At 45.3% G+C, this 144,179-nt stretch overlaps 1 protein-coding gene and 1 pseudogene across 3 annotated transcripts; one reads left to right on the top strand and one right to left on the bottom strand.

The window, feature by feature from the left end:
- Positions 1-11,417: 11,417 nt before the first annotated feature.
- Positions 11,418-34,868, top strand: LOC115158184 (cortexin-1-like; annotated as a pseudogene).
- A 1,145-nt stretch (positions 34,869-36,013) lies between these two features.
- Positions 36,014-126,494, bottom strand: LOC115158183 (fibrillin-2). Of its 3 annotated transcripts, none has more exons than XM_029706811.1 (64): positions 126,347-126,494; positions 124,064-124,374; positions 117,443-117,525; positions 117,076-117,183; positions 109,040-109,135; positions 108,866-108,961; positions 93,914-94,111; positions 87,953-88,078; positions 83,447-83,572; positions 77,660-77,812; positions 72,149-72,385; positions 69,977-70,114; positions 69,609-69,728; positions 69,336-69,461; positions 69,108-69,230; positions 68,411-68,686; positions 68,107-68,160; positions 67,733-67,858; positions 65,516-65,641; positions 63,589-63,708; positions 62,673-62,810; positions 62,520-62,570; positions 62,197-62,322; positions 61,830-62,057; positions 61,431-61,556; positions 58,833-58,961; positions 58,350-58,475; positions 57,920-58,045; positions 57,074-57,196; positions 56,851-56,976; positions 56,413-56,538; positions 56,012-56,134; positions 55,477-55,725; positions 55,174-55,296; positions 54,681-54,803; positions 54,386-54,547; positions 54,172-54,240; positions 53,949-54,074; positions 53,510-53,635; positions 51,566-51,715; positions 51,359-51,430; positions 51,007-51,132; positions 50,380-50,505; positions 49,685-49,810; positions 49,450-49,566; positions 49,172-49,300; positions 48,823-48,942; positions 48,220-48,345; positions 47,929-48,081; positions 47,622-47,687; positions 46,921-47,046; positions 46,629-46,748; positions 46,327-46,449; positions 44,648-44,779; positions 44,314-44,439; positions 43,915-44,121; positions 43,628-43,753; positions 43,386-43,508; positions 43,080-43,196; positions 42,819-42,947; positions 42,538-42,657; positions 42,025-42,256; positions 38,339-38,498; positions 36,014-38,184 (listed from the first exon to the last, which is right to left on the bottom strand). In XM_029706811.1, exons 2-64 carry the CDS (start codon positions 124,246-124,248, stop codon positions 37,813-37,815), a joined length of 8,667 nt encoding a protein of 2,888 aa, XP_029562671.1. In that variant the 5' UTR covers positions 124,249-124,374; positions 126,347-126,494; the 3' UTR covers positions 36,014-37,812. The 3 variants fall into 3 exon arrangements, with proteins under 3 accessions (XP_029562671.1, XP_029562670.1, XP_029562673.1); XM_029706810.1 differs by having other exon boundaries at positions 126,342-126,461; XM_029706813.1 differs by lacking the exons at positions 56,413-56,538; positions 56,851-56,976; positions 57,074-57,196; positions 57,920-58,045; positions 58,350-58,475 and having other exon boundaries at positions 126,342-126,461.
- Positions 126,495-144,179: the final 17,685 nt, after the last annotated feature.

The following is a 144,179-nucleotide window of genomic DNA, read 5'->3' as shown; positions in this document are numbered from 1 at the left end:
AAATACAATATAGCAAGTAAAACACTGGAATGGTAGATTTGTAGTGGAAGAAAGTGCAAAGTAGAAATATAAATAATGGGGTGCAAAGGAGCAAAATAAATAAATAAATAAATACAGTAGGGGAAGAGGTAGTTGTTTGGGCTAAATTATAGATGGGCTATGCACAGGTGCAGTGATCTGTGAACTGCTCTGACAGCTGGTGCTTAAAGCTAGTGAGGGAGATAAGTGTTTCCAGTTTCAGAGATTTTTGTAGTTCGTTCCAGTCATTGGCAGCAGAGAACTGGAAGGAGAGACGGCCAAAGGAGGAATTGGCTTTGGGGGTGACCAGAGAGATATACCTGCTGGAGCGCATGCTACAGGTGGGTGCTGCTATGGTGACCAGTGAGCTGAGATAAGGGGGGACTTTACCTAGCAGGGTCTTGTAGATGACCTGGAGCCAGTGGGTTTGGCGACGAGTATGAAGCGAGGGCCAGCCAACGAGAGCGTACAGGTCGCAGTGGTGGGTTGTATATGGGGCTTTGGTGACAAAACGGATGGCACTGTGATAGACTGCATCCAGTTTATTGAGTAGGGTATTGGAGGCTATTTTGTAAATGATATCGCCGAAGTCAAGGATCGGTAGGATGGTCAGTTTTACGAGGGTATGTTTGGCAGCATGAGTGAAGGATGCTTTGTTGCGAAATAGGAAGCCAATTCTAGATTTAACTTTGGATTGGAGATGTTTGATGTGAGTCTGGAAGGAGAGCTTACAGTCTAACCAGACACCAAGGTATTTGTAGTTGTCCACATATTCTAAGTAAGAACCGTCCAGAGTAGTGATGCTGGACGGACAGGCAGGTGCGGGCAGCGATCGGTTGAAGAGCATGCATTTAGTTTTACTTGTATTTAAGAGCAGTTGGAGGCTGCGGAAGGAGAGTTGTATGGCATTGAAGCTCGTCTGGAGGGTTGTTAACACAGTGTCCAAAGAAGGGCCAGAAGTATACAGAATGGTGTCGTCTGCGTAGAGGTGGATCAGAGACTCACCAGCAGCAAGAGCGACATCATTGATGTATACAGAGAAAAGAGTTGGCCCAAGAATTGAACCCTGTGGCACCCCCATAGAGACTACCAGAGGCCCGGACAACAGGCCCTCCGATTATACACATTGAACTCTATCAGAGAAGTAGTTGGTGAACCAGGCGAGGCAATCATTTGAGAAACCAAGGCTATTGAGTCTGCCGATGAGGATGTGGTGATTGACAGAGTCGAAAGCCTTGGCCAGGTCAATGAATACGGCAGCACAGTATTGTTTCTTATCGATGGCGGTTACGATATCGTTTAGGACTTTCAGCGTGGCTGAGGTGCACCCATGACCAGCTCTGAAACCAGATTGCATAGCGGAGAAGGTGCGGTGGGATTCGAAATTGTCAGTAATCTGTTTGTTGACTTGGCATTCGAAGACCTTAGAAAGGCAGGGTAGGATAGATATAGGTCTGTAGCAGTTTGGGTCAAGAGTGTCCCCTCCTTTGAAGAGGGGGATGACAGCAGCGGCTTTCCAATCTTTTGGAATCTCAGATGACACGAAAGAGAGGTTGAACAGGCTAGTTATAGGGGTTGCAACAATTTTGGCAGATCATTTTAGAAAGAAAGGGGCCAGATTGTCTAGCCCGGCTGATTTGTAGGGGTCCAGATTTTGCAGCTCTTTCAGAACATCTGCACCCCCCATTAGCTGACTGGATTTGGGAAAAGGAGAAATGGGGAAGGCTTGGGCGAGTAGCTGTGGGGGGTGCAGTGCTGTTGACCGCGGTAGGGGTAGCCGGGTGGAAAGCATGGCCAGCCATAGAAAAATGCTTATTGAAATTCTCAATTATAGTGGATTTATCGGAGGTGACAGAGTTTCCTATCCTCAGTGCAGTGGGCAGCTGGGAGGAGGTGTTCTTATTCTCCATGGACTTTACAGTGTCCCAGAACTTTTTTGAGTTTGTGTTGCAGGAAGCAAATTTCTGCTTGAAAAAGCTAGCCTTGGCTTTTCTAACTGCCTGTGTATATTGGTTTCTAACTTCCCTGAAAAGTTGCATATCACGGAGGCTGTTCGATGCTAATGCAGAACGCCACAGGATGTTTTTGTGTTGGTTAAGGGCAGTCAGGAGAGAACCAAGGGCCTGGTTCTAAATTTCTTGAATGGGGCATGCTTATTTAAGATGGTGAGGAAGGCATTTAAAAAAAATAACCAGGCATCCTCTACTGACGGGATGAGGTCAATATCCTTCCAGGATACCCGGGCCAGGTCGATTAGAAAGGCTTGCTCTCTGAAATATTTCAGGGAGCGTTTGACAGTGATGAGTGGAGGTCGTTTGACCGCTGACCCATTACGGATGCAGGCAATGAGGCAGTGATCGCTGAGATCTTGGTTGAAAACAGCAGAGGTGTATTTAGAGGGCAAGTTGGTTAGGATGATATCTATGAGGGTGCCCGTGTTTACGGCTTTGGGGTGGTACCTGGTAGGTTCATTGATAATTTGTGTGAGATTGAGGGCATCAAGCTTAGATTGTAGGATGGCTGGGGTGTTAAGCATGTCCCAGTTTAGGTCACCTAGCAGCACGAGCTCTGAAGATAGATGGGGGGCAATCAGTTCACATATGGTGTCCAGAGCACAGCTAGGGGCAGAGGGTGGTCTATAGCAGACATGATGTCCCAGATGTGCTCAATTGTATTCAGGTCTGGGGAACGGGCGGGCCAGTCCATAGCATCAATGCCTTCCTCTTGCAGGAACTGCTGACACACTCCAGCCACATGAGGTCTAGCATTGTCTTGCATTAGGAGGAACCCAGGGCCACCGCACCAGCATATGGTCTCACAAGGGGTCTGAGGATCTCATCTCGGTACCTAATGGCAGTCAGGCTACCTCTGGCGAGCACATGGAGGCTACCTCTGACGAGCACAAACGTGCTCGTCAGCTGGCTGTAAGCACAACCCCCACCTGTGGACGTCGGGCCCTCATACCACCCTCATGGAGTCTGTTTCTGACCGTTTGAGCAGACACATGCACATTTGTGGCCTACTGGAGGTCATTTTGCAGGGCTCTGGCAGTGCTTCTCCTGCTCCTCCTTGCACAAAGGCGGAGGTAGCGGTCCTGCTGCTGGGTTGTTGCCCTCCTACGGCCTCCTCCACGTCTCCTGATATACTGGCCTGTCTCCTGGTAGCGCCTCCATGCTCTGGACACTACGCTGACAGACACAGCAAACCTTCTTGCCACAGCTCGCATTGATGTGCCATCCTGGATGAGCTGCACTACCTGAGCCACTTGTGTGGGTTGTAGACTCCGTCTCACGCTACCACTAGAGTGAAAGCACCGCCAGCATTCAAAGTGACCAAAACATCAGCCAGGAAGCATAGGAACTGAGAAGTGGTCTGTGGTCCCCACCTGCAGAACCACTCCTTTATTGGGGGTGTCTTGCTAATTGCCTATAATTTCCACCTGTTGTCTATTCCATTTGCACAACAGTATGTGAAATTTATTGTCAATCAGTGTTGCTTCCTAAGTGGACAGTTTGATTTCACAGAAGTGTGATTGACTTGGAGTTACATTGTGTTGTTTAAGTGTTCCCTTTATTTTTTTGAGCAGTGTATATATATATACATGGGACACGACAAGACGAAGGACAAAGACGTCTGACTGCTACGCCATCTTGGATTGAAGAGCAGCTGAGAGAGTTTTACAGTGTGTGAGGGTTACTGAAGTCACGATTTCCTCACAATCAAGTCTCACTACACAACAGTCCAAGGAATAGGCCTGCATCAATCCGACATCCTCAGACGTCTCCGACCAGCCAACCAACACAACCTCTGTAAACACAGATATAGACTGTTTACTACCATTACACAGGCATGCATAATTAACATCTTATGAATATTAAAGTATTCTCACTGTGGCCTACAATCCATTTCTGTCCTAATTCTATTGGTAAACACACCTTGCGTACTCTCAGGCTGGGGGACTGGGGGACTCATTCTGGCATCATAAGAGCTGTCCCAATGGAATATCAGGACTGATGAATGCCTTCACTATATTGATCTGTACCTGTTGGCTCTTTAGAAGTGGATAGTGAATGGGAGTCATCATTCTCCTACATGCTGTGCTGAACAAACAGCCCTGGCTTTGTACACGTCCTACTTCAAGGTTTCTCCAGTGCTTGGTAATGTCCAGAGAGGCAGAGTATACCCATAAGGATGAGGCCTGAGCGCTGGCCAGACAGTTTGGGTAATTACATACAAATAGAATAGTTAATGGATTGTGCTGTGTGGGACAGGGGTTTTGAATGGTCAGTGGCTGTAGTGCTGTGGTGAGATACAGTGTGATGTATGCTTCCTGCTTCCCTACAACATGTAAGTCAGCAAAGGAACAATAAAAGCTTTGTCACTGATCACCTGTCGCACACAGCCAGGAGACCACGTGGGAAACCACTGCTCACACTCTCACACAGCACCACTGCTTGTTCCAGCAGAGGACAGAAGTAATACACCCACACACACATACACACACACACACACACACACACACACACACACACACACACGCTTCATACTTTATTTGAATCCACCAATCAAATTTACAAAAAAAAGATCCAAACATTTCAAAGGACCTTGTATGCATGGCACTCAAGGGTAACAGCTAGGCTGCCCACGACAGCTGAAACAGAGCAGTACGTAGCCAATTGCTTTGCTCTAGTTTTTGTCCTGCCCGCAATCTGGAGGCCACGCACTGCAAGCCTGTGTATGTGGGCGAGAATGGCAAATATCAAATATAAGCAGCTTCTAGGCAAAGGACTGCACCATGTAGCCGTCCAATGAGCAGCCCACTTCCAGAAGGAGCTCCTCCCCCTGGCCTTCCCCCACAACAACAATATCTGGCGTATATGGCACACAGGAAAACACATCATCATCATCATCATCAAACCAGCTTCCCCTTACACAAGAATGTTTATGCATGTGTGCTGTTGGTGAGACTACTTGTTTCACCTCGCTGGCTATCAGGTCGACAAGGCGGTCATGTCTAGCAATATACAAATCCTTTTATGAACAGCAGCCATTCACAACATGGGCAATGGACTCCATTACATTTGACACATGTAGAATACAAAATGGGTCATGGTTTGCAGGGTACTAGAGTGCTAGATTATATTTTGTTGGTAGAATTTGCAACCTCGTCTTAAGAGGTGAGAATGTCCTCGCCGACGGCAGTATTCTGGTACATTGAATGGGAGACAGCGTGGTCAGCACAGTCCAGAGCAGCAGTTTCCCCTGCAGCCTCAGGACAGTCCAGTGTTGCAGTAGCTGCATCCATCTGAAACCAAGGAGTGTTGTCCTGGATGTAGGATGAGATCTGTCCTGGATGTAGGATGAGATGTTCCATCATGGGTGACAGAAGCCTCCACAACAACACAGGGATCTGCCACAACTGCATCAGAGGCAGTCACTGGCTTAGTTTGCATATCAGTTTGTGTCCACCTGAGCTCCACTTCCGCAGCACGAGTGTCACATTTTCCATTGGCCTTCTTCCTGAAGCCCAGGAAGTTGTTCTCAGTGTTCCTGGCCAGTGGAAACTTCTTCCTCCATAGGTCCAGAAGGAGGGAGGATCTGGCTAACTCCCTAACTGTCACATCGTCACTGTTGAGCATGTTCAACAGGTGAGTCAGTCTGGTAACAGTGTAAATCCACTCAATAAACCCCCCTCTGGCTCAGGAAGACAACGTCACGTGTGGTGTGTTTGTTGAAGCATAGCCACTTTCTCACCACTTGAACACTGTTGTTATTCATTTCCCCCAGAACCTTCTGTGGGATATGCACATTTGTAAGCAGATGTTGAATCTTTACTAGGGCCACCTCTCTCACAGCTTCTAGCTTCATGACCACAGGCAGAGGGGAAATGTCAATCATATCAAGTCTCTCTGGCCTCTAGATCATCAAGGTGCTGATCATCCCACACACCTGTCACCATCGTCTCACACACCTGCGCCTCATGACACTCACCAGGACTCCATCACCTCGCTGATTACCTTCCCTATATCTGTCACTCCCCTTGTTTCATTCCTCAAGTGTTATTGATTCTGTTTTCATGTCGGTGCGTTGTTTGTGTTCCATGTTTACTGTTTCATTTATTTATTAAAACACTCACTCATTGAACTTGCTTCCCGACTCTCAGCGCACTCGTTACAGAGAGAATGTCTCTATAAGCCATATGGTAGTATGCGGGCAAGCAAGCATTTCATGAACACTTCATAGACGAGGGCAAGAGGGAGATGTCTCTATGTAGAGGGATCATCTGGAACATTGTATTTTTGGAGTATTCTGTGGGTAAGAGCACCTGTCTATGAGTCAGGTACTTTTCCATTAATCAGACAGGCATTGAATCATGAGGGCATGGGAGGACCGTGGCCTTGTGGCCTTTAAACTCTCGTAAGTGACACCATCTGATCCATTTGCCTTTTTGTTTGGTAGGGAAGTCAAAACATTATCTACCACTTCAAGGGTGAAATTGCATGTATCTGGGAAGTAGTCTGGTTGTACCCTTTTCAATAGTTTCACACAAAGGGAGCATGGTCAGATGGGGACATTTGTCAGTATAGTAAACTCAGCAAAAAAGAAACGTCCCTTTTTCAGGACCCCATCTTTCAAAGATAATTTGGAAAAATCCAAATAACTTCACAGATCTTCATTGTAAAGGGTTTAAACACTGTTTCCCATGCTTGTTCAATGAACCATAAACAATTAATGAACATGCACCCGTGGAACGGTCGTTAAGACACTAACAGCTTACAGACGGTAGGCAATTAAGGTCACAGTTATGAAAACTTAGGACACTAAAGAGGCCTTTCTACTGACTGAAAAACACCAAAAGAAAGATGCCCAGGGTCCCTGCTCATCTGCGTGAACGTGCCTTAGGCATGCTGCAAGGAGGCAGGAGGACTGCAGATGCGGCCAGGGCAATAAATTGCAATGTCTGTACTGTGAGACGACTAAGACAGCACTACAGGGAGACAGGACGGACAGCTGACCGTCCTCGCAGTGGCAGACCACGTGTAACAACACCTGCACAGGATCGGTACATCCGATCATCACACCTGCGGGACAGGTACAGGATGGCAACAACAACTGCCCGAGTTACACCAGGAACGCACAATCACTCCATCAGTGCTCAGACTGTCCACAATCGGCTGAGAGAGGCTGGACTGAGGGCTTGTAGGTCTGTTGTAAGGCAGATCCTCACCAGACATCACCGGCAACAACGTCGCCTATGGGCACAAACCCACCGTTGCTGGACCAGACAGGACTGGCAAAAAGTGTGCTTCACTCACGAGTCGCGGTTTTGTATCACCAGGGGTGATGGTCGGATTCACGTTTATCGTTGAAGGAATGAGCATTATACCGAGGCCTGTACTCTGGAGTGGGATCGATTTGGAGGTGGAGGGTCCTTCATGATCTGGGGTGGTGTGTCACAGCATCATCGGACTGAGCTTGTTGTCATTGCAGGCAATCTCAACGTTGTGCGTTAAAGGGAAGACATCCTCCTCCCTCATGTGGTACCCTTCCAGGCTCATCCTGACATGACCCTCCAGCATGACAATGCCACGAGCCATACTGCTCGTTCTGTGAGTGATTTCCTGCAAGACAGGAATGTCAGTGTTCTGCCATGGCCAGCGAAGAGCCCGGATCTCAATCCCATTGAGCACGTCTGGGACCTGTTGGATCGGAGGGTGAGGGCTAGGGCCATTCCCCCCAGAAATGTCTGGGAACTTGCAGGTGCCTTGGTGGAAGAGTGGGGTAACATCTCACAGCAAGAACTGGCAAATCTGGTGCAGTCCATGAGGAGGAGATGCACTGCAGTACCTAATGCAGCTGGTGGCCAAACCAGATACTGACTGTTACTGTTGATTTTGACCCCCCCCCCCCCCCTTTGTTCAGGGACACGTTATTCAATTTCTGTTAGTCACATGTCTGAGGAACGTGTTCAGTTTATGTCTCAGTTGTTGAATCTTGTTACGTTCATACAAATATTTACACATGTTAAGTTTGCTGAAAATAAACGCAGTTGACAGTGAGAGGACGTTTCTTTTTTTGCTGAGTTTAGTTCTGTACAGTCGTGGCCAAAAGTTTTGAGAATGACACAAATATTAATTTTCACAAAGTCTGCTGCCTCAGTTTGTATGATGGTAATTTGCATATACTCCAGAATGTTATGAAGAGTGATCAGATGAATTGCAATTAATTGCAAAGTCCCTCTTTGCCATGCAAATGAACTGAATCCCCCAAAAAACATTTCCACTGCATTTCAGCCCTGCCACAAAAGGACCAGCTGACATGTCAGTGATTCTCTCGTTAACACAGGCGTGAGTGTTGATGAGGACAAGGCTGGAGATCACTCTGTCATGCTGATTGAGTTTGAATAACAGACTGGAAGCTTCAAAAGGAGGGTGGTGCTTGGAATCATTGTTCTTCCTCTGTCAACCATGGTTACCTGCAAGGAAACACGTGCCGTCATCATTGCTTTGCACAAAAAGGGCTTCACAGGCAAGGATATTGCTGCCAGTAAGATTGCACCTGAATCAACCATTTATCGTATCATCAAGAACTTCAAGGAGAGCGGTTCAATTGTTGTGAAGAAGGCTTCAGGGCGCCCAAGAAAGTCCAGCAAGCGCCAGGACCATCTCTTAAATTTGATTCAGCTGCGGAATCGGGGCACCACAAGTACAGAGCTTGCTCAGGAATGGCAGCAGGCAGGTGTGAGTCCATCTGCACACACAGTGAGGCGAAGACTTTTGGAGGACTTCTCTCCAGGAAAAACATCGGGGGGGGGGGGTGATCAAACAAAACCCACAAATTCTGACAAACTCCAAGCATTGATTATGCAAGAATGGGCTGCCATCAGTCAGGATGTGGCCCAGAAGTTAATTGACAGCATGCCAGGACGGATTGCAGAGGTCTTGAAAAAGAAGGGTCAACACTGCAGATATTGACTTTTTAAATCAACTTCATGTAATTGTCAATAAAAGACTTTGATACTTATGAAATGCTTGTAATTATACTTTAGTATTCCATAGTAACATCTGACAAAAATATCTAAAGACACTGAAGCAGCAAACCTTGTGGAAATTAATATTTGTGTCATTCTCAAAACTTTTGGCCACGACTGTACATTAGCATCATTACTAGTACTGGGTGGGGGTCTGGGGTTTGCACTATTGTTCAGAGTAATGTCAATCTCTTTAGATTTATGATGTTGCTAGAAGTATGACAATTTCTCCCTGCAAACCTTTCTGTCCTTTCACGTTGACTCCCACTGCCACCGAGTGATGGTTGAATGGTATCCTGAATAAAGCACAGCTGCGCCTCGATCCAGTCAGTGAGGGAGGTCACTGTCAGCTCCGCTGGGCAATCAACACACACACACACACACACTGAAGAACACACAGTGTACTGTAGAACATACACAAGGAAAGACACATACAGTAGTCCACTGAAGGACTTTGGATGCATTACTGTATGATTCCTTATGGTCATGCTGACATTGACACGTGGTTTTAACACTTTGAAGACGGCATCCGTTCAGTTGGTGCTTATTGTTGTGGTAATCCACATACAGCCAAGGGATTAGGCTGTATGGGATGTTGGATTTGGGAAAGTGGAGAGTTATCAAACTCAACAAAAAAGCCTTTAAATGTATGTCTCTTCTGTCACGTACTGTAAATGTGTACATAATACGACACCTAAACCAGTCTATATGAACAGGGGTAAATTGTATGAGCTCATTTCTTGAGCTGTCAGGGCAAAATGCCTTGCTTTTTACAGGATCCTTAGAAAAAAAACTGCTGTCTGTAACTTGAAATACCTGGACTCTGCATGTCCCCATTATGTAGTTTATATATGGCTTATAAGTGAAAACTTGCCCTAAACCACAGAATACGTGAACATACTAATTTTGTACTGGGCTTTAATTGATCTTGGTTTTTCAATGTTTCATTCTACATTTAAACAAAGAAAAAAGTGATGTTGCTTGTGAGGAAAAACAACAAAGCACCGCATCTTCAGCAAATTGCGCAAAGTCTTTGGCCGGCTCTAAGGTTTAATGAGGTGTGTTTGTCAGGAACATTTTTAGCACAGTAGGGAAGCCACTTTTGGCTCCAAAAGAAAATTGGTTCGATCAGAATTAACAACCTGGTAATTTGTGTGTATCCAGTTAGGTTGTCAAAGGTTTGAACAGAATAGCGTGTTGGCCAACATAGCTCTCCTCAGAAATGAACCAACAGGGAATACTTGACATTGTTCTGAAATCATTTGGCATCCATTGAAGTTAAACTGACTGTGTTTGTAATTCAGGGAACAGAGTTGATCATGGAAACGAAACAAAAAAAACATTCAGATTGGGTCCCTTTGCCAGCCAAATGGTGGAAGGTTGCAAGCAGGAGCAGTGCTGTAGTAAATCTAATTGTGGGCGTGCGTAATACAGGACCCGTCTGTAACGACTCTGTGGCTCTGCCCTCACCTCGCTCATCTGATCCATCAGAGGGGGCATTGGCTAAGCGCTTTGGCTTGCACTGCTGAAGCCTGGCAGTGACCAGAGGATGGCAGCAGGTGGCACAGTTGGGCCAGCTGCCACCTTCCCATGGACTGAAGCCTGGGAGAAAGGTCCTGGGACTGGGGATGGAGGGAGGATGGATGGAGAAGGAGAGAGGTGGAAGGATGGATGGTCAGGCTGGAGGAGGCATGTTTGGAGGTGAAAGAGGAACAGTGATGCTGGTGAGGTGAGATCTGGCAGAGACACAGCAGAGACTGTAGATGAGTATTGACTTCACTGTAACTGATACTCTCGCTCATCTTATGGTCCAGTCAGAGCCCAACAAACATAGTAGAAACTCATCTCAGCACACTAGCAGGCTACTCAGCGGACAGATGGGAGGTATGGAGTCCCATAAGTTTTATGGGGCAGTATGATGCATGCAGTGTTGCAATTACACAATGACTGATGGGGGAGCCCTACAAATAGAGGGCTGGATTAACATTAATATTTTTAGACCCTAAAAGGGTTAAGTGCCTGAATTTCACCACAGTATCTTGAAGCCTTATGAGGTGTCAAAGGAACGCAGATGCTGGCATTTGTGTGCCCCATGGAATGAAAAACATGCATTGTCCTCACACTTGTATACATTAATAATCAGATTTAAATAATCTAATGAAAGTGCAACATTACAGTTCGCCTATTTTCAGTATAGGCCTATTGTATCAAAATTGTAACAGTACATGGACATAAAGTAGGCTACAGTTCAGTACAAAAGGTATGACACAAATACAGTCGATATTACAGTAGGCTACTATCATTTGTGTTACTGTGTTATGTGATGTTGTATTTTTTCCTGATTGGATGACTGTCTCCAGAAAGGGAAGTGGGTGGGGTGCTTTAAGAGTCTCGCGCAATAACAGCCCTCATATCAAATAGTCGTCCCCAGGCAGCAAAGCGCAAGAGCACACATGCTTTTGGGACGAGCGAACATCACAGAGCACGAAGTTTGACCAAACCGGACTCTTGTAACGGATAAAGACTTGTCACCTCTCAAGAACTCAGGTTTGTGAACACTATTAGCCTACAGCTTTGAAAAACATTCGACGTGGCATTGTTTTTTAATAGGCTATATGTGATCGGTTTTGAGGCGCATGTAAAAGTAGTTATGTCAATCAGCGTTTTCGAAGTGACTTTGGAAATAATGTAGTAATGTGAAATCTATGTAAGTCACAGAGGTTTTTAAATACATTGCATGTCAATAAGTAGGGGCGTCATTTCAGCTAAACCTATGGTCTGGTTTTGTGTCAAATTGAAGCTCATTTATTGCATTTTTTCACAATTTAAAAACTAAAATGCAATTTGGAGAACAGCAAAAACAAGCAAAATTGACTCCAGCCATTATCACCTTGTTGCTGTAGCTTCGTTCACCTCAGTCAAATAGGGGACTTACCATTCTACTAACATGTCATACAAGAATTAGCTCCTACGCACTAGCACAGCACCATGATTAAAACTCGAGTTTAGTTTTATGTCATTGTTAAACCCAACAGCAGTTACCTAGCCAAAGCAATCTACAGATGTAGGATCTTAATTTTGTTTTGGAGAATATTCCTGCGAAGCAGGAAATGCAAACTTGTAATGTAATTGAGTTTTAGAAAGGCTTGTAAAGTTTGTAATTTCAGACTTAATTTGCCCTAACGAAATTGTTTTAATTATAATCCAAATAATTCACATTTCCTGGTTCTGCAGGATTATTTTCCTGATGTAGCAAACTAATCCTACATCTGTACTACAGCCAATTTGACCTCTGGACTGTTTTGAGAAAAAAATTGTGCTGTTCCATGCGGCTGCATCCATAGAACGAGCCTAACCTCCTGCTCCGAGGAGTCCGCATGGTCCTAAAGTCAGTAGCTAAACTGCATTTGCCTTTAAACGGGATTTGAATAATTTTAGTAGCCTATTTTAATTTGTTGGTGTTGAGCTAGGTTATGGCGACTGCCATACCTTGCCATACCCAATTGAGGCCCCTGTCAATAAGTGTCCCTGTATTGTAAAATAATACAAAACATTTTACAGATAAAAAAAATATATTTGATCAGTATTTTTTAAATGGCTTTTAAAGAGGGTTTTAAACTTTTACAGCAGTGTAGACTTCGCAGCCATATAGTCAGCTGTTTAGCTCTACCAAACTAATGCAAACATTAGGTATGTTCTGCTGAGTTGCCTCAATGCCTTTCTCAATAGTATATAGTTCCCTACAGAATATATAAATTCAACAAATGCCAAGACATAACCCAGCTAGTACATTTGGTTCCTTGGAAATCGTGGGAATGTATGTTTTTGGTTTGACATTGGTTGTGGGAACAAAGCCATACGTTTCTTGAATGGTAAAAACTTCTGAGAACAGATTTGAAAATATGGCCTTTTCTGGGAACATGTATTTTTAGGTTGCAGGGAGGTTCTGAGAACGTTTTACTCTGGTTCCTTGAAAGTTTTCCTGTGAGGTCTTATTAACGCTCTGAAAAGGGAATTTACTTTTTGTTTCAATGAGACTTTTAATAATACTGCTAGCTTATTTTTGGGTAACTTTTTTTTAAACTCCAAGCACAGATAGGACACATGGAAATTCATTTCCTTAGGCATTAATCATGCAAACACTTATTTTGTATTGTGACATGGCCTCAGTGAGATTCAAACCTATTATCTTCTGTCCACTGTGCCACCAGGATGAAGCTAGTGTGACACACATATGTATGGTCATATTTTTGTTTTTATTTAGTTATTTTATGGAGCCATCCCTTGTTTAATTTTCTGTCTCCCAGGTATTTGCGTTGAAGGTAATGTATATGGTTACCATTGCTAGGGAGAGCTGTGGGGAGCGTTAGTGGGATCGTGAGGTCTTGGATGTTTCTTCTATCTTGGAGAATGCCTGATAGTGAACACTACTACCTTTTCTCCGTCACATCATTCCGCCCTGTTAATTCAGGTATGTAATGTGCAGAAGTACAATATGACTCACAAAATATTAAGATGGCATGCTTAACTACATAGTCCATGAGTTTGATATTAACTACATAGTCCATGAGTTTGATATTTGAAGGTAATTGAAAGGAGTTTTAACCGAGTGAAATTTTGTTTGTTTGTATTTTCCCCATTATAAGTAATGGAGGTACGCTTGGTTGGTAATGGTTTACATGTAAGCAAAGGGAACAAGATGGCATCGAAACTGTTTGCAAAAGTACAAACAATCTTGCTATTTGATTTATTTTCTATGAACAAAGTCACAGTTTACTTCAGGTAATATATGTACATATGCAATGTGACAATAGAATGTGTTGAAAGTGTTTATTGATAAGAAAACAGCATTTAACAGTTTGCTAACTTAATGCTAACTGAATTTAGATTTGCTAAGCGCTAGCTAGCTCAAGACTATTGGGTTTCAGCTATTGTTAGCTCACGTGTTGATGATTTAGAATGTAATGTTTGTAGCATTGTTTAGCACAGGCCTCCAGTCATTTGTAGCTTTATGGGATTTGACACTGCTTGTACTGTGCTCTCTATATAATGTAATGTAGCCTTTTATGGTACAATTGGATTGTTTTACATGAAATAGCTAAATACTATACTGATTTATTAGCCTCAGGTTATCTGAACGATTCATTTGACTATTGGTGAAAGGTAAAATGTGAATGTGGAGATGTATGGAGGTAGCTTTTTGAATTTGAGACATTTATTTTGATACCCAATATGGAATGTGAAAAGACTTAATACTACAATGCAGTTGTAATGTGTACTTGACAAACCGAAAAGAAAGCGACATTTAAAAAATCTTGGAGAATGCCTGCTACTGAAAACTACTAACCTCTCATCTTTCCACCCTGTTGATTCAAGTCTATCTGCTGACCACGTCTGTCTGAGGCGTGTAACAGATTTTGAGGCTCGTCCGGGATTGGCGCCACCTGCTGGAGGTATCTGATCCAGAGATTTATGAACCAGGGACAGCATGACGCTTGACCAGAGCGAGAGGGCTACAAGTGGGCGACTTAGCAGCGGCAGGTGACCAGCATGAAAGGGGATCCTGACTGAGAGGAGTGCAGCACTATGTACCTTAAGTGTTTGGAAGTGTGCATCATGTCCAATGACAAAAAGGGTCTGGGCCATTAAGAAAAGGTTGCCTACACTGGCATCTGATTTAAGTTTTCCAGTTGAAAGTCTTGATGTGGTACCAGAGCTAGACCCAGCTAAGTTAAACAAGTCTATTGAGGAAGGTTGTTTTGACAGTGAGTGAATTCATGTGTTGCAAGACCCTACTTGAGCTACAGGATAGGGGTATGGCTCAGTTACTGTTTATAAAGGATGCTATTGACAAGGTTATCCAAGGATGTGAAGGTAGTCCAGTGTCCAGGTGTATCCGCTAATGTAGCTACTGCTGATACTGAAATACAAGAGTGAGTGTCAGTGGATTTTGACCAGTTATAAGGAGCTAGGCAGAGAACTCCTTCAGTGTAAAGTAACACCTGCCACACCCACACCAGACAAACCACCTACTGTAAAGGAACTTGGCAGCTTGTCTAAAATCCTGAGCACAGACCATGTAGCACACCTCACAGCTGATGGCATTGTCGCCATCAGAGACCTACCATATCTGCAGTGCAAGACGTGGGGGGGATCAAATAGGTGACAACACTTCTGACATTAGTTACAACAGCATATGTAAACAAATAAGAGGGGTTAAAATAAAAACACAGTGAAGCTGAAATCACCACAGGCATCTTCCGCATCATCAAACCAGAACTTTAAAGACATGCTAATAAATAAGAATGAAAGGATTGTTGCTGAGCTGAAACATTTGTTTCGGTCTCACTTAGGAGAAAAGAGCAGCAACGTCGAGGTAAGGATGGACCGCCTGGGCAACGGTGATCCAGATCTGTCAATACAGGTGCCGTTCCTGGTTAGTCTCATGACACTAGAGCAGCCGTTCCCAAACTAAGTGAGGCCGCCTGATATGAAAATGGGGTCGTGGCAGAATTAAGACCCCTCCTCTCTTATTACTCTTATCAGATAAAGCACTACTAAGGCATGTAATCAAAATAACAAGCAATGAAAGTGAGAGACAGGGTAGGTTGGGCCAAACCTCTCGTCACAAGACGACACACCCACAGTGCCCAGCTTGAAGTAGAATGGACTAAAGCACTCTTGGGAGACTGATCGACACTGTCTTAGCCTGCCTCAACTTTGACTTGCCTTCACGCGCCACACTGATGCCTCTGACAAGGGGCTTGCTGCTACCAAGAAACTGATGCATGAATGGGGAAAACTACGCATTGACAATGGTCTCCTGTACCGGAGAACCAGTCAAAGACATGAGCTAGTCTTACCAGTCCTGTACAAGCAAATGGTCTTGAAACATGTTAATGATGACATGGTTCATGTTGGAAGAGAGACATTGGCGCTGTATCAGGCAAAAGAAGCCAGTCACACATGTACGAGCACCAACTGGCAATATCAACCACAAGTTCACCACTAGAGCTAGTCTCTATTGACTACATGCATCTGGAGGCCAGCAAAGGTGGCTTTGATTACATCCTGGTAGTCATCAACCATTTCACAAGATTCGCACAAGCGTATCTGACCAAGAACAAATCCGGAAGAACAGTAGCTGAAATGATATTCAATGACTTGATCCCAAGGTTCGGATACCACTCCAAGTTACACCACGATCAAGGTTGAGAGTTTGAAAACAAGTTCTCCAAAACACTGCAGCAAATGACTGGAGTGGTTCACTCAAGGACATCTCCCTATCACCCTCAGGGCAACCCGGCTGAAATATTCAATAGGACTGTACTTCAGATGCTGAGAACGCAAACCGGCGACAGTCCTTGTACGAAACCTAAGTGAGAGAGGTGGTCCTGGAAAGTTAAGGTCATACTGGGAAAAGACAATATACATAGTGAAAGAGCAATTGAGTTACAATCCAGTGTACAAACTCTGTCCAAAGATGGGTGGGAACAAGACCTGTATCTTCCACCACAATCTCCTGCACCTAGTCAACGACTTACCTGCAGACTTGCCTGCACAGACAAACCCACCTAAAGAGAAAAGGAAGAGCTGACCCAAAACAATGATACAAGACTCAGATGACGAAAGCACAGGAGCACATACCTGGCTGATAATACCTGTAAGCAAAGAACAATGTGAGACTTATCTGTGATACTCCGAGGAACCCAGCATGCGTAGGACCCACACAAGATGCTGTACCTACCAGAGTTATTGCACCTGAAAGAGAAATCCAAAGACCAGAACAGTCAGAAGGAGGAGAACAAGAAGAGGAATACTTACCTGCTGAACCAGCACGGTCAGACACAGAGATGGATATGGACGAAGAATACCTGTACGAAGAATACCTGTACAAGAGGAAAGACTCATAGTAACCCCCCCCACTAGTTGACACAGATTGGACAGGCTAGGAGGTCCACACGTGAGAAGGCCTGCACAGATGCTTCTTAGCACACGCTAGGTCAGCCATCCTTCCAGCCACACACCGCAATCAACACTGAGAGGTTTATGGGGTGCCACCTATGACAGTCTGGGGAATTCCAACGTACGACATTCCACAACCTTACCAAACACTACCCTACCCCACACTAGTGCCTTACCATATTAATAGGAAAGAATCTAAAGTGAAGCACTTATACATACCAATTACATGTAAATAAGTGTTAAATGTCAGGAGCCATTTTCTTTTTGTCAGGGAGTGTTACGCACACATTTTTGACGTTTTATTTATTTTATGGCGCCATCCCTTGTTTAATTTTCTAGGTCTCCCAGGTATTTGCGTTGAAGATAATGTATATGGTTACCACCACTAGGGGGAGCTGTGATGTCAATGGGGAGCATTAGTGGGATCGTGACGTCTTGGATGTTTCTTCAGTCTTGGAAAATGCCTGATACAGAACACTAACTTTTCTCTGTCTTATCATTCAGGAATGTAATGTGTAAAAGTACAATTTGAGTCTTGAAATATGATGGTTAACTACATAGTCCATGATTTTGGAGATGTTTGAAGGGATTTTTAATTGAGTTAACTGGTTTGTATTTTCCCCGTTAAGCAATGGTTGCTAATGGTTTACATGCAAGCAAAGGCAACAAACAAGATGGTGTCTGAAATGTTTGACTTTTTCAACAATGTTTATCTCCTATTTGTTTTCTTTTCTATGAACAAAGGCTCTGTTTACTTCAGGTAATATTTGTACATATGCAATGTGGCGATAGAATGTGTTTGTATTAGCATTCAAAATAGCATTTAACAGTTCGCTAACTTTATTCTAACCAAATGTAGCTTTGCTAAGCACTAGCTAGCTCTACGCTATTGGGTTTCAGTTATTGTGAGCTCGAATATTGATAGTTTAGAATGTAATGTTTCTATTATTGTTTAGCACAGGGCTCCAGTGATTTGTAGCATTATGGGAATTGACACTGCTAGTACAGTGAACTCTATATAATGTGATGTAGCCTTTTCTGGTACAACTTAATGGTTTGACATTCCAAATAGCTTTGGTTGGTATATGCTGAATGCTATACTGATTGAATAGCCTCAGGTTATATTCACTATTCATTTGACTATTAGTGAAAGGTAAAATGTGAGTTTGTAGATGTATGGAGATGGCTTTTTGAATTTGAGACCTTTATTTTGAAACCCAATATGGAATGTGAAAATAATTGAATACTACAATGCAGTTGTAATGTATACTTGATGATTTATTTAGACCAAAAAAAAGTGAACAAAAGAGAACTGATACTGAACACTAACTTTTCTCAGTCTCATCATTCCACCCTGTTAATTCAGGTCAGTTAACTGCTGATCACGTCTCAGTCCGAGGCATGTAACACTTAGCATGCCCTGTTTGTTTTTACGCATACAAAGCAGTTAATTTTAGTCTATTCAAACAGACCCCATTTCAAAGGAAACAAGCACTCATTAAGATCAGGTGTGGTCAATTAGTGGGCGCGGCCAACGGAATAACGTTGTTTCTTAATGTTTTTGGAAGAATTTGAGAACATGACTTTAAAGCTGCAATATGTAACTTTTTGGGTGACATGACTAAATTCACAGAAATGTGAGTTATAGCTCTGTCATTTTCATTGAAAGCAAGTCTCTAAGAAGCGGTATATCTGTTCTATGTGAGCTATTTCTATGCGTTCTGTTCTTCAGTTTTGTTTTTGCCTCTTACTTTAGGTTTTGTACACCAGCTTCAAACAGCTGAAAATACAATATTTTTGGTTATGGGAAAGATATTTCACAGCAGTTTGACGGTACAATGATTCTCTACACTGTACTTGCTTGTTTTGTCATATAAACGGATATTAGGTGAACTATTAGAATGAGTGATTTCTGCATAATGCATCTTTAAATTAAACCATGAGGAAACCTGTAGGAAACGTTATGCTGAAGTACTGAAATTCCCTCAAATTTTGTTTCTTAACATTCTCTGAACTATTTGAAAACATTCCCAATGTCAAACCAGTTGGAGAACATTCCTAGAACATCATCAAAATTGAGATATGTAACCATGTTTGAACTTTTAGGAAACTTTCTGTTAAAGTAATGAAATACCAAGAACATAAAAAATATATATATATATACATTTTTTTTTTTTGGTGAAGTTCCTTAAATGTGCTGAGAATGTTCCAAAGTCAAGCAACTATCCTGCACTATTCCCAGAAAGCTGTGGGAATGTTGTATGCAAAATAACCATAGAACGACCACATTCTCACCAATCTCTAAGAAACATATGGTTCTCAGAACGATATGTGCTAGCTGGGAATTAGCTAATTATAGTACCTTTGCCAAAGTGCAGCAATAAAACGTGAATGCTCTGACTGAAGCAGAAAATTGGGAATACTGTTTTGGCACAATATTATTCAGCAAAAACAATGTTAGTGTCAGTTATGATTTATGACACTGTGCAATTGTTTATACATTGCTCTTAAGATTATTTAGCTTTTTTCATTATGTGGAAAGGCATTTTGTATGCTTTCTTGGACCATAACAAAACAATATATCATTGTTTTGTGTCAAGGTGATCAAACATTATTTAATATCACTCATGTTATGAGCCTGATGAGATAATAGTAGTTAGAGGGATCTATTTTGGATTTTAAACACAGGGTATAATCCCATCAGAATCTACAGTGAACACACTTCATCTGAATTACAATGTCCAGCCATGCTACTCTCAGAGAGGCCATATTTCTGTTATACATCATCTAGCAAGACTATAATGAAATTTGACTGATCGGGAACAGTGAGTGCACTAACAGAAAATAAAGTTTTCAAGTAAATCAAGGTGAACAGTGTTGTCAATCATGGAATAACCTGCAGCTTCCCATATGAGGTGGACCAAATACCAAAGTGCCATGAAATTGTATGACTGTGTGTGTTAGTGTAACACACTGTAAGAACTACTTTAGAGTTACTATGTATGATGTGCATACGGTCTATTTTGGTTTGAAAGGAGACTGGTATCAAAGCAATGTTATCGAATAAGCAAGGAAAAACATTTTCATATTTACTGAATACTGGAAGTGTAACAGGTGTCAGTGTGATGCTAACAGCTTAGCTTCCTCCACTATCCGACTGCCCCCATACTGGGCTCAAACCAGTGATCCTCTGCTTTGCAACACATGTGACTGCCTTCCTTGACAACGTGTAAACCGATTTGAGATATACAAATGGTGCGAGTGCACTCAATTGTCTCAGTTCAATTCCAACCGCGATGTCCCAGTCAAATGTCCCTCTATAGAGGACGATGATCATTGTAAAAGCAGTAGATGACGAAGTAGTTTGTAGAAGATGGCAGTTCGCACTGGTGCCTTAACGGGGGTACAAAACCGGTCAAGATTCTGTTCACAAACATCACAGGAAAATATGTCCCAATTCCCTTCTGGTTCAGCACACTCTGATTATCTTTAGTAGTAAATGAATTGTAGACAGCATCCAACGTAATCGTACGCCGTTTCGTGGTGGTTTGCCATCTGCTTTACAGAGACGATAATGTCTGTGCAGTAGCGCTCTGGAGCAGTGCGAGTTAATATCTTTGGCTGTGAGTGATGGAAAAGAAATTGCCTTTAAAACAATTATTTGAATAATTCTATGGATATTTTTTTGCACAAGGGTGATAATGAAATTGTATTTTTAGGAATTTAATTGGACTTGTCTATGGGAGTTGTCTTTTTGGGCTGGCTCGACTTCAGCTAAACTGCAATACCGAAAGTGTACTGAGCACAGTGGAAAGTGTGCTTCTTGACTGGAACCCTGGGGCCTGGCTCCCAACCCATACAATTAGTGTAAAGAAGTCAAAAAAGCAAGGGCTACGTTAGCAGGACATTAAAAAAAAAAGTTTTCTGAATTGAATTAGCATATTTTGTTTTTGATATTTCTAATGCAATGGTGCATTAAAACTAATCCACCTCCTTAATAACTATTGTGTGTGGTTAGACGCAGTCAACTCCAAAATGTAAAACTGCCAATCAGACTAAATCAGTGTTCTTCAACCTTTTCTTACCCAGGGACCCCCTCCCGGGAAAACATACTTAAATCATTTTTACATTTTTTTTTTTTTACATGTTTTGTGTTATCAGGTGAATGATAATGGCAAGGAGACATAATCAACATTTTAAAATGAATGGATTTGGTCAATAGTTTTTCATTATTTTGTAAACTCTAAAATAGCCTAGAAATGTAAGTCTAAACACATTTTCGCTAAGATTACTTGTTTAGCCAGTTAAATTAAAAATGCACTCAAAATATGACCTGGCCTCCACAATAACCCGACCTCAACCCATTTGGGATGAGTTGGACCGCAGCTTGAAGGAAAAGCATTCCAGGTGAAGCTGGTTGAGAGAATGCCAAGAGTGTGCAAAGCTATCATCAAGGCAAAGGGTGGCTACTTTAAATAATCTAAAATTTCCATTTTGATTTGTTAAACTTTTTTTGGGTTGCTACGTCATCCCTTATGTTATTTCATAGTTTTGATATCTTCACTATTCTACAGTGTAGAAAATAGTAAAAAAAATAAAGAAAAACCCTTGAATGAGTAGGGGTGTCCAAACTTTTGACTGGTATTGTGTGTTTGTATATATATTTCTGTGGACCCCCTGCAGTCTGCGGACCACCGGTGTGAATACTCCTGGACTACATGTTTAATTTGATCCTCATTATGTCCTGCTCTTTGCCTGGTTCATAACGGATGTTAATAGGAAACACTAGGAGCAGCTGCTTATCTTTTATATTGTCCTCCATCTATATGTGTGTGTTATTGGATCAAATCAAACTTTATTTGTCACATGCGCCGAATACAACAAGTGTAGACCTTACCGTGAAATGCTTACTTACAAGCCCTTAACCAACAGTGCAGTTCAAGAAGAGTTAAGAAAATATTTACCAAATAGACTAAAGTAAAAAAAAAAATAGTAACACAATAACGAGGCTATATACAGGGGGTACCGGTACCGAGTCAGTGTGCGGGGGTACAGGTTAGTTGAAGTAATTTGTTCCTTGTAGGTATGGGTGAAGTGACTATGCATAGATAATAAACAGCGAGGAGCAGCAGTGTACAGGAGGGGGGGGGTGTCAATGTAAATAGTCCAGTGGCAATTTTATTAATTGTTCAACAGTCTTATGGCTTGGGGGTAGAAGTTGTTGCTTTTTGGTCCTAGACTTGGCGCTCCGGTACCGCTTGCCGTACGGTAGCAGGGAACAGTCTATAACTTGGGTGACTGGAGTCTCTGACAATTTTATGGGCTTTCCTCTGACACCGCCTATTTTATAGGTCCTGGATGGCAGGAAGCTTGGCCCCAGTGATGTACTGGGCCGTGCGCACTTCCCTCTGTCGCGCCTTACAGTCAGATGCCAAGCAGTTGCCATACCAGGCGGTGATGCAACCGGTCAGGATGCTCTCGATGGTGCAGCTGTAGAACCTTTTGAGGATCTGAGGACCCATGCCAAATCTGTTCAGTCTCTTGAGGGGGGGAAAAGGTTTTGTTGTGCCCTCTTCACGACTGTTGTGCCCCCCCCCCCCCACACACACAGGGAAGAGCAATGGGCTATCCCCGCTGTGCGTACAGAACGGCCATCTATTGCCTCCTCGACACCTGGAGTCTGAGAGCAATTTGAGCTTAGGAAATCTGTGCTATTTGTGAGAGACCTAAGGGCCTTCTCTAAATTGTGTTGCATTGTATTACCATCCTCCTCGGTTTGATTTCTTGCCGAAGATCTCTCTTCAAATATTCATCGTCCCTATATTCTGGAGCCATTTGATAATTGACACTGGGCCGGGTTTTATGATCTCCTCTCTTCATCTGAGAGTGTGGAGCACTATTAAAGATAGCCCTTTAGCCTCCCACACCGAGCCAGACCTCCAGTATTAAACCTGTCTTTGTGTGGTGGCCAACTGCCTACTTGGACTAGAATCTGCTGACTGTTAAGGGTTCTTCTGTTAAGCTCTCCCTTTCTTCTCTGAATTTCTTTGGTCTGCTTTTCTTTGATAGATATTATTCTGAGGCTTGAGGATTTCCCCTAGCCCGGAGATCAGTTTTACTGACTCGGTGACTTTACCAACGTCCTGCATCCATGTCTTTGTGGGGACTTCTCTTTATTGCTTAATCCATTCTTCAGGGCTCAATTTATACCTTCTATTGTGAATGGGATCTGGACAGTCAGCATGTCCTGTATATGTGGGGCCCAGCTATCAGCTTGACTGGAGAATCCGTGTTTTTAGTTCTCAACTGCCCTTTCATTTAATTTAAAAGACAGACTTAACATTGTGGCCAGAGATAAGAAAAGAGGGCGTGGACTATCCAGTCCCAATCTGTCAGCATGTCTTCACAGACTGAAATATATTGTATTATATACATCTCCATATTCCTGCCTTTTCTTAAAGTTTCTCTAACCTTTCTGACCTTTGGACATTTTTAGTAAAGTTTTGACTTTGCTGACTCTTTGCCTTGGTGCTCTTCGGAGCGTGTAATATAATGCGTTGATGTTCCGTGATCTGGCACGGGCCCCGATGGTCCGCTGTGGGGACAGTCAGAATACTCAGAACGGAGGAAAGTGCTGTCCTCTGACTTTGGGACTGCTGACATCTCCATATTCCTGCCACCCGCTCCCTCCCAGATCCCTCTGATTGATGTTCGTCTGCCTGGCTGACTATCGTGCGCGTTTCTCCATGAATACAGACATGAATCACAGGGATTAGCATTCCGCTCTTCCGATCTCTCCCTGCCTCCGTCCACCTCTTTCTCAGTGGCGTCTCAGTTCCTTACACGCATCTGGCAGTTCCGCTGACGGTGGGGGGTCTGGGATGAGTGGCTTGGGGCCCCGCCAGAGCGAGCCCTGTCGGACGCTGCCTCACTCACTGCCACTTCGGATGGCCCTCGTCTCGCTGAATATTTCATGGTGTGATTTGGGATGTAAATTAAAGATGTGTTTTCAGGTGGGTTTGACCAGACTGAGTGATATTCTCTGTGACTGGTAGGGGGAGTGGCCGTTCTAAGGCTGCCCTTCACCTTGACAGTCTCGTAGGGACGCAGGGTTGCAGTGATTGTCTTTTCTTGATGTTGTCGTTCTTTGAGACAGTCCTGTTCTGCTTTTTCACAGGGAAGTGTAGATAAATATAAACTGAGAATGAAGTGAGAGAAAGGACCCCCCCCTAAAGTGTGTGTGTGTACTGTAGGCTATGTGTTTGTGCCAATGAGAGATTTCTAAATGGGTAATGCCTACATCCCACCCTCTGAGAGGAGGCTGTTTTCTCTGCCAGTATTGAGGAACACTGAAGACTGTGATATTACTCATCAGCAGCATGGGCTCTTTATAGAAGGCCACAGCCTCCCTGCGCTGCGACACACACACTGCCGGCTCAGACAATCAGGAAAATTACACAAACATCCTGGAGTGGAAGCAGCCGTTCTAAACTAGAGGAGGATCCTCTCCCCGGCTAGGTTGAAGTGTGCCGCTTTCCTCTCTTACCAGATGACCCTGTGTCTAGCACAACACCAGCCCAGCAGGGGATATGTGTCACGCCCTGACTATAGAGCATTTTCTCTCTATGTTGGTTAGGTCAGGGTGTGACTAGGGTGGGTTATCTAGGATGTTTTATTTCTATGTTGGCCTGGTATGGTTCCCAATCAGAGGCAGCTGTTTATCGTTGTCTCTGATTGGGGATCATATTTAGGCAGCCATTTCCCCACTGGTTTTTGTGGGATCTTGTTTTGAGTTAGTGCGTGTAGCACCGCCGAAGTCACGGTTCGTTATTTCTTTATTTGTTTTGTTTGGAAGTTTCGCTTAAATAAATATGTGGAACTTTAATCACGCTGCGCTTTGGTCCAGTTCTTACGACGATCGTGACAATATGTTCACGTTCTAATACATTTGTCTCATAACTGATTCAAACACTAATAGGAATTTGAAATGACTGATCACGCCAGTGCTTCAAATATTCTGCATGATGCGTCTGTGGGATAAGAGGGGGCTTTGTAAAAGGAAACGCTGAGCCGTTGTGCTCCTGTCTAGAACAGATTTGTCCCCCCTCTGCCTGTCATGTATCACGGTGATAAATGTCTTTCAGGGAAGCCACGGACAATTTGTAATCTCCAAAGGACACCGTTTCATCAGGCCTGAATGGCCTATACTTCAAACTTACGAGTGGCGAATGGGAGAAAAGTACATTTTTATTTATGTAAGCTGACATGCCTGGAGAATGTATGAATATACAATTCATCTCGCTTCAGTTTTTAGTCGCTACAATGTTTTTATTTTTTATTTTTTTTATGCCCCGGCACCACCACCTCCTTAACATACACACTGCAAAAAAAGATTTGGTACTCTTCTCATTAAAGTGGCAGTCTGACTAGAAGGTGATGGCAGGGGCTTAACAGGCACTTAAAGATGGAACAGCTGTATGTTTAACTGCTTAAATTGATCTCAATTACAGCAGTGTTTTGAATGGCGGCCTGCATCATTAAGTACAGCCTCCGTGAGAGACCAGGGCCTGGCCTGAGAGGAATGCTAAGTGTAAATGTAAATGCCACTTTGCCCATTTTTGTCTTGTGTTGTCTCTTAAAGTCCCCTTGAACAGAGGTGGGTGAGGGTGTAGTGTTTATATATAGACTGGTGGTTACTGGCGCTGAGAGGCTTGGATGCGGTTGGAATTTGGCTGGTTTGTTGGGAGCCCAAGGTGACCTGGTGCTATACCGCTTTTCTGACACGGAGTTAGAGTCCCCTTCATGCTGTGATGAATGGAAAAGGACAAACACTAGTATATCTAGACATGGCTCAAATCAAAGAAGCACATCAGTAACTGCCATGATGGATGGCATCAATAGGATCTCCCATGGACCATAGTCTTGCCTCTTCTGTATAGCATTAGCATATGCTTTTCATGCAAACACCCCTGAGGTTTGTTGACTGACTCCTCTGCCCTTTTCTCAACTCCACTTTTATCTTTATAAACACCGAATTGGAAAGTGTTTATTTAATTCCCTGTAGTCCTGTGAGACTGGAGGACGTTAGGATCTTTACAGGAGGGGGCTGCATCTCTCTCTCTCTCTCTGTACCCTGTCTCTTTGATCTTTCCCTTTTGTTTCTCTTTATTTTTTTATCTTTCTCTTTTCTTTGCTCTCTCGCTTTCTGTACCCCCCCTCCTCTCTCGTCAACTTTAATTACTATTACAGAAAGGACTCAGACGAGCCATAAATCATGACAAATCAAGCCTTTTATTGTTTCCCTCTTCCTGCTGAGCCAAGTGAAGAATGTATTTAAGGGTTGCAGTTAGACGGGTTTGATAATACAGTAATGGTGTTGGACTTAATGAAAAGATATTGCCCTGTCACGTTACTGCAGGTTGTGTGTGTGTGCCTGTGTGCACACTTAGAGAGCATGGAAAGGGCAGAGCGGGGCCCGGTAAGGTAAATGAATGTCATTTATCTATTTCTTCATTTACCCTGATGAGCTCTGTCACCATTGGTGTGACCAATGGCTGTGTGCAGGCGCACCCGGGGGGGTGCGTGTGTGTGGGTGTTCTATGAAGAGTGATGAGGCCTGTGTCTCCTCTGCACCTCTCAGAGGACTCGTTCCAGCGGCAGGGCTGAGAGGAAGTGTCCTCATGGAGTAATGGAGCGGGCGGGTGAGCCTGATGGAGGGTGAGGGTTGGAGGGAGGACTAACGGGAAGAAAATAAGCGGCGCAATCTCCCTGCTTCCTTCCGACTTCCTTCCCATTGACTGACGGACACTGCACTCACTGAGTGACTGTACACACTGAGCCCACTGGACACAGACGTCAGTTCAACTTCTAGTTTTGATTTACATTTGGTTGAGTTGTCAACTAACGGGAATTCAACGTTTAATCAACAAATACTCACCATGCCATTGGATTTAGGTTAAAAGTTCATTGAAAGGGGCCTCCCGAGTGGCGCAGCGGTCTAGAGCACTGTGCTTGAGGTGTCACTACAGCCCCAGGTTCGATCCCAGGCTGTGTCACAGCCGGCCGTGACCGGTGGGGCCACGAGGCAGCGCACAATTGGCCCATCGTCGTCCGGGTTAGGGGAGGGCTTGGTCGGCCGGGATTTCCATGTCCCATCGCGCTATAGCGACTTCTTGTGGTGGGCCGGGCGCCTGCAAGCTGACTTCAGTCGCCAGCTGGACGGTGTTTCCTCACACATTGGCTTCCGGGTTAAGCAAGCAGTGTGACTTGGCAGGGTCGTGTTTCGGAGGACGCATGGCTCTCGACCTTCGCCTCTCCCGAGTCCATACAGGAGTTGCAGCGATGGAACAAGACTATAACTACCAGTTGGGGAGGAAAAAGGGGTAAAAAGTACACTGATTTAATTTTTCAAATCCAATCAGTTTTCCACTGATCCAAACATGTATGGCACTCAAGGGTACAGAAAGCACCTCGTCCAAACCGCTAGGCTGCCCACGACAGCTGAAACAGAGCAGTACGTAGCCAATTGCTTTGTCCTAGTTTTTTTTCAGGCCCAGAATCTGGAGGCCACGCACTGCAAGCCTGTGTATGTGGCCGAGACTGCCAAATATCAGAGCCACCAGCTTGCACCTACACCCGAGACTGTCCAAGCACCACGAGGAGCTGGTATTTAAGCAGCTTCTAGGCAAAGGACTGCACCATGTAGCCGTCCAATGAGCAGCCCACTTCCAGAAGGAGCTCCTCCCCCTGGCCTTCCCCCACAACAACAATATCTGGCGTATATGGCACACAGGAAAACACATCATCATCATCAAACCAGCTTCCCCTTACACAAGAATGTTTATGCATGTGTGCTGTTGGTGAGACTACTTGTTTCACCTCGCTGGCTATCAGGTCGACAAGGCGGTCATGTCTAGCAATGTACAAATCCTTTTATGAACAGCAGCCAATCACAACATGGGCAATGGACTCCATTACATTTGACACATGTAGAATACAAAATGGGTCATGGTTTGCAGGGTACTAGAGTGCTAGATTATATTTTGTTGGTAGAATTTGCAACCTCGTCTTAAGAGGTGAGAATGTCCTCGCCGACGGCAGAATTCTGGTACATGGAATGGGAGACAGCGTGGTCAGCACAGTCCAGAGCAGCAGTTTCCCCTGCAGCCTCAGGCCAGTCCAGTGTTACAGTAGCTGCATCCATCTGAAACCAAGGAGTGTTGTCCTGGATGTAGGATGGGATCTGTCCTGGATGTAGGATGAGATCTGTCCTGGATGTAGGATGAGATCTGTCCTGGATGTAGGATGAGATCTGTCCTGGATGTAGGATGAGATCTGTCCTGGATGTAGGATGAGATCTGTCCTGGATGTAGGATGAGATGTTCCATCATGGGTGACAGAAACCTCCACACACACTTTGACTGACAGCCACAGAACAATGATTTCCCTTGACACCTCAGTGACAGAGAGGGTGGTTAAAGCTTTGTGATATCCTCTTTCTAGCACACGATCAAGGTCAGTTCTAAGGAGTTTGGGATTTTACAAAGCTCCTAGATATCACAAACCTACATTTGGATAGTGTACACTTGCCAAATTTAAAATGTAACCTTGCAAACTTTCAATTCCAAGTAAAATCAATAGTTTGTTTTCATACTGTAGTCTAAAAAGAAAGAGGGTTAGGGAATGACCTTTAAAGAACAGATCAACTAGAGTTAAAGTTACGTATGATTGGATGATTGAATCCATAGCCACTGTTTGTGTGGAGGTGAGTCTGCTCACTGGAACATGCGACAGGTGTGTAGTTAAATGTTTGTCTCAGGGTGATTTTGAGCCTATTGAACAGCAGCCAGTTTCATAAGTACTCTGTCTCACACACAGACCCACAGGCACGAAGCAAGGAGCCACAGGCACTGCAGGGAGATGTACTTCCTGTCCCGTTGTCATTCCCCAAGGGGAGACATTCTCAGCCTGCAGTCTGTTATGCCTTTTTTTTTATTTACTACTTTCCCTTTCTACTTCCTTTTTCTATTCTGGACTTGTGTCAGAGGAAATAATTGAGATGCCTCAATTGTGTGTATATGTGTGTGTGCACGTGTGATGAACCCCCATGCCGAGGGACATGTGTGGCTCTGAAGCAGCAGATGGACAGTCTCACAGCTAGTCAGGCTGATCTGCATGCCTGTACTGTGTTGTGGTGTAATAGTTGTGTGTGTGTGTCATGTGGTGTGCTGCCATCTGTCTCTGGTCTCTGTGCCATGCTGGGCAGGCACTGGTCAGTGGAGAGGGAACCACAGCACTGTAACCTTCCACTATCTCCCACAGTCACCTTGCCAGGTTTCCAGCTCACACGCGCACACATGTCCCGCCGTTTCCGAGACCCGGTACTTTTTGTTATTTTAATAATAAATAAAAAAAATTGGTGTCCACATTTACATTTTCCACAACCAACAACACGAGGAATCAACAGCAAAATCAGACAACCCCATAGTGGAATAGTTGACTGTCGCAGTCTGTGACAAATTTATATTCGTCTCGAGGCACATTCAAATTGCGAGTGCTGCACAGTGGGAGAGAGACGCGAGCCCAGTCATTGTAGCCTAACATTCTTAATGCAGTCGCGGGAAAACACACCAGTGCATTCTAACAACCAAACCGTTATGAAACTTCTATTCCAACAAATATGTCTCGCGTAGCAAATTAGCGATTCATTTTTTTGTTGTTGACCAAATTCCACACTCATTGACCTCCATACGAATGCCTCACTTTGGTCTTATTTTTCGTGCACAGATTTTGGGCAGAGTAAGCCCTCTTGCTTAGCCTCTTCCTCTCTGATTATATTCACAGTACATGATCCCTGGTTGGCTGAGTGCCAGTGGAACGGTTTTTGTGGGCATTCAAGTCATCACTGTTACTATAACGAGTAACAAGATTACTCTAAACATTAGGCTAAGTGATCTAGCTAATGATGAGCCCAATATGGGCAACGCTCAGCCTATTTATTTATAGCCACTATGCTGAATCAGACTGATAATATTGACCAATATGTTATATTGGGCTCATTTCTGGAGGGAGAAAGTATATTTTAGATGTATGTGCACGCCCCTGAACTAGGGACCCCCCCCAACCTCCCAAATGAACCACTACACACACGCACACAATCACATTTTGCCCCTTCTCAATTTATATTAAAGTACCCTCACTCCTGTTCTCAATTTTAGTGCTTTAATGAAAGAGCATCATGCTCAGTGTGTAACATGCATGTAGCCAGTCCTTACAGCTGGGGAGGCAGCCATCCAGAGTCAGTAGGGAGCTGTGTGTCAGGAGTGGAGACCGCTGGGGAGGCAGCCATCCAGAGTCAGTAGGGAGCTGTGTGTCAGGAGTGGAGACCGCTGGGGAGGCAGCCATCCAGAGTCAGTAGGAAGCTGTGTGTCAGGAGTGGAGACCGCTGGGGAGGCAGCCATCCAGAGTCAGTAGGAAGCTGTGTGTCAGGAGTGGAGACCGCTGGGGAGGCAGCCATCCAGAGTCAGTAGGGAGCTGTGTGTCAGGAGTGGAGACCGCTGGGGAGCTGGTGATTGAATAGCACACCATCTCCGGCTCAGAGGTCGAGAGGAGAGAGAGAGAGGAAGTGAGAGAGCGAGTCTATAATGTAGACTAGTATTAGCAGAGGTGACAATGTACAATGACACATACTTTTTTTTAGAGATACAGTAGTGTGTCAGCGTTATGTGTGAAGCATCTTGTCAAGGACGGCTTGCTAGGGGAGAGGTAAAAGATGCCAAAAACTCTACTCCAACCTGGCTCTGTCCAACCTCTCTGTCCTCTGTGCGTCAAATTACCTCTCTTCCCACTGAATGGGGCCGTTGTGCAGGGGTTTGTGGGAATGGTCTGGTAATGGCCTGGTGTACTGTACCTCTGATTTGAAACCCGATTTGGCTCTCCTGGAGATGTGATTTTATACAATTCATAAGAAACCATTTGATTCCACATGACTTTTCTGATGTACGAATGTGACATTTGCGATATCAACGTTTACAAGAGTGTATTAATTACGGTTAATGCTCTTCTAATACCACTGTAATCCTCCACTAAATGAGTGTAAATCAAGCAGTGCTACAGCAGCTGGGAAATGTCAGAATGTAATTGTTACTTATTGACCCTAGTTTAACAATGGGAGTATTTAGTGGGTTTTAAAGTTCTCTGTCGTGGACATGGTCGAATGAAGTTCTCGGTGAAGCATTAACCATATCATTTTAAGCCCCATAACAATCATAAATAATGGATACAACATTACGTTAATGTTAGTCAGTGGTAATAATGGGAATGATGACTGTTGTGTTTTCATGTGCTTTCAGGCTGTGTGAGGGGAGGAAGTTGTGAAGTCACGCGGAGGAGAAGCAGTTACTGTTCGGTTACAGACCCGGAGTAAGGCTAAGGCTCGGTCCACCAGAAGGAACCAAGCCTTCTTTCAGAGGTCCTCTTCTTCCACACAGTCCTACCCTACCAGTGACTGTGCAAATCCATTCACAGACAGACACAGAACTTAACAAAGTCTCTTGTACCCTACATTTGAAAGGAGTTTTCAATCCTAAAAGTACACACTCTATAGGAAGACTGCATGGTGAAAGTGTTACCTTGTTAGACACCCACAGGGCTATAGACAGAGGCTCCACTTATCAAACCCACTCACTGTCCCTACCCTGGAGAAAAAGGCTTATTTAGCATCTAACGCTAGCACGATGTGCTGCGCGTTGCTTTCACATTCAGCGCCATTGATTCACTGACCGCCCTGTAATTTCATTAGCATATTAGCCTCTCTTATTTTTTTTTTTAAACACACACACACACACACACACACACACACACAGGCAACCCTCCAAATGACACACTGTTTTCACAAATATTATTGGCCCTGTTGATCATGAGGCACATGCTGCTGTCAGCTCATTCAATCACCATCCACTACAGACAACACCTGGGTATGAGGGTCCCATCTGCACACTATTAGCCCCCATTGAGAGACCTGGAGAGTACTACTACACTTCCCAGTTGTACTGCTATGTTTATTCACTCTGGCAGGTGCTAGTGTCATGTCCTATTTGTCCAGGCGGCTGTCTGTGTGAGTGGATACGACAGGGTTATGATGAACACGTGCTGTTGTCGTCTTCCACTGCCTACGGTTGGGTCACTGTGAGGGGAAGAGATCCTAGGTCTGATCATACTGTTTGTCTATCACCCTGTCAGAAGGGATCAAGACCAAATCTCTGTTGAAGTAGACACTTCATCTCAAAGAGACTAACATCTCAAAGGATAAACAAAGGCTGACTAGAACACATCAGTCTGTCCAACCGTCTGTCTGGTTGTACCCCCAACTGTGGCCCACCTCTTGCCCGTTCCCCCCACCATCCAGTCTGTGTGTAAGTTCTGCCGACGGGCTGCTTGGAGGATGAGCGATGTCCCCACCCTGGACTATGAGCTGCTGCTGTCCCCTGGGCCCTCCCTCCCTGGGCCCCCCAGCAGCCCTGCTCTGGTGGGGGGCGACGCGGAGCAGAGGACGGCCTTTGCCTTCGTGGGGCTCCTCATGCTCTTCCTGGTCTTCCTGCTGGTGCGCTGCTTCCGCATCCTGCTGGACCCCTACAGCCGCATGCCATCCTCCTCCTGGACCGAACACAAGGAGGGCGTAGAGAGGGGGCAGTTTGACTACGCCCTGGTCTAGACCTGGGTCGTGTTCATTAGGCACCAAACGGAAGAAAGGGGACTGAAACAGGGAGGGACTACCTGAACTTGTCCAATAAGAAAATGTTGTTTTCGTTTTCCGTTGCACAACGTTTCGCTACGGTGTGCCCTAATGAAAACGACCCCGGTAGTGTCTTAAGGGGGCAGTTTGACTGGCCCTGCTGTAGAAACAGAGACCACAGTTGTCAAGACCGGATCCCTCAACACCCAGACCAAGACCTTTGACTACATGCTGCTGCAGAGACAGAGGAAAGAGGGGCTGTTTTGACTATATGCTGCCGTCAAGGCTGACTGTTACCAAGACTAGACCATTTGAGACCCAGACTTGCAACTCAGAGGTAGAAAGGGGTTGTACTGCACTGCTGCCTTAATTTGCTGCATTCCCCTCACAATACTTCCTCCTCCTCTTCTAGTCCCTGTAGATTGGCTAAAATGCAGGGGAGTGCTGACAAAGCCATTACAAACACAATGGGATCTCTCCAGATGAAACGTATAGGCTATAACATAGTAGCTTTCAATATTTACATCACACCTGTTTCTGTACCTCCCCAGTTTATGATTTGTTACAGTATATTTGACAGTCATGACCTTTTTTAATATTGATTGTCCTCTGAAAAATGATCAATTGTATTTTTCCCTTATAGATTTCCGACTGGGTTGAGATATTACAACTGTTTAGATGCATCCGCCCTTTTAAGAAACCAGACTGGTGATTTGTCTTCAAAGGAACATTATTAGTGTGTTTTGTGTTGGTATAACTGAACAAAGCCATATCTGTTATATATTATATTATATACATACATACATGTTGTTTGGTTGCCCTGTTTGCTTTAACCACCTTGCCAAGCTTAGTGAAAACATGCACTCTGCGACTTTTAGACCAGAAATGCTTTATTTTTGTATTCCAACTAAAGTTTGGATGGAGTCTCCTTTTGCTAATATTTTCTCTGTGTTTTCTCTGATTTGTAGCACTTTCAATCTTGTCTTTGGTCTGTGATTCTTGACCTAGCCTAGCTACACAATGAAACGTGATATGCTTCCATATACGAAGCACGGGCAGCAATCTTTCAACTCTACTTGGCGATACTTTCTTTGGTCTCGATTTGGAAGAAACACGTCTCTTATAAATGTCTGTGTTCAGTTGCAGGTGATACTCTGAAAAACAGAAAATTCAGAAAAATATTACATCCACTTTTTACACCGCATGAGGTTTCTCACTATCTTAGCTGCCGCACATCTCACATTTCCCAACATCTTTGCCGGAAACTAGTCAATGCGCTTCACACAGTGCGACCAAAACAAAGATCTACATACATGCAAGAGGCATTTCTCACTCAGGGCCATAGCTTCAATTTAATTTTTTTTAATTTTAATTTATTTTTAACTCATTCGGGGTCTCAACTTACTGTTGATAGTTAGAATAGTAGAATACACAAGGTGCAACTTCTAAACTTGGTTGTGCATCAGCAGTTTTACTCTTGTTATGTCAGTCAATTAGCCCATGTCAGCTAACATTTTTTAGATTGCTAAATTAGTCTTGCTAGTTATCTTATCATGGCTGAATTACTGTGCCTAGGGACCCTGACCTCCAGGGGGAGCCATTTGATTTTGTTAGTCACTCTCACCCAGATATCATATTAACATGGCGAAATGTGTAGAATTGCTGGGAATTAGCTTTAAAACTGCAAACATTTCTCCCCACCCCATGGCAAAATGTGTAGAATTGCAGGAAATTAGCTGTAAAACTGTAAGAACAACAATCTTATTTGTTTACCTTTTGAGTAAAATATTTGTTCTGCTAACAGATCCCTCTACATAATAAATTATTGTTAAACCCAGCGCTGAGTTAATGTGTAGCGGCTAATTGTATACTATATGTGAATGAAGCTACAGCAACCAATGTGATAATGTCTGGGGTCATTTTTGCTTGTTTTTGCTGTTCTCCAAATAGCATTTTAGTTTAAAAATTCTATAAAAATCCAGTAAATGAGCTTCAACGTTGTTAAACCCAGAGCAGGCAGCTTTGCTTGCATTTAAGATTTGTAAGTAGATATTTTTCATAACTGCTTTGTTTTTGCTACGCAGGGTTTAATTTTGTGAAATAAAATGTTTTTTTCTTCAATTTGTGTTTCCAGTGTGGGAGTATATGGTTGGAGAGTGGGTAGATTACTCTTCCTGTAAAATCAATAAAGCATTTCACCACATTACTCCACTTTTAATCACTTTAACAAAGCACTAATGGGACATTCACAGGGCAGGAAAATGAAACTCCAAGACAATCCTTTAAAAATATAACCCACAATACTTTTATTGCCATTTATGTCACTGACAAAAGTTTACAAAATGATGAGAATCATCCAAATTTGATAGATTGCAAATGTGTACCCAATAGATGATACATCTTGGGTGGATGGATTTTGTCCCAGGATAAAATAACAGTTTTGAAAATTGGAAAAGACTAGTTTGTGAGAGATGTTCAGTTTTGCCCCTGATAGAGTAATGGTTTAATGATTCTTATTGAAACCATTAGCTGGTTTCTGAGAGATCTATAGGTGTTGAGTCTACATTCTCTACCCCCCCCCCCCCCCCCCCCCCAAACACCTCTGAAGAACTAATGTTTGAGTTCTTTACTCCCTCAAATTCAAATCAGCATTGACCGATCGGGCGTTGATAACAGTGAAGTTCAAGGTTGCCGCTGAAGCTGAGATACAGTATGCACACGCACATTCTTTCCTTAACATAGTGGCAAATAAAATAACAAACCAGATACAAAATGATACAAAGTTCCCATGTTAAATGTTTTATGCATAAATATAGCCCAGGCTGTGGGAACAGTGCAGTAACCTTGCATGTTCAGGGAGCAAAATCATAGTTGAGCACCGGAGATGGGTTACTAGACAGAGACACTCACTGCCAGTGTGAGATTGATGGCCATGTTGAGTTTGCATTGATCTTATAGGCATGTTACAGTGTCAACTTCACAATACTGAGACGTACTGTAGAGTGAGAATGTTACTGTAGCTGTGTGTTTTGGTCACTGACACTCAATTTAGCCTGGTCCAAAATCTGTTGGTCCGTTGCACAAACTTATCGAGGACTAGGCTGCTGGAACTCCGTACCCACTAACCGACAGCATTATGAGCTCAGAGACGACAGTATGAGCTGAGTAGGACAATGATAGGTAAACAGTGGTACTTAAGGCCATGTTCTAATCTACTGCATGATCACAAAATGGATGCCACTTTAGGATTCGATTTGATCTTTTTCTTTTTTTCTGAGCAAAACAAAGTCACCAGCACTTTAAGGACTTCAACCTTGGGTTTACAATAAGTATTTGGTTTGGGCAGCCTTGACGCTTTTTAAAAACAACAAAAACATCTACATTTCACTTAAAAATATACAATTACATTTTCAAGAAGCAAGTTCGATAATATTGGTTCTCAGCATTAAGACATTACAAAAGACAGACACACACAAAACAAAAAAAACCTAGTAAAAATGTCACTTTTTTTCGCAATCAAGATTCAAGACCGCAATCTTTTTTTTGTACAGCGTAAGAGGGAAGTATTTAGCACCTTTTTCTCGTTGAGAGAAAAAAACATAGTATGCCCTGATGGATGCTTGTTTTCAGTAAGGTTCAGAGTTCACCTGTGTGTGTGTGTGTGTGTGTGTGTTGTATATGTGTGTGCGTTTATATGTTCTGTAAAAATCCCAAACGTTAACTGTCTGTTTGCAGTAGCGTTGTCATGTACCATTGAGGTTGTTACAGTATCTTTCATCCCCCATGTTTCTCTATGGGCTGCAGATGGTTCAGCCGTCCAAGAGTTCTCACTGCCAGTCAGAATGTCAACTCTCAGAAAAGCTGAATCCCTCAGGACCTGTTTGCTGCGTTTCGAAGCAAATCTCCCTGATTCAATTCAATGAGCAGTTTCAGTGCATGATAATAAAACTGCAGTACAATGTCCTGGCAGCCTTAAGGCTCGAGGTAGACATTGCCCCTAACCACAGAGCTAGGATCAGATTATCCTACCCCAATCCTAACCTTAACCATTAAGGAGATAAAACAAGATCTGAACCTGGAACGGTGATTAGGGGCGACTTCTACCTCTGTCTCTGGACGTGGTTCATGCTGAGGGACAGTGTGGCCCTCTGCTGGCCAGAGGAGGCATTACAACAGCGCTAATGTATGGTGAGTGGAGGAGATGAGTGAGAAGAATTGAGGTAACAGAACACGGGCCGGTAGCACACACCAGAGAGTCCCTGCTTACCACTGCTTTACATGAAAGCATGATTATAAACAGTATAAAGCTGGTGTTTTACTCCTAGAATTGATACTATGCATGATGACCAACTCTCCATTACATTAGTGTTAAACCTGACATGTTGCGGAAATGTTGCAGTCCTTCTTGTGAACATTTTTTTAACACTACAATACATTAACTGACACGTTAGAATACTGAGTAGGGTGAAGCATGACCTCTAACCCCAATGTTGTGATGTCACAGAGATTACAGACAGGCGAGGGACTGCTTGGACCACCATTCACCAACACACATCCCTATTTGTCTCCTAGCGAATCAGTGGTTCTTACATTTCCACTTCACCATAAGAAGATTGTCCTACATGAATTCAACAGTAAAATACTTCTTCCTTCTACTTTATAACACTTCCTTTACCATTTCAAACATTTTCAGCTTTTTTGTGCATCTCCTTCCATTTCCACTTATCCCAGTGCTTCATGGATTCTCGTCAGCCATTTTGTGTGTAAAATCTAAAATGGCAGGGGTTTGTGGTCCAAACACTGCATACCTTTCTGTAATCTCCTCCACTCCTTCTCCAAGTGGAATAGGAGGGGTGGGTCAGGGGGGGGTAAAACAAGAAAGAACCTTGACAATTAAAAAGTGGTGGTTGGGCTGGTTGACTCAGTCTTTCAAAGCCCCCTACCCCGATTGGTTGGGGATGGTCCTGGGGTTAAGGTCAAGGGTCAGAGGGGTCATTATAAAGTCAGTCCAGGGGCTGAAAGGGAAGAAAGTAGGGAGCCTAGGGAGGGTTGGAGTGCTTGCAGCTCAGTGCAGGTGGATGTGCAGCTTGATGCGTAGGGCGTCTCCTATCTCTCCCAGCAGGTAGTCGCTGTCGTGTTCCTCCTCCAGCTGTCGGAGGCGCCGCGGCCCGAACAGGGGCAGGCTGGCGATCTCCAGGCGGTAGGAGCCAGGGGAAGGCGGCTTCCTGCCCAACCTCAGCACGCTCTTCCCGTCGCGGCGCTCCAGCAGGCGGAAGTGCTCGCCCTGGTTGCCGTGGGTGATGACGTAGCGCACATGGTGCTCCAGGGGCTCCAGGGCCGGCAGCAGCTCCAGCAGGGGCTCCTTGTTGTGCAGCGAGGCCAGGGTCAGGTTCATGGGGATGGACTCCTGGGTGTCCACGCTGGCCATGCTCACCTCCTGGAGAGACGAGGGAGGAGGGTCAGCACATAGCGACATAACAACAACATACAAATACACACAACTGGTAGACGTTTAGAACCTGTAGATTTAAGAACGAGTGAGAGGCCACAAAAGAGCAGAAAAGAAAGAGGAAAGAGAGTAGAGACAGCACCTTGAGGTCGTTGTCCCCAGCAGCGTGACGTCTGTGTCGGCCCTTCTTGCCGACGTCTCCGTTGATCTTACATTCGTAGCAGGCCTCTGGAGACAGACTGTCCTCATCGTCTCCCTCGGAGCTATACTGGTCCTGGAAGCCCTGGCCCGTTATACAATGACTGGGGAGTCAACACAGAGATAAAGACGTCAGGATATACTGCTCACATTTATAAACCATGTGGTTCGAGCCCTGAATGCTGATTGGCTGAAAGCCATGGAATATCAGACTGTATACCACGGGTATGACCAAAAAGTATTCTTTACTGTTCCAATTGCGTTGGTAACCAGTTTATAATAGCAATAAGACACCTCGGGGGTGTGTGCTATATGGCCAATATACCACGGCTGAGCCGTGGCTTAGCCGTGGTATATTGGCCATATACCACACCCCCTCGGGCCTTATTGCTTAAATATAACACAGGGAGATAGTCTTTCTTGTGGAGATAATAAGCGTTAGACCGTTGGTACACTGCTGTGTGGTATGAGGGTGTGGTTCCCAGTGGTTTCAAATACATTTTTGTGCTCTGACTAACCTAAAGCTTTTGCAGTCTTTTTGAAATAAAAATAAATACAAATCTCGACCCAATAAGTGAATAAAAAACCAACTCTAACCAAGACGCAGCTTTGAGCCATTAACCCGTAAGACATCAGCAACAGCCCATCAGTGGGTACACCTGACACCACCCCTGTCCAGCCCACTCACCCCTGTCCAGCCCACTCACCCCTGTCCAGCCCACTCCCCCCTGTCCAGCCCACTCACCCCTGTCCAGCTCACTCACCCCTGTCCAGCTCACTCCCCCCTGTCCAGCTCACTCCCCCCTGTCCAGCTCACTCACCCCTGTCCAGCTCACTCACCCCTGTCCAGCCCACTCACCCCTGTCCAGCCCACTCACCCCTGTCCAGCCCACTCACCCCTGTCCAGCCCACTCACCGCTGTCCAGCCCACTCCCCCCTGTCCAGCTCACTCCCCCCTGTCCAGCCCACTCCCCCCTGTCCAGCCCACTCACCCCTGTCCAGCCCACTCACCCCTGTCCAGCCCACTCACCCCTGTCCAACTCACTCCCCCCTGTCCAGCTCACTCACCCCTGTCCAGCTCACTCACCCCTGTCCAACTCACTCACCCCTGTCCAGCCCACTCACCCCTGTCCAGCCCACTCACCCCTGTCCAGCCCACTCACCCCTGTCCAGCCCACTCACCCCTGTCCAGCTCACTCACCCCTGTCCAGCTCACTCACCCCTGTCCAGCCCACTCACCCCTGTCCAGCTCACTCACCCCTGTCCAGCTCACTCCCCCCTGTCCAGCTCACTCACCCCTGTCCAGCCCACTCACCCCTGTCCAGCTCACTCCCCCTGTCCAGCTCACTCACCCCTGTCCAGCTCACTCACCCCTGTCCAGCCCACTCACCCCTGTCCAGCTCACTCACCCCTGTCCAGCTCACTCACCCCTGTCCAGCCCACTCCCCCCTGTCCAGCCCACTCACCCCTGTCCAGCCCACTCACCCCTGTCCTACTCAGTCACCCCTGTCCAGCTCACTCACCCCTGTCCAGCTCACTCACCCCTGTCCAACTCACTCACCCCTGTCCAGCCCACTCACCCCTGTCCAGCCCACTCACCCCTGTCCAGCCCACTCACCCCTGTCCAGCCCACTCACCCCTGTCCAGCTCACTCACCCCTGTCCAGCCCACTCACCCCTGTCCAGCCCACTCACCCCTGTCCAGCCCACTCCCCCCTGTCCAGCCCACTCCCCCCTGTCCAGCCCACTCCCCCCTGTCCAGCCCACTCACCCCTGTCCAGCCCACTCACCCCTGTCCAGCCCACTCACCCCTGTCCAGCTCACTCCCCCCCTGTCCAGCCCACTCACCCCTGTCCAGCCCACTCACCCCTGTCCAGCCCACTCACCCCTGTCCAGCCCACTCACCCCTGTCCAGCCCACTCACCCCTGTCCAGCTCACTCCCCCCTGTCCAGCCCACTCACCCCTGTCCAGCCCACTCACCCCTGTCCAGCCCACTCACCCCTGTCCAGCCCACTCCCCCCTGTCCAGCCCACTCCCCCCTGTCCAGCCCACTCACCCCTGTCCAGCCCACTCACCCTGTCCAGCCCACTCACCCCTGTCCAGCCCACTCACCCCTGTCCAGCTCACTCCCCCCTGTCCAGCCCACTCACCCCTGTCCAGCCCACTCACCCCTGTCCAGCCCACTCACCCCTGTCCAGCCCACTCACCCCTGTCCAGCCCACTCCCCCCTGTCCAGCCCACTCCCCCCTGTCCAGCCCACTCACCCCTGTCCAGCCCACTCCCCCCTGTCCAGCCCACTCACCCCTGTCCAGCCCACTCCCCCCTGTCCAGCCCACTCACCCCTGTCCAGCCCACTCACCCCTGTCCAGCCCACTCACCCCTGTCCAGCCCACTCCCCCCTGTCCAGCCCACTCCCCCCTGTCCAGCCCACTCACCCCTGTCCAGCCCACTCACCCCTGTCCAGCCCACTCCCCCCTGTCCAGCCCACTCACCCCTGTCCAGCCCACTCCCCCCTGTCCAGCCCACTCACCCCTGTCCAGCCCACTCACCCCTGTCCAGCCCACTCCCCCCTGTCCAGCCCACTCACCCCTGTCCAGCCCACTCCCCCCCTGTCCAGCTCACTCACCCCTGTCCAGCCCACTCACCCCTGTCCAGCTCACTCACCCCTGTCCAGCTCACTCACCCCTGTCCAGCCCACTCACCCCTGTCCAGCTCACTCACCCCTGTCCCAGCTCACTCACCCCTGTCCAGCCCACTCACCCCTGTCCAGCCCACTCACCCCTGTCCAGCCCACTCACCCCTGTCCAGCCCACTCACCCCTGTCCAGCCCACTCACCCCTGTCCAGCCCACTCACCCCTGTCCAGCCCACTCCCCCCTGTCCAGCCCACTCCCCCCTGTCCAGCCCACTCACCCCTGTCCAGCCCACTCACCCCTGTCCAGCCCACTCCCCCCTGTCCAGCCCACTCACCCCTGTCCAGCCCACTCCCCCCTGTCCAGCCCACTCACCCCTGTCCAGCCCACTCACCCCTGTCCAGCCCACTCACCCCTGTCCAGCCCACTCCCCCCTGTCCAGCCCACTCCCCCCTGTCCAGCCACTCACCCCTGTCCAGCCACTCACCCCTGTCCAGCCCACTCCCCCCTGTCCAGCCCACTCACCCCTGTCCAGCCCACTCCCCCCTGTCCAGCCACTCACCCCTGTCCAGCCCACTCACCCCTGTCCAGCCCACTCCCCCCTGTCCAGCCCACTCACCCCTGTCCAGCCCACTCCCCCCTGTCCAGCTCACTCACCCCTGTCCAGCCCACTCACCCCTGTCCAGCTCACTCACCCCTGTCCAGCTCACTCACCCCTGTCCAGCCCACTCACCCCTGTCCAGCTCACTCACCCCTGTCCAGCTCACTCACCCCTGTCCAGCCCACTCACCCCTGTCCAGCCCACTCACCCCTGTCCAGCCCACTCACCCCTGTCCAGCCCACTCACCCCTGTCCAGCCCACTCACCCCTGTCCCGCCCACTCACCCCTGTCCAGCCCACTCACCCTGTCCAGCCCACTCACCCCTGTCCAGCCCACTCCCCCCTGTCCAGCCCACTCACCCCTGTCCAGCCCACTCACCCCTGTCCAGCCCACTCACCCCTGTCCAGCCCTGTAGTACCCTCCAGGACATCCACACAGGTATCCTCCGTCTGTGTTGGAGCAGCCGAAGCTGCAGGGGTTACTGCCCATGGAACACTCATTGACATCCTGGCAGCCGCCCCCTCCCTGCTCAAAGTCAAAGCCGGACGGACACAAACACTTAAAGCTTCCCAGGGTGTTGTAGCAGGAGGCCGAGCCGCACACGGACGCACCCGAACACTCGTTCTCATCTACAGGAAGGGGAGGGAGAGAGAGAGACAGTCAAAAATGAGTCAAATACCAACCTAAGCACATTATGCACAGACTGCACACGGTATCAGATTTTGTTCTAGCTTTCATTTTTCATTGTCATTGACGTGGATACTTGGTAAGTTAGGTCCTGAATCTTCATTGAGGATGTGACACGCATAGAGCACAGCTCCTATGTCTCAATACCGGGCAGTGACATATCTTGTGGCCGTACGCTCCGCTTGAATCAAAAAGGGTTTAAGTAAGTGACTGTCCCACTCACCCACACACTGGTTCCACTGGTAGTGTTGTACATAGCCCTGAGGACAGCCACAGCGGAAACCTCCCATCATGTTCTGACAGCCGTGCTGACAGCGATGGTTACTGCCACACTCATCCACATCTGAAAGAGAAGTCACAGACGGGGCGATGGGGGGTTAGACATAAAAAAATGTCTTTTTTGGGGGGCAAAAACTAGCAAAAGTGGGTGGAGGGTTATGCGTGTGTACTTATGACGGGGAGCGGTTGTGTGTGTGTGTCTGCGTGCGTGCGTCGGGTCCTCACCTTCACACTCCAGGCCAGTGGTGTCCAGAGAGAAGCCTTTCCCACAGTCACAGTTAAAGCTGCCAGGAGTGTTGACACAGGAGGCCCTGGAGCCACACACACTGTTCTGCCCATTACACTCGTTGTTGTCTACGAGAGATGAAGATACACATTCCTCAGATTTTGCACAAAACCCTTCAACTACCAGTTTCAAGTCTTAAGAGTTCTTGAACTTTTCTAGGAAGTAGAATTGTCCTAAACAAAGTGTTCGTGGGCCCTCACCGATGCAGGCGGTCTGGTGCTGGGTGAAGCCTGCAGGACACTTGCAGGTGAAACCTCCGATGGTGTTGACACACAGGAACTGACAGTTGTGCTGCTTGGTGGAACACTCATCCAGATCTGCAGTAGAAATATGGATTTGTTAATAAACTGTGACGAAAGCATGTATACGGGATGTAATTGAAAGTACCAGTTAGCACGTTAGACAATTCGGATAGAAGGATCGTGGGGAAATGGGAACTCGGGTTTCAGTATTTATCGGACTGGTCTTGAAGGCTGTGCGTGTGGCCAGGAGCAGGGTCCACTCACCTTTGCAGGTCTTTCCGTCAGGCTGCATAGTGTATCCTCTGGGGCAGGAGCACAGGTAGCTGCCCTCTGTGTTCTTACACAGGAAGTTACAGGGCTTGGGAGACGCGGAACACTCATCCATATCTGAAACACGACAGACAGCGGTGAGTAATAAGTTCAGAATGAGAGCGATTTCTACCCCGCAGCCAGGATGGTTTGGTCCGAGGCCCGGTAAGAAAGAGATAGAGAGGGACGGGTCATACCAATGCAGGAGGTGCCGGTGAAGTCGGTGGTATAACCCACGTTGCAGTGGCAGCGGAACGATCCGATGGTGTTGATGCACTGGCCGTTCTTACACAGGTCTGGCATCACCGTGCACTCATTGATGTCTACAAAAACAGGGGGCGGGAATGTTAGACACACACATGAACACACACACCCCTCGTACCCCCCCCTTAACCCTCCCTCATCCCTTTCTCCTTCCACGTTCCGTTACCATCTCCTCTTCCCCTCCCTCATCCCCTTTCTCACGTCCTCTCCTCTAGCTAACCTCTGCCGTCGGTGGTGTACCCGGGTCCCAGTGGGCACATCCTCTTGTACTGCACGGTGCCAGGCAGTGGGCAGAGCTCACACTGGGGTCCCCAGCCGCGCCCAAGATTGCAGCAGCACTCAGATTTGGTGACACTGTTCCTGTTGGTGGAGCCCTGCTGGCACATAGTCTGGAGCACCTCGGTGAAACAGAAGCCCTGTCGGTTATCTGTAGCGGTGGAGGGAGAGGAGAGAAGGACAGGGGGAGAGATCAGTCCGCAATTCACAGGAGCTGCATATCAAGTATGTGTGTGGAAGGGTTGATACTGTCTCTCATGCTTTGGTTTTGATGCGGCTGCTTTGACATTGCATGGATGGATTGTGCACCGTTCTGCAGAATCCTCTGTGGTGATATTCTCACCGATACAGTCCGTTCCAGTGGAGCTGGGCTGGAAGCCCTCGTTGCACACACAGCGGTAGCTGCCCACTGTGTTCTCACAGCGCCCGTTCTTACAGATGCCAGGCTTCGCGCGACACTCATTCAGGTCTGCCAGGGGGAGGAGGATGAAAGGAAGAGGAGGAGCGGACGAAGGGGAAGATGGGAAAAGATGAGAGTTTAGAACAGTGTGACATAAAATGGAACCACTTTCAAGAAGTGATTTCTCTCCTGCAGTGTGTGTGTGTGTGTGTGTGTGTGTGTGTGTGTGTGTGTGTGTGTGTGTGTGTGTGTGTGTGTGTGTGTGTGTGTGACTCACCCATGCAGCCATCTCCGTCAGGTCTGTGCTGCATGCCAGGGGGGCAGATACACATGAAAGTGCCAATCAGGTTCTTACAGGACATGCCCTTGGACTCACAGTCATCCAGCCCCTCTGAACACTCATCCTGGTCTGGAGAGAGAGAGAGAGGGGGAGGGAGAGAGAGAGAGAGGGAGAGACAGAGGGAGAGAGAGAGCGGGAGGGAGAGAGAGGGAGAGAAAGCAAGTTAGAGAGAGAGAGAGAGGGGAGGGAGAGAGAGAGAGAGAGAGAGAGAGAGAGAGGGGAGAGAAAGCAAGTTAGAGAGAGAGAGAGGGGAGGGAGAGAGAGAGAGGGAGGGAGAGAAAGCAAGTTAGAGAGGGAGGGAGGAGGGAGAGAGAGAGAGAGAGAGAGAGAGAGGGAGGGAGAGAAAGCAAGTTAGAGCGAGAGAGAGAAAGGGGAGGGAGGGAGGGAGGGAGGGAGGGAGAGGGAGAGAAAGCAAGTTAGAGAGAGAGAGAGAGAGGGAAGAGAGAGAGAGAGATAGATAGAGAGAGAGGGAGAGAAAGCAAGTTAGAGAGAGAGAGAGAGGGGAGAGAAAGCAAGTTAGAGCGAGAGAGAGAGGGGAGGGAGGGAGGGAGAGAGAGAGAGGGAGGAGAGAGAGAAAGCAAGTTGGAGAGAGAGAGAGAGAGAGAGAGAGAGGAGAGAGAGAAAGCAAGTGAGAGAGAGAGAGAGAGAGAGAGGGAAAGAGAGAGAGAGAGATAGATAGAGAGAGAGGGAGGAGAGAGAGAGAGAAAGCAAGTTAGAGAGAGAGAGAGAGGGGAGGGAGAGAGAGGGAGGAGAGAGAGAAAGCCAGTTAGAGAGAGAGAGAGAGAGAGAGAGAGGGAGAGAGAGAAAGCAAGTTAGAGCGAGAGAGAGAGGGGAGGGAGAGAGAGAGGGGAGGGAGAGAGAGTGACGAGGAGAGGAAATGTTTAAAGAAAAATAGACAAAGATGTCTAGGCTACTGATCCATTTGACCAATAAGAAGCGGGAAAAAACAAATGACTAAAACAGATGAATGATTATACCGTAACGTACAGTATGTTCATAATCCAGCCATGAATCAAGTTCACTGTAAAACTGGCATCTCTAAAGCACCACCATATAAAACCAGCCGGGTGAATTTACGATGACTAACTTCACTTTAACACAGCTGTATAATAGCTACCCCACATGGGTTAGTCTTACTGAGGGTTTTCATATGACTGCTGATAAAGCGAGAGAGTCCTGAGAGAGAGAGAGAGAAAAGGCTCATGTGGAGGGAGGGAGAGAGAGGGAGACAGAGAGAGAGAAAGAGAGAGAGACAAAGAGAGACAGGCTCCTGTGGAAAGAGAGAGACAGGCTCCTGTGGAGGGAGGGAGGGAGGGAGGGAGAGAGAGGGAGACAGAGAGAGACAGAGAGAGACAGAGAGAGAGACAGAGAGAGAGAGACAGGCTCCTGTGGAAAGAGAGAGACAGGCTCCTGTGGAGGGAGGGAGAGAGAGGGAGACACAGAGAGAGACAGAGAGAGAGAGAGAGAGACAGGCTCCTGTGGAGGGAGGGAGAGAGAGAGACAGAGAAAGAGACAGAGAGAGACTCCTGTGGAGGGAGGGAGAGAGAGAGACAGAGAAAGAGAGAGAGACAGAGAGAGACTCCTGTGTGGAGGTAGGTTGTGCCGCGTCCCCTCACCTCTGCACATGCGGTGGTCGTCTCGCAGCACATAGCCCGAGGGACACATGCACTCGTAGGAACCAAAGGTGTTTACACAACGGAAGGCACACAGCAGGGGGTTAAGAGAACACTCGTTGATATCTGGAGAGAGATAGAGGGGGAGAGAGAGAGAGAGAGAGAGAGAGAGAGAGAGAGAGAGATGAGTCCATGAGCATTCTATCATACAAGAATAATTGTACCATCGGATGGTATATCATCATAAGCATATGTCATTTTCCAGGTGAAAGGTCATGGGTGTGTGTTTGTATGATGTTACATACCTTCACAGGTCATCATGGAGCCAGGTTCGAAGCCTTCATGACAGGAGCACTCAAAGCCCCCCACCACATTAGTACAGGTCCCGTTACCACAGGGGTTTCCTATAGAGCACTCATCAGTGTCTGGGGAGGGACAGGAGGGGAGACAGGAGGGGAGACAGGGGAAGGGTGATTAGGTAAATGAATTTGTCCTCAGGTATGTTGACTTCTGACATGAATGTGATCTTGAAGGAAAGTAAATCTAATCATCATCGTCATCATTATCAACACCAATAGGGGTCAGGGGTCAGCTCACCAACACAGTTGACCCCGGTGTAGTCCAGGTTGTAGCCAAAGGGACACTCGCAGCGGAACGATCCGTCAGTGTTGATACAGACACCGTTCACACAGACGCCTGGGTTGTCCAGACACTCGTTCATGTCTACAGAAAGACAGATGAGGACAGTTTATATTCCAGACACTCGTTCATGTCTACAGAAAGACAGATGAGGACGGTTTATTGTCCAGACACTCGTTCATGTCTACAGAAAGACAGATGAGGACAGTTTATTGTCCAGACACTCGTTCGTGTCTACAGAAAGACAGATGAGGACAGTTTATTGTCCAGACACTCGTTCGTGTCTACAGAAAGACAGATGAGGACAGTTTATTGTCCAGACACTCGTTCGTGTCTACAGAAAGACAGATGAGGACAGTTTATTGTCCAGACACTCGTTCGTGTCTACAGAAAGACAGATGAGGACAGTTTATTGTCCAGACACTCGTTCATGTCTACAGAAAGACAGATGAGGACAGTTTATTGTCCAGACACTCGTTCGTGTCTACAGAAAGACAGATGAGGACAGTTTATTGTCCAGACACTCGTTCATGTCTACAGAAAGACAGATGAAGACAGTTTATTGTCCAGACATGTTTGACATCTGGTCATCAGAGAGCTGATTCAGTTGAGGGGTTGGTATGTCTGGGGTTGGCCCAGTCGTGTCACTTGTCACTCACCCTCACGGGCGTCCCCAAGTCCAGGCAGGGATCCATGGCCGTAGGGACACAGGCTTTTAAAGGACGCTGGAGACACAAGGAGACGTTAGACGTTAAATGTACACACACTGACAGGACAGGATCCACTAAGCTTAGTTCTCATCAACTGGCTTGTGTTGAGGAATACGTTATCATAACAAACATTGAATGGAAAAGTACTGGAAGTGAGGTGTGTGTGTGTGTGTGTGTGTGTGTGTGTGTGTGTGTGTGTGTGTGTGTGTGTGTGTGTGTGTGTGTGTGTGTGTGTGTGTGTGTGCGCGTGACTCACCCTCGCTCTCGCGTGGGCACAGCTCGCAGGGGTCTCCCCAGCCCTCGCCTGGCATCTTGCTGCAGCAGCACTTGGCCTTGGTGGTGTTGAACGCCTTGGGCACAGAACACTTGCTTGACTCGAAGCGGGTGAAACAGAAGCTCTCTCTGGTGTCTGTCATACAGAGGGGGTTGGGGAAAATAAACACAGTCAGGTGGATAGCAGACAATAGACTCCCACTAGTGGGTCTGCTGGAAAGGACAGACTTGGCCATTTAATGACAACTGTAATGTACAGTTCTCTCTCTCTCACCCAAACAGCGGCGCCCATTGTCCGACAGGACGAAGCCACTCTGGCAGATACACTGGAAGCTTCCTGGGGTGTTGGTGCACGTGCCAAACTGGCAGATATTGGGCTCCACCTCACACTCGTTGATATCTGGAAGAGAACGTGAGCGACCGACAGGGCAATAGGGATGAGAGGCGGGGAGAGGGAATGAGTGCAAAATCACAGCAAACTCTAAGGCCAGATGGTGTATGTGTGTGTATGGATGGCTATGTGTGTGTGTGCATACATACACACACTCTAAGGCCAGATGGTTCTGCTGCAACAAGGCTATAAGGCTGATACACAGCGTGTGGTGTGGGTGTGTGTTGGGCCAGAAGGCAGGGTCACTGCAGGTCGTTGACACCCTGATGTGTAGGTGGGGGCGTGTGCTGGCTCTATCTGTGTGAGCAGGTGGGATCAGAATGTGCAGAAGTAATGAAGTCATGTTCTCTGTGGTAGCTATTCAGTGTGTGAACTTGCGTCAAAGTTAATGGTCTCTTTCACCTCCAATAGTTAAGCGTGCGACGGAGTGTGTGTGTGTGTGTGTGTGTGTGTGTGTGTGTGTGTGTGTGTGTGTAGGGCTCCTACCTATACACTGGTCGTTCTGGACCTCGTATCCAGGTGGGCAGATACAGCGGAATGACCCGTCCAGGTTCTGACAGGTTCCAGGAGAGCAGGTACCAGGAAGACTCACACACTCATTGATATCTGAGGAAGAACATTGTGTGATTATACAGTACGCCTCAACGAAAACACACTATGCACCCCAAGACATACATCAAATACTTGATTTAGCTTGGGGTTTGCACTTTGGGGACCATTCCATTGGCTCCATTGCACCAGGCAAACTGAATCAAGCATGAATCCAATGTTCGAAAGTATACGACAAATGTACTTGACCCAGGTTTAGAGTTACTAGGGTGTTGACGTTGCTTACCGACACAGTTTTTTCCATCGGGGGTGAGTTCGTAGCCTTCCTGACAGAGACACTGGAAGGATCCCAGGCTGTTGATACACTGGCCGTTCCTACACACCTGACCCACCAACGCACTGCACTCATCAATGTCTGGAGGGGGACAGGAAGTGGAGAGATTTGATCTAATTATTCAGAATATGCTACTCGAAAGAATCCCTTTTAACATTGACTGAATTACTCCTTAACTGTGGCCATAGTGTTATTTTCCAGGATGAGATACCTCGGGATGTCATACGTACCCATGCAGTCATTGTTGTGCGTGAGCTCGAATCCAGGGAAGCAGAGACAGTTGTAGGAGCCCACCGTGTTCTTACAGGTTCCGTTCCCACACGGCTGTCTGTCACACTCATCAATATCTGAGACGGAGCGAGACCAGGGGGTGAGACCGAGGTGAGATGATTGAAAACCAACTACAGAGTGTCTACTGTGTCTGCTATGGTAAGTCTTTTGAGTTTACCGGGACTCTTTACTCACCCATGCACATTGTCTGGTCGGCGGTGGCCTTGAAGCCGTTGTGGCAGAGACAGCGGTAGCTGCCCTGGGTGTCGATACACTCTCCGTGGCTACACACATTAGGGATCTCCTGGCACTCGTTGCGGTCTACACACACACACACAGGGAGAGAAGATACCTTTTTAGTTTGTTTTTAAATAAACGATCTAACCAGGAAGTTCCATTGAGAACAAAAATATACACTGAGTATACAAAACATTAAGAACACCTTCTCTTTCTATGACATAGACTAACCAGGTGAATCCAGGTGAAAGCTATGATCCCTAATTGATGCCACTTGTTAAATCCACTTCAATCAGAGTAGATGAAGGGGAGGAGACAGGTTAAATAAGGATTTTTAAGCCTTGAGACAATTGAGACATGGATTGTGTATGTGTGCTATTCAGAGTGTGAATGGGCAAGACAAAAGATTTAAGTGCCTTTGAACGGGGTGAGGTAGTAGGGGAGATGAAATACATTAATATTTATAATCTCAGTGTGTTTTCCCATTGACTAATAAACCATCTAACTCTCAAAACTATTTTCTCTCAACAGGGAAACTCACCGTAGTACATTTCACTTATAAACAATCAACATAATCTCATCTCTCCACCCCCCCCCCTTTTGTTCTGTGATGGTAAATCCTCGTGGCCCCCAGGCACAGAGTTGGGACTCACCCACGCAGGCCCCACTTGGGGACAGCTTGAAGCCTGGCGAGCACTCGCAGCGGTAGCTCCCTGGGATGTTGATACAGTTGGCGTTGCGTTGGCACAGGTTGTCTCCGCTGTTACACTCGTCGATATCTGGAGGGATTGAAAAACAAGAGCGGGCAGCGACCATCAGTCACAGTGGTCATAACTGTCTAGTAAAAGCCCAGTGTGAGGTAATGCAGAGGCTGAGGAGGGCCAAACAGAACAGTGCCAGACTGGCTGGGGTTCAGTTCCTCGGTGCTTTAGCGTGATTTAAGTCCCCTGGACTGGCAGACCCTGGCATTAGGCCCCTACAGGGCCAGTATACTATGCTGTCTGTCTTCACAATTCATGTGGGAGAGAGAGGGCAGCATTAACTTTACTGCTTATTAAGTGTGAGTGTGTGGATGTGTGTGTGTGTGTGTGTGTGTTTTGTGTGCGGGTACATTTGGTTTGAGGGCCACATAAAGTGTCTACGTATTTGTATATGAGGGAATGTTTACGATCGTTTTTTTGATGAGAAGGAAAAAGGTGATGATTGTGTGTGTGTGTGTGTGTGTGTGTGTGTGTGTGTGTGTGTGTGTGTGTGTGTGTGTGTGTGTGTCTGAGCCTTACCTTCACAGATGAGCAGTATATTGTTGTAGCTGAAGCCCATGGGACATTCACAGCGGAAGCTTCCTATCTGGTTGATACACACTCCGTTGGCACAAATCCCCGGGATCTCTCGACACTCATCGATATCTAGCGGAACAATACAGCAACAGCTCTGCTAGAAGTCATTCACTCTCAAAGCTACTCCATAAAGCCACTATATAATACCACCATATCATGTTATTATTATTGTTCTACAGTAGGACCACATAGTAACATAATGATTATAGTATCTATCGGTTTTGGCAGTTGAGCAGTTTCTGTTCTGAACAAGCAGTAGGCCAGAATGACCTATTTGACCTAATGGTGACCTTACCGATGGGCTTGCCCGTGTGGATGTCTATGATGAACCCAGGAGCCTGGTTCCCACACAGTAACTGGTACTCCGCTGTGGCGGAGAGGATAAAACGACGGAGTGAACTTAAGCACCAAGAACATACAGTATTTAGAGGCTGTCATGAAAGAGTTGGAGGTATGTGTGTGTTTATGCGAGTGTGTGCGAGTGTCTTATGTTCCAGCTCACAGGTGACAGGGGTAGGGCAGGCTTCACAGGGCTTGTTCCAGGCCTTGCCCACGTTGTAGGCACAGCAGCACATCTTCTTGGTCATGTTGAACGACAGCTCGTTCTCACACGTGTCGTTGAAGTTGCGGTAACACACGCTCTTCCTCATGTCTGTGATGTTGGCAGAGACGAGGTGGAGAATGACCCACCATAAATACACAACTCATTAATTGTTGGTAATCCATTATCGTTTGTAAACCGTTACTAAACTGTTTGTATGTTTATTCAGACACACACACACACACACACACACACACACACACACACACACACACACACACACACACACACACACACACACACACACACACACACACACACACACACACTACCAGTCAAAAGTTTGGACACACTTATTCAAGGGTTTTTCTTTATTTTGACTATTTTCTACATTGTAGAATAATAGTGAAGACATCAAAGCTATGAAATAACACATATGGAATCATGTAGTAACCAAAACAGTGTTATACAAATCCAAATATATTTTCTGTTTGAGATTCTTCAAAGTAGCCACCCTTTGCCTTGATGACAGCTTTGCAGACTTTGGAATTCTCTCAACCAGCTTCATGAGGTAGTCACATTGAATGCCTTTCAATTAACAGGTGTGCCTTGTTAAAAGTTAATTTGTAGAATTTATTTCCTTCTTAATGCATTTGAGCCAATCAGTTGTGTTGTGACAAGGTAGGGGGGGTATACAGAAGAAGTCTATATTATGGCAAGAACAGCTCAAATAAGGAAAGAGAAACGACAGTCCATCATTACTTTAAGACATGAAGGTCAGTCAATCTGGAAAATTTCAAGAACTTTGAAAGTTTCTTCAAGTGCAGTCGCAAAAACCATCAAGTGCTATGATGAAACTGGCTCTAGTGAGGACCGTCACAGGAAAGGAAGACCCAGAGTTACCTCTGCTGCAGAGGATAAGTTCATTAGAGTTACCAGCCTCAGAAATTGCAGCCCAAATAAATGCTTCACAGAGTTCAAGTAACAGACACATCTCAACATCAACTGTTCAGAGGAGACTGTGTGAATCAGGCATTCATGGTCGAATTGCTCCAAAGAAACCACTACTAAAGGACACCAATAAGAAGAAGAGACTTGCTTGGGCCAAGAAACAAGAGCAATGGACATTAAACCGATGGAAATCTGTCCTTTGGTCTGATGAGTCCAAATGTAAGATTTTTGGTTCCAACCGCTGAGTCTTTGTGAGACCTAGAGTAGATGAACAGATGATCTCTGCATGTGTGGTTCCCACTGTGAAGCATGGAGGAGGAGGTGTGATGGTGTGGGGGTGCTTTGCTGGTGACACTATCTGTGATTTATTTAAAATTCAAGGCACACTTAACCAGCATGGATACCACAGCATTCTGCAGCAATACGCCATCCCATCTGGTTTGCGTTTAATGGGATTATCATTTGTTTTTCGACTGGACAAGGACCCAAACACCCCTCCAGGCTGTGTAAGGGCTATTTGACCAAGGAGAGTGATGGAGTGCTGCATCAGATGACCTGGCCTCCACAATCACCTGACCTCAACCCAATTGAGATGGCTTGGGATGAGTTAGACCGCAGAGTGAAGGAAAATCAGCCAACAAGTGCTCAGCATATGTGGGAACTCCTTCAAGACTGTTGGAAAAGCATTCCTCATGAAGCTGGTTGAGAGAATGCCAAGCATGTGCAAAGCTGTCATCAAGGCAAAGGGTGGGGACTTTGAAGAATCTAAAATCTATTTGCATTTGTTTAACACTTTGTTGGTTACTACATGATTCCATATGTGATAGTTTTGATGCCTTCACTATTAAAATAGTAAAAATAAAGAAAAACCCTTGAATGAGTAGGTGTGTCCAAACTTTTGACTGGTACTGCATATATAATTTAGTATGTACCACCCAGTGTGGTCTGACTCACCCATGCAGTTGTTCCCTCCGTTGACCTGCATGTACTCAGGAGGACACACGCAGGTGTAGTTCCCCAAGGTGTTGTAGCAGGTACCAGGACCACAGATTCCAATGTGGGCTGTGCACTCATCAATATCTACACACACAAACACAGAATACACATGGTTACACACAGCACTGTCTTTTATTACCCTTCCCTGTAGCTCAGTTGGTAGAGCATGGTGTTTGCAATGCATGGTGTTTGCAACGCCAGGGTTGTGGGTTCGATTCCCACGGGGGGCCATATGTGAAATGTATGCATTCACTACTGTAAGTCGCTCTGGATAAGAGCGTCTGCTAAATGACTAAAATGTAAATGTAAAATGTATTAGGCGGTCATCAATGATCAGATGAATACTGGGAAAGTCTGGAGACCTCATTTGACCCTTCTGTGACCTTTTCCCTCTTACCCTCGCAGATGCGTGTCTCCTCGTTGAGGTAGTAGCCTGCGGGGCACTCGCACTGGAAGCTACCGAAGGTGTTGACACAGTTTCCGCCCTGGCACAGGCCTGGCAGCTCCTGGCACTCATCAATGTCTGGCGGGGGCAGTGGGAGAAGGAGTCCGGTTGAGTTTGTTGGGACATACTCTTAATAAATACAAGGGGATAATAAGATATGGACGAACAGTGTTACCTTCCAGGATGACAGTGATGGGGTTAGGTCTGAAGCCCTCTCCTCCGGGACACAGTGTCTTGTACTCCGCTACAGACAACAACAAAAAACACCCCAAAAAGATCATACCACATTTTCCTCAAAAATATATGTGGAATTGGCCAAGATGTTTAGTTTGTCTACATAAAGAGCATGTCTGTCGTGATTTGGCTCGACCAAGCTTGATTGTACGTACTGGAGTTGATGGGTGGGCAGAGCTCACAGGGGTTTCCCCAGGCTCCTCCCAGGGAGCAGCAGCAGGAGGCGCGGGTGACGCCCACGCCGATCTCAGCGCTGCAGGAGATGCCCCCGTCGCCGCGAGCCAACGTGTCCAGGAAACAGTTGCCCACTCGTGTGTCTGAGATGAGGGAAAGGAATTATTGTTACACACCCATCAACACTTCCTGCCACTCATTCATTGGCTGAGGAGTCTTCATCTCCATGGCTACCAGACATTAGCATTGCTCTGATGCCAGGTGTCCAGTACTCACCCACACAGCCCACTCCAGTAGGGTTGAGCTCGAAGTCCGGAGGGCAGTTACACAGGTAACTTCCTGGTGTGTTCACACACAAGCCGTTGATGCAGTTCACAGGGTCCGCACACTCGTTAATGTCTGGAACACACACACACGCACACACATGCACGCACGCACGCACGCACACACACACACACACACACATACACACACACACACACTTTATGACCAACATTAAATAACACGCATAGAGCCACACACACATGCTTTAACCACACACATGCACTATATGAAAGCTATGCACTTAGACTGAGAGGACTGGAGAAAGCAGAAAGGGCCTTGACAAAGTCACAGACTTGCTGCGGCTGCACATGGCAGAGAGATCGAGTGGCACAACGAGGGAATACAAAGTCCAGATTGATGGTGAAATATGAGGGCTGCCAGACTGGCTTGGTAGTGATGCCGTGGCAGAGTTATCAGAGTATGGTAGAGGCTATGTGGTTCTCACCAGTACAGTTTCCTCCGCTGCGGTCCAGCTCGTAGCCGTCGTCACACACACACCGGAACATCCCCGGGAGGTTCTGACATGTTCCAAACACACAGATGTTCTGGAAGTTACATTCGTCGATATCTACCGGAGAGGGAGAGAAAGATATGGTCAGTGTCTATGGTCAGAACGATGGTGTGTGTGTGTGTGTGTGTGTGTGTGTGTGTGTGTGTGTGTGTGTGTGTGTGTGTGTGTGTGTGTGTGTGTGTGTGTGTGTGTGTGTGTGTGTGTGTGTGTGTGTGTGTGTGTGTGTGTTATTCTGACCCTGGCAGGCCTTGCTGTCCTCAGTCGGGGTGAAGCCCATCTCACACTCGCAGCGGTAGCCCCCCGGAGCGTTCAGACACTGGCCGTTCTCACACAGGTTCACGTTGTCAGCACACTCATCCATATCTGAACAGGAGAAGCCGTCCCCGTTGAAGCCCTCCTTGCAGGCACAGCGGTAGGAGCCGGGCGTGTTGACACAGTCCGCGTTGAGGTTGCAGTTGTGCTCCTCGGTGGAACACTCATCCACGTCTACAGGGAGAGAGGAGGGTCAAACATAATCAGTTGACTTGGTGTCCATAGACGAGGCAGCCATGCAATAACAATTCAAGAACCTATTCTGAGAAGTACTGTAGAGATCAACTACTGTAGATGTCACATCTCCGTTTCCAAGACAGCTGAAGAATGTATGGCTCAGTTGGTAGAGTGCGATGCTTACAACGTCAAGGTTGTGGGTTCGATTCCCATGAAAGTGTCTGCTAAATGATGTCTTTTTTATTCCATTTAACAGGCTTTTGTTCCAGCCCAGCACACTCACCCACACACTTGATGCCGTCTCCCACCCAGCCGTCACGACAGCGACACTTGAAGCTTCCGGGGACGTTGACGCAGGCAGCATGCATGTCACAGTTATGGGCTCCAATCTCACACTCATCAATATCTAGGAGAAGGAAAAACAGCAGAGAGATAAATGTAGAGACATAACATGCGAGTGCCTCTCTCATTCTGACTGGCGTATACCTCGCATTATCCATGGATGTAAGAAATTACCAAAGCTTTATGACATCATCACAACTAAGATAGTGTTTTACAGTAAGTTACGACCAGCGTGTGTGTAGCCCGTGGTGTTGTGTGTCGTATGGTGTGTGTGTGTGTGTGTGTGTGTGTGTGTGTGTGTGTGTGTGTGTGTGTGTGTGTGTGTGTGTGTGTACACTGTACCTGTGCAGCCGGTGGAGCCCTTCTTGACAAAGTATCCCAGCTGACAGTGACAGATGAAGGATCCCTTGGTGTTCTCACAGTCCCCATGTAGACAGATGTTAGGGTTCAGCTCACACTCGTTCACATCTGGACACACACGGGAACACGCACACAGGAACACGCACACGGGAACACGCACACGGGAACACGCACACGGGAACACGCACACGGGAACACGCACACGGGAACATGAGTTAACTGGTCTTGGAGAGGGGACAGAGGGAGTAAAATGTATGTCTAACAGGTAAGGGTAAAATTAGAGGGATGGGGAGGGAGAGAGAGAGCAAAGGGAGAGAGAGAAGAGAAGGGGAGAGAAGAGAGCGAGATGGAGAGCGAGAGAGAAAGGGAGGGAGAGAGAGAGAGAGAGAGCAGGAGAAGAGAACACGGTGTACGTCTCACCAATGCAGGTCCTCATATCCATGGAGGCCATGAATCCGTCGTAGCAGAGACAGCGGTACTCTCCGGGGACGTTGGTACACTGGCCCCCGTCACAGATATCAGGGCTGTCCTCGCACTCATCGATGTCTGGACAGGGGAGAGAACGAGTGTCACTGTGTGTTTTTACACGATACTATGTGTGGGTGTACAGTACGCGGGTGGATTGCGTTACTGGGGGACATACCAGCGCAGGTTCGGAGGTCGGGCATGAGAGCGTAGCCCTCACTACAGCTGCACTCGTAGCTGCCCTCTGAGTTGGTACAGTGTGTGTCACAGCCACCGTTCATGATGGTACACTCATCAATATCTGCAATCAGATGGGTTACAGGTAAGCATAGACACACACAATCAGACGGGTTACAGGTAAGCATAGACACACACAATCAGACGGGTTACAGGTAAGCATAGACACACACAATCAGACGGGTTACAGGTAAGCATAGACACACACAATCAGACGGGTTACAGGTAAGCATAGACACACACAATCAGACGGGTTACAGGTAAGCATAGACACACACAATCAGACGGGTTACAGGTAAGCATAGACACACACAATCAGACGGGTTACAGGTAAGCATAGACACACACAATCAGACGGGTTACAGGTAAGCATAGACACACACAATCAGACGGGTTACAGGTAAGCATAGACACACACAACAGACGGGTTACAGGTAAGCATAGACACACACAATCAGACGGGTTACAGGTAAGCATAGACACACACAATCAGACGGGTTACAGGTAAGCATAGACACACACAATCAGACGGGTTACAGGTAAGCATAGACACACACAATCAGACGGGTTACAGGTAAGCATAGACACACACAATCAGACGGGTTACAGGTAAGCATAGACACACACAATCAGACGGGTTACAGGTAAGCATAGACACACACAATCAGACGGGTTACAGGTAAGCATAGACATACACAATCAGACGGGTTACAGGTAAGCATAGACACACACAGACGGACACTCAAACGGTGCTTTTTCTGGTCAAGTCATTGAGGTGGTCACTCACCCACACAGCCCTGTCTGTCTGGTGTCACCTGGTAACCCGTGTCACAGGAGCACTGGTAGTTCCCCACCATGTTGACACAGTGGCCGTTCTTACACAGGTTGTTACTCAGCTGGCACTCGTTCACATCTGGAAACGCACAGAGAAAATGACAGTTAGAGTCAGCTTAAATCAAAGGAATTAGCTACCACAGTAGACATCATCATGTAGGAGAGAATACCGCTACGTGACTTTTATGGTGTTTACTGTCTGGTGAAGTTGAAAATGTATCCCAGATGACTTGAGGATGATGTAAAAACGCCAAAACAGTGATCTAACGTGTCTCATATTCTAGGTGATGTAAAGTGTGTGTGTGTGTGTGTGTGTGTGTGTGTGTGTGTGTGTGCGCGTGCTGTATACTATGCACTGTGCAGTCATATACTGTTTGACTAACCTTCGCAGGAGGAACCGTCGGGGCTCAGCTGGTGTCCGGGAGGACATTCACACTCGTAACTCCCCTCTGTGTTCAGACAGGCGCCTCCTTGACACAGCAGTGGGTTCCTCTCACACTCATCAATATCTGCAGGGGAGAGAGGGAGAGGAAGAAAGATAGAAGAGAGAGAGGGAGGGAGGGAGAGCGAGAGGGAGAAAGATAGAAGAGAGAGAGAGAGAGGGAGGGAGAGCGAGAGGAAGAAAGATAGAAGAGAGAGAGAGAGGGAGGGAGAGCGAGAGGAAGAAAGATAGAAGAGAGGGAGGGAGGGAGGGAGGGAGAAAGATAGAAGAGAGAGAGAGAGAGAGAGAGAGAGCGGGAGAGAGGGAGAGAGAGAGAGAGAGAGAGGGAGAGAGTGCAACAAGGTCAACAGTCAATAATGATCTCAGAGGAAGTTCTCCCACTCTCCAGTCAGCTGGAGAGTAATATGTGTGTTCCCCCACTCACCCATGCAGTTCTTCATCATCATGAAGCCGCTCTCGTAGCCCTCGAAGCATTCACACTCGAAGCTGCCTGGGGTGTTCACACAGGTGCCGTGGCCACACAGGTCCGGAGAGATACGACATTCGTCAATATCTGTGGGAGTGGGAGGAGAGACAGACGGGGGAGAGACAGCGGGGGGAGAGACAGAGGGAGGAGAGAGGGAAGAGAGAGGGAGGAGATACAGAGGGAGGAGAGAGGGAAGAGAGAGGGAGGAGAGACAGAGGGAGGAGAGACAGACGGGGGAGAGACAGAGGGGGGAGAGACAGAGGGGGGAGAGACAGAGGGAGGAGAGACAGAGGGAGGAGAGACAGAGGGAGGAGAGACAGAGGGGGGAGAGACAGAGGGAGGAGAGAGAGGAAGGAGAGAGAGGAAGGAGAGACATAGGGAGGAGAGACAGAGGGGGGAGAGACAGAGGGGTGAGAGACAGAGGGAGGAGAGACAGAGGGGGGAGAGACAGAGGGGGGAGAGACAGAGGGGGGAGAGACAGAGGGAGGGGAGAGGGAAGAGAGAGGAAGGAGAGACAGAGGGGGGAGAGACAGAGGGGGGAGAGACAGAGGGGGGAGAGACAGAGGGGGGAGAGACAGAGGGAGGAGAGAGAGGAAGGAGAGAGAGAGGGAGGAGAGACAGAGGGGGGAGAGACAGAGGGGGGAGAGACAGAGGGATTAGAGACAGAGGGAGGAGAGAGAGGGAGGAGAGACATAGGGAGGAGAGACAGAGGGGGGAGAGACAGAGGGGGGAGAGACAGAGGGGGGAGAGACAGAGGGAGGAGAGACAGAGGGGGGAGAGAGAGAGGAAGGAGAGACATGGGGAGGAGAGACAGAGGGGGGGAGAGACAGAGGGGGGAGAGACAGAGGGAGGAGAGACAGAGGGAGGAGAGACAGAGGGGGGAGAGACAGAGGGGGGAGAGACAGAGGGAGGAGAGAGAGGAAGGAGAGAGAGAGGGAGGAGAGACAGAGGGGGAGAGACAGAGGGGGGAGAGACAGAGGGAGGAAAGACAGAGGGAGGAGAGAGAGGGAGGAGAGACAGAGGGAGGAGAGACAGAGGGGGGAGAGACAGAGGGGGGGAGAGACAGAGGGAGGAGAGACAGAGGGAGGAGAGAGAGGAAGGAGAGACATAGGGAGGAGAGACAGAGGGGGGAGAGACATAGGGAGGAGAGACAGAGGGAGGAGAGAGACAGAGGGAGGAGAGACAGAGGGAGGAGAGAGAGAGGAAGGAGAGACATAGGGAGGAGAGACAGAGGGGGGAGAGACAGAGGGGGGAGAGACAGAGGGGGGAGAGACAGAGGGAGGAGATACAGAGGGTGGAGAGACAGAGGGAGGAGAGAGAGGAAGGAGAGACATAGGGAGGAGAGACAGAGGGAGGAGAGACAGAGGGAGGAGAGACATAGGGAGGAGAGACATAGGGAGGAGAGACAGAGGGAGGAGAGAGAGGAAGGAGAGACAGAGGGAGGAGAGAGAGGAAGGAGAGACAGAGGGAGGAGAGACAGAGGGAGGAGAGACAGAGGGGGGAGAGACAGAGGGGGGAGAGACAGAGGGAGGGGAGAGGGAAGAGAGAGGGAGGAGAGACAGAGGGAGGAGAGACAGACGGGGGAGAGACAGAGGGAGGAGAGACAGAGGGAGGAGAGAGAGGGGGGAGAGACAGAGGGAAGAGAGACAGAGGAGAGAGAGGAAGGAGAGACAGAGGGAGGAGAGACAGAGGGAGGAGAGACAGAGGGAGGAGAGACAGAGGGGGGAGAGACAGAGGGGGGAGAGACAGAGGGAGGAGAGACATAGGGAGGAGAGACAGAGGGGGGAGAGACAGAGGGGGGAGAGACAGAGGGAGGAGAGACAGAGGGAGGAGAGAGAGGAAGGAGAGACATAGGGAGGAGAGACATAGGGAGGAGAGACAGAGGGGGGAGAGACAGAGGGAGGAGAGACAGAGGGGGGAGAGACAGAGGGGGGAGAGACAGAGGGGGGAGATACAGAGGGAGGAGAGAGAGGAAGGAGAGACATAGGGAGGAGAGACAGAGGGGGGAGAGACAGAGGGGGGAGATACAGAGGGAGGAGAGAGAGGAAGGAGAGACATAGGGAGGAGAGACAGAGGGAGGAGAGACAGAGGGAGGAGAGACAGAGGGAGGAGAGAGAGGAAGGAGAGACAGAGGGGGGAGAGACAGAGGGAGGAGAGACAGAGGGAGGAGAGAGAGGAAGGAGAGACATAGGGAGGAGAGACAGAGGGGGGAGAGACAGAGGGAGGAGACATAGGGAGGAGAGACAGAGGGAGGAGAGACAGGAAAGAATGCACATTACAGAAATATCATATTCAACCTTAATTTACTGATCTCATGAGGAAACATCATATTCAACCTTAATTTACTGATCTCATGAGGAAATTCAGCTGTGTCAACACACAGTGTCGTCAAGTGAGTTTGTAGCACAAGTGAATTTTTTTACCCTGAAACTTTCTCAGGTACCACAGAAATCTTATGCAAAGATACTTACTAAAGATACATATTTCTCCGTAATTAGTTAAGATGTTTTTGTATTGTAAAAAAACATGACTATGCTTTCTCTCTCTCTCTCGTACCGGTGCAGTTCCTCTCCTCCATGTTGAGGGCGAAGCCGCTGCTGCAGCGACACTTGAAGCTGCCGATGGTGTTGCGACACGTTCCGTGAGAACACAGGCCGCTGAACACCTTACACTCATTCACATCTGCAGGAGAACAACAGAATAATGCCAAGGGTCAGGGGTGAACTGTGTATGGAATTCCCATGAAATTTACCTGTGCTATTTTTTCCAAATCTAATCCAGTAATGATTTTCTCAAAATACATTTCTAGCTGTTTAGATATGTGATGCTGTGGATGGCTGGCACCTGTACATTTGATCATTTGGCTTGCTCTTTGTAGCTCCTCAGTCTAGTAGGGATAGACCCTAAATGTGTAAATGACATTCAGACAAGGAAAACTGAACAATGAGTCCCTACCTTTGTAAAAGGGTCTGCCAGTCAGGATGTCTCCTCGGTTGGCGAAGCCTGGTCCTCGGGGGCAGATGGCCTTGTACTCCGGGGTTCCCACCTTGGGACACTCCTCACAGTCGATGCCCCAGGCCGCGCCCACCGAGCAGCAGCACATGTCCACGCGGTAGCGCCCGGGCAGCGGCTCGCCACACTCATCCTCATGCCACTTCATGTAGCACTGCTCGCTGCGCACGTCTGAGGGACAGACAGCGGTCAGACATGCAGTACTGCTGACCACACAGTAGGCTCAAGATGCTAATATTTTTGGTGACCACATTTGTGTGACGAATTGGTTTGTTTATCAAGGTTTACGTTGGTTACGGTCTTGTCTTACCCACGCATGTGCGTCCGCTCCCGTCCAGGGTGAGACCCTCAGCACACTCACAGAGGAAGGAGCCCTGGGTGTTGACACAGCGCCCATTGGTACACACACCCGGGAACACCTCACACTCATTGATGTCTGGAGGGGGGGGGGGGGGGAATCGGGGGTTATTAAAGGACTGACTGTACTGTATGACTCATCGGTTTCTGTGGGAGGGAGTGGAATACCACAGGGAGGGCGACAGAGGGTCATTATGACTGTGAGAATGTCTGCTACCAACAGAATGGCTAATAGACAGTAGCAGCAGTGTGTGTGGGGGTCAATACGGGTTTTACCTTCACAGTTGACTCCCTTCATACGAGCGAACCCTCTGGAACAGGCCGTGTCTGTAGAGAGAGACATCAGTTACAGTACACACCTCACACTTCAGTATCTTCATTAGGAGTGTGTTGGTCTACAAGTCTGTGTGCGTTTGTGTGCGTACTGACCGATCTCGCAGCGTTCACAAGGACTGCCCCAGGCGGCTCCCAGCGTAGAGCAGCACTCAGACTTGAGCGTGGCGCCGTTGATGTTGACCTCACAGCGGCCATCTTGGATGTTCAGCCAGCACGTTCCCTTCATGCTGTCTGTAGAGGGAGGAAGGGGGGGAGAGAGAGAAGGAAGAGAAAGGGAGGAGAGAGGGAGAGGGAAAAAAGAGCGAGAATGTCAGTAAGTGAAGGTAATCAAGAGAACCCAGCCAAGAAAAGGCCCTTCAATTCAAATGTACTGTGACGCATCAACACATGTCTCATTGATATACTCCATTCATTCCAAGCACAACACTACAGGCAGTGGTTAATAACTAACTACAGGTGTCCCTTTCAACAGCTGCTTATACCAAGACACATGCATCAATGACTTTAATAATTTGCTATGGCACTCCTAATGGACTGAGAGCACAGTCATAACAAACGGGATGTGCATTTTCTCTCCCGAGACCATGAGCCCACCCAAAAACTCGACCACAATTTACATTCTTGCCGCCGAGTGATTGACTTTGAACCAAATAAATGACTCTGCTTTGAAAATAAAACAGTTCTATATTTGAAAGTACAGGAATCTATCAGACTGACAAGGCCGGCTCATGTTGGTATTTATTCGAATGACTCATCCAAGATTACATCTGTAGATGGATGTTCAGATGCGTCTGGACATGCTCCCAAAGCTGACATCGACTTGTTTATTTAGTGGTATAAACCTTCTAAAACGCCTATGAGGCTCGAAACCTTGGCTCAAATCCCACTCCTTACTCTGACTGTCTATTTGATGATTCTCTGACAGAAGTTTGCCTCAGGACCCCGTTGTTTTATGAATTTGGGTCCAATTTTAAGTCGGCCAGTTATGACAGACGCCTCGGCCTCTTACCCACACAGATGGTGTTGGTGGAGTCCAGCTTGCTGCCGTGGGAACACTCGCAGTTGAAGGACCCGGCGATGTTGCGGCAGATTCCGTTGACACACGGACTGGAGTCACACTCGTTGATATCTGAAACACATGGACCAGAGCAGGGTTAGGTATGGTAGTGCAGAGACAGTTAAATGGTCATCCTTAACATCTAGACAGGCTTTTACTTCAACAATGTCATGACTCTCCTGGTCGAGGATCCTCAGATCTCAGATCAGCTTGGCAAATGGCTGACAGATAGCCAGACCCCTCGCTCACCCACAGGAGAGGAGAGGCCGACTCTGGGCCGGTTTTATGACACCTCACGCCAAACGTAAATCTTATGCAGCAGAGAATCCTCTCCTGCTCTTCAGTACCAACCAAAGGAATGCCTTTGTCCTCCAGGAAACTTTTGCTGCCAAAACTATAACGCCCCAAAAAGTTTCTAAGATAGGAATGTTAAGAATGGTTAGTGGTGATCTTAATAATAATGTCAGATTGCTTTTCATTTTGTGATGTTATTAAAAACTGTATATTGTAACTTAGGAAGGAAACACATTCTAGCTGTCAAGTTTCCATCCAGTATGTTGCTAATACAATATGAAGAATGACGAAACAATCTTTGTTAAGATATGAAGGTGATTTTAGTTTTCTAACGAGATCATAGTTTTCATGTCCGTTGCACATTAACTAAGCCACGCCCCCGAATGAGGTCAGAAGAGCGTGTCAGTGTGATGGAACCACCCTTTTCGACCAGTGCTTAAAAGGACTCGCTAAGAATTAACATACCAGACCAGCAGACGTGAAGCGTGAGCTAAACGTTACAAGATTGAAACTCTAAGACCAGAAAGCGTGCAGCTGTGGCTACACGTTGAAATGGTTAGAAACTCTCAACACAAGGTGAAGAAGATAACCTCACTAGACCAAAACATTGACAGTCTGCAGCTGTGCATGTAAAGGGGTCTAGAACATTGACTACCTACCTGAGGAAGAAAAGAGGTGAGAAGCTCACCTCAGACAATCACTGGTGAATCATTGAAGCCACAGCCAACTATGAAAGACATTGTGACCTCTGGTGGACAATCAGAGCCTTACACCCATCGAGCAATTCTCCATAGAAGGATCGATTGGTTTCAACCGAGATAGACAACGAACAAAGACATTTAACTTACACGTAAATACATTGCATTTCTTACCCAAATGTGCTTTCTCTATCTCTCTCTTTCCCCACCCCCTCTCCATTGTGTAACAAGCCGTCATATCTTGTCAGTCCACTAGGAACTTTTGGCTCATGTAAGTGTGTATGTGCATTCTGTGTTATTATTTAGTTAGTTAGTAAATAAAACATTAAATCAAACTGTGTAGAACTGAATAATCAGAAAAGGCTGGGGTTCTTGCGGATTCAAGAAGTCTGCGACGTTTAGAATGAGACTGATATGAGGTAATGATTAATAAGTGACTGTTATTGATATATAACTTATATATATATTCTAGAGTTTAATTCGGGAGATGGTAACTCGTTCAACAACTTCTTCCGTGGTGCCCCAAATTCCTAATGAGTTAATTGTTACATGATTCATTTAATCTGGTCACAATTGAACATAGTTAGTTGACTTGATAAATAACAGTCATCACATTAATGCAAGTCACGTCATGACAACAAAGACAGAAAACGTTATGGAAATTGGTTCAAGGACAGAGGATGTAAGCAAACATGTGGTCATATATTTTGATGGTCTATTTGACTACCTTCTCTCCATGTGTGTTTAAGTGTTAAAACAGTTGCAGGTGTATGCACATCTAGACGATTAGACAGCTGCAAGGTATGAAATAGCACTGAAGAGTGTTTTAATGCATTGAGTCTTCAAAACGAACTGTTGCTCCTTTGGCGTTTGTATGAGGTGTTTACCTTCACAGGTCTCAGAGTCTGGTTTGAAGACGAAGCCTTTGGGACAGGAGCAGGTGTAGCTGCCAGGAGTGTTTCTACACAGGCCGTTGTCACACAGCAGACGGTTCACGAGACACTCGTTGATGTCTGGGAGACATGAAAGAGTCGAGGAGAAGAAAACAAAATGGTTGACTTATCAAGTGTAGGGGAGAGTGGGGTAAGTTGAGCCATTTTTTACATACAGCATCACTCCGTCAATGGAAATAGTATTCTCTCTAACAAAGATATCTACCTATATTTCAGGATGTTGTGTTTTCCTGGAAATAATCTGAATTCATGTAAACATTACAGTTTTGAAAACATAGCTTGTGACCAAAAAGTGGTCTCTTGGCACAATTTACCCCGGATATGGGGTAAGTTGAGCCACGAAACAGGGTAAGTTAAGCCACCTACAAACTTCTGTACCGAATGAAATATTACACCTACCTTTTTAAAACCACGTCTATCTTTATTAAAACCATGTCTATCATGTCTATCCCATTAGCATCGTTAACTGGCTACATACGGAGTGATTGACAAATGTGCGAACCAAACAGACATACATAGTCAATATTGCTGGAAATTAATTGGCAGATTATGTTTGTCTTTTCAAGCAGTGGTGGGAAAAGTACCCAATTGTCATACTTGAGTAAAAGTCAAGATATCTTAATATAAAATTACTCAAGTAAAAGTCAATGCTGCCCAGTACAATCCTACTTGAGTAAAAGTCTAAAAGTATTTGGTTTTAAATTTACTTAAGTATCAAAAGTAAATGTAATTGCCACAATATACTTAAGTATAAAAAGTAGAAGTAAAAGTATAAATCATTTCAAATTCCTTATATTAATCAAACCCATATGGCACCATTTTCTTGTTTTTTAATTTACGGATAGCCAGGGTTACGCTGAAAACACTCAGACATCATTTACAAATGAAGCATGTGTTTAGTGAGTCCACCAGGTCAGAGGCAGTAGGGATGACCAGGGATATTCTCTTGATAAGTGCGTGAATTAGACAATTTTCCTGTCCTGCTAAGCATTCAAAATGTAATGAGTACTTTTGGGTGTCAGGGAAAATGTATGGAGTAAAAAGTACATCATTTTCTTTAGGAATGTAGTGAAGTAAAATAAAAGTTGTCAAAAATATAAATAGTAAAGTAAAGTACAGATACCACAAAAAACTACTTAAGTGGTACTTTCAAATATTTTTTAAAAGTAATTTACACCACTGTTTTTAAGTCAATAGAGGCTAACCAGGGTCGGATAATGCAATGTGGCTTTGATTGGACAGAACCCAGGAGCTTTATGTTCATGACAGTTTGCATTGAACACATGATAAAATGTTTCTACTTTCAGAATTGTTTGGTGAGTAACTCATAGGTGGGCTGGGAGATACTGGTAGCTCGCGAACGACCTGTTGAAGACCCTGATTTAGATACACGTTTAGTTTTTTGGACCTAACTTGCTTAACACATTTTCTATGTGATTTCTTCCTTTACAGACTCCATGAAATGATGACCTCTTCCTAAATACTTGATCAACTTAATAATTTTGTGTATGGTTTCCTAGAAACAAGGGTGGCTCAACTTACCCAATTGGCTGAATTTACCACATTCTCCCCTAACACAAACCAACCAAAACAATCAACCCCAGTGTTTAAAATTATAGGTGATTAGTCATCCGACTTTGTTCATACGTCAAAGTTAAGGCCACGAAAGTACAGCAGATATGGAACTCAGTTTGACTTCAGACTACTGTTATTCAGATATGGAACTCAATTTGACTTCAGACTACTGTTATTCAGATATGGAACTCAGTTTGACTTCAGACTACTGTTATTCAGATATGGAACTCAGTTTGACTTCAGACTACTGTTATTCAGATATGGAACTCAGTTTGACTTCAGACTACTGTTATTCAGATATGGAACTCAGTTTGACTTCAGACTACTGTTACTCAGATATGGAACTCAGTTTGACTTCAGACTACTGTTATTCAGATATGGAACTCAGTTTGACTTCAGACTACTGTTACTCAGATATGGAACTCAGTTTGACTTCAGACTACTGTTATTCAGATATGGAACTCAGTTTGACTTCAGACTACTGTTATTCAGATATGAAAACGTGACAAACTTTAATTTGGGTCGCTGCTTTTCTCAGCAGGCATTGGAGAGTGGATACAGGAAGACTGGACTCACCCACGCAGTTCTTTCCGCTGGAGTCGGACTCGTAACCGATGTTACAGATGCAGCGGTAGCTCCCTCTCAGGTTCTCACACATGCCGTTCTGACAGATGTCAGGGTCCAAGGCACACTCGTTGATGTCTGAAGAGACACAGAGGACAAACCCACATGAGACACAGCCTCATCTTAAGGCTCTCTCCAACAAACATATTCATTGTATTCTTTCACTCTTTGATTTGAAATTCGGAGGGAAAGTCACACACTTCGGAGGGACGCATTGGAATGTTTGAGGGGAGGCCTGTTAAATGTCAGAATAACTAGCAGTGATAGTAGGGCAGGCTCCAAACCACACAGACTTAAGATCAAACCGTACCGGTAACATTACTCACCTCTGCCGTCAGCGGTGATGCCAATCCCACTGCTGCACACGGCCTGGAACTCAGCTGAAAGGCAATTAAAAACACCTGTAAGTCACCTGCTAATACATCCAGTGTAAAAAAAAAAAAAACACAATTTACATTATAATTCTAACAATCACTTCTGCAGTATTTGGTAGAGTTCTACAGGATCTTAGCCTGGAATCTGAACTGGATTGTGAAGTGAAGCAATTCTGAAACAGAGCTAACAGGATCTTAATAACAGCACACGTAAACCACTGATGCTTGCTGGTGGGGTAGGGTTAGGTTTGGTCACCTGAGTTGCGGGCAGGGCAGGGCAGGCAGGGCTCTCCGAAGCCGTGTTCAGGACTGGCACAGCAGCACTCAGACTTGGTGACGGCGCCAGGGAAGGGCCGTGAGCATGTGCCCATCTTGATGGCGCCGTAGCAGGTGGTGCGCATGTGTGTGTCCACACACACTCTCCCGTCCACGTCAATGGCCAGGCCCGGTGGGCACTCACAGCGGAAGGAGCCCTCAGAGTTGATACAGCGTCCGTTCATACAGATGCCTGGGGTCTGGCACTCATCAATGTCTGAGGGAGGAAGGAGAGAAGAAAGGAAGCAATACAGTAAATAATTGTATAGCCTTATTTCATTTAGATAATCACTTCAATAACACTTTATTAATCCCTCCAGGAGCAATCTACTCCCTTGAAGATGATCTGTAGATCATAGGAGGCTGGTGGGAGGAGCTATGGGAGGACGGGCTCATTGTTAACGGCTGGAATGGAACCAATGGAACAGTATCAAACATATGGAATCCACATGTTTGACTCCGTTCCATTGATTCCATTCCAGCCATTACAATGAGCCCGTCCTCCTATAGCTCCTCCCACCAGCCTCCACTGCTATCGATGTTGATCAGACTATCAACAAGTGATCCAGTGGGTCAGCTATCAACTGCAACTCTGTTGACTTCAGATATCTGCAACTAGTGTATGGTAGATGACATACCTGTGCAGTAGCGTCCGTTAGGTGCCAGGGCAAAGCCAGGTTTACAGATACACTTGAAGCTACCATCCTCATTGATACACATTCCATTGAGACACATGTTGGTGGTGGCACACTCATCATGATCTGGAAGAGCGCAGGGAGACACGCTTTCATTTATAATGGCCTAGTTGTGCAATAATCTACCACAGATTCCGTAGGTTGAATATATAAATGAATGTCCATCGTTACCGATGCAGTTCTTTCCATCAGGAGTGAGTTCAAAGCCAGCGTTGCAGATGCACTGGAAGCTTCCGCCAGTGTTGACACAACGTCCGTTACGACACATCACTCCGTTCACGATGCACTCGTCAATATCTGTGGAGGGGAGGGGAGTTTGACTGTTAGCCAGGTTAGGTACCAGTCTGTTTCTGTTCTGGACACCGTCAGGCCAACGTACCCAGTCTATCCATACCATCCAACTGTTGGAATAAAAAATGATCATGGTGAGTGATTGGAACATACCAATGCAGGATTGTTTGGTGGGGGTGCCCTGGTAGCCTTCGTGACACTTGCAGTGGTACGACCCAGGTGTGTTGACACAGTCTCCATTGACACAGGGGTTGCTGACGCACTCATCCACATCTGAAGGAGGGAGGAGAGGAGGAGAAGAGAGGAGGGAGAGGAGGAGAGATGAGTTCATCAGTAAAACCCAGGGTGCTCCAATTACAAATCTGAACACTCCCATATGTGTTAAAAAAGGTTAGAATCAATGCTAATGTGTAAAGCTACCCTGAGTTTTACATCAGCCAGAGAAGTCCCATGTGTGGCCAGAAGATGGTAGTAGAGTACATGTCATTTTCCTAACTGTAATGACTTTGCAGTGGGCTTACCGATACACTCCCCGCGTACATCCTGTCTGTAGCCCATGTTACATTCACAGCGGTAGCTGGTCGGGGTGGGGATACAGCGTCCGTTCAAACACAGGTTGGTGAAATGTTTACACACGTCAACGGTCTCATTGAGTGATACTGAGGATACACAACAGAACACACAATTACATGACATTACTAAACAATGTTTATTATTCTCAAAAACACAGTGAAGAAGACGAAAAGAGGTGAAAAGTTGCTCCCATCATTATTTTGACATTCAGGTGAGTCTCATTAAGATACAATCTCTTCTTCAAAAGACCTGGTCCATGAACTGATCAACAAGCTATACACTGCATTCGGAAAGTATTCAGACCCCTTGACTTTTTCCACATTTTGTTACGTTACAGCCGTATCCTAAAATGAAATAAAAAATGTATAATCCTCATCAATCTACACACAATACCCTATAATGACAAAGCGGAAACAGGTTTTTAGAAAATGTAGCAAATTTATTACATATAAAAAACTGACCCTTTGCTATGAGACTCGAAATTGAGCTCAGGTGCATCCTGTTTCCATTGAACATCCTTGAGATGTTTCTACAACTTGATTGGAGTCCACCTGTGGTAAATTCAATTGATTGGACATGATTTGGAAAGGCACACACCTGTCTATATAAGGCCCCACGGTTGACAGTGCATGTCAGAGCAAAAACCAAGCCATGAGGTTGAAGGAATTGTCCGTAGAGCTCCGAGACAGGATTGTGTTGATGCACAGATCTGGGGAAGGGTACCAAAATATTTCTGCAGCATTGAAGGTCCCTAAGAACATAGTGGCCTCCATCATTCTTACATGGAAGAAGTTTGGAACCACCAAGACTCTTCCTTGAGCTAGCCGCCTGGGCCTTGGTCAGGGAAGGGACCAAGAACACGATGGTCACTCTGACAGAGCTCTAGAGTTCCTCTGTGGAGATGGGAGAACCTTCCAGAGGGACAACCATCTCTGCAGCACTCTATCAATCAGGCCTTTATGGAAGAGTGGCGAGATGGAAGCCACGACTCAGTAAAAGGCACATGACAGCCCGCTTGGAGTTTGCCAAAAGGCATTTAAAGACTCTCAGACAATGAGAAATAAGATAAGAACTCTTTGGCCTGAATGCCAAGCATCACGTCGGGAGGAAACCTGGCACCATCCCTATGGTGAAGCATGGTGGTGGCAGCATCATGCTGTGGGGATGTTTTTCAGCGGCAGGGACTGGGAGACTAGTCAGGATCGAGGGAAAGATGAACGGAGCAAAGTACAGAGAGATCCTTGAAGAAAACCTGCTCCAGAGTGCTCAGGACAACGACCCTAAGCACACAGCCAAGACAACGCAGGAGTGGCTTGGGGACAAGTCTCTGAATGTCCTTGAGTGACCCAGCTAGAGCCCAGACTTGAGCCCGATCGAACATCTCTGGAGAGACCTGCTCCCCATCCAAGCTGACAGAGCTTGAGAGGATCTGCAGAGAAGGATATATAGATAAACTCCCCAATATATAGATAAACTCCCCAAATACAAGTGTGCCAAGACTCGAGGCTGTGATTGCCACCAAGGGTGCTTCAACAAAGTACTAAGTAAAGGATCTGAATACTTACGTAAATGTGATATTTCATTTTTTTATACATTTGCAAAAAAAAAGAAAAAAGAAAGAAAAAAAAGAAGAAAAAAACCCTCAGCTGCCAGAATAATAGTTTGTGTGGAGGTGCTGACTAACGGCAAATAAACTATAAACTATCAAAATAAAGAAAGTCTCACACTCCATGTATAATCTCCCAGCAATTTAATGGGTATTTACCAACGTTTCGGCACCACACTGCCTTCCTCAGGGTTTATACATTTGCAAACATAATATTAATTCTTTTTTTGCTTTGTCATTATGGAGTATTGTGTATAGATTGATGAGGGGGAAAAAAACAATTTAATCCATTTTAGAATAAGGCTATAACGTAACAAAATGTGGAAAAAAGTAATGGGGTCTGAATACTTTCCGAATGCACTGTATACTCAGTTTAAACCATAGAATTTTGAATTAAACTATTAGTAATTTTATATAATCTCTATGGTTTAAACAATATCTAATATCTCTGATACAAAACGTAAAACCACCAAACACTACCCAATTGACACTTTTCACGGCCCAACCAACTCACCGATATTACGCCCCCCACCGTTTCCTCCGAAACCATTTCCTCCTCCTCCTCCTCCTCCTCCATGTCCCCCTCCTCCAATTCCTCCTCCGTTGCCATGGTGACCATTGCCATTAGGTCCGTTTAGGTTGAGCTTGTAGCCATAGCTGTAACCGTTACCGTTGCTGCCACCACCATGGGGGAAACCTCCGTTACCTGTGCCATGGGGAACCCCATCGATGCACAGCCTTCTGTACTCATCTACAGGAGAGAGCATGGAAAGGGTTAATGTTGGTTCATCTTCAAATGACTCCCATACACACATTTACCTCAATATGTTGTTTTGTTATGGTTTGGGTCATTTTGACCTATTTTGAAAGTATATACTGTAAATGGGTAAATGGTTGCATAAACTCACACATTAGAACAATGCCCAGGCATGATTATGGCTGGAAAATGGGGAGGTACAGTGGCTTGCAAAAGTTGCCTTACAACCTGGAATTAAAATAGATTTTTGGGGGGTTTGTATCACTTGATTTACACAATATGCCTACCACTTTGAAGATGCAAAATAGGTTTTATTGTGAAACAAACAAGAAATAAGACAAAAAAACAGAAAACTTGAGCGTGCATAACTATTCACCCCCCCAAAGTCAATACTTTGTAGAGCCACCTTTTGCAGCAATTACAGCTGCAAGTCTCTTGGGGTATGTCTCTATAAGCTTGGCACATCTAGCCATTGGGATTTTGCCCATTCTTCAAGGCAAAACTGCTCCAGCTCCTTCAAGTTGGATGGGTTCCGCTGGTGTACAGCAATCATTAAATCATACCACAGATTATCAATTGGATTGAGGTCTGGGCTTTGACTAGGCCATTCCAAGACATTTAAATGTTTCCCCTTAAACCACTCAAGTGTTGAATTAGCAGTATGCTTAGGGTCATTGTCCTGCTGGAAGGGGAACCTCCATCCCAGTCTCAAATCTCTGGAAGAATGAAACAGGTTTCCCTCAAGAATTTCCTTATATTTAGCTCCATCCATCATTCCTTAAATTCTGACTAGTTTCCCAGTCCCTGCTGATGAAAAACATCCCCACAGCATGATGCTGCCACCACCATGCTTCATTGTTGTGATGGTGTTCTCGGGGTGATGAGAGGTGTTGGGTTTGCCCCAAACATAGCGTTTTCCTTGATGGCCAAAAAAGCTCAATTTTGGTCTCATCTGACCAGAGTAGCTTATTCCATATGTTTGGGGGGTCTCCCACATGCTTTTTGGCGAACACCAAATGTGTTTGATTAATCTTTTCTTTAAGCAATTACTTTTTTCTGGCCACTCTTCCATAAAGCCCAGCTCTGTGGAGCGTACGGCTTAAACTGGTCCTATGGACAGATACTCCAATCTCTGCTGTAGAGCTTTGCATCTCCTTCAGGGTTATCTTTGTTGCCTCTCTGATTAATGCCCTCCTTGCCTGGTCTGTGAGTTTTGGTGGGCGGCCCTCACTTGGTTTGCTGTGGTGCCATATTCTTTCCATTTTTTTTATAATGGATTTAATGGTGCTCTGTGGGATGTTCAAAGTTTCAGATATTTCTTTATAGCCCAACCCTGATCTGTACTTCTCCACAACTTGGTCCCTGACCTGTTTGGAGAGCTCCTTGGTCTTCATATTGCCGCTTGCTTGGTGGTGCCCCTTGCTTAGTGGTGTTGCAGACTCTGGGGCCTTTCAGAACAGGTGTATATACTGAGATCATGCGACAGATCATGTGACACTTAGATATCACACAGGTAGACTTTATTTAACTAATTATGTGACTTCTGAAGGTAATTGGTTGCACCAGATCTTATTTAGGGGCTTGATAGCAAAGGGGGTGAATACATATGCACGCACCACTTTTCAATTTTTTCATTTCACTTCAACAATTTTGACAATTTTGTGTATGTCCATTACATGAAATCCAAATAAAAATCCATTTAAATTACAGGTTGTAATGCAACAAAATAGGAAAAACGCCAAGGGGGTGAATACTTTTGTAAGGCACTGTATATGTAAAAACCTGATCGGATCTATGTTTATGTCGATGTATGTACAGTTGAAGTCGGAAGTTTACATACACTTAGGTTGGAGTCATTAAAACTCGTTTTTCAACCACTCCACAAATTTCTTGTTAACAAACTATAGTTTTGGCAAGTCGGATAGGATATCTATCTTGTGCATGACACAAGTTATTTTTCCAACAATTGTTTACAGACAAATTATTTCACTTATAACTCACTGTATCACAATTGGGTCAGTGGGTCAGAAGTTTACATACACTAAGTTGACTGTGCCTTTAAACAGCTTGGAAAATTCCAGAAAATGATGTCATGGATTTAGAAGCTTCTGATAGGCTAATTGACATCATTTGAGTCAACTGGAGGTGTACCTGTGGATGTATTTCAAGGCCTACCTTCAAACTCAGTGCCTCTTTGCTTTCATCATGGAAAAATCAAAAGAAATTAGCCAAGACCTCAGAAAAAAATGTAGACCTCCACAAGTCTGGTTCATCCTTGGGAGCAATTTCCAAATGCCTGAAGGTACCACGTTCATCTGTACAAACAATAGTACGCAAGTTTAAACACCATGGGACCACGCAGCCGCCATACCACTCAGGAAGGAGACGCGTTCTGTCTCCTAGAGATGAACGTACTTTGGTGCAAAAAGTGCAAATCAATCCCAGAACAACAGCAAGGACCTTGTGAAGATGCTGGAGGAAACAGGTACAAATGTATCTATATCCACAGTAAAACGAGTCCTATATCGACATAATCTGAAAGGCCGCTCAGCAAGGAAGAAGCCACTGCTCCAAAACCGCCATAAAAAAAGCCAGACTATGTTTTGCAACTGCACATGGGGACAAAGATTGTGCTTTTTGGGGAAATGTCCTCTGGTCTGATGAAACAAAAATAGAACAGTTTGGCCATAATGACCATCATTGTGTTTGGCGGAAAAGGGGGAGGCTTGCAAGCCATCCCAACCGTGAAGCACGGGGGTGGCAGCATCATGTTGTGGGGGTGCTTTGCTGCAGGAGGAACTGGTGCACTTCACAAATTAGATGGCATCATGAGGAAGGGAAATCATGTGGATATATTGAAGCAACATCTCAAGACATTAGTCAGGAAGTTAAAGCTTGGTTGCAAATGGCTCTTCCAAATGGACAATGACCCCAAGCATGCTCCCAAAGTTGTGGCAAAATGGCTTAAGGACAACAAAGTCAAGGTATTGGAGTGGCCATCACAAAGCCCTGACCCATCACAAAGCCCTGACCCACTGGGAATGTGATGAAAGAAATAAAAGCTGAAAAAAGCATTCTCTGCTATTATTCTGACATTTCACATTCTTAAAATAAAGTGGTGATCCTAACTGACCTAAGACAGGGAATCTTTACTAGGATTAAATGTCAGGAATTGTGAAAAACTGAGTTTAAATGTATTTGGCTAAGGTGTATGTAAACTTCAGACGTCAACTGCATGTGAGCTAGATAGACAAGACCGCGGTCATTGTCTTCACCCAGATCTTTTCCATCTTTCTCCTTTTGTTTTTAGTCATGAGGTTATACTCTTCAGCACCTTGTCCACGGTGAGGGGATGTGGGACCGGGGATCACTTACATTGTCAGTTACAGTTTGGGTCTAGAGCAGTCATCCCCCTCTTCAAAGGGGGAGACACTCTAGACCCAAACTGCTACAGACCTATATCTATCCTACAAACAGATCACCGACCATTTCGAATCCCACCGTACCTTCTCCGCTATGCAATTGGGTTCCGAGCTGGTCATGGGTGCACCTCAGCCACGCTCAAGGTCCTAAATGATATCATAACCGCCATCGATAGGAGACAATACTGTGCAGCTGTATTCATCGACCTGGCCAAGGCTTTCGACTTTGTCAATCACCACATTCTTATCAGCAGACTCAACAGCCTTGGTTTCTCAAATGACTGCCTCGCCTGGTTCACCAACTACTTCTCAGACAGAGTTCAGTGTGTAAAATCGGAGGGGCTGTTGTCCGGACCTCTGGCAGTCTCTATGGGGGTGCCACAGGGTTCAATTCTCGGTCCGACTCTTTTCTCTGTATACATCAATGATGTCGCTCTTGCTGCTGGTGATTCTCTGATCCACCTCTACGCAAATGACACCATTCTGTATACTTCTGGCCCTTCTTTGGATACTGTGTTAACTAACCTCCAGACGAGCTTCAATGCCATACAGCTCTCCTTCCATGGCCTCCAACTGCTCTTAAATGCAAGTAAAACTAAATGCATGCTCTTCAACCCATCGCTGCCCGTACCTGCCCGCCCGTCCAGCATCACTACTCTGGACGGTTCTGACCTCGAATATGTGGACAACTACAAATACCTTGGTGTCTGGTTAGACTGTAAACTCTCCTTCCAGACTCACATTAAGCATCTCCAATCCAAAATTAAATATAGAATCGGCTTCCTATTTCACAATAAAACATCCTTCACTCATGCTGCCAAACATACCCTCGTAAAACTGACTATCCTGCCGAACCTTGACTTTGGCGATGTCATTTACAAAATAGCCTCCAACACTCTACTCAGCAAATTGGATGCAGTCTATCACAGTGTCATCCGTTCTGTCACCAAAGCCCCATACACTACCCACCACTGCAATCTGTATGCTCTCATTGGCTGGCCCTCGCTTCATATTCGTCGCCAAACCCACTGGCTCCAGGTCATCTATACGTCTTTGCTTGGTAAAGCCCCGCCTTATCTCAGCTCACTGGTCACCATAGCAGTACCCACCCGTAGCACGCGCTCCAGCAGGTATATTTCACTGGTCACCCCCAAAGCCAATTCCTCTTTTGGCAGCCTTTCCTTCCAGTTCTCTGCTGTCAATGACTGGAACGAATTGTAAAAATCACTGAAGCTGGAGACTCATATCTCCCTCACTAACTTTAAGCACAAGCTGTCAGAGCAGCTCACAGATCACTGCACCTGTACATAGCTCATCTGTTAATAGCCCATCCAACTACCTCATCCCAATACTGTTATTTATTTTTGCTCCTTTGCACCCCAATATCTCTACTTGCACATTCATCTTCTGCACATATACCACTTCCAGTGTTTAATTGCTAAATTGTAATTATTTCACCATTATGGCCTATTTATTGCCTTACCTCCCTTATCTTACCTCATTTGCACACACTTTTTTCTATTGTGTTATTGACTGTATGTGTGTTTATTCCATGTGTAACTCTGTGTTATTGTTTGTGTCACACAGCTTTGCTTTATCTTGGCCAGGTCGCAGTTGTAAATGAGAACTTGTTCTCAACTAGCCTACCTTAAATAAAGGTGAAATAAAAAAATTAAATGACAGGCAATCCAAGCTATTCAAGGTGTTCATTCATAACACATGCACAAAATAACTCAGCAATTGAGTGCAAAGGGGAGTTTGGACTGTGGGTTAGAAGTCGTAAGTTGTGTGTGTGTCTGAGACAGACGAGGAGAGAGTGTGTGTGAGTGTTCGTGCATGTACTCACCAGAACCTCTGACAGGGCACATCTCAGGGATCTGTCCAGAAGCCCAGCAGCGGCCCGTGTCACAGCAGCACTGCATCTTGGTATACTGGCCCTGCAGGTCACCTGCACAGCGCCCACTCGCTAACGCTGAGAAACACGTGCCCACACGCTGGTCTGAGGGAGGAGAGGATGGAGGGAGAAGGAAGAGAGAAAGAGAGTTGGGAGGAGAGGTCAGTATGCTTCAGGGTGAGTCACTCAAATCGCTCATGATGTTGTAAACACGTTTGACTTCCAGGTCATGTAGAACATTTCATGTTAGGCAGACCATGTTATAATGCACATACTTTACCATACTGTAAATACTCTGGTGACAAGGTATAAACCCAGCTTCTACTGGGTCACAGTGTATGATTGTGACGGGAAACAAGAGTTTGTACATTCTTCAGGATCACAAGAAAATTCTAAAGCTATTAGCACAAAAAAGCTTGACAATCACCTCCCTACCACAAAGATGATACACAATTGGGAGTAGGGATGGAGGTGTGGTTCCTTCAGCCCTGAGGAGGTTACAACTAACAGCCGTCCCTCAGGTCAGGGTCAATAGGCTGGGGGAGGAAGGGGGAGGGAAAGGGTGTGTTCGGGTAGGTGGAGAAGAAGTGAGGGTCCCTTGGTGCATGCGTGTGTTTGTGTGTGTAATGCAGATGAAAGTGTAGGTGGAAAGACAGAGGGAGAGAGGGGGAAGGGGGAGTGTCGTGGAAAATTACAAAATTAGACAAACTAGGATGTTGTTTGTTTTTGTCTTGTTTTGATACAAAATTTCTCCCTAAGGGGTAACTCTGCAGGGAGGTCGGCAGTATGAGGGAGTATAAGCAAATTTGCAAAATGGTTTGAACAAGTGTGTTGTTATGCTCTTTGACATTTGTCTTAGAAATGTTGGTATTAAAAAAACTGGGAATGTATTAATTTGTCATACGGTGAATAAATCATCTGAAATTCCAGAATCAGGAATGTCTTAAACTGTTGTTTTGTTCTGTCCTCTCTCGAAGTTATGGCGATAGTGACTACAGATGGTATCTTGATGTATGGAAGAAATAAATTGACGAGAACAGTGTGAACTTCACCCCCCCTAACTGGCTGAAGACTGGACCTTGTCCTTCACCACTTCTACCATGAGACCTGAGTCCGAGCCAGCAACCTGTACACCACATCCAGTCGAAGATATTAGCTGCCTTTTCTCTCATGCCTTTTCTCTCAGGAGTGCGACATGAGTCCACGTGGAGTGAGCATGGAGAGAGATCCCGTCCAAACTTCTCTCATGCTGCTGGCTTACTGGTAGGAAAAGACATAATGGACTGTAAAGGACAGTGGTGGCTCAGGTGAGAGACATTATCAAGGGCCATCCACTTTGAACATGTGCCATTGGGAGGACGAACTGAAACACTTTCTGAAGAGGAACATGAAGAAACGCCAGAAGAAGAGCGCCGGGAAGGAGGGGGGTGGTCAACTGTGCCTGTAAATTCATTTAGGGTTGCTCTAAACTGTTTATTTGGGGTATCACGTTGATTTTGGAGATTCACACACCGGGAAATGCATCAAATGCATTGAGATACCGATCTGTCATTAACATACCACTGGCGACAGTAAAACAGGGACAAATGGGGGCTGTAAATGAGAACCGTTAATACTGATAATATATGGTCCCATGTTTGTAAATGTGCATTCTAACCGTGTCGGTGTGTGCTAATTTTAGGGTCTTGAATATGAGTGATAGACTCAACGTGGAGCACTGAAAACTGTCATTCTAAATGTGGGTTGTATAACCATGATGGGGACATTGATAGTAGGGGTTTTGTTTTACCATGTTATCAGAATTCAAATGTTAAAGCGCATCAATACATATAACTTTCTGGATGATACAGTACAATTGACTTAAGCTTGTTTTAGTATGTTTATAACTATATAAGTGAACTAGCAGTAGTGACTAATATGTTATGGGCTAGATGGAATGATTTATGTGCAAATGTTTTGTAACAGGAGGCTAAGTACATACAGGGCATGTATTTGAGACAGAATGTTTGCATAAGGGTGTTAGTTGCAGAGATAGTGTTGTGATTTCAGACACTTTTGTCAACTTTCAGTGAGGAGTTTGTTAAAGAAGGTACAACACTTGAAATAATAGCCACCAATCAGTGCTCCACGTTGAGTCTGTATACCGGAGGCCACCTCACCAGAAGGGCAGTTTGCTGTAGTAGTACCATCACATCTCCTGCAGAGGGTGCCAAATGATAGGTGACCATTGCTGTACATTCATACCCGGGGTGAAGGTAACTTGACTATTGTCATGGAACATCTGAAAGAGCTCAGCGGTGATCTCGCAAACGAACACCAATCAGACAACGATTGGAGTCCGTTTGGATGGGTTCAGTCATTGTTTGGTGTTATGGGAGCTACAATATTTCATTGGCTGATTTATGGCTTAGTTATCTTTTTTGCAAAAATGCTTATTCTAGAATGCTTATTATAGAAATTGTAAAGCAAAACCATTGACACTATTCTCGCCATACCATTACTGACCCCTGAACCCAATTTACTTTCCTATGCCTGATTACATGTCTGATGAAGACGGTGATAATCCATAACACCAAGGTAAAAACATCGAGTTAATTTTGCAGCATGTTCATAAGCCATGCCCACTACGCGGGTCATGTAAATGGTGCTCACATGGCAATGTAGACAGTCAATGAGGCGATTCGATTCAAATCAAATCAAATTTTATTTGTCACATGCGCCGAATACAACAGCTGTAGACCTTACAGTGAAATGATTGCCTTGTGTGTGGGGATGAAGCATGTACTGATGTTTAATTCCTGTTCCTTTCCCCCTTCTGAGAATGAATTGCACTATGTGAAGGTTTGAAACTCAATGACAACAGAGGTAATTTACAACTGTAATATGCTAAGTGTAAGAAAGTCTTTCCTTTTCCCTCTTTCCAAATCATGTTAATGCTTGTTTGATGAAAATGCTTTTTTTCTCCATTAGGTTGAGCCTTAGTCTCAAAAGGGAGGAAATGTGTTGGAAAATTACACAATTAGACCTAATATGCTGTTTTTACCATTGCCCATTGTTATATGCTAGTGTTTTTTTCTGATGCAGGCTTGTTGTCTTGTGTCTGAGTTATAAGTCTGGGCCTACAGATAAGAGCCGGGTGCGACCTCAGTATGTGACATCCCGTTTGTACTATCTGTATGAACTCCTCTGTGTGGAAACTTGCAGGAAGGAACAGACAATGGTGGCAACGTCAGCTATCTTAATCTACACAGACAAGCTAAACGCCTTTTATACACTATGTTCCCCACCCCTGTTTGCACACATCTGCTAACTGCAACAGAGACAAAGAGGTTTGACACTTCTATAAAAGCTGAGAGCCAACTCTGTTCGTTGGGCCTTAACTATGCACTGTTGAAGTGCATAGTTAATTACTCCATTTTTGCAAATCTTATTATAAAGTTGTTGTTTGAAGAGTCTGCAGTCTCTTCCCTTCGAACAGATAAAATCCCCTACAGGAGGGAGACGTGCAAGTCGATTAACTTGTCTAATGAGCTAGCAGTCCGGAATTAATCAGTTCCATGTGGAGCAATTCTGGACAATTATATTGGACATGAGAAGCTCTGTGTCTGGAGCTTATAGCCATGCACTTTAAACATCCCAAATTCCCCTCCCTCCTTCCCAAGGGACCAACCCAGCTGGGGGCAGAATTGGGGGGCGGTGAGGGGTGGGTGGGAACAGGCCATTAGAGGGAGGGAGAGTGGGTGAGGCAACGGAATGGAAGGGAGAAGGGAGGGCGGTGATGGGGATGATGATGACTTAAATTGGAACCAGACCCTTAGCTAGCTAGCTAGCCTATAGAGAACAGCACAACTGCATGCTTTCTTTTATACAGACTGGGTTTTCACAATGCGACAGATGAGGCATTAGGGCTGATTAGTGTCGGACTCAACAGGTCCCTCCGGTCTGCTTCTCCATGCTACGCTGTCCCAGAATAACGCCAGCCCAGGGCCAGGGGAGGCATGCAAGAAATCAGCTCGGCTAGAGCCGACATTCCTGGACCTGGAGCCCCCCGCTCACCTCATGTGTAGTTTCTTAGTCTACCTCCACTCGCAAAACGCACCCAAGCAAACAGGGCCGAGTCGGTCGACTCACACAGGGGAGCCAGCCACAGCATGCGTCTGGCTGGAGCTGAGGATATACGGCGGGATGTGTCAATGTGTCAGACAGGGCCTGAAATCACAGCTCTCTTTTATTTGTTCCTGGGGACTCTACAGTTCACCGGGTTACACTAGACAGATGGATGGGCACTCTGGGTGAGAAAGAGAAAACGGGGTAAGACAAAAAGGGGCATGGGGAGGGGAGAGGGAGAAAGCAAGAGAGCGAGGGGGCAGAGAAAGAGAGGGGGATGGGAGGAATGTTAGCAGAAAGAAATATCTCCAGTGTGACCCAGTAGACTCCAGTCTCTCCTCAATCTCCCCCTGACCAGAGAGAGAGAGAGAGATGGTGGGGGGGGGACAAAAATGAAGGAGTCTACTGGGTGAAATAAGAGAGATTGGGGGAAGACAGAGAGATAGAAGTGAGATGAGAGAGCGAGAGCGAGAGAGAGAGCGAGAGAGAGAGGGAGTCTACTGGGTCAAAGAGTAGAGCAGGATGGGAAAGACAGCAAAGACATATGAGAAAGAGATCCAGAGCGATAGAGTCTTCTTGGTCAAAGTGAAGAGAAAGCAAGAGACCCAGTTTAACTTGTTGGACCATCCCATATGTCTCCCTCTCCTCCCACCACCCCCCTGTTCCTACCTCAGTGGGCCGTCATTTTCCACACGCATGTTCCCAATCAGGCTACGCTTCCCTCTCCCTTCCCCTTGTCCCTCTCGCCCACTGCTCTACCCCTTTGTTCCGACACAGAACAACAGAGAAAGGGGATAGTTTGGATAGTTTCTCCTCTCTCCTCCCCCTCTCTTTCTCCCCTCTTCTCTGGCTCGTCTTGCTTGTTGTCGTGGTGGTGTCAGCTTTGTTCTCCTGCAGGCCTCTAAGTGAGTACAGATGCGTTCTACCTTGAGGCTAAAAAATCTGCCACACGACCAGGCCAGGCAGAACAGAAAAGAACAGAGGGCTCCTTGTGAGATCATTGTTGACACTGTTCATTGTTCGCTTGGCATTTTCACCCGGTTTCCCTTTATTAGCCAAAAGACAACAAACAAGTACAGCAGGGATATTCAGCAGATGATGGAAAATGGATCACGTGCCAACGTAAGAGGAGGTCCAATAAAACTTTGACCCAGGAGACAATTTGAATACCGCGTTCTCATGTCTAGTAGACTTTGGGGCGCACGACTTTTCAATTAAAGTAATCAAGTGGTTCTGCTTGGCTAGGAGAGGGACCTTGAGTGTAGGAGAGTTGTTGGACTCCCAATCGAAAGCTGTTCGAAAGCAACAGGGCCAGCTCTCTGGCGGCCATTTTGAAACGAGCTGCCGGAGATTGCATGCGCTCTACATTAACACCCGGTATTGTTTCAGGGTGTGAGTCAGAGGGGTGCTAATGCTAACTGGAATTACAGCAGTCAAGGCCAAGTGTGCGTCCCTGGGCCTGCACATGATGACTGCAGACCTGCTTGAGTCATCAGAACACTAGTCACAGGAAGGGATGGAGGGAGAAAGAGAGGAAGGAGGGAGAAATCCAGATGTGAACAGTCAGTGGCTAACAAGAGGGTGAAGGAGGGAGGGAGGGGTGTGTGCTGTGGGCGGGCAGCGGTAACTCACCTACACATCTGGCACCGTCAGTGCTGGTGATGTAACCACGGGGACAGGTGCAGACGTAGCTGCCGGCTGTGTTGGTGCATTCACCTCCGTCACACACACCTGGGTTAGTGCTGCACTCGTCAATATCTGAAACGCACACACAAACAATTAGATCATTGGAGTTAGAGAAAACACTGAGCTTCATGATAGTCATACACTCATCATACACACGCGGTAACTCAAAACCCCTATCACAGGCATTATTTGGAAGAAATCCTTTTCCTCGATAACAGCTGCTCAAAGTATTTGGATCCATGTCAAATATTTGAAGAAGTGGACAATATCTCATCTGTCAAATACACTTGAGGGCCTCAAATAATAACTGCTCATAACTCTAAATACAAGAGCAGGAACAACTGCTATACTGATTGGAAAAAAAGGGTTCTAATAGGGTTCTTCGGCTGTCCCAATAGGAGAACCCTTTTTGGTTCCAGGTAGAACCCTCTGTGGAAAGGGTTCTACATGGAACACAAAAGGGTTCTACCTGGAACCCTAAAGGGTTCTTCAAAGGGTTGTCCTATGGGGACAGCCGAAGAACCCTTTTAGGTTCTAGATAGCACCGTTCTTTCTAAGAGTGTACTAGACACAGTCAAGCCAACCTGAGTGGAGGTCTGAAGTCTACAAAAGGAAGAGGCGGTCATATGGAAAATCTCTGGGATTGTGTTCCGTCAAAGACTCATGACTTTATTTCACGCTGGTCTGCACTTAACAATGTTCAACATAGCTCAGTGGACTTCATAACTGTGGTGGATTTTAAGAGGTCTAAATGGTTAAAGTTTCCCACACACACATCATGGGAATACTTCAGCTGCCCCAGAGAGACTATGGTCAGGGTCAGTCTGTCCTATCTGGTATAATTCTCCTGTCTTATCTGGTGTCCTGTGTGAACTTAAGTATGCTCCCTCTAATTCTCCCATCTCTCTCTCTCTCTCTCTCCCTCCCGGAGGACCTGAACCCTAGGACCATGCCTCAGGACTGGCTGTCCCCGTCCCCAGTCCACCTGGTCGTGCTGCTGATCCAGTTTCTGCTGTTCTGCATGTGGCTATGGAACCCTGACCTGTTCACCGGACCTGCTGTTTGACCCTCTCCCCCTCCCTTTCTCTGTCTCTACCACACCTGTTGTCTCCATCTCTGAATGTTTGGCTATGAAAGACCAATTGACATTTTACTCCTGAGGTGCTGATCTGTAGCACCCTTTATAACCGCTGTGATTATTATTTGACCATGCTGGTCATCTATGAACGTTTGAACATCTTGAAGAACAATCTGGCCTTTACCTTTTAGTGCAGTGGGCTAAATCAGGGTCACACAGAGTGTTTCTTGGTAGTCTTAAACAAATCTACTTTGAAACTAAAGTTTACACCTCACACACATGGTTATGGGCTTAAAAAAAGAAGACACCTGTACCATGTCAGATATAGAGTTGAAATGTATTACATTTGAGTTCGCATCCCAATATTAGACTTCATATAAATCACAGAAGACTGAAATATAACAAAACAGTTGGACACAGAAAAACCGGATTTTCGGCAGCTAAAATATTAATAACATTCCACCTATAAGGCCACTAGATCATTTGACTGCAGGAAAGGGCTACTGGCTACTGAAAGGGCTACTCTTATAATCTCTACCGGGCACTGTCAGAAGAGGACTGGCCACCCATCAGAGCCTGGTTCCTATTTAGGTTTCTTCCTTGGTTCCTTCCTTGGTTCCTGCCTTTCTAGAGTTTTTCCTTGCCGCACTTCATTACATGCTCTTATAAGCACTTTCTGATCATCTGCTGATGTAAAAAGGGCTTTTTCCCTTTTTCAAAGTGGAAATTACAAACTTTAAAATACTTTTAAAAACTCAAATACACTACAAGTTTGCATTTCCTGTTGTACAGGACAATTCTCAACAACAAAACAATGATCAAATTAAGATCCTACATCTGTACACTAGACCTGGGAGTCAGCAGTATATAGCTAGTGTGTGTTCGTGTGTGTGCCTGTATGTGTGTGTGTGTGTGTGTGTGTGTGTGTGTGTGAGTGAGAGCCAGTACTTGGCAGGGTCCAGTCTACCGTGTGGTGTATTACAGTATATAACAGTATATAACCCTACACACAAAAAGGCCTCTCACTGCTATGATGGTGAGAGTGAAGTGAGGCTCCAGAAGGCATTAGGTTTATATGCTGTGTTACGCTTATTTATACACATATATCATTACCCTTTAGTTAAAATTACAGTATGCGTGTGTGTATAGTGTGGCGTGTGAGAGGCGGGCCCCTAAATGTGTGTGTGTGCAGTCGGTCGGTATGCATTAGTGGTGTGTGTGGTGTGTGTTGGCAGTGGGTAAGCATTAATGCTGTCTATGGGGCAGTGTGTGCGTGTTTTGTAATGACGCACACAGTGGGAAGTTAAGAGGCACTGGGTCCCCTGCTGACTATTGTCAGACTGCTTTAGTGAAAGGTTCTCCTCAAGTCATTAAAAAGCAGCAAAATAAACGTGGTGTCAGCATTCCCCCTGAATAGGACCAGACTTTACACAGCACAGACATGGAGCGCTGTGTGTGTTTAGGGAAATGTCTGCCACCTGGATAAATGACCACTGTTCAATCATCAAAGTGTGTGTTGTGAGACTGTGTTTGTGTGTGAGAGAAAGTATGTATGCATTGTGTATATATATGAGTGAGTGTGTATGTGTGTGTGTGTGTGTGTGTGTGTGTGTGTAGTATGTGTGCGTGTGTATGTCTAAATAGGTTGAGTGTATCAGTATGTGTGTATCTCTGAATAGTACAGGTGTGTGTGTGTGTGTGAGTGTGTGTGCGCGTGCGTCTGTGTGTGTGTGTAAGAGTGTGTCTGTATGTATAGGATGTGTAGTGTGTATAGTGAGTGTGGGTCTACAAGTGTCAGACGCTATGGGGAGGTCCGTGTATATAACGCTGAAGTCATCTCTGCTCTGTAAGTGTTTCTTTGTGCGAGCGCTAACAGCTGGCCCTGTGCCAGTAGACCGTATTTATGGAAGGAAAATGGGGGGCAAAAAAAAAAAAGGAGAGAAAAAAGAACGAGTGCGAAACACGACTGGAGCGAAAGGAGCTATGAAATCAGGTAGGTTGCTTTGGCAAAGAAGAGCTACCTCCCAGACATGTTAACAGCTCCAAGACTGGCTCCACTAGAACATGACGCCATGTTTGTGCATAAACTTGGAGGGCATTTTGAAACCCATTTTCCTTTGGAATACTGATGGTGGTCTGTGATGTCATAAGTGAACAAAATGGGGCTTGAATGTCTCAATCTCAGAGCTGTGCTATTTGAGGTATCTGGGTATTTATAGTTGTGGATGGTGAAACTTTGTATTCTCTACCCTTTAATTAAATACTTGACGTTTTGAGACTAAAAACTGACTCTGCCCCAATTAAGCTCTAAAACAATGTTACCTAAAAGCATCCACCATCCAGCCCCCACCTTGGCCCAAACGAAGCCCAGCGATGGAGCCTCAGGTCTGGGGCTGATCCACTACTGTCTCCAATTGTCCTGTAATTAGTTCACCTCCGAGGACCTCCACCCCCATACGCTGCCTCTCATCCCACCAGGCTTCAAAGACTACAGGGCACAGGACACCTCTCCTGCTCGTCCAACCAACAGGCCTCTAGCACCAAAGGGCTACCGCAGCACAATCCAATTTCAGTGGGACTGTGATAGGACAGCAGTGTCTGTGTGTGTGTGTGTGTGTGTGTGTGTGTGTCTGTGTGAGTGCATGAAAGCATGCATGTCTCTGTGTCTGAGAGAGAGAGAGAGAGAGAGTGTGTATGTGTGTGTGAATCCTTCCCTCATCACATGACCAGCTAATTAGAGGCTCCTCCGGGTATATGAGTGTTTCCAACCCTTCATTAACCCTCAGGGTCTACTGATGTCTAACAGCTGAGCTCTCTCTCTCTCTCGCTCTGTAGCTGTCACTGGACACCCAGGCGCCGTTCAAATCCTCTTCCTTCGCACCCTTCCTTCCTTCCTTCCTTATGTGTGTGTACATGTCCATACCAGAGACTTGATAACCACAGAAGCCAATAGCCACAGTACTCAAAAAAACTGCTAACGAAACCCTGGCAAAAAATAAAATAAAAAAATGGATCTACGCTCGCAATTCAAAATCAAATTTTACATTTTAGTCATTTAGCAGACACTCTTATCCAGAGTGACTTACAGTAGTGAATGCATACATTTCATACAATTTCATAGATTTTTTTTTTTCTGTGCTGGCCCCCCGTGGGAATCGAACCCACAACCCTGGTGTTGCAAACACCATGCTCTACCAACTGAGCTACAGGGAATTCTCAACTGAGGCATTGAGTTCACTTAGCTACGCCTGCTTTAATTCACGGCCAATACGTTTTCCATTACACTAACTCACTGTTATACATTCCCATTTGTTATAAAAGGTGCATAATGTGATATCACCACAGAGGGTCTGTGGACTGTGTGTGTGACTCACCTTCACACTTGTGGCTGGTGTCACTCTGGCGGTGGCCCGCTGGACATTTACACTCATAGGAGCCCACTGTGTTGATGCAATTACCTCCTGCACACAGCCCCGGGATGGCCTGACACTCATCCACATCTACAGGGGAAAAAGAGGGTGAAAGGAGGGCGAGAGAGAGAGAATGTAGACCATCAGCACAAATAAGCAGCACTTAACAGGCGTTGCTTTAAGAGATGCATTTTAAATACTCTGTTTACTCTTAATGAGCTAAGAATCTCCCAAAGCTTTGCTGCCCACTAACCTTGAATCAGATGGAGTCTATAAATGTGTGTGAATGAATTTGGATTTTACACTCTGTGATTTACAGCACCTTAGCCTTTAAAGTGAAGTAGGCTGGGCGCATACATTACATTACAGTACAATAATCAATCATGAGAAGACGTATGGCAAAAATAAAAAAAAATCCTGAGCTTTCAGTCCCGTATTAAAACTTGTTGAAAGGGGCGAAGCAGGAAAGAACAGAGGATATCTTGGCACCGCCACCTAGGAACCAAGATGACTCCAGACTGCAGCACTTGTTTGAGGAGTGAGTGGGTTCATGTATATTTCCCCATCATGCCATGAGTAACTAGGATGGAGCTGTGGGCGTGGGACTCTGATTGGACAGTGAACACAGTAACCAGGAAGCATGACATGTCTTCTTTAGAGTCGTTAAAGAGAGGGAGGAGTTGTTATCACCTCATCTTCCTCCCTCTTCCCGGAGAGTAAGAGGTAAAGAGAGAGGCCCAACTCGGAGGAAAATCTGTCTCCCTCCACCAGGTGACTTGGAGTTGTTGTGTGGAGGTCAATGACTGTCGAATTTGGTCAACAACAAAAATGTATGGATTATTTTCTATGTGAGGTTTATTTATTTGATTGAATCGAAGTTGCGTAATGCTTAGGTTGTTATGAGTGAACTGATATTAGTAGGACAAATGACATTCCCGCCACTTTGAGAAAAAACACTTCATATCGGAGATGGCTATGCATATTCATTGCATGAGGCTAGTAGCATAGCATCTCTCCATTGAATACAGGCGGTTGACGTCAACAAACCCCATCGAATATTTCCGAAAGTATTAAAATAATTTGATGTATTCACCAATCAAAGAAAGGATAGGCGGGAACTTGACAGCCTGCTGTGCCTCTTTGTGCCATTGTTAGGGCGGAGAGACATGTATCTTGTTAGTGTATCCATAATCTTTGCTCTTCCCCTGTTCACACATTTACACTTCATTAGCTCACAGTCTGGCCATGCTGGCAAGACAGAGGTGTTGGTGTTTCGTCATCTTCAGTGGAAACACATTGACTCAGACCCCTCAGTTCGTTAGCGTGCCTAGAGGGGGTTCGTCTGGTCCGGGCGTGTGAATGTGTGCTGAGACTGGTATTTGTCTGGATGGTATGAAAACATAGTCAAGTGTAGAATCTCAATTGCATACTCCTCGCATCCTCATCTCATTCCCAAAACCCATTGGATGGGGTCAGATGCCCTCTGACCTTTTCCTCCAATGGGTTTGGAGAAAGAGACGAGGAGAGAGGACGTGATGAGTATGCAATTGAGATCTTCCCAAAGAAACACACAGACGTCCAGACACACACACCTGATCATCCAGCTCGGTGAGAGGGAAGTTGGCACGCCTTGCCAGTACGCAGCCAAGCAGCCAAGATTAATACCGCCCTCTCTCTCTCACACACACACACCCAGCCTGTTTCTAATCATGCGAATATATTTTACCTCTGTTCCCTTTTAACAAAGCCTGGAAATGTGCTCACATGTTGAGGACCATCCAAATCCATGATGCCTGGAATGCTATCCTTACATTGGGATTCATGTGCGTGTGTGCTTTGAACTGGCTCCAGCAGGACTTTGCTCAGGGGCTTTTTGGCGACCAGTCAAAGGTTTGGACACAGGTACTCATTAAAGGGTTTTCGTTATTTTTTACTATTTTCTACATTGTAGAATAATAGTGAAAACATCAAAACGATGAAATAACACATATGGAATCAAGTAGTAGCCAAAAAAGTGTTAAACAAATCAAAATATATTTTTAGATTCTTCAAAGTAGCCACCCTTTGTTTTCATGAGAGCTTTGCACACTCTTGGCATTCTCTCAACCAGCTTCATGAGGAATGCTTTTCCAACAGTCTTGAAGGAGTTCCCACATATGCTGAGCACTTGTTGGCTGCTTTTCCTTTTCCAACTCATCCCAAACCATCTGAATTGGGTTGAGGTCAGGTGATTGTGGAGGCCAGGCCATCTGATGCAGCACTCCATCACTCTCCTTCTTGGTCAAATAGCCCTTACATAGCCTGGAGGTGTGTTTTGGGTCATTGTCCTGTTGAAAAACAAATTATAGTACCACCAGATGGGATGGCGTATCGTTGCACCATGCTGGTTAAGTGTGACTTAAATTCTAAATGAATCACCGACAGTCACCAGCAAAGCACCCCCACACCATCACACTTCCTCCTCCATGCTTCATGGTGGGAACCACAAATGCAGAGGTCATCCGTTCACCTACTCTGCGTCTCACAAAGACACTGCAGCTGAAACCAAAAATCTCAAGTTTGGACAGATTTCCACCGGTCTAATGTCCATTGCTCGTGTTTCTTGGCCCAAGCAAGTCTCTTGTTCTTATTGGTGTCCTTTAGTAGTGGTTTCTTTGCAGCAACTCTACCATGAAGGCCTGATTCACGCAGTATCTTTTGAACAGTTGATGTTGAGATGTGTCTGTTACTTGAACTCTGTGAAGCATTTATTTGGGATGCAATCTGAGGTGCAGTTAACTCTAATGAACTTATCCTCTGCAGCAGAGGTAACTGTCACGCCCTGATCTGTTTCACCAGTCTTTGTGATTGTCTCCACCCACCTCCAGGTGTCACCTGTTTCCATTAGTCCCCGGTGTATTTATCCTTGTGTTTCCTGTCTCTCTGTGCCAGTTCATCTTGTTTTGCCAAGTCAACCAGCGATTTTTCCTAGCTCCTATTTTTCCCAGTCTGTTTTTTCCTAGTGCTGCTGGTTTTGACCCTTGCCTGTCCTGACGCCGAATCCGCCTGCCTGACCACTCTACCTGTTCTGACCTCGAGCCTGCCAATCCCCCTGTACTGTTTGGACTCTGACCTGGTTTTTGAACTCTCGCCTGTCCCCGACCTGCCTTTTGCCTACCCCTTTTGTTATAATAAATATTGGAGCTCAACCATCTGTCTCCTGTGTCTGCATTTGGGACTCGCCTTGTGCCCTTATTGTAACTCTGGGTCTTCCTTTCCTGTGGTGGTCCTCATGAGAGCCAGTTTCATCATAGCACTTGATGGTTTTTGCAGCTATACTTGAAGAAACTTTCAAGGTTCTAGACATTTTCCGGATTGACTGACCTTCATGTCTTAAAGTAATGATGGACTGTTGTTTCTCTTTGCTTATTTGAGCTGTTCTTGCCACAATATGGACTTGGTCTTTTAGCAAATAGGGCTATCTTCTGTATACCACCCCTACCTTGTCACAACACAACTGATTGGCTGAAACACATTAAGAAGGAAAGAAAATCCACAAATCAACACCTGTTAATTGACATGCATTCCAGGTGACTACCTCATGAAGCTGGTTGAGAGTACAAAGCTGTCATCAAGGCAAAGGGTGGCTACTTTGAAGAATCTAAATCTAAAATATATTTGATTTGTTTAACACGTTTTTGGTTACTACATGATTCCATTTGTGTTATTTCATAGTTTTGATGTCTTCACTATTATTCTACAATGTAGAAAATAGTAAAAATAAAGAAAAACCCTTGAATGAGTAGGTGTGTCCAAACGTTTGATTGGTACTGTATATATAGAGGCAGATTGATAGAGGCTCTGTGAAAGAATGTGACTTTTCATGTACCCCACCCTCCCCACACACACACACACACACACACACATTTACACTCACCACATACTCTGCTGCTACTGTCTATTACCTATCCTGTTGCCTAGTCACTTTAACCGCTTTAACGCTACATGTACACTTTAACCGCTTTAACCCTATATGTACATAGCTATCTCAATTACCCCGTACTCCTGCACATCGACTAGATACTGCTACTCCCTATATATAGCCATGTTATTTTTACTTGTTATTGTTATTCCTTATTCACTGTGTATTTATTCCTAGTGTCACTATCTCTATTTTGTATCTTTATCTTTATCCGCAAGTCGTAAGCATTTCACTGTGTGTCTACACCTGTTGTTTACAAAGCATATTTTGATTTGACTCGATGAATGGGTTGACTTAGAGTTGAATGTAAGACAGTGTATTATATTGATGCAGCTTTGGATAATAAAGCACTTTGGTTTTTAAATGTGAGTCTCAAAGTCACAATCTGTAGTTGATTTTGTCTGAGCATCAATTTCCTTGCTTCTTGTCCTGTGGCCACAGCAGACAAAGAAGTCACAGATTTCCCCTTTAAGGCACTCAGTCAGTCACATTGGTAATTCCAAAGTGCAGAGTGAGGCATGAAGGTTTACTGCTGTCTTAGAGTCGTATTTCTTCAGTTGTTCAGTTCTTTCCAGCTATTTTTCATTAGACTGAGTGCAAAAAGCTTTCGTATTCAATTTGGCTTTCACCACACCTTACTGAGAATGTGTCAACACTCAACAGGAACTTTAGAGGCCATGTGCACCTGCTTTCTGCCAATACAAGGGGAGTGTCCTGTTTCACCCAGGTGGCTCCTAGTCCTGCACATTAATGTGAATGAGGTAAGTGCCCCCCTTTGAGACTTAGTGAAAAACATTTTTTTAAAAGGCAACCCATTATCTCAACACAAGGGTGTTGGCTAGACATCTCTCATTTGAATATCCACAGAGAGGAAGAGGCTCTAGTCCATGGAGGGCCGTTTGAACATTTTTGAGGGGTGAGACGCTGCGTTTACCTAAGAGGGGACACAACCTTTACATGTGTGTCATCTATTGATCCAGCCTCACTGCTTAGTCTGGTTGGTCATTAGGAAGCCTAGTGTGGAGGACGGGAGGGGCCAGACACAGAGAGAGAGGGAGCGAGAGAGAGAGAGAGAGAGAGAGCGAGAGAGAGAGAGAGAGAGAGAGAGAGAGCGAGAGAGAGAGAGAGAGAGAGAGAGAGAGAGAGCGAGAGAGAGAGCGAGAGAGAGAGAGAGAGAGAGAGAGAGCGAGCGAGAGCGAGAGAGAGCGAGAGAGAGAGAGAGAGAGAGAGAGAGCGAGAGAGAGAGAGAGAGAGAGAGAGAGAGAGCGAGAGAGAGAGAGAGAGAGAGAGAGAGAGAGAGCGAGAGAGAGAGCGAGAGAGAGAGAGAGAGAGAGAGAGAGCGAGAGCGAGAGAGAGCGAGAGAGAGAGAGAGAGAGAGAGAGAGAGAGAGAGAGAGAGAGCGAGAGAGAGAGAGAGCGAGAGAGAGAGAGCGAGAGAGAGAGAGAGAGAGAGAGCGAGAGAGAGAGAGCGAGAGCGAGAGAGAGAGAGAGAGAGGACAGCCTGTATTTACACAGACACTGGTCTGGGGCTGCTGCTGTAATGTTGATGAAGCAAGGTGAAACTCAGTTCATGAGGAGGTGAAATTAGAACTCTTTCTCTCTCCTACTCTCCCTCTCTTTCTCTTGGGCTTTGATGTGTATCTCTGCTCTGTGTGTGTGTGTGTTTTTGTTTCTCTGTGTGGGTGGTGGTTGCAGGCTGCAGGAGTTTGGTGACAGTATCAGAGATAAGGAAGGTGACTGTTACGTTGACGTTTACATTAAACATGATTTTATTGAAGATGTTGCTGATGGTGACAGATTAAGTTACTAGTTAATTAAGTTAATTAAGTTGGTTACAGTGTTCGTGATGAGGATGGTGTGTGTGTGTGTGTGACTCACTTGTAGAGTGTATTAGACTGAAGATCATACAGGTGTGTTTATATGTGAGTGTAAACATGCGTGTGTGTCTGTGTGTGTGTGTCTTACCCTGGCACGCGCCGCTGCGGATGTTGGGGATGAAGCCTCGGCGACAGGGGTGAGGCTGGGCGGGGCACATCTCACAGGGGTGTCCCCATGCCCGTCCGATGGTGGCACAGCACAATGTCTTGGTGCACACGATGCCACTCAGCTGGCCCTGGCACATCTGGTTGTTGACCTGCGTGAAGCAGGGCCCGGTCCGGTAGTCTGGAGGGGGACAAGGAGAGAGAGAACAAGAGTCAGCCATTTATTTATCCCACTTCCTTAAAATCCCCCTCTGAATGTTCTGTATAACTGAAAGGTAGTGAGGAAAAATACATCTAAAGCAAAGTCTATTTCACACTTCTGCTAGCTACATTTAATTGAATTTGAAGTGTTATTAAAATAAATATACCCCAGAAGAACACAATTTAGTAGGCTTTAAATGCTGCAATATGTCAAGCACACTGTATGACAGACCTCCCAAGTCTTTAACCCATTGGACTAAATGCTGCTGCACATTCCTGGTTAGAGGCATTTATCTGGAAATGTGCTGAACAGTGGGTTCCCCTATTCACTGGTGTAATGGGATAACTATATAATGGGGAAACCCATTTAGTACTGGTTCCCATCAATAACGATCTTCTCATGACAAATATTCTTGGTCCAGACCAGGGGAGAACGACTGCCCCCTCTCAGTGAAGCCGCGGCAGTTCAAGGCCGACCGCGGTACTGCAGGCATTGTTAGCAGAAAACAGAATACCACCATTATAGTGAATAGAAACCAAATCAAATCAAATTGTATTTGTCACATGTGCCGAATACCTTACCGTGAAATACTTACTTACAAGCCCTTAACAAACAATGCAGTTCAAGAAATATAGTCAAGAAAATATTTACTAAATAAAATTTTAATCAAAAAATCCAATCAAATAAAAAAGTATCACAAGAAAATTACATAAAAATAATGAGCAATATACATGGGTTACCGGTACAGAGTCAATGTGCTGGGGTACCCGTTAGTCAAGGTCATTTGTAAAATGACTATGCATAGATAATAAACAGCAAGTAGCAGTAGTGTAAAAACAGTCTTATGGCTTGGGGGTAGAAGCTGTTAAGGAGTCTTTTGGTACTAGACTTGGCGCTCCGGTACCGCTTGCTGTGCGGTGACTTGGGTGACTAGAGTCTTTGACAATTTTTTGGGCTTCCTCTGACACTGCCTAGTATATAGGTTCTGGATGGCAGGAAGCTTGGCCCCAGTGATGTATTGGACCGTACGCACTACCCTCTGTAGTGCCTTGCAGTAAAAGACCGAGCAGTTGCCATACCAGGCTGTGATGCAACCGGTCAGGATGCTCTCGATGGTAAAGCTGTAGAACTTTTTGAGGATCTGAGAACCTATGCCAAATCTCTTCAGTCTCCTGAGGGGGAAAGGTGTTGTCGTGCCCTCTTCACAACTGTCTTGGTGTGCTTGGACCATGATAGTTTGTTGGTGATGTTGGCACCAAGGAACTTGAAACTCTCGACCCGCTCCACTTCAGCCCCATCAATGTTACATAGAGGAAGAGGTTGTTGTCCTGGCACCACACTGCCAGGTCTCTGACCTCCTCCCTATAGGCTGTCTCATCGTTGTCGGTGATCAGGCCTACCACTGTTGTGTCATTAGCAAACGTAATGATGGTGTTGGAGACGTGCTTGGCCAAGCAGTCATGGGTGAACAGGGAGTACAGGAGGGGACTAAGCACACACCCCTGAGGGGCTACAGTGTTGAGGATCAGAGTGACAGATGTGTTGTTGCCTACCCTTACCACCTGGGGACGGCCCGTCAGGAAGTCCAGGATCTCGAGACTTCTTTAATATTAGCCATCGTGCACCAGCAGTTATTGACAAATAGCTGCTCTGTCCTGCCGATGCACGGAGAAGCCAGCCAACTCCATATTATCTGCGTCGTCGTTTAGCCACATCTCGTGAACAATAAGATATTACAATTTTTAATATCCTGTTGGTAGGATAGTCTTAATTGTAGATCGTCCAGTTTGTTTTCCAATGATTGCACATTTGCCAATAATACTGAGGGTAGTGGTGGTTTACCAACTCGTCGGCACCCCGCCCCTTTTATCCCTTTTCTTCACGAGAATGACAGATATTTGGGCCTTGTCTCGACAAAGCAGTATATCCTTTGCGTCAGACTAAATTTAAAAAAAATATTTGTCCAGTTCGAGGTGAGTAATCGCTGTTCTGATGTCCAGAAGCTCTTTTCAGTCATACGAGACAGTAGCAGCAATATTATGTGCAAAATGAGTTACAAACAATGCAAAAAACGAACAAAATAGAACAGTTGGTTACGAGCCCGTAAAACTGTATATACAGTTGAAGTCAGAAGTTTACATACACCTTAGCCAAATACATTTCAACTCAGTTTTTCACAATTCCTGACATTTAATCCTAGTAAAAAATCCCTGTCTTAGGTCAGTTAGGATCACCACTTTATTTTAAGAATGTGAAATGTCAGAATAATAGCAGAGAGAATGATTTATTTCAGCTTTTATTTGTGAATTTTGGCCCATTCCCCCTGACAGCGCTGGTGTAACTGAGTCAGGTTTGTAGGCCTCCTTGCTCGCACACGCCTTTTCAGTTCTGCCCACAGATTTTCTATAGGATTGATGTCAGGGCTTTGTGATGGCCACTCCAATACCTTGACTTTGCTATCCTTAAGACATTTTGCCACAACTTTGGAAGTATGCTTGGGGTCAGTGTCCATTAGGAAGACCCTTTTGCAACCAAGCTTTAACTTCCTGACTGATGTCTTGAGATGTTACTTCAATATATCCACATAGTTTCCCTTCCTCATGATGCCATCTACTTTGTGAGGTGCACCAGTCCCTCCTGCAGCAAAGCACCCCACAACAAGATGCTCCCAACCCCGTGCTTCACGGTTGAGATGGTGTTCTTCGGCTTGCAAGCCTCCCCCTTTTCCCTCCAAACATAACAATGGTCATTATGGCCAAACAGTTCTATTTTGTTTCATCAGACCAGAGGACATTTCTCCAAAAAGTACGATCTTTGTCCTCATGTGCAGTTGCAAACCATAGTCTGGCTTTTTTATGGCGGTTTTGGAGCAGTGGCTTCTTCCTTGCTGAGCGGCCTTTCAGGTTATATCGACATAGGACTCGTTTTACTGTGTATATAGATACTTTAGTACCTGTTTCCTCCAGCATCTTCACAAGGTCCTTTGCTGTTGTTCTGGGATTGATTTGCACTTTTCGCACCAAAGTACATTCATCTCTAGGAGACAGAACGCGTCTCCTTCCTGAGCGGTATGACGGCTGCGTGGTCCCATGGTGTTTATACTTGCGTACTATTGTTTGTACAGATGAACGTGGTACCTTCAGGCGTTTGGAAATTGCTCCCAAGGATAAACTATAGTTTGTTAACAAGAAATTTGTGGAGTGGTTGAAAAACTAGTTTTAATGACTCCAACCTAAGTGTATGTAAACTTCCGACTTCAACTGTATATTTACAAAAAATATATATACAGTACTGGACAAAAGGTTAAGGCAGAAAAAAGGCTGTAAAGTAAGAATGCTTTCAAAAATAGACATGCTTATAGTTTATATTTATCAATTAACAAAATGCAAAGTGAGTGAACAGAAGAAAAATCTAATTAATATTTGGTTTGACCACCTTTTGCCTTCAAAACAGCATCAATTTTTCTCGGTACACTTGCACACAGTTTTTGAAGGAACTCGGCAGGTAGGTTTGCCCAAACATCTTGGATAACTAACCACAGTTCTTCTGTGGATTTAGGCAGCTTCAGGTGCTTCTCTCTCTTCATTTAATCCCAGACGGACATGATGGATAAGTATCTGCCTGTACTTCTCAGCATTGAGGAGACCATTAATTCTGACCAAATCCCCAACTCCATTTGCAGAAATGCAGCCCCAAACCTGCAAGGAACCTCCACCATGCTTCACTGTTGCCTGCAGACACTCATTCGTGTACTGCTCTCCAACCCTTCGGCGAACAAACTGCCTTCTGGTACAGTCAAACATTTCACATTTTTACTCATCAGTCCAGAGCACCTGCTGCCATTTTTCTGCACCCAGTTCCTGTGTTTTCGTGCATAGTTTAATCGCTTGGCCTTGTTTCCACGTCGGAGGTAGGGCCTTTTGGCCACAAGTCTTCCATGAATGCCACTTTTGACCAGACTTCTCTGGACAGTAGATGGGTGTACCAGGGTCCCACTGTTTTCTGCCAATTCTGAGCTGATGGCACTGCTGGACATCTTTCAATTGCGAAGGGAAGTAAGCATGATGTGTCTTTCATCTGCTGCAGTAAGTTTCCTTGGCCGACCACTGTGTCTACGGTCCTCAACGTTGCCCGTTTGTTTGTGCTTCTTCAAAAGAGCTTGGACAGCACATCTGGAAACCCCTGTCTGCCATGAAATGTCTGCCTGGGAGAGACCTTGCTGATGCAGTATAACTACCTTGTGTCTTGTTGCTGTGCTCAGTCTTGCCATGGTGTATGACTTTTGACAGTAAACTGTCTTCAGCAACCTCACCTTGTTAGCTGAGTTTGGCTGTTCCTCACCCAGTTTTATTCCTCCTACACAGCTGTTTCTGTTTCAGTTAATGATTGTCTTTCAACCTACTTATTGAATTGATGATCATTAGCACCTGTTTGGTATAATTGTTTAATCATACAGCTGACTATATGCCTACAAAATCCCAGACTTTGTGCAAGTGTATCTACAAGAATGTATACTGTTTTGAGGGCAAAGGGTGTTCACTCACTTTGCATTTAGTTCATTGATAAATCTAATCTATTAACATGTCTATTTTTGAAAGCATTCTTACTTTACAGCATTTTTTCACACCTGCCTAAAACTTTTGCACAGTACTGTATATGGGGGATTGGAAATGATGCAGACAATTACATTGATAGAAGCCACAATCTGTCTGCAATATTAAAGCTGCCCCCTAAAAAGACTACTGAAAAGATGAATGAAAAAAAGATAGAGTGTGTCACTGTGTGGAAACAAAGTAATGAGGAGAACACAATGTCCTCGGACTTCAATGGCCACCTTGCTGCGCTGCTCACCAGAAACAACCAGGCGACATCATTTTGTTAACCACACTTCACGAGTCAAACACAATGACCTCATGCTGAAACCATTTGAGCAATATGATGTCCATTCAATCGCACATAATAAAACTCAAACAGGCCTAATGATGGAAAGGCCTTATTAGCTACAGTAGTGGTGCCAAAGTTAATACAGCATTCATTAGAGGTACTGTAGATGGAGGGTTGGAATTAAAATAAAATACATGGTCTGAGAGGGGCTGTCAGGAGGAATGTAACATAAACCCTGGAAAAGTGGTTTAAGTTGACCCTCTTGAGTTCTAAAGGAGATGTACAGAGAGATGAGGCAGCTTTGTTGTGGTAGCGCTGCTCTTATTACTTCCTGGTGCAGTTAAATGAAAATTAAATCACAGCCAGACAGAGAATGAGCGAACGTGAGATTGACAGAGGGAAAGTAGGTCAAACCCAACAGAGAGAGAGAGAAAGAGAGAGAGAGAACGAGAGAGAGGGATTGAGACAGATACCAGCAGGCTCTAAACTGTCCCCTCTCACTCATACCCATGACCTGACAATCTGGCCTGGACAATTTGAGGCCAGGAATGCGAGTCCCCATCCGAGCGGCAGAGACCCACTGTGGCGATAACAGTCACACACATCTGGGTTTGATTAATCTGGCCTGGTCGGGACCAGGGAGGAACAACCTTTTGGCTTGATTAATCTGGCCTGGTCGGGACCAGGAAGGAACAACCGCTGGTCCAGATGTGTCCATCTGGAACTCTGAATCACTCTGGGCCACATCCACAACCCCCCACTAACTAACAAACTAAACCCTCCATACATCCTGCTCTTCTACCAGTCAACTCTGCATTAAAAACTAATGTAAATCATAATACTCACACTAATGTTGGACTCATATGGTCCAATCCTTTATGCCCGTCATGCTTTCATTTGGTATTGATTAAATCATACATCGGAACAATTTCAGCAAAACTAAGTTGTGGAAGTGAGCGAGGAGCATGAACAGGACCTTTATGGAGAGCTATAGGGAAGTTGTTCATGCAGAAGGTATGAGATGACATGGAAGGGAGCCATTTAAAGAAAGAGAAAGAAAAAGAGAGAAGAGAGCTGGCGACTGAGCTGCCATTCCTTTGATCAGCAGTGAGACCCTCAAAGTGAGGAGGCGTCTGGGCGCTCCCATGGCCAAACCTTTCAGAAGCAGCGCTAGACAACTGCTTGAGGCTCTAGCCAAGTTCAGCAGAGCCCTGTCTATGTGTGCATACGACTGAAGGAAAACACACCGTAGGTCGGCCGCCAAGCTAGGCCAAACAAAAGACTGGAGGGCTCCGAGCGCTCACTCTTTTAATGGACTCAATAACAATCGCCTTGCCAGGGTGTCTATGTCTCAGCGCCACAAGACCCGACTTACTCAGAACCAGACAGACAGGCCAAGCAGTGTGTGTGTGTGTGTGTGTGTGTGTGAATGTTGACCATGACCAGGGAATATGAACAATCCAGGGCCAGAAGAGTTAGAAATGGGAATGGGGTATAAGGAACTGAGGTACTGGCTGGGCCGAAGTCGACAACATTCGGAAGCAATTTGGTCTAATTACAGTTAAAATTGCTCTATAGATCCAAACTATTCACCGGATCCCTCCCTCCTCTCCTGTATCCTGCCTTTCACCACCATCTGTCTCCTTTCCAGGTATTTTCAGTTTCCTCCACATGCTCCCAACGACAAAGCACAGATCACTAGAAATCAAATTCTTGGCCTTTCAAAACTCAGCAAAGGCTACCTAATAAGTTAAGACAGCCTCCTCATAGGAATGCACTGCATATCTGTTACATTAGAAGCAAGGCCAAAGTACATCTGCCAAGATGTGCTGGCTAAGTGTAACCCATCCCAGAGTTGGGTTAATGGGTCACATTATGGACTCTCACCTATATAAGATCTGTCCAGCCCATCAGATCAGCATCTGTAACTGGGTCAAATGTGATCTTTCCCTATTCCCCTTTTCCTGCCTGAGAGAAAGCCTCTGATGAGAGGAGATGGGAATGGGACAATCTGGCAGGTGAGAAAAGGGATGCTAATCCAGTCTGGAATGCCGGCCAAGTTGTTTGGGAAACGCTCCCGACGTCAAGCTGCACGATCACAGGGAAGAGGGAAGGAACACCGACATGCCTTCTTATGTCAACGGTTAGTGGAAAACAAGGGAAAGTGAGAGAAAATCAGCCAATTCCAAAGCGATACGTAGATTTTACGGAATATTCAGAGGTGAAAACCATCCGTGGGAATTAACGGGAATATAGGGGAATTAACAGGAATATATGGGAATTAACGGAAATATATGCAAAATAATATTAATACCATTGAAATGTAGATGTTTTTTGCATTGGATATATTTACCATATCATATGGAGACAGAAACATAAACCTTTTACCTTATCATAAGTAGACATAATTGCAAATGATTAAATCCTTCCAATATATATTTTTTTATAAAATTGTTACAAATTGAACTTTAATTAAATGAGTTGACTCTTCACATGGGATGATTTCACAGAACAACAAAAGAAAGGGAATATTGAATGATCCCCAATGATCCATCGCATCTCCCAAAAACGTTTTCAACATACATCTGTAAAATGATAGTCTAGAAACTAAAGCTTTGGTTGTCTCCTCAAAGGCTTCCATTCTCCCTGGACCTCCTCAATGTCTACCTCTTGAACATCAGACTGAGGCCTCATCTTTACTATCACTTTCCAACCTTGTTGAGGATGGCTCATTGTCAGGCTCAAAAAGCCTCAAATTTGCCCGGATTGCCACCAATTTTTCAACTCTTGTATTGGTCAGCCTGTTGCATGCTTTGATGTGTGTTCCCAAACAAAGACCAGTTGCGCTCTGAGGCGGCTGATGTTGGTGGAATTTGGAGGATGATGGAGGCAACAAGGGAAAAAGCCTCAGATCCACAAAGTCCCTTCCACCAGGTGGCTGATGAGATATGCTGGCACGATTGCCATATTGCATGTCCATCCCAAAGCCCTTGCTTGGAAGTGTACTTCACCAGACTGCCAAGAACCTTGCCCTCATCCAGGCCAAGGTGGCGAGACACGATAGTGATGACACCATAGGCCTTGTTGATCTCTGCACCAGACAGGATGCTCTTGCCAGCATACTTGGGGTCCAACATGTACGCTGCGGCATGTATGGGCTTCAGGCAGAAGTCTTCACACTTTTTGATGTATTTCAGAACTGCAGTTTCCTTTGCTTGGAGCAACAGTGAAGTGGGCAGGGCAGTACAGATTTCTTCTCTTACATCTGCAAGCAGAGTCTGAACATCAGACAGGATGGCATTGTCTCCCTCAATCCGTGCAATGGCTACTGCTATAGGTTTCAAGTTGCTTACCACTCTCCCAAAATACATCATCCAGCAGACTGTGACATGGCCCTTTCTTGGAGACTCATTCCCCTCCAGGAGACTGTCAAACATGATGACAACACCACCCCAACGGGTGTTGCTGGGCAGCTTCAATGTGGTGCTCTTATTCTTCTCACTTTGCTTGGTGAGGTAGATTGATGACCCTTCACATACCCTTCACCTACCTAACCATTTCATTGGCTCTCTTGTAGAGTGTATCCATTGTTTTCAGTGCCATGATGTCCTTGAGGAGCAGATTCAATGCATGCGCAGCACAGCCAATGGGTGTGATGTGAGGGTAGGACTCCTCCACTTTAGACCAAGCAGCCTTCATGTTCACAGCATTGTCTGTCTTGTAGAATACTGGTTGAGGGGAGGAGATGATGTAGTTAATTATTCCTTGCCCACGAACATTCGACCACCCATCAGAGATGACTGCAATACAGTCTGCTTTCTCTATGATTTGCTTGACCTTCACTTGAACTCTGTTGAACTCTGCATCCAGCAAATGAGTAGATAAAGCATGTCTGGTTGCAGGGGTGTATGCTGGGCGAAGAACATTCAGAAATCTCTTCCAATACACATTGCCTGTGAGCATCAGAGGTGAACCAGTTGCATACACAGCTCGAACAAGACATTCATCAACATTTCTCTGACTATGTTCCTCCATTGAGTCAAAAACACTTCTGATTCCAGGACCATGAGCTGTTGCTATCGATAAGGTGTCTGATTTGACCTCAAATAGAAGTATACAGACTTTTGTCAGAGGTTGCTTGTTGTGAGTGCTGAGTGAACTTTATGCACTTGGCCAGATGATTCTGCATCTTTGTTGCATTCTTCACATATGATTTGGCACAGTATTTGCAAATGTACACAGCTTTTCCTTCTACATTAGCTGCAGTGAAATGTCTCCACACATCAGATAGTTCCCGTGGCATTTTCCTATAAAGATTAGGAAAAAATTTGTAAAAAAACAACAAATACAATTCCATGTACAAATAAATAGTTAAGAGGTTAGATTAAACAACTCCTTTGTAAGATAAATATTTTTAAATGAAAAATGTATGGAAACAAGTGAATTAACACTCCTCAGTTAGCAGGCTCAAGCAATCTGAAACCTACATGGTAGCAAAAACTAACTAACAGAAATTGTCAACAAGTTAGAAATGATTTAAACCCACTTTGCTGTAGGCTACTATTTACTAGTTAACAAAAATGTATGTATGTCATATAAAATATATTCACCCCACCCAGTATTGTAATCAAATCTTACCAGAAAGCATGTAGTCCTTGGCTCAGACAGTGTAGTAGTGTGGGCTCAATAGTATCTCATTAGTGTACAAGATCTTGAGAATCAGCTGTACATGTGATGGAAGAATGCACTGTGCATGCAGAGGGTTGCAATTCCATTGAATTGGGGATAGTTTAACCAAAATACCTAGAATTACCTTGTGTATCCCACAAAAAAAGGTTCACTATTATAAGCTAACTTTTTTGATGAATTTAAGCAAAAGACCCCAAATTCCAGGGCTTAACTTCCCATGGAAAGTTTCAGACCTTTTGCAACCCTAATGGGGATTTTATTAAACTCAATGAAACATGTTGTGATTACATGGGAAGGCAGTCATTCATGCCGGTCTGGAAAGAGGTCAGGCTCCTCAGTGAGTGAAGGAGGAAACATAAGACACTCACGGCTGCTTCAGTTTCCTGACCTGGAGGCCCTTAGACTCATACAGCTGAGAGATTTACAACTCGCCGAAACAGGACGGACCGTGTCTACACCTCGTCATCTCTTTATCTCACAGCCAAGACGGGAGCTTTTCCACCTATCCCAAACATGTGTGTGTGCGTGTGTGTGTGTGCGCACATGTTAACTTTATGTGCGTGTGTGTGTATGTTTGTGCATACATCTGACTGCATGTGTGTCTGTGTGCGTGTGTCCACGTAAGCTCGCGTGCATCGGTGTGTATGTGTGTATCTAGCTACACTCCTCAAATGTATGTACACTAGGTGTGTTATTCTCATTTTGGCACAAACTGTGCTGTTTCTGTTTCTGTTGTCAACAGCATTATCAACAGCCCTTAAATCTACTTTCCCTTCAGCTTAATGGCTCTAAGAGGCTGAACCCTTCCTCAGGACACTCACCCAGACGTGAGGATACGCTAGAATGCTTCTCTGTGTAACCCCTGCTTTGAGACTGTGGGAGATTGTGGGAGACACAGGGGAAAGTGAGGGAGATAAGCTCAAACGCAGGATAACAATCTTGGCACCAGAAAGCTTTGTTGCCTGACTGGTAAGTTAATAGATAGCATTCTTTGAGGCAGAAACCACCACTGTGGCTAATTATGCAGAACACACATGACTGTGGAAACTCAAGTGAACACACAGGGCTACAGTACAGACACAGGACAGTTCTTGCTCACCCATTATAAGTGTGTTTTACGGTCTGTTCTCACTCATTTCAATCATTTTCTTTGCACAGATACATTTTATTCCCATCTCAAGTCCATTCTAACAATATTTTCTACTCTAATTCAGAACAAATTGACTTACAGTAGCCTGAGTTCCAGTGTATTTCTGCTGTAGTCATCTTGTCACAGTCTGGCTTGTGGCATGTGGCATTACTGATTGCAGAAACAGTCAGGCACCCAGGCTAAAAGTAGACATACTACTAAAGAAGCTTCCTTATCTACTACTGTACTAAATCGCGTAACATTAGTAGGACATTTCTGGACTCCATTGGTACATTGAGAGGACTCTCGCTTCTTGGACCTCAACTGATTTTCCATCAGGCAAGATCAAAGGCTACCCTTCACTGTTCCTCTTAGGTCCACTCACAAATGTATTTATGAGGTCCTTTTCTGATATGTTTATGGGAGAAGTAACAAAATGTAGTGCCACTATGAAAAGCAGATGCAAAAAGCCGGAGTGTTTTTTTAACATTTCCAATGACACACAAAACATAACATGGCGATGTCATTAAAACAACATAAAAGGCATAACATGGCGATGTCATTAAAACAACATAAAAGGCATAACATGGCGATGTCATTAAAACAACATAAAAGGCATAACATGGTGGTCATTAAAACAACATAAAAGGCATAACATGGCGATGTCATTAAAACAACATAAAATGCATAACATGGTGATGTCATTAAAACAACATAAAAGGCATAACATGGCGATAAGATGGAGTTACTGTACTGTACTCATTACAGAGTTACGGGTCTCTCTTTTTGGCAGCATGTCCCATTCTATGAGGTCTCTATGGAGCAGAAAAATGACACTCTTCTCTCCCGAGGACACACCCTTCCCTTCCACTGGGGGAGCCTTTGCCAGATTACATGAGGACAGAAATAGCAACACTTCCCCCTTTCCATCCCCTCGTCATCGTCCTGAGCTCTCTCCCAGCTCTCTCACTTTGTTTGGGCTGGGTTGGGTTGGACTGACTGTGTGGGCCCATAAGAGTAATACTGTTCACTATTGGACCTGAGCCTGGTTAATGGGCCGAGATACACTGGACATGTGAGCAGAACAACTCCCCATTGCCGCATTCATACAGCTGCTTCGTAATGAGAGGGCTTGGTGCTCCAGGCTGCAGAATGGACAGCTGCAGGCTGGAGGAGGCTGGGGATGGTGGGAAACTCAGCTGATTAGAGAGGGGCCCGAGTGGCTGTCACGTCTCCACTGTAATTCATGCTCAACCAGCCTGTCAGTGACACACACACACACACACACACACACACACACACACACACACACACACACACACACACACACACACACACACACACACACACACACACACACACACACACACACACACACACACACACACACACTCCTCTGCGCCTAACCCTGACAGAGAAACCAATTAGACCAGCAGCTTTCCCTGTGACTCATCGACAGTAGGTCAACAGGAAAACACCCACACCTACTGTAACTGTAATGTACTGTCAAAGCACCTCTGGGCTTGGCTTTACCGTAACACCTCTTCAAAAACCACTAATTGCAACTTTGGAGAGTCAAAGATTTATCTAGCTGGACGTCTTCACAGGACAGGGTAGTAAAATCTCTGGTAATAATGACATGTCAATTCTCACTGAGTTAAGGAAGCCCTGGGCTTATGTGAGAATTAAAGCACATCTCCTCTCTTTAGGTGGATGTGGATGATTGAGGAGGCTATAGAGGGATGGTTTTACAGCCTCTCCCAGACTTCGGCAAGGGCTGACGGAGAGACGGACGCGGGTCATATTTTCAACGGACACAGTGAGGAGGTCAGGTTAGCGCCACACACGCAAGTGCATGCGCACACGCACACACACTTTGAGGCGGTGGGAGGTTTGCTGGAGGGCTGATGGGGTCCGGTGGTCTCCCTTCTCTCAAGACTGTTTTTGTTTGGCCGCGCCTGGCTCTGTGTACACAGCTGGGGAATCCATTTTTACTTTTACCCCCTGCCTCTACCTCCATCCCTCCCTCCTTCCCTCGCTCCACTCCTGGAGGGAGAACCGTATTGTGGAGCGAGAACCGTATTTTTTATTGCCAGATTTCTGCGAGCCCCCCGCCACCGGTGTTGTGTTTTCCAGGAGAAAGGGGAGGCCAGGGGAGAGGTGGGTGAGGGGAGGGGAAGGGGTCGAGTCATTGGGCTGTTGGGTCTAGCTGGAGGCCACACTCGGTCTGTGAACACTATGGGACAAGTCTGTCGGTACATTTCGGGGACGAGCTGAAATCCAATTCATTCATTGAAAAACGCAGATCCCTTTCTCTGAGGACCTTTTGACCCATGAATTGGAATTGCAGCTCGCTTCCAGAATTGACTGAATTGAAATGGCATTGATCCAGACCCTACTGAGATACAGCCCCAGAGAGACATAGCCCCTCCTCTTGGCTCTTGCCTCTTCCTAACCATTCATCTTAGCTTTAGCCTTCACAGAAGGGAGTCCACTATCCACAAAACTAGACAACCAGATTACAGTCCCTGGTAAAGTCTAGGGAGACAGACCCCCACCGTGTCTGTATGTATGTACTTACTGTATGCAGTCACACCACGGTCACACTATGTCTAGACTGATATGAAGTTCATGTATGCAGAGAGATCAAAGCCTCTAAAGTTCCTGGCTCACTATCTTCCACAGCACTGGTAGGTGTGTTGTGATAAAGCGGGGTGTAGTCTGTGTCGCCACATGATTGTGTGGCGTCTCTCAGTCAGAGTCCCAGGCACTGTTGTGATAATGTGTCTTTCTGTTAGAGGTTTTCATCAACTCTTAAAGAACCGATGGAGGTCGATAGGCGGCTTCTTTAGCGTTAAAAAACAATGTGTTTCAGTTATAGGCCTACAGCAGTGTTTTCCAACTCCGGTCCTCCAGTACCCCCAACATTACATATTTTTGTTGTTGCCCCTGACAAGCACACCTGAGTTGAATCAGGTGTTTTTGACAGGGCTACAACTAAAATGTGTGCTGTTGGGGGTACTGGAGGACCGGAGTTGGGAAACACTGATCTACACTGGAGTTGCCCATCCCTATACACACATCAAACACTTTGGTTTTGAACAATAAATATCAAGAAACCTTCCTCTGTCAACTTCAATTTATCCTCCAAGAGTCGTTGAATAGCTCTACATATCCAGCCTGTGAGCAGACACAGGGTTTATGGGATGAACCAGGGTCCTGTGTTGATAATGTAACCGTCTATGAGCAGACCTATGGGTTTATGGGATGAACCAGGGTCCTGTGTTGATAATGTAACCATCTATGAGCAGACCTATGGGTTTATGGGATGAACCAGGGTCCTGTGTTGATAATGTAACCATCTATGAGCAGACCTATGGGTTTATGGGATGAACCAGGGTCCTGTGTCGATAATGTAACCATCCATGAGCAGACCTATGGGTTTATGGGATGAACCAGGGTCCTGTGTTGATAATGTAACCGTCTATGAGCAGACACAGGGTTTATGGGATGAACCAGGGTCCTGTGTTGATAATGTAACCATCTATGAGCAGACCTATGGGTTTATGGGATGAACCAGGGTCCTGTGTTGATAATGTAACCGTCTATGAGCAGACACAGGGTTTATGGGATGAACCAGGGTCCTGTGTTGATAATGTAACCGTCTATGAGCAGACCTATGGGTTTATGGGATGAACCAGGGTCCTGTGTTGATAATGTAACCGTCTATGAGCAGACCTATGGGTTTATGGGATGAACCAGGGTCCTGTGTTGATAATGTAACCGTCTATGAGCAGACCTATGGGTTTATGGGATGAACCAGGGTCCTGTGTTGATAATGTAACCGTCTATGAGCAGACCTATGGGTTTATGGGATGAACCAGGGTCCTGTGTTGATAATGTAACCGTCTATGAGCAGACCTATGGGTTTATGGGATGAACCAGGGTCCTGTGTTGATAATGTAACCGTCTATGAGCAGGCCTATGGGTTTACAGTAGGGGTGAAGTGGGAAGACTGGGAAGGCTCTTACCTCTCTCACACTGCGGGCCAGTGAAGCCGTAGACACAGGCACATCTGTTGGGCCCAATGCAGCGTCCTCCGTTCTGGCAACCATTCTCACACACAGCTACAGAGAGGAGAGGGGAAGAGGTGTGTTAGGGTTCTGATACAGCTGGACAGAAACACACGATAGGTAGATACTCACGCTGTCCACAGTGGTTGCCGGTGTAGCCCTTCTGACAGGAGCAGGAGTCCTCTTGGCAGCTGCCTCCGTTCATACACCTGACGTTACAGCTCTGCACTGTGGGACACATACAGGGGTCAACACACGCAGCCGGGAAAAACTTGCCACTGCTAGCCAAGAACCTTTCAGTTTAACTCTACTATATCAACACTCACTTTTTACTATTACATTTTTGTAGCGCGCTCGACTGCAACAGAAACGTCTGGGCTGTATTTGTGTAGACCGAATTGTGTTAGTCTATTGTTGAGCACTGTACTGCCACAAAAGGCCCAGGCCACACTCCAGCTACAGTTTAATCAAACAGACTGTGGAGGCTAGAAGTTGAGCCAGCTGTGTCCTATAGATGGGAATGTGCTGAGAACTGAAAGCTTCAATCCTGGAGGAGCAGCATTCTTAGAACTCAAAGCAGCAAGCTTTCGACAGACAGACAGACAGACAGACAGACAGACAGACAGACAGACAGACAGACAGACAGACAGACAGACAGACAGACAGAGACAGACAGACAGACAGACAGACAGAGCCTTTCTGAGACAAATAGACAGACAGAGACACTCAGTATATTTGGGGGGAAGTGGGGAGATGCTCTATCCAACCAGATCTGTCAGAGACCAGCCAGCCTACAGTAGAGACCAGCCAGCCTACAGCAGAGACCAGCCAGCCTACAGTAGAGACCAGCCAGCCTACAGCAGAGACCAGCCAGCCTACAGCAGAGACCAGCCAGCCTACAGCAGAGACCAGCCAGCCTACAGTAGAGACCAGCCAGCCTACAGTAGAGACCAGCCAGCCTACAGCAGAGACCAGCCAGCCTACAGCAGAGACCAGCCCATAGCAGAGTGATAAAATGAGAGGGCTTAGTCAGTCTCCCTAAAAACGTAGAACATTTCATGAGACTACTTCCACAGTAATTGATTCTGGCAGAGGCCTATGTTTCTACTCAGCCTGGGTAGAAGAGTACATGATGCCCATGCAAGCCGTTGATTGGAAGTTGGAACACCCTTCTCCCCCCTCTCTCTCTTTCTCTATCCTGCTGCCATCTTTAATTACTGTCATTCATCTCTCTTTCTCTATCCTGCTGCCATCTTTAATTACTGTCTTTCATCTCTCTTTCTCTATCCTGCTGACATCTTTAATTACTGTCATTCATCTCTCTTTCTCTAGCTTGCTGCCATCTTTAATTACTGTCATTCATCTCTCTTTCTCTGGCTTGCTGCCATCTTTAATTACTGTCATTCATCTCTCTTTCTCTAGCTTGCTGCCATCTTTAATTACTGTCATTCATCTCTCTTTCTCTATCCTGCTGCCATCTTTAATTACTGTCATTCATCTCTCTTTCTCTATCCTGCTGCCATCTTTAATTACTGTCATTCATCTCTCTTTCTCTATCCTGCTGCCATCTTTAATTACTGTCATTCATCTCTCTTTCTCTATCCTGTTGCCATCTTTAATTACTGTCATTCATCTCTCTTTCTCTAGCTTGCTGCCATCTTTAATTACTGTCATTCATCTCTCTTTCTCTATCCTGCTGCCATCTTTAATTACTGTCATTCATCTCTCTTTCTCTTTCTTTACAGGCTGTGATTCATGAGGTGGCGAGGGGATACAGCATGACTGGATTTCCTGGACCTCTTCTTCGCCTATACAGTTTTTCTAGAACTTCCAGTTACTGTAAATGACCCAGTAGTACCATTCTGACTGACTGTACACAGCAAACCTAGCTAACGCCCAGTCTGACTCCAGGCCTGGCTAGCGTCTAGTGCAGACACTTAGTGATGGATTAGCGTGAATACCTTTGGACAAGAGGTTTATGGGTTTGTGTACGGGTCTGCACGGCATGGGGAAGACCGATCTTTTCTCCCCAGACTTAACCTCAGCTCAACTCAGAGCTCCAGGGCAGTGGGCCATATCGTTTAACTCCCACAGCATTCAGGCTAATCTCTCAGGCCAACAGGGAAATGAAACATGAAAAATTACTCTCTTGACTGATTGCAGCGCCGAACCTCGATGAAAACAACTAGCGAGGACACAATTTTAGCATGACGTAATCATGCAAACGTTTCATCTGAGCAGAGTGCAGCTCGGGAGAATTCGTCAATTTTTCAAATGTCTCTCATCCGTTCCAGAAAAAATATTCTAAATAGGTCACAAAGTGAGGGGCGAGGGGGGGACTGGAAGAACATCAGACATGGCTGTAGACTCAGTTTACAGAACTTTAGTGTTACAGCACGTTTAGGGTTGAAGGGGTTCATGTGTTTTCTCTGTAACGGGGGTTGGAGGAAATGGAGGGGGTGGAAGGGGGAATGATCTCACTGGCTAGACCAGCAGCCCCCACCCCCAGATGAGGAGAGATGGTACATTCCTGTGACCGGTGCCTAGAATGCCACACATGCAGGAGGTTGGGGTCCCACAGAACATGAACCACAATGCACCTCCGTGTGGCTGCCCTGTGGTTCGGCCTGCATCCTCCACATCTGTGTGTTTTTTAAACATTTTTACGGGAGGTAAACTAGTGGTGGTGGGGATGGAACACTGAGGGACTTCATGGCTGTGTTCTGTTCTGTTCTGTTCTTATACACAGCTCCTGGGATCAGTGACATGTCAACATCATGTTCACTATGGAGATGTCATGCTGTGAAATACACGGGCTGAGATTTTGACGAACCGTGTCTGAAACGATACACAGCATCACGTTTTTCATCGCCATTTCAAATCAATTTGGCTTATGTAATAGTGTAGTCTGGTGAGTTTGGCAGAATCGCATTTCCATCTTTCAGTTACGGACTTCAGTAAACACAATTTCATCTGATTAGTAAAGTTACATCAAATAGGGCTGGTTTACCGGATACAGATTAAGCCTAGTCCTGGAATAAAAAGCATGCTCAATGGAGAATCTCCATTGAAAAAACATTTATGCCAGAACTAAAATCTGTGGATTAATCTGTGCTAGGAATCCAGAATAAATTAACTGTGGCAGTGATTAGGATTTCCAAGAATGGAAGTCAAAGATTTAAGAAGGGAAGCCAAAGCTTTTTTTCTGGGGCTCTTCTGTCTGTGCATAGATCTACAGGTATATAATACCACCTTAAAAGACTTGAGCTGTGCTGAGCCTGTTTGGACCCCGTTAGTTGACAGCTGTTTCTGAGGGACTCTGAGGTGGCGTTCACGGACATTAGAGGGTAATTATGGTTATGGGAAGAGGTCTGAGATGACTGGACTGATCCTGCCACAGCAAAGCAGATCTATTGGTCAATAGTCCTTTATATTGCCTATATTCATTTATTTGTCCGGAACCATGTCGTAACAAAGTGCTCTCTTTATGTAGTGTTGTGTTGTCTCTCTTGTCGTGATGTGTGTTTTGTCCTATATTTTTATTTAATTTAGATTTCTTTTTAATCCCAGCCCCCACCCCCGGAGGAGGCCTTTTGCCTTTTGGTAGGCCATCATTGTAAATAAAATTTGTTCTTAACTGACTCGCCTAGTTAAATAAAGGTTAAATAAATGCTTTTAAAATAACAATAAGCAACAGGTCTCCCTTGAATACGAGATGGGTCATCTCAATAGGATTTCCTTTATAAACAAAGGATAAAAAATGCGATGCCTGGACATGAACACACAGCCATATAACTATAGCACGTGGATTAAGATACATAAACTAAGCAAAAAAAGAAACGTCCTCTCACTGTCAACTGCGTTTATTTTCAGCAAACTTAACATGGGTAAATATTTGAATGAGCATAACAAGATTCAACAACTGAGACATAAACTGAACAAGTTTCACAGACATGTGACTAACAGAAATGGAATAATGTGTCCCTGAACAAAGGGGGGGTCAAAATCAACAGTAACAGTCAGTATCTGGTGTGGCCACCAGCTGCAGTACTGCAGTGCATCTCCTCATCATGGACTGCACCAGATTTGCCAGTTCTTGCTGTGAGATGTTACCCCACTCTTCCACCAAGGCACCTGCAAGTTCCCAGACATTTCTGGGGGGAATGGCCCTAGCCCTCACCCTCCGATCCAACATTTCCCAGACGTGCTCAATGGGATTGAGATCCGGGCTCTTCGCTGGCCATGGCAGAACACTGACATTCTTGTCTTGTAGGAAATCACGCACAGAACGAGCAGTATGGCTAGTGGGATTGTCATGCTGGAGGGTCATGTCAGGATGAGCCTGCAGGAAGGGTACCACATGAGGGAGGAGGATGTCTTCGCTGTAACGCACAGCGTTGAGATTGACTGTAATGACAAGCTCAGTCCAATGATGCTGTGACACAGCGCCCCAGACCATAAAGGACCCTCCACCTCCAAATCGATCCCGCTCCCGAGTACAGGCCTCTGTGTAGCGCTTCGACGATAAACACGAATCCGACCATCACCCCTGGTGAGACAAAACCGCGACTCGTCAGTGAAGAGCATTTTTTGTCAGTCCTGTCTGGTCCAGCAACGGTGGGTTTGTGCCCATAGGCGACGTTGTTGCTGGTGATGTCTGGTGAGGACCTGCCTTACAACAGGCCTACAAGCCCTCAGTCCAGCCTCTCTCAGCCTATTGCAGGCAGGCTGAGCACTGATGGAGGGATTGTGCGTTCCTGGTGTAACTCGGACAGTTGTTGTTGCCATCCTGTACCTGTCCCGCAGGTGTGATGTTCGGATGTACCGATCCTGTGCAGGTGTTGTTTCACGTGGTCTACCACTGCAAAGATGATCAGCTGTCCGTCCTGTCTCCCTGTAGCGCTGTCTTAGGCATCTCACAGTACGGACATTACAATTGATTGCCTTGGCCACATCTGCAGTCCTCATGCCTCCTTGCAGCATGCCTAAGGCACATTCACGCAGATGAACAGGGACCCTGGGCATCTTTCTTTTGGTGTTTTTCAGAGTCAGTAGAAAGGCCTCTTTAGTGTCCTAAGTTTTCATAACTGTGACCTTAATTGCTTACCGTCTGTAAGCTGTTAGTGTCTTAACGACCGTTCCACAGGTGCATGTTCACTAATTGTTTATGGTTCATTGAACAAGCATGGGAAACAGTGTTTAAACCCTTTACAATGAAGATCTGTGAAGTTATTTGGATTTTTACTAATTATCTATGAAAGACAGGATCCTGAAAAAGGGACGTTTCATTTTTTGCTGAGTTTATAAAGAGCTTGACCGAAAACATGCTGCTGATTTCTTCCAAGTTGTTCCGACCTCTACATTCCAGATGTGGCCTCTGAGACATAAAAGTGCTATCAATAACCTGACCAATGACTACATTTCAAGAGACCGGGTGTAATTAAGGGAAGGGAAATTGACAGTATTTCAAAACAAGTCTCCATTTAGTTTTAAGCTTGTCAACTGCAGCGCATTAGTTTGTAGAGTCACCCAAAGCAGTATTGCATCTCACTTAAAGGGGCAATGCATTCAAAAACGTGATTTCCTGTGTTTTATACATATTTCCACACTATGAGGTTGGAATAATACTGTTAAATTGTGAAAGTTATGATAATGTCCTTTCAGTGTAAGAGCTGTTTGAAAAGTCTGCCTGAAATTTCTGCTTGTTTTGCATGGGTGCGGTTTTGGACCGCCTGATGACATCACCAGGCGGTATAAGTTAATAGACCACTAACAAAGAGAGTTTTCCTCCTCTATACCAATAACAGCTCGTTTTCTGGTTACAAATCCTTCCCATTAGGCTCCTCCAATTAGAACATCCACTCAGACCCCTCCCAGGCAATCCTAGCAAAATTATTGCTTGAGAAATAGCTTCTGCCAAGAAACTATTTTTGTAAATTTTTGACGATTTTAATAAAAAAACAATGACAGTAAGGTACTTAATTTTTGCCCAGAAATGATTCGATATTGAGATAAAAAATTTGACCCTTAAAAAGGCCTTCAAGTTACTGTAGTAGGTGTCTAAAGCTTTCTGTGTTCCAACTAAATTCATGCACTGAGAACCATAGTGAAAACTGAACACCCCCAGTGAAATAGAATCCCAGGTCAACCTACAGTATCAGAACATATGGAGGATTGATCTAGACAGACCAGGTTTTAATGTGTCTATTAGTCGGTACAGGATGGATCTAACATAGCTTTGTTGGACAGAAACTCCCCAGCGCCAGACCGCTGACCTGTATGAAACCTGTATGAAAGGTGCAACCGCTTTGTCAGAGTCATTTCCCAGAGCTGGCTGATGGGTGTATTTATGCCACGTTTAATCTTAGCAGTCAGTAACCTGCGTGACCCTTGATCCCATTAAATCTTCCAGAAGGTCTGAAAGAGAGAACGGTCTTTAATGATAGACACAACTCACAGTGTTGAACTACAACATTTCTGGCCCGTTTGCCTAGAAAGTTGAAACGGAACAATAAAATGATTCATTTAGAATAGAAAAAACAGGACAAAACAAACGCCAGACCTGGAAAATCCCAATACTGTAAGGTAGGTGTGTAAAAAGGCCATAAATCCCCTGTAAGAGCGCAGAAGCAGTGAGTGTGACAATCAGTTTGCTACAGCTCTATGGGAAGCTCCTGCCTCTAGCTCCTCTCTCTCGCTGAGGGAAATGACTTCATACTGTTTTATACCATTTCCCATCACTTGGCTCTGGCTCTGCTGGAGGCCTGTCTCCAACATCCAGCCTATGGGGGGACGTTAGCCGCTCATACCCCAGTTTCGGGAACTGTTTTCCCAGCACATAAAGCTGGCGTCTGGCCTCTCTGGGGCGTTCGACCAGTGTGTGTGGACTGTGGAGTAGATCCTGTTTCACACCTCAGGGCCAGATGGACCGGCCCACACTCAGGGCTCAGTGTGTGTGTACGGGGGCCTGAAAGGGCTAGGCGTGACTGACGAGTCGGCCCCCGCCCAGCCAAGCAGGTGAGCATGCTACACACACTCAGTAAGTGCTGTAAAACTGTTCCTCAGTGGGCTAGGCTTGGAGCCCCAGGCGTGTGCATTAATCCTCCCAAACCCTTTGACCTGGAGGCTGAGTCTGGAGCGGCTGGAGGCTGTCAACCAGGGCAGGCTGTCTCTGAGGCAGCATTACCCTGACATGTTATAGCCCTCTGGGGGGGATTGTTGTCTGTGCCCAGTGGGATATTGTTATGGAACATTTGGTGGTGCCAACATGGATCTCTGATCTTTAGAGTGTCTATAGCTGTGGTGGTCCATTGTGTGTGTTAGGTTGTATTGGGTGGTGTTGGGGTGTATTGGGTGGTATTGGGGTGTATTGGGTGGTATTGGGGTGTATTGGGTGGTATTGGGGTGTATTGGGTGGTGTTGGGGTGTATTGGGTGGTATTGGGGTGTATTGGGTGGTATTGGGGTGTATTGGGTGGTGTTGGGGTGTATTGGGTGGTGTTGGGGTGTATTGGGTGGTATTGGGGTGTATTGGGTGGTGTTGGGGTGTATTGGGTGGTGTTGGGGTGTATTGGGTGGTGTTGGGGTGTATTGGGTGGTATTGGGGTGTATTGGGTGGTATTGAGGTGTATTGGGTGGTGTTGGGGTGTATTGGGTGGTATTGGGGTGTATTGGGTGGTATTGGGGTGTATTGGGTGGTGTTGGGGTGTATTGGGTGGTATTGGGGTGTATTGGGTGGTATTGGGGTGTATTGGGTGGTGTTGGGGTGTATTGGGTGGTGTTGGGGTGTATTGGGTGGTGTTGGGGTGTATTGGGTGGTATTGGGGTGTATTGGGTGGTATTGGGGTGTATTGGGTGGTGTTGGGGTGTATTGGGTGGTGTTGGGGTGTATTGGGTGGTGTTGGGGTGTATTGGGTGGTGTTGGGGTGTATTGGGTGGTGTTGGGGTATATTGGGTGGTGTTGGGGTGTATTGGGTGGTGTTGGGGTGTATTGGGTGGTGTTGGGGTATGTTGGGGTGTATTGGGTGGTGTTGGGGTGTATTGGGTGGTGTTGGGGTGTATTGGGTGGTGTTGGGGTGTATTGGGTGGTGTTGGGGTGTATTGGGTGGTTGCTGGAGAGTTGCTGGGAGTGGGGTTGGGGTATGTAGGGTGCTGGGTGTTAGGACTCACTTCCGGCTCCGGCCCCGGCCCCACAACTGGGGGAGAGCTGGCCACTGCCGCAGGTGCACATGTTGGGTCTGGAACAGAAGCCATCCCCGCACGAGTTACGGCAGATCGCTGGGAGGAGAGATAGAAGAGAAGTCAAATATATTTCTAGATGAACTTGGGCCCAGCCAGCCACAAGAGGGTGGACTGAGCTCTCCTCTTGGTCTACTCTTTGCACGCAGATTTCTGTTAAGCACTTTCTGATAAGTTCGTGGAAAGCTCTATTTGATTTGATTAATTTGATTCATACAGGGGTTTTATAGACTACCAATGCAGAGGCAACCGGACTTTCAGTTTATAGGTATTGTGGCCATAATGGCTCGGTACTTACGGACAATACACTGGTTCCCTCCAGGCAGAGTCTTCCAGCCAGGGCAACAGTAGGAGTGGAAGCGAGAGCCACACACATTGGGCCTGCAAGACAGGGGAAACAAACTCAATACTCAACAGAGCCCCAATATAATTTAAGCAAATCCTTCAACAAACACACATGGGCATGAGTTATTTTCCAAGCGCTCACAGACCCTGGCGACCTTTGCTTTCACTCTAAACAGCTCCAACGAAAATACCAGTTTGTTTTTAGACATACTTAATGTAAACTTCCCAAGAAACAGCAGATATATATAAACCCCTTTCTCTAAGCCTCCCTGGTCTCTGCTCTTCTGGCTAAAGTCCTGCACGTCCTGGAGTCCAAGTTCTGCCTGCTGATTGGACAGGAGGCTTTAAAAAAAAGGTGATTGGACAGGAGGCTGCCCTGATCACTGACACATGTAAGAGTCATCAAACAGCTCAGAGAGCGACTGACTGGTCTTCCAGATTAGCTACAACATCCCCCTGAGGGACCATTCCAATCACATCCACACATAACGGACCTGGCCTCAAGTACTCTAACTACTGTACAGAGGTAGTGACTCAGACCTCAGTCAGAGAGTCGAATGAAAGGGCAACACTGTAATGTATACGATCTACTGTAGTGGTGGTGAAGCAAGCTCTTCGTAATGCATGTCCCTTTGGAATTCATCCAACCCTGTAGGACAATATTATAACCAGGGGGTGGAATTGACAGAGAGCTGTAGTAAACGGAATCTCAGCAAACAGTGGAACAGGGCTGCTCTAGATGGATTACATGCATCCGTAACTATGGGGACATCTACTTTTCCTTCATGCAACACATGATTGACCGTCTCCTCTTCCATCCTAGACATTAACCGGTGTCTGTCAGTCACCTGGGAACAGACTAGAGCAGCTGAAGTTTGGATCTTTAGGACAACAGAAAGGAGAGCACACCTCCAACAGCATTACCAGATGGCACAAACACAGAAAATGAGGAAGGGTGGGAGAAAGAGACAGCGAGGGAGGGAGAGAGAGCAAGAGAATAGAAGGGGGATTGGAAAGGGTAAGGGAGAAAGAGAGTGCGAGGCAGAGACAAAGGAGATAGAGATAGAAAGAGAGATTGAAGAAGAAGGGAGGGGAAAGGAGAGATGTAATGAAATGAAGGTTAGGAGGTAAAAAAATACAGAATTTAGGGAAGGGGACGAGGGATCAGTAGGAGGTAAAGGAAAACAGGTTTATGTTAAGGAGATGGAGGAGGAGGGAGCAGAAAACAGAGCAGCAGATATGGACACAGAGAAAGGGGCAACACTAGCAACCAGAGGCGAACCCATGGGGGGGCTGCACTTTTGGGTCATAGGCCTACACAAATCTTGAGGGGGCTTGAAAAATGCTGTTTTGACATACACGAACAGCGCAAGAGCGCAACATTCCAACAATTAATGACGCAAAACTGCTTGCATGCTACAGTCAATCATCTCACTACACAGGTTAGCTACCCCTGCGCTCATTGAAACCTGGATACGCCAATTGACAACATGCCCCTGCCAAACCAGGGTCAACCCAGTAATCCCACACATATCGGTTTGGCTGGGTTTGTTGTTCCTGCGCTCTCCTTCAGGCTAACCCCGGCCTCCTTACAGGAGGAGAGTACAGAGAAGTTCAGCCTTGGGGATTTGCCTCAATATTGAAACGTCATGCTGTTTTCAGCACTCAATTTAAAGAGGATTAGCTGGCTGAAGTCTTTGATGTAGCCTCCTGGCCCATAGCGCTCTCCTTATAGCTCATTAATAGTAATAAAACAAAGATGACTGGACACAGCACAGTAGCCAGGAGAAATATTAAAACCCCAAAACAAAAGCACATTCTATTGCGACCTAAACCCCCCTTGGTTTAGATTGAGAGATTGTTCTAGACTTCAGATACAACAGCTATGGTATGGAACTGTAAAAGTTGCTATCAATGAGGTCAAATGGGACTTGGTATAACCCTAGTGAAATACTTTGAGCCCAACTGTAAGGAAAATACTTTTAACCTGGTGTTTTCCAAAGGTTTAGAGCTCAAAGGCTTTCAGAAGAAACATTTCATTGCGTCTATGTTCTCTAGGAAGTTCCCTCTTGTTTAGTGTAAGATGGTGAAAGACACGACAGGACCTCAAACGGACCAGATCTTCTGACTTTTTCTCAGTCCTTTGATCTTACAGACCAACATATAATCTAGAGGCCTTCTGGGGGCCACGGGCTCCTGGCTAGAAAGTGCAAACTCAACAGTTATGAGATAGAGTGCCAGAGGCTCTTCACATGGAGGATTCCAGGGGAACAGAAGGTCAGAGCCAGACAGTTCAGAGGCACAGAAGGGGTCATGCTGGGACTAGTGGGAAATTAGCTGGGCCGATGGGGTTCTGTAAAGACCACAGACTGGATTTTAGGCCAGGACAACTTTAGGTCAGTTGGAGGAGGTAATCCAACTGGGAAAAGGGGGATGGGGGCTACAAACCCTTCTAAAGGTCAGAGGTCAGCTCACTGGCATTTGACCCCCTGTCGGTAGATTGCTACCCTTTTCTACCCTAAGATATTTGGACTTGCTTCTTTGTCAGATCTGGAGCTGATAGGATACGCTGAGTTCATCTTCATCTTCATCCTCATCTTCATAACTCTGGGAAGTTGTTTGGCCTGCTTTAGTGTTAATTCTAAAAACGCCTGAGAATGTTTTTTTCTAAGCTAAAGTTGGCCTGACTCTCTCTTGACTAATTTGAACCCTGAGCTCATACTGTACTGGTGTAGACGGGGGCTGAGATACAGTACCAGTCAAAAGTTTGGACCCACCTATTCATTTCCAGGGTTTTTCTTTATTTTTTTGTATTTTCTACATTGTAGAAAATAATAGTGAAGACATCAAAACTATGAAATAACACATGTAGTATCCAAACAAGTGTTAAACAAATCAAAATATATTTTATATTTGAGATTGTTCAAAGTAGCCACCCAACTTTGCACACTCTTGGAATGAGTAGGTGTGTCCAAACTTTTTGATTGGTACTGTACATACCTCTCACTCTCTGGGTTAGTGGGTTTAGAGGGAGCAGGACGAGGGAGGGAGGTGTACATGGGCCAAACAAAGTCCAAATGGGCATAATTGTTCTCCGTAAGAATAACCATAAAGTGTATTGTCCAAGTCTTTTCTTCGTTTTTTTTATGAGACCCATGTGAATTATGGCCAAACTTACGATGTTTATGATAAACTATAACGATAGGCAGAGTTTTTGAAACGGAGGTTCTGTCTTTTAGGTCTAGCCTGAATGTATGCATAAAATGCAGACACATAAAAAATGAAAGAAACTCTAATGCATAAAAAACACAGGAAAATGGGTCATCCTTCATACATTCCAAATGTTCCTCTCAGACTTTGCGAGCTTGCCCTTCCTTCCTCTTCTCCTCTTCAAAATACCAGCTGATGTATCTATAGCTTTATTGGAGAGAACGACCGGAACATTCTAGAATATGGGAATTATTTTCTTATGAGTTAGGCATGTGCCAGGGCAAACTCTGGGGAGAGCAAGTACCCCATCCAATTTACCTTGGAAGGAACCTGAGCGGCTGAATGCACTTCTCTATTTTGAGAAAGACTACCAAGTGAGTGAACGTCCAAAGCATCTCCCCTGAGCTGAGTTTTGGCTGCCTAGAAGTCCCAGTCTGGACCTCTTCCCTCCCTCTTCACATGCAGTAGACCTTATTAGCCTGCCTGAAAGGCTGTTTCGTTCGTTCTTTCTGGCACGGCTGGTTATGAGCCACAAACTCACTATTTCTTTCACTTTCCCTCGCTCCACATCTCTCTCCCTCTTTCTCTCCCTCTCTCCCATCCCTCTCTCTCAACCTAGAGCCCACCACTTTTACAGAGCCTCCCAGGTTGTACAGTATAGTATCAAGGTAATTGAGGAGGTCCCAGGACAGTATAGTATCAAGGTAATTGAGGAGGTCCCAGGACAGTATAGTATCAAGGTAATTGAGGAGGTCCCAGGACAGTATAGTATCAAGGTAATTGAGGAGGTCCCAGGACAGTATAGTATCAAGGTAATTGAGGAGGTCCCAGGACAGTATGGTATCAAGGTAACTGAGGAGGTCCCAGGACAGTATAGTATCAAGGTAATTGAGGAGGTCCCAGGACAGTATGGTATCAAGGTAATTGAGGAGGTCCCAGGACAGTATGGTATCAAGGTAATTGAGGAGGTCCCAGGACAGTATAGTATCAAGGTAATTGAGGAGGTCCCAGGACAGTATGGTATCAAGGTAATTGAGGAGGTCCCAGGACAGTATAGTATCAAGGTAATTGAGGAGGTCCCAGGACAGTATAGTATCAAGGTAATTGAGGAGGTCCCAGGACAGTATAGTATCAAGGTAATTGAGGAGGTCCCAGGACAGTATGGTATCAAGGTAACTGAGGAGGTCCCAGGACAGTATAGTATCAAGGTAATTGAGGAGGTCCCAGGACAGTATGGTATCAAGGTAATTGAGGAGGTCCCAGGACAGTATGGTATCAAGGTAATTGAGGAGGTCCCAGGACAGTATAGTATCAAGGTAATTGAGGAGGTCCCAGGACAGTATGGTATCAAGGTAATTGAGGAGGTCCCAGGACAGTATAGTATCAAGGTAATTGAGGAGGTCCCAGGACAGTATAGTATCAAGGTAATTGAGGAGGTCCCAGGACAGTATAGTATCAAGGTAATTGAGGAGGTCCCATGGTAGGATCAGATTCCACCCATGTGTAGATGCCAAATTGCACTCTGCCTTGGAAGTCAATAAATCAGACTCACTCAACATCAGCCAGTCCAGCAACAGACCAGCAACAGTAGAGTCTGAAACCCTGGTATGTGGAGCATTCAGTCAGCAGATAAACACTGTTCACACAACAAAGTGTAATGACCCCCATTAACATAATCTCTCTCCCAGAGGGAATCTGATGCTGTACAGAATGTGTAACGGAAGACTTTCCAATGTTATGTTAATGTCATTATGTTGTGTGGGTGGGGGGGGGGGCATGGATAATCTTTATATGTTGGGTGCAAATACTTTACTCTATAAACAATGGTGGAGTTGAACAAAATGATGGGAAAAGTTCACCGGGTATGTTACTCGCCATGAAAACTAAGGCAATCGTTTAATGGGAACAGCACGAGTTTGTGCAACTGTTGCATTCGCTGCAATATTATTTCATATCTAATCTAGACGCCATGCAACACAGTTCTGCTTCACTGAGTAGATCAGAGGATAAGATTGCCAGACCAGAGCAGCCCACTCCGTGTGTCTAAGTCAACCGCAGAGTGAATGTGACACAGGTCAGGCCTGAAGTGGCCTTGTCCCTAGCTGGCTCACAGACAAAATGGCTCCGTTGAGACTTGTTTGGCTCTCCGATATACAGGGGATCCATTTACGTCCGGCAGAAAGGTCCAATGGCTGCCAAATGAATCACACTGACTGACAACGCAGACACGTCTGTTTGTTCTGTGCAGCGCGAATCATTACCGAACATTTAAGAAAACAGCAAGTCAGTCCGATGTGTGCTTTACCCTACCCAGGTCCTGCACTGTAATGATAGCTTAGCTCTCTCTCTCTTTCCTTCTCTCTCTCCCTCCTTTTCGCTCTGCCATGAGTTCTGTTGTTTTGTCACCTGCGAAAGTGAAACAAATGTCCCTTGTCGTGGCCGCCAGAACGATCTGAATACTCCCTTCCCTGCGTTGGGGTGCAAGGGGAGCCATAAGCAGGGACAGATGAGAGACTGATTGGAATAACTGATGCAAGCATTTGAGAATCGTCCCAACAAAACATCCTTTGTTTTTCCAAAAGGAGGAAACATACAGTAAAAGCTTGCCGTCCTCCATTGACACACATCCCACCCAGTCCCTGGGGAGATTGGGGGGGGGGTTGAGGGGAGACGGTAGGGATGATGATGGAGAAGAAGGGGGAGGAGGGAGGGTTCTGTGGTTTCTATAATCCACCCCACTGAAACACTCCAACACCACCCCTGTTTGTGAATTCCCAATTGACTGCCCATTTACCCCCACTACGAGTGATTCGCTCAAAACAGTCTTGCTAATAAACTTTCCCCTGCAGTCTTCAGCTATGTGTTCTCCAGCTAATACGCCTAACAGAATGCCTACTTGCCTAGATTTGGGTCATTGTTCACTCAACAAACTTTAATGAATGACCCAACCCCTTTCCCTGGACTCTGACATGAAAATGCCATTTTGCTGTAAATACTCAAGTATCTCTCAATGTTGCAAGCAACTTTTTAGCTTCGAACATGTGCTGTCTTTGGGAGAACAATGATGTATTCAGCATTATTTGGCTGTAGTAAGGCTATGTTGGCCTTAGCCCAGGAAGCATAGCAGTGGAAGAAAGAGTTGCCAAGACAGCTAGCTCAATGGGGAAAGCTAGCCATAAACTAATTGTCCAACTGTCCACATTCTAAACCTAATCATATTACCATGTTCCAGTGGAGCAGTATGGTTGAACTCAAAGACAGACAAGCACACAAATGCTCTTTGTGTCAATCAACATAAATAATTTGCAGTTCTGGCCTAAACAAAACTCAGCAAACAGAGAACTCCAAAAAATAAACTCCTTACCCTCTGAGTGTCTCCTGGCCTCTCCGGCGAACCCTCTGCACCTCCCTCTCGTCCACCTTCCCCGTGAAGCGGCTGGCTTGGTACCCTCCGTCTCCCGCTCCTGCCTGGCCATACGCTGTGTGGACCGCGGCCCAGCAAACGGCCGCCCATCCCAGCAACAACCGGGTCAGCTTCCCTGCTCCCATTAGCTGCTCTGTTTCTGCGTAGCCCTGCTGCTGAAGACTACTGGATGATGGCGCTTCCTCTTCGTTGACGAGTTACACTCACACGTTTGTGTGGACCTGTCCCAGTATGCACTCCAGGGTGGGGGGCTGGAGGGGGCAGACACAGGAACGTAGATCAGGATTTTTGGCCTCCCGCAGACATGTCAGCCATCTCAACACAAGACTATGGGCTACAAGAAAGGTACTTAGAGTTGAATGTGTGCCGTTTCAAGTGTGCAGAAAAAGTAACGGGTTGCCAAATAACAGTGAAATGTATTTTTAATTGTGAATGTCATTGTTGAAAAGTCAACAGTTTTATTTAGAGTGCCCCCCTTACCCCAAACTCCCCACCCCTCTTTCTCCCTCCTTCTCTCACTCTTAATTTGGAAAGGTTTCAGTTATTCCTCATCAAAATCAAATGGATTTCTAATAACTTACCTGGAAGTTTACTTTTACAAGTCTGTTCTGACTGCATTAGAACATATTAAGTTGAAAAAACGTTCAAGTTCTCTCATTAAAAGTCAGCTTTAAAACTGAATGATGGGCCCCCAGTGATATATAACCACAGTTTAACCCACATCAGGGGGTTACAGAGCAGGAAGGAGAGATTTTCCCTTCAATAATGGGAGACAGTCATTGGAAGAAAATGAGAAGAAAAATAGCCTCCATCCCTGACTCCAAACAAATTTAATGGAAGATGAGTGATAAATTACTGGTAACAATACTCTCCATTCCTTCCCTCCACCCCTCTCTTTCTTTCTTTCTTTCTTTCTTTCTTTCTTTCTTTCTTTCTTTCTCTTTCTTTCTCTCTCTCTCTGACTCACAGAGACACACACAGCACGCACACACAGAGACAAACAAACTTGAATTTGCTTTACATAAAATATAATGTTGAAATGTTGTAGCAAGAAATCATTATACACATTTCCTTAGCATTTGAATACGCAAGTATTATCATCATTTGTCATCCAATTTGTAATTTACAGAAAGTCATCTACTAGAAAGTCTACATAGAAAGTAATCCGATTTTTTTTCCTTCTTTAACAAATTTGATAGGCTACAACGACATCCTCAGTGGGGAAAAAGTGAGTGGCTTCATTTACAGTCGGCTATGAGAGGGGATCAATGTGGGCGCGATCAATCCGCCAGACCGAACAAAGAAAAATGCCTGATCAATTACCTATGGATAGGTCACTAATTACCACAGCCACAAAGTCATAATTCCCGCCCATTTCTACAATTTATCTTCTTAAAATCTGGTTTTAAAACTAACCCTAACCTTAATCATAACCTTCACTCCCCTGCTAACCTTATGATTGACCCTAGCCTTAAATTAAGACCAAAAAGCACATTTTGACTTTGTGGCTGTAGTAACTAGTGACAACCCAGTGCACCATTTCTCGACTCAAACGTCAAATGACCGGTAAACTGTTTCCATCGCAAGAAATACACATAAAACGTCATTCGGTTAAAATGCATATAGAACTTCATTCACCATTGTGTTAACTATGAAAAAAGCGTTCCATAAATCGACAGAAAAAAACTACATAGAACAGTGAAATTAACAATATCCAACGGGCTAAACATTTTGGCACTATAATGAGGGCATTTTCTCAGCAACTTTTTGAATGGGATAAAAACGGCAACATGACCTCGAAGTGGACGACAAAAGGTATAATCTCTTGAAACAAAGTTGCAAAGTAATAAAGTAGCAATGCTTGATAGTAGGCTATAACCACACCTTTCTTGTGTGAAATATCATAAAACAGCATTAATATTCCTAAAGAACGTACAACGAACCTCGGCTCGTAAATCGGCTAATGACAATTTAGCAGCCACAAAAAAAAATACCGGTAAAACAGATGTAGCAGCCTTGCCTAAAATAATCCTAACCGGAACAGTTTTGACAATTCCTTTCAACCATTCACCTTTTGAATAAGCAAGTAAATGCACATTACTTTTGCTTTATAACACATGCAAAACATGTATCAACTCGGGTAAAACACCCCTAGGCCTATGCAACGTAATAGTGAATCATTGATAACCAGTGTCATAAATCAATAGTAGCACAATACCTTACAATTGTTGCAATTGTTGCAGTCGAGGAGCCCCGAGTGGAAATTTGAAATGGGATATGTGCTCCAGAATGGGATATTGAACTATAGCCTTGTGAGAAGAAGAGAAAAGTTCGAGAATTGCCCTGATTGGAAGAGGGGAGGTGCTTTTTTAAGACACTCAGAGAGGGGGGTAACTAACGGACCACAGGACAAACCCACATTCCGTAAGACTCCACTGTTATAAAGGGGGGCAAGTATTCAGACAAACCTCTGACATTATTTTCCAACTACTTTCCTTCATACCTGTGTAATGAAGTCACGTCTAATAAAGCAAATGGTCAATTAGATGAAAGCAATTAGTCTACTAATAATTCTCAACCTATGGAAAATGTTAAAGAAAAAGTAACCTTGCCAATAGGTTAGGTATGTATAGAATTCCATCCTTACCTCCCCAAAAGGCTGGTATAGTTCTATGGTTTTTGATTACATTGTCACATGGAAGTGATTTGTGAAAATTTCCAATCAAATGGAATAAGATCTTTATGTCTTTAAAGTCGGTGGACACACCCTGTCATTTATCACAGGCAGTTTAGTACATTTACATTGAAACCAAATTGAAATGATATGTTATTGCTATATTGTATGTATATTCTGTGACAAGTTTACGCATGCTATTTAGAAAGCTTTGCTTTTTATTGCAGTAGCCCACAGGGCAGTGATTGACATATCCTTATGCATTGCTGTGACTGTTGATAGGAAGTGGACCAAATTAACTGGGGGCCTTGCCATCTGGGTGGTATATTGGAGGAGCAGCTGAGCACATCCCAAATGTTGGGGCCTACAGAGTTGACTGATACCCCATGTTTGTCTAAGGAAACAGGTTTGGAAAACAGAGCAAGCAGTGTTTGTCAGGACTGCCCTAAAATAGTCTCCTCACCACTCCTCACCATGTTTCGTAAGATGGTCATAAATACTGTCTTCGCACAACGCATGAAAATGCTGAAACTCACATCATACTGTAATTAGGGAGTACAACTTCAATGGAGTTATGACTTTTGAGAATAAAGGACTTGATAATAAAATGAGTGGGAAGGTCAAATGCCAGTACTCCTGATATACAAATCATGTCGATTTCCTTTTGTTCTGTTGGGATCGTTTACCTTTAAATTGTGGGTGTTTCCCTATACATTAGATTAATGGACACTCCCAAGCCTTCATAGATAAATGTGTTCATCCCAGCTGGCATGGCAAGGCTCTAAAGATAATACAACTAATTGGGAAAATGTGTATGAAATCATGCTGTAGCACCCCTTCTCTCTCTCTCTCTCTCTCTCCCTCTCACACACACACACACTTTTGCAGACACATGCCTATATCACTTGTCATGGAACATGGAATAACACACCAGACCAGGCTTAGCCTTGAACATGCAGCAGTGGAGTGACTGGGATGATTTGTGATCCTCTTGGGTCTTCCAATGACTCTCTTACAAGTGTGGGATGGGAACCCCACTGACTGTCTTCCAGCCCCCTCCACCACCTCAATCTGCTAAACAGAACCACATTTCCCCATGTGATCTGGGGCAGGGTGAAAGCACCACTGTGTGTATGGATTGTACATCAGGAACCCAGGGAAATAGTTTAACTACCCCCGATAGAAATAGCACCATTCTCCATGCACTGTAATTTACAAGAGCTATTGATAAGAGCTACAGTTGAAGTCGGAAGTTTACATACACCATAGCCAAATACATTTAAACTCAGTTTTTCACAATTCCTAACATTTAATCCTAGTAAAAATTCCCTGTCTTAGGTCAGTTAGGATCACCACTTTATTTTAAGAATGTGAAATGTCAGAATAATAGAAGAGAGAATGATTTATTTCAGCTTTTATTTCTTTCATCACATTCGCAGTGGGTCTGAATGTCATGGGCATCGTAAGGATTGGACCAAAATGCAGCGGGTAAAGTGCTCATCTTCTTTCTTTATTAAAGAAAACACTTAAACAAAATAAACTGATGACGAAAAACAGTCCAGTAAGGTGCACAGACTATACTGGAAACAACCACCCACACCACAAGTGAAAACAAACCCAACTAAACATGGCCTCCATTTAGAGACAGCAACAACCAGCTGCCTCTAATTGGAGGTCATTGCCAAAAACCCAACATAGAAATAGAAAACTAGATATACACATAGAAATAGAAAATATAGAACATAAACCAAAAACACCGAACCACACAAAACAAACACCCCCTGCCACGCCCTGACCAAACTACAATGACAAATAACCCCTTTTACTGGTCAGGACGTGACACAGAAGTTTACATACACTCAATTAGTATTTGGTAGCATTGCCTTTAAATTGTTTAACTTGGGTCAAACGTTTCGGGTAGCCTTCCACAAGCTTCCTACAATAAGTTGGGTGAATTTTGGCCCATTCCTCCTGACAAAGCTGGTGTAACTGAGTCAGGTTTGTAGGCCTCCTTGCTCGCACACACTTTTTCAGTTCTGCCCACAAATTTTCAAAAGGTTTGAGGTAAGGGCTTTGTGATGGCCACTCCAATACCTTGACTTTGTTTATCTTAAACCATTTTGCCACAACTTTGGAAGTATGCTTGGGGTCATTGTCCATTTGGAAGACCCATTTGCGACCAAGCTTTAACTTCCTGACTGATGTCTTGAGATGTTGCTTCAATATATCCACATAATTACATTTATTTTGTGAAGTGGACCAGTCCCTCCTACAGCAAAGCACCCCCACAACATGATGCTGTCACCCCCGTGCTTCACGGTTGGGATGGTATTCTTCGGCTTGCAAGCCTCCCCCTTTTCCTCCAAACATAACGATGGTCATTATGGGCAAACAGTTCTATTTTTGTTCCATCAGACCAGAGGACATTTCTCCAAAAAGTACGATCTTTGTCCCCATGTGCAGTTGCAAACTATAGTCTGGCATTTTTATGGCGGTTTTGGAGCAGTGGCTTCTTCCTTGCTAAGCGGCCTTTCAGGTTATGTCGATATAGGACTCGTTTTACTGTGGATATAGATACTTTTGTACCTGCTTCCTCCAGCATCTTCACAAGGTCCTTTACTGTTGTTCTGGGATTGATTTGCACTTTTCACACCAAAGTACATTCATCTCTGGGAGACACAACACGTCTCCTTCCTAAGTGGTATGACGGCTGCGTGGTCCCATGGTGTTTATATTATTTATTTTTATTCTGAGGTCTTGGCTGATTTCTTTAGATTTTCCCATGATGTCAAGCAAAGAGGCACTGAGTTTGAAGGTAGGCCTTGAAATACATCCACAGGTATACCTCCAATTGACTCAAATGATGTCAATTAGCCTATCCGAAGCTTCTAAAGCCATGACATTTTTTTTAACATTTAGTCATTTAGCAGACACTCTTATCCAGAGCGACTTACAGTAGTGAATGCATCCACATCATTTTCTGGAATTTTCCAAGCTGTTTAAAGGTACAGTCAACTTAGTGTATGTAAACTTCTGACCCACTGGAATTGTGATACAGTGAATAATAAGTGAAATAATCTGACTTTAAATTGTTGGAAAAATAACTTGTGTCATGCACAAAGTAGATGTCCTATCTGACATGCCAAAACTATAGTTTGTTAACAAGAAATGTGTGGAGTGGTTGAAAAAACGAGTTTTAATGATTCCAACCTAAATGTATGTAAACTTCCGACTTCAATTGTAGGTAAATTAGTTATCTGTTTGGGTAAGGGGATTGTAAATATACATTACAATAGTTTCAGATCTATTTTACCTTATGATCGCTGGAGACAAATGTGAAACCAGTCATATGGCAGCAAACTAAAGCATATCAATATATCCCTTTTTCCACAGTGAAGTTTATGAAATGCTAGCCTTATAACTTGGGATGAAATTTGGATACCTGAGCTATAGGCTTCTGCAGCCATGCACAAATGACAGTGTAGTGCCAATCCGACCGAGTTGATTAATGATTTCTAGAATGTTTTAATTGTATGACTTTTCACAGTATTTAAAAAAATTGCATTGTGTTAAGTAGTAGCCACTATTGGTGGCCACCATCAGTTATACTTATAAGCATGTATAACTGTCACTGACTTTAGTGTTAGTTTCCTTACATGTTGCATCATTCCATTACATCGTTAGGTTACCTTTCTTTCTTCTGTCACATTCGTGTGGTTGTTCCTGAGGATCGCTAGCCATTGGGGATTTCCTAGTGGAACGGTTTTCAGCGGTTGCATTACATGTATACATCGCACGCAAGGGATCCACGGTTGCAAAGTGTGTAGGAAAGGCGTACATTTCCTAAGTCTGAATCGGGCCCCATGGAGAATACATAACGCTCACAGAACATGCTATTGCCTAACCGCCTACCACAAACCACCCAGGTACAGTATGGTGATGATCCAGATATACCAGTGCTTTACATACAGTATGGTCATATGGTGTGTGTACTGAGTTGGGATAGTCACATTATGATCCATCCAGAGGGAATATTTTTACGGGGTGCGCATGGTCAGCATGAAACATTATTATTGCATGTTAAGGTATGCCTTTAGAAGCCCTGCACGTCACTGTTAAAAGGGCTCTCGTGAGAAGCCTTGCCCCACGTTGAAAAAGCTATTTGTGTGACATCGTCCAGACCAAAAGATTACACATGCCTCATCTCGCAAAATGCAGGAGCAGGAATCCAGCCGGTGGTGTAGCAGAGTGAGCGTTGAGGCTGGGGTCCTTCCCAGAGATCTCTGTATATGAGGGATGACATATGGGCCGAGCCGGACCCCTGGAAAGAAGTAGAAGGTTCTCTCAGCACTCCCATCCAGCCCCTCATGAGAATAGCTCTGGAGACCCAAGCAGTTTTGATACCCTGTGTTGTGTGTCAGAGAGGGTAAAAGGGTTGGAAGAATGGAGACGGGGCAGATTCTTGGTCCCATGCCCAGTTTGTTCCCTCCCGGTGCTGCCTGAACCTTGTGAGACCACCAGAGGCCTGGAGCTTAGAGGACAGGCTATTGAACTAGGAAATACATCACTCAGACCAACCAGCACACTGACTGGCCCACAGCAGGAATAAATAGCCCACATTACTCATCCTGCTCATAAGAATGAATCAACATGTCACATCCTATATGGGCCAGACCGCGTTTGAATGGAAATGTCTGGAAAAATAGTTTTTAGTTGTTTTTTTTTTGCAAAGAAAGAGGAACAGTAAAAGCCCTGCGCACAGCGTTGTGTCTTTGTCAAGGTGCTGGTCACCGCAGAAACAACAGAAAATATGCTGTAGCATTGGGCTTTGATGTAAGGCAGTCAAAGTTCTGATGGTCACTGCATAAACGTCAGAAAGGTTCGGTGAAGTTTTCCTTTGAAATGTGATTGCTGCATAAGCCCTGATGTTTCAGCAGAGCAAGTGTTGGATGCATGTTAGATAAAATCTTTATGGGGGAGCTCAGTCATCAGTGGGTCATTCAGTATAACAGACCCTAAGGCTACTACTCTCATTTATTACTCTACACATTCTGTGCCTTTTGCGTCCCTTTTATATTTTAAGTAGAAATTGTGCACCGATATTGAATTTTAAAAGCATGTTATATTAAATGAAGTGCCCTTTAATATAGACCACATGGAAAAATTCTATAAATCTGATTTTCTATATGAATAAAGACTTGCTAAAGTGCCAAAATTCATAATTTGACATGTCCCTCTGTGCATCCTCTTAATCCCACCACTTATCAATGTTTTCACCATCATTGCAAAGCCCTAGTTATTTTGTTGCTTTGACAAAGTCATTTCTGAATATTAAAATGACAAGCTGTTGTTTTTTACCTTAAAATGAATCACTAATCAATTTTAAAAAATAATAATATATATATATATAGTTTTTATTGATTAGTGATTCATTTCAGGAACACAACCAGTCATGATATTTTTATATGATTGTCAAACAAATCACTTCAAAAAGTACGCATCATGCGCACATTCGTCCAATCCAAAATAATTCCATCATCCAAACAGTGCACAGTGCACACCCACCAATACATGGTTTAAATCATGAGAGAGGTGGGAGATGTTCGTTTAATTTGGGATAAACTTTTATTTTCATACCACTGCTGTACAAAATTGCTTAGTTGTTAAATTAACATTATTTCGAGACCCCCAGAAGTTTGACTTTTTGGGGCATTTACGGGAGCTCATGTCTCATCCTGGTTCCCCCGTAATTAACACACTGCTTGTGTGAGAGTGAGTGACATGGAAGTCTTTGAGGTCAACTTATTATTTTCTCCCATAGTAGACAAAGATATGCCTAATTGAAGATCCTCAAAGCCTCAAGATTTTTGCATCTCAAAACAAAAACTAAACTAAAGAGCACAGTTTCCACATCCTCCATTGAATGACATAGTTCCACAACTTTCCACTCCACACTCCATCAGTATGCCTGTGTATAATCTAAAACTCATGTTTTGGAGAAGGGTGGGGTTAAGGTCAGGGAGGTGGTGAGGTGGGGCTGAATGGAGGTTTGGAAGTGTCATCATCCTGGGGTTTGTGGTCGCGCCCATGGGGTCTGTGTGGAGCGTGGCTGAGTGTGGAGACGCTCCCAGCTGGGAATCCTGTGGTCTGGTGTTAAGGGCCCGGAAGATTAAAACATGGTCTTCCCTCCTCACAGAAAAAATACAGAGGGAAAACAACCCTGGAAAAACAGCGGCCATCTTTAATTAAGGTCCTTTGAGGCCTCGTCAGTAGAACTGTGGTCAGAGAGAAGGGGCTCGTCTCCATTGGGGTCAGACCAGGAGATTTAGCCAACCATTCAGGGAGATCATTACTGAGTGTTGTTGGGTACCAATGTGGTGAGGAAAGGGGGCCATTTTGTGGCGAGGGGCAGAAGTCGTCTACACAAGACTTTCCCATAAATCTCTTTGACCAACAACACGCCGTCTTTTTATTGTTGATTTGTTTCGGCGTGTTCTTGAAAACATCTGAATGGCGGGCATATAAGTGAGTGAGCTTCAGGCTGGGGTTAGCTTTGGTACCCCTGCCACCTTACATCATCCTAATCACAGCTCTTACCTTGCTTTGTCTGATTCAAATTAAAAGTCTTCACCAGCTCCTAAAAGTCTTCCCCAAAGCCCTCCTCACCTCCCGCAAATACTCCTTCAGAAAGAGGCTAACCTAGCCTCACCTCTGCCCCCAGCAGCCAGCTGCACAGCCCTGGTGATGCAGGGGCAGAAGAATGCAGCACTTCAAAGAAGGTGACGTGAGACAACGGGGAGCAGTGTTCAGGGGATGAGAATGTGTCATCTCATAAAAAGCACACAAACACACTGATCCGTTTATGTTGGGGCGGACAGGCCTCACATGTCTTCAGTAGGGTTTGTGAGAACTCGAGGAGGAAGCGTACACGTGAGCGAGGCTCCCTCACTGATAGGGTGTATTGTACACAGCCTCTTGGCCTTGCTTTACTGACTTAAATACATACAGTGGAGGGGAGATAGAGAGAGGAGGATGGAGAGAGAGAAAGCAGGGGAGAGAGAGCAGGGTCAGTTACATGGGTGATGTTTGGAGAGCTTTGGAATCAGTGGGTCATGCAATAAGGCTTCCTGGAAAAGGACTCAGAAATTCCATGATCCTTGTAACTGTGAAAAGACAGAAGTAAAAAAAGAAATGAAAAGAAAGAAAGGGATAGAAAGAAATGTAGCAAGATTCCAAGAAAGCGGAAAGAATCCTCCGCTTGCTGACAGTTCCTTGGACTAATGGTTCTCAGATGTGAGAAGAACGTCTTTCATATTTTAAAAACCACATAAAACATTCCGTTTCAGGGGAATCCAAATCACGGCAGGAATTTGCTGCATAAAAGACACAACTGGACTCCAACTAAACATTTATCCTTGACATTATTACCAAAGGTGTAAAGCACTTCAGTAAAAATACCTTAAAGTACCACTTAAGTAGTTTTTTGGGGTATCTGTACTTTACTTTACAACATATATTTTTTTACTACTTTTACTTCAGTACATTTCTAAAGAAAATAATGTACTTTTTACTCCACACATTTTCCCTGACACCCAAAAGTACGTCTTACATTTTGAATGCTTAGCAGGACAGGAAAATGGTCTAATTCACGCACTTATCAAGAGACCATCCCTGGTCATCCCTACTGCCTCTGACCTGGTGGACTCACGAAACACAAATGCTTTGTTTGTAAATTATGTCTGAGTGTTGGAGAGTGCCTCTGGCTCTCCGTAAATAAATAAAAAACAAGATAATGGTGCCATCTGGTTTGCTTAATATACAAAATTAGAAATGATTTATACTTGTACTTTTATTTTTGATACTTCTGTACAATTTAGCAATTACATTTACTTTTGATACTTAAGTATATTTAAAACCAAATACTTTTAGACTTTTACTCAAGTAGTATTTTACTGAATTACTTTTACTAATTTTCTGTTAAGGCATCTGTACTTTTACTCAAGTACGACAAATGGGTACTTTTTCCATCACTGATTATTGCTATTATCTGTATTATTCTGGGGTACGTCTTGAAATCCTCAGTGATCATGTTCATGATGTTGGTTTGGAAAAGATTGGTCTCATGTTATCTGTTTGTTACGTCTCCGTGTCATTGAGTTTTTTTTCCTCTCTCCATTTCCTGTTCATACAGTGGGGAGCTAGAGCTAGAAGTAGGATGGAGTGAGGTCATCTTGGAGCCCTGATTGTAAAGCTATCTTCAGCAGCTTCCAGAGGCTACAGTCCTCCAGAGAGAGAGAGACTCTGGCTTTATAAGAACAGTAAGGCACAGAGAGGATCCTATGTCCATAATCCCTGCCTCGGCTCGCTCGATTAATAACACAAATATGAACCGTCTACAACTCTACCTTTTTATCAAGATCCACATGGTTTCGTTCAATGCTGAGAAAACAAATGTAATGACTAGCTCATTCCTGAACATGAAATGCCACCTCCCCCAGTCATATGTGGAGTGCCAGGGCCAGGCTTCCACAGAAGTGTTGCTCTGAGGCAGGAAGCATCTGTGCTGAATTTGGGGACCCCTTAGAGAGGGGCGGCTCTCCAAATCTACTCGAGGTGACTGATGTCTCATTGAGGAAAAATGAAGAGGGTGAAAAACGAACGCTGACTCTCCTCCTCCCACTTAGAGGAAGGGAGGTTGGAGGGCAGGGGTGCATTGGGGGAACAAATCTGCCAAGCAGAACTCCAACTCTAACAACTTGGATAACTCTCTCTCACATGCCCCCCCCTCACCAAAATGTTTGCACTTTACAGATGTAGGATTTTAATTTGATCACTATCTTGTTGCTGAGTATTTTCCTGCACAGAAGTGTATGCACATTTTAAAAATGCTTCTAAAGTTTGTAATTTCCTCTTTAAAATGTTAGACTTGATTTGCCTTAACGGAAAATGTATCAACCCCTACAAAAACATTCCATTAATTATAATACACATAATAATTCACATTTCCTGTTGCTGCAGGATTATTTTCCCGCTAAAGCAAACTGGCTCAAATTAAGATCCTACGTCTGTAGCATTCCATAAACTTGTCATTCAGCGAGGCACTAACTCGTGGTCTGTCTGGAATACATACCTGTATATTCAATTCCAGCCTCACGTTTTAACTGGTTGCCATTCGTAATCATTCAAGAGCTATGGCCTCATTCATGGAATAGTACTGCGTCTTATCTTATATGGTCTTGTAGTGCCATAGTGTTCATAGCTATTCCCATTTGGGGGTGTTTGACACTGAGCACAGGGTAAGGGCTTAAGCTAAGCCAGCTTGGGCTGAGGGAAATTGCAAAAGCAAAGCTCAAGTTTCACCAACACTTTGTGGTGTGGTGGGACAAGATATTTTTCTCTTGTCTGAGGCAGGAAGTGTGAGAGAAGGATTCTGCCTTTGTTTTGTCTCTGGCGAATTCTAGGGATCTAGCACACATAGTGGCATTGATCATGCACACACTGTCAAGGCCTTTATCCCTATCCATTTCCCCTTTCCACACAGTGGACCTCCACATCAGATCCGATTCACACAGTTCTGCAGTGACCACGCCAGAAACCCAGGCTTCAGAACTAAGTGGAGCGTTTCTGTAAACATCCAATATATTCCCTCAAAATGAATAATGGAAATCTGTCTGTCTGTCTGTCTGTCTGTCTGTCTGTCTGTCTGTCTGTCTGTCTGTCTGTCTGTCTGTCTGTCTGTCTGTCTGTCTGTCTGTCTGTCTGTAGCCTACTTTATACAGTGCATTCGGAAAGTATTCAGACCCTTTAACTTTTTCCACATTTTGTTACATCCCAGGCTTATTCTAAAATTGATTAATTAACTTTTTTCCCTCGTCAATATACACATAATACCACATAATGAGAAAGCGAAAGCAGGTTTTTAGACATTTTTAAAACCTGTTTTTGCTTTGTCATTATGGATTATTGTTTGGAGATTGACGAGGGAAAAAAACTAATTCATCCCTTTTAGAATAAGGTTGTAACATAACAAAATGTAGAAGTCAAGGGGTCTGAATACTTCCCGAATGCACTGTAAATATGTATCTCTGTCTCTCTATCTGCAAGAAACAAACAATAAAGAAGTGTGAGTATCATCTCTGTGGATTGTTATTATTCCCAATGCTTTCTAATCAGGCCAAATGACCCGGTGTCTTGCAAGCCCACAATCTGCCACAACAACACCTCATCATTCTGACCTGTCTGTGTGAGCAGTGGAAAAGCCACAAAAAGCCTTTTATTAGTGTGAAACTCTAGTAAAGCAGGTGTAGCCTGGAGAAAAGAATGGACAGGCGCACGATAATTATGGGTTTAAGCAACAGATGCTAAGATTCTTCGTAGCAGAGTGTCCTACCTACCCACATCTCACGTCTCACACACTTCCTGCAGCTGTTTTCGCAGCGCTTACCAAGACAGATGAATGTGAAAGAGAGACTCTGTTGGCATGTATGTATCACAGGAGGTTGGTGGCACCTGAATTGGGGAGAACGGGCTCGTGGTAATAATGACTGGAGTGGAATCAGTAGAACGGTATCAAATACATCAAGTACTTGTTTTCCAGGGGCCATTCCATTTGCTCCGTTCCGGACATTATTATGAGTCGTTTTCCTATCAGCAGCCTCCCCTGGTGTGTGTGTGTGTGTGTGTGTGTGTGTGTGTGTGTGTGTGTGTGTGTGTGTGTGTGTGTGTGTGTGTGTGTGTGTGCGTGTACCTACATCCATATAGTATATGTTTGTGTACATGTACTGTATGTGTTAGTGGGTGATGATAACTATTTGTTTGGCTGAAAATACAAACAAATGGAAAAGACGATTCTGATTTACTTCCTACAAAGATCACTAAATTATTATAAACAGAATACTTGTGTATTTTTGCAAATCTTGCCACGTTCTCTGAGACACATTCCCCGTGACATGTTTGTATAAGGTCGAGTTCTATTTCTGTACCATATGCAGATGCTCTGTGCCTATTAAACTGTATCAATGGACCACCCAGGAGTTTTACACAAACCAAAGGGATGGAGGGGTTAGTCTAACAACATAGGACTGCACGTAGTGACACTGGGAGGATCCGAAGCTATAATCAGTACATTTTCACACTCAGCACTGCTAACATATACAAACGCCCCCACAGACTGCACACACGCACAACACACCTCATGACATGTGGCTGTGATCAAAGCCATAAGCCAAGATATTATCTTGTTTTGTGGAGGGTCCTAAACTTTTAGGGAGCCCTAAGTGAGATTTTTTATGTATTTTTATTTTTAGGGGGTAGATCAGCTTTAATATTGCAGATAGATTGAGGCTTCCATCAATGTAATTGTCTGCATCATTTCCAATCCCCCATATATATATACAGTTGAAGTCGGAAGTTTACATACACTTAGGTTGGAGTCATTAAAACTCGTTTTTCAACCACTCCACAAATTTCTTGTTAACAAACTATAGTTTTGGAAAGTCGGTTAGGACATCTACTTTGTGCATGACACAAGTTCTTTTTCCAACAATTGTTTACAGACAGACTATTTCACTTATAATTCACTGTATCACAATTCCAGTGGGTCAGATGTTTACATACACTGAGTTGACTGTGCCTTTAAACAGCTTGGGAAAATCCAGAAAATGATGTCATGGCTTTACAAGCTTCTGATAGGCTAATTTACATAATTTGAGTCAATTTGAGGAGTACCTGTGGATGTATTTCAAGGCATACCTTCAAACTCAGTGCCTCTTTGCTTGACATTATGGGAAAATCAAAAGAAATCAACCAAGACCTCAGAATAGAAATTGTAGACCTCCACAAGTCTGGTTCATCCTTGGGAGCAATTTCCAAATGCCTGAAGGTACCACTTTCATCTGTAAAAACAATAGTACACAAGTATAAACACCATCTGTCTCCTAGAGATGAACGTACTTTGGTGCGAAAAGTGCTAATCAATCTCAGAACAACAGCAAAGGACCTTGTGAAGATTCTGGAAGAAACAGGTACAAAAGTATCTGTATCCACAGTAAACAAGTCCTATATCGACATAGCCTGAAAGGCCACTCAGCAAGGAAGAAGCCACTGCTCCAAAACCGCCATAAAAAAGCCAGACTACGGGTTGCAACTGCACATGGGGACAAAGATCGTACTTTTTGGAGAAATGTCCTCTGGTCTGATGAAACAAAAATAGAACAGTTTGGTTATAATGACCATCGTTATGTTTGGAGGATAAAGGGGGAGGCTTGCAAGCCGAAGAACACCATCCCAACCGTGAAACACGGGGCTGTTGTGTTCAACACATCATGTTGTGGGGGTGCTTTGCTGCAGGAGGGACTGGTGCACCTCACAAAATAAATGGCCTCATGAGGAAGGAAAATTATGTGGATATATTGAAGTAAGAGTGTGCCAAGAGTGTGCAAAGCTGTCATCAAGGCAAAGGGTGGCTATTTGAAAAATCTCAAATATAAAATGTATTTTGATTTGCTTAACACTTTTTTGGTAACTACTTGATTCCATATGTGTTATTTCATAGTGTTGATGTCTTCACTATTATTCTTCAATGTCAAAAATAGTAGAAATTAAGAAAAACCCTTGAATGAGTAGGTGTTCTAAAACCTTTGACCGGTAGTGTACATTTTTTTTTAAATGTACACAAAACTTCTGAACCTTTCTATTCTCATAGTTTCTACAGGTTGTAGGTTAAAGACAAACATTTTTGCTAAGAGTATTATTATATTATGGATCAATTGACGATGACTTTTTAAATCACCCAGCAGTGATAATAGGTGGAGAGACAATTTTTTTTTAAAGCTAATTTCCTGCTATTCTACACATATTTTTGTAATGACTTATGCCATGTTAATAGGATATCTGTGTGAGAATGACTAACAAAATCAATGGGGGACCCCTGGAGGTCATGGCCTCTGGGCATGTGCCCTGCGTACCTGGTCGGTATTCTGCCATAATTACTACATGTTTAGATAGCTGGCTAGACTAACTACCAATCAAAAAATTGTTTGCTGACTTGGCAAATTGAGTGACTGTCAGCGACTGACATAACAAGAGAAAAACTGCTGACGAACAACCAAAATTCTAAATTTCACCTGGTGTATTCTACATTTTTGTGTGTGTCAGGGGTCCCCTTGCGGCCGGGGTTCCTAAGCAACCGCTTATGTGACTTATGCTTGGAACCGGCCCTGGGATGGTCAATTTAGGTTGATGGCATCAGGAGGCCAGCTGTGTTTGCTTGGTCCTGATAGTGGAACTGGGGAGCCAATTAACACACATCCCTTTAACACACTTTCATCCTCTCTACCAGGTCACAGCCATGTTAAATTAGTACACATCCTAAAACAAAGAGGATAAGCACACCAGTATTAAAGTTACAGTATTGTACACATTACATTAGTTACCATCTGTATATGCACTACAGACTAGCTACAGGCTATCAGTAACATTTCAACTAACTATCTACTAACCCTAACCCTAACCCTATCCCTAACCTTAACCCTTACCCTGTCCCTTATCCTAAGCCTAACCTTAATCCTAACCGTAACCTTAGCTAGCAGTTGCTAATCGACATATTGTTTGTTCATATAATGACCATCTGTAGATCATCTACAAATGGAAAATCCGGACTGTCCAAATAAAGTGTGACAAGTTATTTTGTGCTCCCATGTAGTCTGTGGAGGGTAGTTGGAAAGCCCTTCATGACAGTTGGTGAGTGCAATGTGACACTGACAGCCTCTCCAGCGGACTGGAGGTGTGTTTCAGGGGACCAGTAAGAAGCTATTCCTCACACCCCAACTCAAATGTCTGTTTGCTCGGCATTAACAAGTGTTATCCAGTTAGCCTGTGCTATGGCTGGTTGGCACCCCACTGGAACCCCCAGGCTGAGGCTTTGAAATGTTTGGCCGTCCCCCAGACAGGAGGGGGCTGTGTTGAGTGGAGTAGGGTGCCAAGATTGTAGCGTCATACCTAAGAAGACTCGATGCTGAAATCGCTGCCAAAGGTGCTTCAACAAAGTACTGAGTAAAGGGTCTGAATACTTATTTGAATGTGATATTTCCAGGGTTTTTTGTTGCTAAAAAATCAACTGTTTTTTTGCTTTGTCATTATGGGGTATTGTGTGTAGATTGATGGAAAAAAAACAATATAATACATTTTTGAAAAAGGCTGTAACGTAACAAAATGAGTACTTTCCTAAGGCACTGTATATACTGAACAAAAATATAAATGCAACATGCAATAATTTCTAAGATTTTACGGAGTTACAGTTCATATGAGGAAATCAGTCAATTGAAATAAATTCATTAGGCCCTAATCTATGGATTTCACATGACTAGGAATACAGTTATGCATCTATTGATCACAGATACTCAACAACAAAAAAAGACCTCACAATGGGCATTCAAACTGCCAATCGATAAAATGCAATTGTGTTTGTTGTCCGTAGCTTATGCTTGCCCATACCATAAACCCAGCGTCACCATGAGGCACTCTGTTGAAATTAACGTAAAATGATCTGGTAACAGCTCTGGTGGACATTCCTGCAGTCAGCATGCCAATTGTACACTCCCTCAACATTTGAGACATCTGTGTTGTGACAAAACTGCACATTTTACAGTGGCCTTTTATTGTCCCCAGTAAAAGGTGCACCTGTGTAATGATCATGCTGTTTAATCAGCTTCTTGATATGCCACACCTGTAGGGTGGACGGATTATCTTGGCAAAGGAGAAATGCTCACTAACAGAGATGTAAACACATTTGTGCACAAAATTTGAGAGAAATAAGCTTTTTGTGCAGATGGATTTTTCTGGGATCTTTTATTTCATCTCATGGAACATGGCACCAACACTTGTTGCGTTTATATTTTTGTTGAGTGTACATATGAAGTGGGTAAAACAATATGTAAACATTATTCATCTTAAATGTAAAGTCCCAATATTTGGGGACCCTATTAGATTTAAAAAAAAATTAATTGAGTCTGGTATGAGAACGGTTGACCCAATCTGCAAAAGCAGGGTGTCAGCGGAAAGGTGAGTATCCTTCAATTCTATTCTTCTATTGATCGATGCCTTCAAATCTTTTGTGTACCATATATGGGCATACAAATTTATAAGGGAAGGCCGAGCCAATGACCTCACTTAAAGATGGTTACTACCTACATTCCATTTAGCGTTGTGACGCATAAACAAAATAAACACGGAATACGTTGATACACACCGAAAGCCAGGACTCCAAAGATCATGAAGATATCTTATTTGTCTGCCTGTGACCTACCGTTATTCATCACTAGCCCAGAGAGCTAATAAAATGCTAATTTTACACGTTTTCACCAAACAGAAAACATCTTACAAGGTAAGCTTCAAATTGGTCTGTGTTTGAGCTATAGCTACATGGCGGGTATCAAATGAATCCTTAAATTGGTAGGAACAAATCTAGCCTGTTGCCAATGTTATCTGATGATATATGACTTAATGGCAACATCGAATATCCACCATGTGACTATTTAACAGTCAGGCCTGGCGATAGTTTTTCTGTCTCTCAGTCCCAGCTTTGATGCACCTGTACTGTCTCTCTTTTCTAGATGGTACCGGGATGAACAGGGCATGGCTCGGGTGGTTGAGGTCCTTGATGATCTTCTTCACTTTCCTGTGACACCAGGTGCTGTAGATGTCCTGTAGGGCAACCGGTGATGAGTTGGGCTGAACCCACCACTCTCTGGAGAGCCCTGCGGTTGCGGACGGTGCAATTGCCATACCACAAGGTTATACAACCTGACAGGATGTGCTCAATGGGGCATCTGTAGAAGGTCGTGGGGATCTTAGTAGCCAAGCCAAATTTCTTGAAGAGGCTTTTTGTTGACGTTGAAGGAGAGGTTATTTTCCTGGCACCCCTCTCACCTCCTCCCTGTAGGCTGTCTCGTCACTGTTGGTAATCAGCCCTACCACGTTATGTCGTCTGCAAACTTGATGAATGAGTTGGAGACTTGGGTGGCCACGCAGTTATGGGTGAACAGGGAGTACATAAGGGGGCTGAGCACGCACCCTTGTGGGGCCCCCCCTTGTTGAGGATCAGTGTAGTGGATGTGTTGTTGCCTACGTTCACCACCTGGGCTCAGCCCGTCAATAAGTCCAGGACCCAGCTGCATAGGGCATGGTTCAGACCCTGGGGCCCCGAGCTTAGTGATGAGCTTGGAGGGCACCATGGTGTTGAAGGCTGAGCTGTAGTCGATGAACAGCATTATTACATAGGTATTCCTCTTGTCCAGATGGGATAGGGCAGTGTGCGATGCGATGGCGATTGCGTTATCCATAGATCTGTGGGGGCGGTATGCAAATTGTAGTGGGTCTAGGGTGTCGGTTAAGGTTGATGTGATATGTTCCTTAACTAGCCTCTCAAAGCACTTCGTGATGACAGAAGTGAGTCCTACGTGACAATAATCCAGGCTGGTCACTAGAAACAGACTTCGATTTTGGACGTTTGAAAAGGTCCTGAGGATGTCGTGTATGCCATCCTCAGGGCCCACCAAGAAAACTACAAAAAACAATGGCACAGCACTGGGCTTGAAATCACTCAGAGCCAGTACACTGCTTAGACCAGTGTGCCACAGCAGTTCACAATTGTCTTGCAAGCAGAGAGGGTACTTGATGATACTAAATGGAAACATCCCTTTTTTTGTAGTATTTATTTTTATGCTTTCACCAAACCATAGCCCTAACCTTAACCGCTCTGAATTAATACCTAAACTTAACCCCTTGAGTTGTTTCTGTTTCAACTCTGTAGCCACGCGACATGAACCTTGTAACCACGCAGAATTATGAGTAAAAAATTGACGTTCATCCAATTACGTCAAATCTCGAAGTGAAACTATGAGATCAAGTTGGAAAGTAATTTAGCTCTGTTACCTTCACTTTTTTGGGACAGGAACAGTGGTGGATATCTTGAAGCAAGGTGGGACAACATACTGGGATAGGGAGAGATTGAGTATGTCTGTAAACACTCCAGCAAGCTGGTCTGCACATGCTCTGAGACGCGGCTTGAGATGCCGTCTGGGCCGGCAGCCTTGCGAAGGTTAACACGCTTAAATGTCTTACTCAAGTCTTACTCAAGTCAGTCACAGAGAATGAGAGCTCACAGTCCTCGTGAGCAGCCCGCGTCGGCGGCACTGTGTTTTCCTTGAAGTGGGCGAAGAAGATGTTTTCCTCAAAGCGGGTGAAGAACATAGGCTATAAGCCTCTCTTGAACATTGTTTCCAGCATCTGTTACTTGTTGAGGCTTGGCTGTTTGATTTTGCTCTGCATAGTCTGTCAGCCACAGCAATGTCAAGACAGCATGCAACTTGATTAAGAAGGAGG

Source organism: Salmo trutta, chromosome 22 (genome assembly GCF_901001165.1).
Source record: "Salmo trutta chromosome 22, fSalTru1.1, whole genome shotgun sequence".
In the NCBI taxonomy this organism is placed as follows: Eukaryota; Metazoa; Chordata; class Actinopteri; order Salmoniformes; family Salmonidae; genus Salmo; species Salmo trutta.
This window is presented reverse-complemented; position numbering and strand designations above follow the sequence as displayed.

Bases quoted from the DNA above. Each gene is read 5' to 3' on its own strand.
- LOC115158183 (XM_029706811.1), bottom strand. From the start codon at position 124,248: ATGGGAGCAGGGAAGCTGACCCGGTTGTTGCTGGGATGGGCGGCCGTT. The intron at 62,571-62,672 runs GTCAGTACGCAC...CTCTCTCTACAG, and splicing joins TTGTGAACGCTGCGAGATCG to ACACGGCCTGTTCCAGAGGG. The intron at 42,658-42,818 runs GTGAGGACCCGA...CTTCTCTTTCAG, and splicing joins CACTGGCCTGGAGTGTGAAG to ATGTGGATGAGTGTGGCAGT.